Here is a 124,032-nt window from a genome sequence, read left to right on the forward strand (position 1 = left end):
AAATAATATGTATCCTGGGTTTAATGGTTTTTCGCATGATTTATGTAATATCATATGTATCATAACCTAACAGTGGTATCACGAGCCCCTTATTATTTTCATAATCTAATTTGCATAAACATGGTTAAATATTACAAATTTGCAAGAATTAAAAGGGGTGATTAATTTTCGTAATTGTTAATTAATTGCAAATTGCGTTTATTTAATTATACGTACGCAGTTTTTCGGCAGTTTCTTCGTTACTCATCCAAATCGAGTGATTTTTGTGTCAATTCCGCATGTAAAAGGCATTCTAAAATTTTGACAAAAATAGTAGTTTTCTGCCGAACCCAGAATTCTCAAATTCGAAGCCTAACTATGACTTTTCGAATGTTTTAGTTTTTCGAATGCAAAATTTCGTAAATTTAAGATGTTAAATTAAATATTTGCGATTCTTGTTGATAAATCTTGAATTTTTGATTGACCTACTGTATATGTTTAACAAGTTTGAATGCCTAGCCTTGTTAATTATGCAATCTAATTTGTAATTATGATTAATTTGTTGAAAATTAGAATAATTTAGAATTAATTTGATTTTCATAATTATTTATAATTTAATTAGAAACCTATGATTAAAAACCACCATAAAAATTGTAAATTTATGATAAATTTTAAATTTTTATGACCTAGACTTGAATCCATGACAATCGGAAATCAATTGGATAATAAATTTTCGATTTTTCGCCCTAAAATTATGAAATTAATATTATTTATTAATTTGTCATTAATTTTAAATATAAATTTTAAATTTTTATGCGATTCGTTCATAAAACTTGCACGCACAAAGCAATGGACGCTTCGTGTTACCCTTAAGGGGTGTTGTATAGTGCGGGCATGCGAGGACGAGCAAGGGAGCTCGTCGCCCGTGCGGCACGAATGCAATGAGCAAGGGCGTAGTGCACGAGCACAAGGCAGCAGCCCTGCCTTGTGTCGTGGGCCACGAGCTATGAACAAATGGGCATGGGCGAAAGGCAAGCCAAGGCAGTCACGTGTGGGCAGCAAGCGAGCTGCGCCACAACGCGCACTGCCTCGCGCAAGAGCGCGCAACCTCGCGCGCAGCGACCGCAAGCTCGCGTGCCACGAGCGCTGCGCCCAGCGTTGCTCGCGCGCACAGCGAGCGATGTCGCGCGCCCAGCGAGCGATGTCGTGCGCCCAGCGAGCGATGTCGTGCGCCCAGCGAGCGATGGCTCGCGCGCACAGCGAGCGCTGGCGAGCGCGCACTGCGAGCGATGGCTCGCGTGCGACGAGCGCTGGCGCGCGCGCAGCGAGCACCACAGTGTGCGATGGCTTGCGATTGGTAGAGCAGCAGCTATGCGACGAGCGCATGGGCTGCGCGCATATGGCCAGCAATGGCTGTATGCGTGCGGCCCATGGGCGTGCAATGCGTAGGGTGTTTGCGTTACGATTTGATCGTTTTGAATGTTTAATTTGAAAATTTCAGTTCACGTAATTTTAATTAATTTTAAAATTAATAATTTAAATTATTTTCTTGGATTTTAATTTTGAATATTGTAATTATAATAAATGTTATTTATTCTAATTATTTTACTAAAATCAAAATCATGAATTAATTTAAATAACGACTGAAATTAAATTAAACTTTTTGGATTCAATTATAAATTTATATGAGCTTTAAATTTTAATTAAAATTGTATGTTTCCGGTTAGACTAGAAATACATTTTTATGTTTAAAATTAGTAAAGCATATGAATTTATTGGTTTAAGTGGGAGCGCTTTTTAGTCATAAACTCTTGATTAGGTCTACAAATCCTTAAGGTTAAAACAACTTGATTAGAATTAATAAGGACTGAATAATTGGTAGATTATTTGTGCCCTTGATTAATTGCTGCAAATATTTACGTGATGCATAATGTGTTTTACTAACCAGCTAAGTGGGCCATTCATGATAATGAATGGGTGAATGGTATATATTGTATATGTACTGTTTTGCAGGTTATGAAGTGACTAGTATGGCCCAAATAGGATAGAAAATATGGTCTGCGTACCATCAATTTGAATGTAATTGGTCTAAAGTACCAAAGTTATTTTCAATTCAAATATGGTCTGCGAACCATCAAATAGTTGTAATTAGTTATAGCTTATCCTATTTGAAGAAAATGGTGCCTCCCACGGAGATTTTCAAGACGGACTTTGAAGTCAAAACTTCAAGATGAAGTCGGGCCATACTAGATCACATTTATCTTATGCATGTTTTAAGTTATTTATCGCTTTTAAATATGTCTTAAAATGCATGAGATCAAAAGCTTGATTATGTTGCATGATTAAGGATTTTAGTTCACTTAAAATCTAACCACATAGTAAGAGCCTTAAGTTCCAAACTTAAAAATTGAGTTAAAAGGTGCCATGCCAAAATATACACTTGCTTGGATATCCTTTACATCAATCTAGTAATAGTTTTCGCTCAGCGAGGTGTTACTTATTGGTCCTAAAGGGGCAAGGTGCACAAATAATTGTGAGTACATGTTAGTTTTGGTGAAACTCAACGATATAAGTAAGGAGTCCTTTTATGTCGTGGCAAAATCGATAGGTTTACCTAATAAGTTCTTAGACGTACCTATCAACCAAGAATAGTTTCTAGACTATTAGCAAAAGGCTTTTGCTTACCTAAGATGTTCTAGGATTAAGTCGACAAACTGTGCTTAGTTCTTCAATGATTTTAGGATCTTGGAATCATTTTATTCACACCTGCCGGAACACATAACTTGAATAAAATGCTTAATAAACATTAAATTATGCATATATGCTAGAATTTAAGTTTATTAAGAGAAACTGTGAATGGTTATTTATTTGTTTATTCTTTTCAATTGTAGTTTTTAATAAGGCAAACAACAATTTATTCAACATTCGATCAATTCTCGAAAAGGAGAAGTTGAACTGGAAAAACTTCCTTGACTGGCAAAGGAACTTGCAAATAGTTCTTATGCAGGAAGAAAAGGAGTATGTCCTAGATGAGGCGATGCCCGAAGCTGCAGGCGACGGGGTCACTCAGGCAGCCCTCAATCGTTGGATTGATGCCAACAAGGATGTGAAATGTCTAATGTTCGCCACCATGAGTGCGGATCTGCATAAAACGTTCATCAACTCAGATGCTTTCACAATCATCAGTGAGTTGAAGAACATGTTCCAAGATCTGGCTCGAGTCGAAAGATTCGAGACTCATAGGCAAATTCTTGAGACCAAGCTTAAGAAAGGCGAGCCCGTAAGTCCACATGTTCTCAAAATGATTAGACTCATTGAGAATATGAGTCGGCTGGATCAACAATTTTCTCAGGAAATGGCTATAGACACCATCCTCCATTCTCTTCATAGCGGGTATGATCAGTTCAAACTGAACTACAGTATGAATAGTCTGGACAAAACGCTCACTGAGCTTCACGGTATGCTGAAGACCGCTGAAAAGACGCTCAAAAGTGATAAGCAGGATGTGCTTATGGTGCGTGGGGGCAAGTTCAAGAAATCTGGAAAGAAGAGGAATGCTAAGAAAGGTGGCAACAAGGCCAGCCCAACTAAGCAAACTGGCGCCAAATCTGTAAAGAGGAAGGTCAGTTAACCCACTTCTGAATCCGAATGCTTCTACTGCAAGAAGAAGGGGCATTGGAAGAGAGATTGCTTGAAGCTAAAGGAAGATCAGAAGAACGGAACAGTCGTTCCATCTTCAGGTATTTTCGTTATAGACTGTATACTTGCTAATTCAACTTCTTGGGTATTAGATACAGGTTGTGGCTCACACTTATGTTCCAATCCACAGGGACTAAGAAGAAGTAGAAAGTTAAGCAAGGGTGAAGTCGACCTACGAGTGGGAAATGGAGCACGGATTGCTGCATTAGCTGTAGGAACTTACTATTTGTCGTTGCCCTCCGGGCTAGTTTTGGAACTGGAAGATTGTTTCCATGTTCCAAGTCTTACTAAAAACATCATTTCAGTTTCTTGCTTAGATGCTAAGGGATTTTCCTTTTTAATAAAAGACAATAGTTGTTCGTTTTATTTTAAAGAGATGTTTTATGGATCTGCTAGATTAGTCAATGGACTTTATTTATTAGATCACGACAAACAAGTATATAACATAAATACCAAAAAGGCCAAAAAGAATGATTCAGATCTCACCTATCTGTGGCATTGTCGATTAGGCCATATAAACTTGAAACGCTTAGAAAGACTTCAAAAGGAAGGAATTCTAGAACCATTTGACTTAGAGGATTATGGTAAATGCGAATCATGTTTACTTGGCAAAATGACAAAGCAACCTTTCTCTAAAGTTGGAGAAAGAGCAAATGAACTATTGGGTTTAATCCATACAGATGTATGTGGACCAATGAGTACAAATGCTAGAGGTGGTTTCAGCTACTTTATCACTTTCACTGATGACTTCAGTAGGTATGGTTATGTCTACCTAATGAAGCATAAGTCTGAATCCTTTGACAAATTCAAGGAATTTCAGAGTGAAGTAGAGAATCAATTAGGCAAGAAGATTAAGGCACTGCGGTCTGATAGAGGCGGTGAATACCTGAGCTATGAATTTGATGACCATCTGAAAGAATGTGGAATTCTATCAGAGTTGACTCCTCCTGGAACACCACAATGGAACGGTGTGTCGGAACGGAGGAACAGAACCTTGCTAGACATGGTCAGGTCAATGATGGGTCAGGCCGAACTTCCATTAGAATTTTGGGGATATGCACTAAATACAGCTGCACTCACTATAAATAGAGCTCCGTCTAAAGCTGTCGAAAAGACTCCATACGAATTATGGTTTGGAAAGCCTCCAAATGTGTCTTTTCTTAAGATTTGGGGATGTGAAGTATACGTCAAACGATTAATTTCAGACAAACTTCATCCAAAATCTGACAAATGTATCCTTGTGGGCTATCCAAAGGAAACAAAGGGGTATTACTTCTACAATACATCTGAGAACAAGGTATTTGTTGCTCGAGATGGTGTCTTTTTGGAGAAAGATCACATTTCCAAAATGACAAGTGGGAGAAAAGTAGACCTCGAAGAAATTCGAGTCGAACAACAAACTCTAGAGAATGCTCAAGATGACATTCAGGATGAAACTCAGAGATCTTTAGAAGAATCTGGTGAGAATCATGGTCAATCTAGAAATGTTACCCCGCGTAGATCGCAAAGATATAGATCTCAACCGGAAAGGTACTTAGGTATTTTGACGAACGAGAGCTATGACGTTCTATTACTTGAAAGTGATGAACCTGCGACTTACAAACAAGCTATGACGAGCCCTAGCTCCAAGCAATGGCAAGAAGCCATGCAATCTGAATTAGACTCCATGTCTGAAAACCAAGTATGGGATTTGGTCGATTTGCCAGATGGCTACCAAGCCATTGGAAGCAAATGGGTTTTCAAACTGAAAAAGGACAAGGATGGGAAACTTGAAGTTTTCAAAGCTAGATTGGTTGCAAAAGGTTACAGGCAAGTCCACGGTGTGGATTACGATGAAACCTTTTCACCAGTTGCAATGCTAAAGTCTATTCGGATAATGTTAGCAATCGCTGCATATTACGATTACGAAATATGGCAGATGGATGTCAAAACTGCTTTCTTAAACGGCGTTTTAACAGAAACTGTGTTTATGACACAGCCTGAAGGTTTTGAGGATCCAAAGAATGCTAAAAAGGTATGCAAGCTAAAGAAGTCAATCTATGGATTGAAGCAGGCATCCAGGAGCTGGAATATACGTTTTGATGAAGCAGTCAGTGACTTTGGTTTCATCAAGAACGCAGACGAATCTTGTGTATACAAGAAGGTCAGTGGGAGCAAAATTGCTTTCCTAGTATTATATGTCGACGACATATTACTTATCGGAAATGACATTCCTATGTTGAACTCTGTCAAGATTTGGCTTGGGAAATGTTTTTCGATGAAGGATCTAGGAGAAGCACAGTACATATTGGGCATCAAGATTTACAGAGATAGATCTAAAAGGATGATTGGACTTAGTCAAAGCACTTATATCAATAAGGTGCTTGATAGGTTCAAGATGGCGGACTCCAAGCGAGGCTACCTACCCATGTCTCATGGAAAGACTCTAAGCAAGACTCAGTGCCCAAAAACACTTGATGAGCGTAGACGAATGAATGGGATTCCATATGCATCATTGATTGGTTCAATAATGTATGCTATGATATGTACACGCCCGGATGTTGCGTACGCACTCAGTGCTACGAGCAGATACCAGTCAGACCCAGGAGAGGCGCATTGGACTGCTGCCAAGAACATTCTGAAGTACCTGAAAAGGCACAAAGATGACTTCCTGGTCTATGGTGGAGATGATGAATTAATTGTTAAAGGCTATACGGACGCAAGTTTCCAAACCGACAAAGATGATTTCAGATCACAGCCTGGGTTTGTCTTCTGCCTCAACGGAGGAGCAGTAAGCTGGAAAAGTGCTAAGCAAAGCACCATTGCGGATTCTACAACTGAAGCGGAGTACATTGCTGCACATGAAGCAGAAAAGGAAGCTATATGGCTAAGGAAGTTCATAGGTGAACTTGGTGTAGTCCCCTCCATTAAAGGACCAATAGCCCTGTATTGTGACAATAACGGAGCTATTGCACAGGCAAAAGAGCCTAGACACCACCAGAGAGTCAAGCATGTACTTCGTAGATTTCACCTTCTACGAGAGTTCGTTGAAAGAAAAGAAGTCGAGATAAGCAAGATTGGAACTGATGACAACATATCAGATCCATTAACTAAACCTCTGCCGCAAGAGAAGCACAACTCGCACACTGCAGCTATGGGAATCAAGCATATTGGAGAATGGCTTTGATATCTCTGTTTAATGTTTTAAAGTTTTAGAGTTTAAATCTTTGTAAAACATTATTGGTTAATCATTCACAATAAATGAAAAGAATTCATTTTTCCATTTAATTTGTGGTTTATTAAATGATGAGTCCCTTCAATTTGACGATATATTCAAGATAGACTGTCAGGACCAGTCCTGTGACTAAGAAATGTCTATCAAGTGAACTTGAATGTCAAAGGTTGAAAATTGTCCCTAATCGGAGTTTTCTATAAAATTGGACGCATAGAAAACGTTAGACGATTAGAATGCAAGATGACTAGTAGTTCTGTTTCTTGAACTATGTGGACATGGCAATGTCATAATCATTTGCATAGATACTTACTTTGGGAAGACTAGTATCGGACAAGACCTATGAAACTTTACTGTAAGAGTTGAAAATCTGTCATAAGTAAATTTCATTAAATTATTAGACACTAAATCCTCAATACCTGAGTGATTTGAGATTACTTGTTTGAGAACTGGTTGCTTTGACGTTGACCAACCGTCGCACCGTAAAAGGAGGCTATAAAGGCAACGCTCAGGTAATCACCTATCAAACGAAGTCTAATCTCAAGATCGCAAGATTGGGATTGTCCTCCCATAAATCGGGATGAGATGCTTAAAAGTTGTACAAGGCCACTCGGAGAGCTAGAAACTGTGAAATGCATGGCCGTGCTCGGATGAATCATAGGCTATGATTATCTGTTTATTTGATCAGTTGAACTCTGAAACCGAGGAACACCTCTGGACATAATAAGGATGACAACTCTTACCTTATGTTCAAGAGCAAGCATCGAGCGACAAAGGAATTAGGAAATGCACACTTGTCCCTAAGGACAAGTGGGAGACTGAAGGAAATAATGCCCTTGGTCCAAGTATGCATTTTATGTTAAGTCTAATAAATGCGGTTCAGTATTAATTAACAAGTTAATAATTCAGTGAGATCAAGTGAGCTGAATGCCTAGCTAGAGGCCGCTTCAGTTCAAGTGGAATTAATGATATTAATCCACAGCTTACTCTTGACTGAACCCGTAGGGTCACACAAATAGTACGTAAACGGATCAAGTATTTAATGGCATTAAATACTCCATCTATGAATATTCGGAATCGACGGATCTTGGTTTCAGTGGGAGCTGAGATCGTCACAGGCAAGAAATGAATACTCCGGAAACGATGATATTACCGGAAACGGAAATATGGATCGTATCGGAAATATAAATATTATCCAAGTCGTAGATGTTGCCGGAAACGGAAACATGGTACGTATCGGAAAATATTGTCGGAAATGGAAATATTGCCAGAATCGGAAATATTGCCGGAAACGGAAATATTGTCAGAATCGGAAATATTATCGGAATCGGAAAATAATTCCGGAAACGGAAATATTAAATATTTGTTCGAAACGGAAATTAATTCCGGAATCGGAAATATTAAATATTGTTCGTATCGGAAATGAATTCTGGAATCGGAAATTTAATCGGAAGCGTATCGTACGAATAAGCATCGGACGAGGCCTGCCGAACGAGGGCCCAGCACGAAGCCAGGCCATCGCCCAGCAAGCCAAGCGCGCCACACGAACAGCCAAGGCCACGCCAGGCCCAGCGCAAGGCCAGGCCCAGCAGGCCGTGGCAGCGCGCACAGCGCGCGCAGCGCGCGCAGGAGCTACGTGGGCTTGTAGCTCGCGTAGGCCTCGCTGCGTGGGCTGCTGCTCGCACGCACGCGCATGGGCGGCCCATCGTGGCTGCCGTGTGTGTGTGCGTAAGTGTTTGTGTTCATGCACGATTCCTAAAACGTGCAGAGTTCGGTTAATGATTAAATTCCTAATTCTATTTGATAAATTAATTAATTAGAGTTCTTGTAGGATTCTAGGTTTAATTAATTTGTATCTGAATAGGATTCCAATTCCCTTTCCATACCCCTATAAATATGTGGCCTGGGTTCACAATTTATAACGAGTTTTAAAAGTATTCAAAGTGAGTTTTTGAGAGAAAAATTCAATCACACATCTTGCTCAAAAGTGCCGAAAATTCTAGTACCTTAAGGGAGATTCTAGTTGGTCAATCTTAAGGCGGATCCGGACGTGCTGTGGACTATCTACGGAGGGACGACACTTGGAGTCCTAAAGACTTGTTCTTGCTCGGTTCGGGCGCAGCTAGGGAGGGCACGCAACAAAGAGTATGCATCTAAATTATGCTATATGATTATGTGTAAATAATATGTAATCCTGGGTTAATGGTTGTTTCCGCATGATTTATGTAATATCATATGTATCATAACCTAACATCTAGTTCTTTCTTTCTCTTTTTCTTTTATCTCTCCTCCTCACTCGATGTTTTCTGTTTACCCAACCAGCACCACCGCACGGCTGCCTGCTGCCGCCAGCCGCACCGCCTAGTCCTGCGACCACCTTATCACTGCCGCGCCTCTGTCCGCCGGCCAGCTTCTCTCTCCTTTCTCCTCCAACGCACGCAAGCACTGCCCCTCCCTTCGTTACTTCTTGCTTCATGCTCCGCACGCGCAACCACCACGGGCGCCACTTGTGCCGAGCTGTTGAGTTCAGTGCCGTTGCCGCGCCGATCTGCCCGCCGGCGTGCACCTCCCCTCTCTTCTCTTTTGGTTAATTCTTAAACCCTAAACTAATTAAATGTTTTAATTACGTTTTATTTATATAATTCATGTTTTTATTATGAATTTCAGATTATATATTTTGCATAATTAATAATTTAATTTTCAGATTATATAATTGAATTGCAATAAGGGTTTTAATTATTAAAACATTAATTTTAAGGTTTTAATAGTTTTGAAATCATGGTAGGATGATTATAAGTTATTAAAGTTATTGTTTTTATGATTTCAAACATGTTAATTATGTTTTAGAGTAGTTTGAAATTGGTTTATGTTGCTTGAAATTGCAAAGGGCATGTTATGTTGGAGTTTATGATAAATTGTGATTATTAGTGAAGAAATCACTATGCTAGGAGGTTTAGTAGTTGAGTTTTGATGTTGGGGAATGTTCTAAATATGTTTAGGATGTATTTAGAATACTTGATTATGGCTGTGAATTATTAGAAGTTGATTGGGAATTTTGGTTGTTTTAGGAGGAGAATTCTCTGTAGACGACATTTGAAATCGTTAAAGTGGCCTATCAATTTGTTTACACGAGGTACGTACATACCTGTGTGATTGTGGATGTGTTCTATTATTAAAACCATGTTGAATTGTTGAAATTTACATGTTTAATGTCGTTGGATGAACATGTTGAACATAGAATTTATTATGAGAATTATAACATGTTAGCATGGATGATTGATGCAAGCATGTCGGTTGGAAACTTTATATTCTTTTATATATATTGGTTTAGATCGATTGATCGTTGTTCCCTTTTAGCATTTCACTACTTTATGAGGGCCGAGAACCTTGTTTAGTAAGTTGATACTTTACACTTATATAAAGGTGGTTAATCATTGTTAAAGGAAAGGTTGAATTAATTGGAATGAGTTCTTGATTGATAACTTTGTGATCGCTTACTTAATTCCAAGATAAAAATAGTTGTGAATACTTGTTGATTATGTGATTTATGTGGTTGACGAGTCATAACAAAGTATTAATTGGTAAATCATGTAAAGTGAAATTGAATAGCAATAGCTTTAGACTGTGCACGTCTGAAGTGACGGACAAACAGGAGTTGGGGTTCATGGTGGTAGCCCATGACCTTTTCTGGGACCGTATTGATCACCGTGTTCTATTTTTCTTCAAAAGTTCCTTGATATCGCAGATCACTGAGGTTACGGAGTCGCGCCCGTACCTCGTCTTCCTTAGTGAAGACTTCTGGTTGGACAACTCGGTCCATTGACTATTTCAATTAAAATAATATTAATGATATAAAGGTCTAGTTTAGTCTGATCAAATATGATTTTCAAGTTAATATGTTCGAGTCGTCCTTACTTATGCTTTATTAGTATCATGCTAGGAATATTTATTCATTGATTTAGTATGTAGTACTCAGCTTTGCTGATTACGTGCTTTGTTTGTGTGTGTTGATCATGGCTATGCCTTATTGATCATGTGATGACCCATTTTGGTGAGCACTCTCTAAGGATCAATAAGCGTTGCCCATCTATAGGTTTGAAGATGATCCATCATTGGGATTGGGATTAGAGAGCTTGTATTTAGTTTTTGATTTGCTAAGTTGACTTTGGTTTGTTTAATTGGACTTTAAACTTGTTGAACTAGCTACGTTGACTTTATTTTGTTGATTGGTTTTGGAATTAACTCTGTAGTTGATTATTTATAAACCTAAAGTTAGTTTTATGTTTTCCGCTGCAAAATTCTGAATAAGACGTTACGTTTTCACACGGGCGATAATACTTTGATAGTTCTCTATTTTATATTTCTAAAAAGGGTTATTCTAGAAAAGGGAGAATTGTCGGGGTGTTACACAATTGGTATTTTAGATTGATTGTAAAAAGAGGTAAGTACGTAAAAAAAAATGATCGTAACATTTAAGATATTACAATATGGAGAAAGTATATCATCAATCAATATGGAGTTGAGTGGTTAATCAGGAAATTCAGATAAAAGAATATAATTAAGGAGTGATTTTAGTAATGTAGTCAAATATGATAGAATTTGATTGAAAATTTCATCACATAATTAATGATTCTTCGTGAATTGAATGTTGCGATATGTCTTAGGAAAAAAAAACTAATGGATGATATCAATCAGATCAATGGTTAAAATGCCTAATGCGTGAGATGAATTGGATGGCCTTTTGCTTAATCCTTATTTTTTTTCACCACTTTGGTTTAATAATATAGATAAGGGGAAACAATGTGATTTTAATAAGGTTTAAAAGTTACTCTAACATAAGTTAATTAAAGCTCCGTTCTATTGGACCGAAGTTATATGAACTTATCTGAACTTAATTGAACTTATATGAATTTTTTTTTGTCTGAAAAAAACTTATTTTATCTGAAATAAACTTATTTGTGTGTGAAAGTCTAAAAAAAACTTATTTTCCTGAAATTATATTATCTAAACATATCTGAACTTATTTTGTCTAAAATAAGTCAAAATAAATTGAAAAGAACAGGGACTAAGAGTAAACCCATATGAAAATATCATCTTATTCTCATAGTTGGTAATTGTGTGAGCCTCCTTTATAAGATTTGTTTTTAACATAGAACCCCTCTAGTTAATAATTACAACCTGTATTTTCCTTATGGTTCATTTCGCACCAAAAATAACATGTAACAATTCTCTATGTGTTGTTAATAGCCTTGTCAAAAATCACATCGACCCGTAAATAATCGGCCTTTAACAAAATATTGTGATCCGTACCCCGGATTTATCTGAACCTAAACAACCCAAAAGATAATGGGGCAAAACTGGACCGAGCACGTTTTTTATCCGATTATAAGGAACTTTACGCATAATAACCATGTTAATGTTACTGTTTTTGGGTGTAACGAAATCAAAATTTCACAATTTATGATTAATTCTGATCAGAATCATTACACTATTACAAAAATTATCGAATTTGTTACTGATGAGGGAGCTGCTGAAGCTCACCTTAAATGGCGGTTGAGAAGGGGGGAGAGAGAGAGAGAGAGAGAGAGAGAGAGAGAGAGAGAGAGAGAGAGAGAGAGAGAGAGAGAGAGAGAGAGAGAGAGAGAGAGAGAGAGAGAGAGAGAGAGAGAGAGAGAGAGAGAGAGAGAGAGAGAGAGAGAGAGAGAGAGAGAGAGAGAGAGAGAGAGAGAGAGGGGAATAAGTTGTTTTCATTTATGAATTGGCCAAAACACTGTATGATTAGTTTTATAAGCTGACAAACCAGCTAAGGGAAAATGGAACTTCCACAATGACGGCAAACCCTTATGTTATCATTTGTGTAAAAAAATTCTTTTGGATTCATCTAGTTTACTATATATTTTTATTTTGGACGAAAAAAACTAGATAATATTAATATAATGCAAAAAAGATCTTTTCGAGAATTAAGGATGCCCACCAGAAAGACTAATCCAAGCCTAAAGATTCGAGCCATAGAATTTCTCAATTCTGACACATTCTAACAACTTTTCGGAAATTAAGGGAAGTATTCCTAACCAATTTTCTCGCTAAAATCTAGGACAACAACTTGCAATTTTTGAATCAAAACATCCAAGTATTGATGATTAGCATCCTCCTATATCATAACTCTCCCCCTTAGCAGACTTGTCCTCAAGTCTAAGTAACAAAAGAAAGAAATTTGGCCTCGAAATTTGTAGCAGCTTCCCAAGTGGCTTCATGTTCCTCAAAACCAGCCCAACGAATCAAATATTGTACTTGGGGAGCATTCTGGAATTTAACCACTCTTGTCTAAAGTACAGCAGTAGGTTTGAGAGGATGAGTGGCAAGGTCAACACCATGGAACCCATCTGGAATATGAGCTGCAATAGGGAGGGATCCTCGAAACTTTTTGAGTTGGGATACATGGAATACATTGTGGATCTTGGCATCATGTGGTAATTGTAACTTATAAGCCACTTTTCCAATAGAAGCTAGTACCTGAAATGGACCATAGTACTGGTGTGCCAATTTTTGATTAGACCTTCTTTGAACAGTCTGTTGTCTATAGGCCTGTAACTTCAACCAGACCCAATCACCCACAGTAAATACCGTTTCAGTCTTATGCTTATCGGCTTGAACTTTCATTATGTCTTGAGCCTTGGCTAAATGAAATTTGAGTGTGTCAATCATAGCTTCCCTTCTTAGCATACTTCTGTCAACTTCAGCATTGCTAGATTCTTGAGGTAGATAGGGTAAATGAATGGGTGGAGGCTGATTGTACACAATTTCGTAGGGGGTGAGTTGACTGGAAGTGTGGAAATGGGTATTATACCACCACTCAGCCATTGGAGGCCATATGTGCCAGTCAGTGGGATGCCCCAGTCATACACCTAAGGTAGTTTTCCGCACAACGATTCACTACCTCACTTTGACCATCGGTTTGGGGGTGATAGGCACTAGATAGCAAGAACTCAGTACCACGTAAACAGAAGAGACTTTTTCTAGAAATTATTGAGGAAAACAAAATCCTTATCACTCACAATAGTCCTTGGCCACCCATGGTGTTTAAAGACCTTGTCTAAGTATCTTTGAGCAACTGTTATAGCAGTGTAAGGGTGAGAGAGAGCCATGAAATGTGCATATTTTCTTAGCCTATCTACCACCACAAAGATTACCTCTTTGCCACCGGATTTTGGGAGGCCAGTGATGAAGTCCATGGAGATATCAATCCATACTTCTGCAAGTATGGGTAAAGGCTAAAGTAACCCAGGGTATGCAGAGGTGTCATATTTGGAAGCTTGACAAGTAACACAGTTTCTCACAAAAGATCTGACATCCCTAGTCAAACCTTTCCAAGTGAAGAAGGCCTTGACTCTGTTAAGGGTGAGCTCCCTACCACCATGTCCACTCTCATGGGTTGCATGTTTCCAACAAATGATCTTACTTCTAAGATCAGCATCAGGTCCAACCACAATCCTACTTTTCCTCCTAATAAGACCATTCTGAAGATGGAACCCCTCTACTAACTGTACTTCAGTAAGAGAGTGAAGCACAGATTTGAGATGATCATCTAATTGATAACTAGCCAAGATCAAGGCTGATAAATTAGAATCCACCATGGACAAAGCAATGAGTAAAACTTCAGCACCTTGTACCCTGGAAAGAGCATCAGCTGTTATGTTCTCTTTTCCACTCTTATACTGAATTTCATAATCAAAACCCATGAGTTTAGATAACCAGAACTGTTGGAAATGGGTGAAAATTTTCTGCTGTAGCAACAACTTAAGACTCTTTTGATCAGTTCTGATTAGGAAGTGGTTTCCCATTAGGTGCTTCTCCCATTTCTGAACAGCAAAAAATATTGCCGGTAACTCATTCTCATAAAGTGAAAGTTGTTGCCATTTTGGCCCTAGAGATCTGCTTATAAAGGCCAAAGGATGCCCTTCTTGCATTATGACAGCCCCAATCCCTTTCTGAGAAGCATCAGTCTCAACTATAAATTGCTTATCAAAATTAGGAACAACTAGTACATGAGCTGTAACTAAGGCTGACTTAAGAGTTTCAAAAGCCAACTTAGCTTGGTCACTCCACACAAAGTTGCCTTTCTTCAATAGATATGTCAGAGGTTTACTTACCATTGCATAACCTTTCACAAATTTTCTATAATACCCTGCCAAACCCAGGAATCCTTTGAGTTCCTTTACAGTAACAGGAATTGGCCAACTTTGAATTGCATTGATCTTGTGTGGATCTTTTTGAACACCACTGGCAGAAATGTAATGGCCAAGGTACTCCACTTTATCAGTGGAAAAAACACATTTGCTGAGTTTAGAAAAAATTTGGTTGACCTTCATCAACTCAAAAACTAGAGCAAGATGAGTCGAATGATCTTCAAGGGTTCTGCTATACACCAAAATATCATCAAAAAAATACCAAAACACATTCTCTGAGAAGGGGTTTGAATACCTGGTTCATCTAATTCTGAAATGATGCAGATCCATTGGTGAGGCTAAAAGGCATGACCAAGAACTCATAATGGCCTGTATGAGTCTTGAAAGCAGTTTTGTAAATGTCTGATGGATTGACCCTCATCTGATGATATCCAGCCCTGAGATCAAGCTTAGAAAACACAGCAGCACCTGATAATTCATCCAGTAGCTCATCTATGACAGGAATTGGAAACTTGTTTTTAATTGTCCTGTTATTGAGTTCCCTATAATCCACACACAACCTCCATGTCCCATCTTTTTTTCAAACTAATATCTCTTGAACCAACTACTCTATGACATCTCTCTATTTGAGTGGGTATCTATAGGGCTTAATATTGACTGGGGTAGCATCTGGAAGGAGAGGGATAGAGTGATCAAATACTCCCCTTAAGGGAGGTAACTCCACTAGATCCTCCAACACACACTTATAAGTAAGTTTGAGCTCTTCTAACTCCTCATAAACTGAAGGGGAGGAAGATTGTGGACCACTAGGTTCTTTGAACAAATTGGTTTGGTCTTGTACCTGAATCAAACATAAATGAGCTGCTGTTGAATAAATCTTGGAAGAAGGTTCTCCTTCAACCACATTCATCCTCTTACTAGGTATTCCTTTTAGAAGAATTTGCTTACCATTCAGGTTGAACTCCATGTGCAACTGCATAAAATCCCAAGAAATGGGACCAAGCAAACTGAGCCATTGTATACCCAATACCATGTCACAACTACCCAAGGGAATAAGTAACACATTAGTCACAAAGGTAGTGTCCTGCATCTCCCAAGAAAAACCTTTACAGATGTGCTGACAAGGCAAATTGTTGCCATCAGCTACAGTGATAGCTTGTGGTGAAATTTGTTCTACAATGCACCCCAACTTCTGTGCTACATTCAGGTCTATAAAGTTATGGGTAATACCTAAATCTATCAAAATCTGTATAGCTCTACCCTTCACCAAACTGTAGGGGAATACAGTTAAAAACATATTAACGCATCGGAATAATCCCCAAAGTCAGGAACCATGTATAAAGTACAAATCAAGCAGACTTACGTTTGTAGTGTGTTTTCCCTAGTTCAACGAATTAGGAACACGAACAAGAACTCCAAATGTCGTTCCTCTACTTGGTTCACCGACACGTTTAGATCCGTCTTGAGATTCGTAGCTTAGACGTCACTCAAGGTATTTTAGCTTTTAGGGAAGAACAATTTGAACGGAGGCTCAAAAGAGAATAGGGTTTCACTTTTGATTTAGGTTAAACTGATGTACGTAATTAGTTGTGTGTGTAGAAAAACATAATGAATGGGTGAGGTGTTATAACCCTAAGGGTTATAACATGACCGGTCAAGGCACAAGGCCTCAACCGGCCAGCTCCCGCACAAAGCCCACGAGCAGCGCGCACACAACAACGCTGCCATGGGCCTTGGGCCTCGCTGCTACTTGCTGCCACTGTTGATGTCCCACGCGCTCTCAGCCGCAGGCCTGCGGGTCTTTCTCTCGCGCTGGAGAGCTGCTGCGCTCGTTAGGCCTTGCGCGCTTGGCTCGACGGGCCGATAGCCTTGCCTTGCTCGTATCCGCATCCAATGCCTTACGGCTATTGTTTATCGTATAGTACTTGACGAATCACCGTCGTAGGATACGATTATTCGTTTCGCCTAGCTTACAAATATTAGCGATACGATATACGATTTCGATCCAACCTCATATCGTATATTTATGTTTTTCCGAACTAATTCCCGAAAAGCTATTAAATGAATTTCCGATTTATTTAATCCCATGATTTGTTACATGCCAATGGTGTGACCTTATAGGTTCAGTCAAGAGTAAGTTGTGAGCCTAATATAGATTAGAACTCACTGATCGAAAGCATTGCTCCAGCTAGCTGTTCCGATCAATTGATCTCACTGAATTAATTATTCGTAATTAATCTGAACCTTGGTATTAGACTAATGCACCTTGGGTGAAGGACATATTTCCTTCACAAACCTCTCACTCGCATAGTGCTGAACCCCTAACTACCAGACAAAGCACTCATGGAATATGTGGTTCACTCACATCTTTGTCACCCAAATCAAGCTCTTCAACATCACTGAGTTCCTCAACATCACCTGGAATTTCAACTGAAAACAGTTGTGGTTCTCTAAATTGACATTTGTGATTTTTATCATAAGGTGAATCACAATAGTAACACAATCCTTTAGCAATTTCCTCTGGCCTTACATCTGCAGGTATGTATTTAAAGTTTTTGGTTCTTTGCTGAGGGTATTTGGTCAAAGATATGGTTTTTTTTTGGCTTAGTTTGTGGAGTAGGTAATAAGGGTGGTTTAGTACTTGGTAATAGGGGTACATACTGCAAGGGTTTAGGACTGTAGAATGGTTGCTTGTAGGTAGGTTTAGGGGCAGTGACACTAAGTTTTCTTCCTGCAATCTGGACAAATCTATGGCTTCACCAATTAAATATGGTTTGAAAGCCTTAACAAAAGGCTTAACAGCTACTTTAAGTCCACCAACAAAACTCTCGAGAATATATGCATCCAACAAAATATGATTATTCATCATCATAATTGATCTCAGGTTTTCAAACTCATCAATGTAATCCTCAAGTGAACCAGTCTGCTGCAATTTATTAAAATTTTCCACAACATTGTGAGAAGAGTTATCCCTAAATCTAGCATATATATCAGCTACAAAGTCATTCCAATCCACTATCACACTCTTCCTAACAGCTAGATAGTTCATCATCCATCCTTCTGCTTTTTCAGTCCTATTAAGAGAAGCTAGATCTACTTTTTGTTCATCAGGGATTTCGCACAGAGAAAAATAATTGCAACATTTCTTTACCCAAATCCTATGATTGGTGCCATCAAATTTAGGAAAGGATAATTTGGGATTCATACCTAAAGTTCTGGTAGGAGTGAACCTTGGACTGGAAAATGAGTTTTCATCGTGACTATTTGCAGAATCCTTGGAAGCTTGCATAAACTTCATCATCTCATCAAATTTCTGATCCATCCTTTTGTTCTGATCTTCTATCTTGGAATTTTGTTCTTCCAGTCGTTTTTCCAGATTCTTGAACTGCTCTTCCATGGTTGTTTTCCTCCTAGTAGCCAGAATTGATCAAAACAATCGTACTAGTGAGAGTTTTGGCAGCAGTTGGCGCTGATACCAATGATAAGGGAGCTGCTGAAGCTCACCTTAAATGGCGATTGAAGATGATTTAGACCGTGAGAAAGAGATAAGAGAAGGAGAGAAGTAGAGAGAGAGGGGAATAAGTTGTTTTCATTTATGAATTGGTCAAAACACTGTATGATTAGTTTTATAAGCTGACAAACCAGCTAACTAATTCTAACAACTTTCCGGAAATTCAGGGAAGCATCCTTAACCAATTTTCCCGCTAAAAGCTAGGACAACGACTTGCAATTTTTGAATCAAAACAACTAAGTATTGATGATTAATATCCTCCTATATCAGTGACCTATTTGAAAATTATACAGTTTGTGCCCAAATTCAAAAATTACTCAAATTACATCAAAATTAATATCTTAATATGATGAATTCGAAAACAACATAAGACATGATATATGAATCCACAAAGTTTAATACGCAGTGCTACTAATAATTACCAAATAGATGACAACAAATTGGATTTAATTTGACCAAAAACAGTAAAAGGAATTTGTAATTACTAATTTTATAAGGATATATAATTACTTGGAATCAAATCGCCATTGTTGATTTGCAGTTGATTATGGATTGAATTAGGCCCTGTTCTTTTGGACTTTTTTGCAGTTCTATTCAGTTCAGTTCAGTTCAGTTCAGTTCAGCTTCATTAAGTTCAGTTCAGGTCAGTTCAGTTCAGTTCAGTTCAGCTCAGCTCCATTAAGTTCAGTTCAGTTCAGCTCCATTAAGTTCAGTTCAGTTCAGTTCAGTTCAGCTTCATTCAGTTCAATTCAGTTCAGTTCAAAAGAACGGATTCATCTTTCTTTGTAATTATTTTGATTCTTGATATTGCAATTAAAATTGACATTTATACTTATATACTCCCTCTGTTCCATAATGTTCCTCACTTTTCCATTATGCGCGGTCTCCAATGCACTACTTTGACTGTTAATAATTTTAATTTCGTATTAGTAAAAATTATAAAAAATTGATATTTAGAAAATATATATTGAAACAAATCCAATGATATCCGACAAGTTAACATTTATAATCTTAATCATACTATTAATTACGGTCAAAGTTTTTAAACTTTGACCATATGAATAGTAAACATGAGGAACATTATGGAATAGAGGGAGTATATAATAATAATTATTATCTTTATTATTACTTAAATATTACTATTTTTATATTAATATTATATGTAATTATTGTTATTAATAAATAATTATGATTATTTATTATTTATTCTTAATTATTAATTATTTTATTATTTTATTATTTTATTATTTATTATTTATTATTTATTATTATTTATTAAATATTTTATTATCTTATTATCTTATTATCTTATTATTTTATTATCTTATTATTTTATTATTTATTATTTTATTATTTATTATTTATTATTTATTATTTATTATTTATTATTTATTATTTATTATTTATTATTTATTATTTATTATTTACATTCAATTCAATTAAGTTCAGTTCAGTTCAACTCCATTAAGTTCAGTTCAGTTCAGTTCAGTTCAGCTCCATTAAGTTCAGATCAGTTCAGTTCAGTTCAGTTCAGCTCCATTAAGTTCAGTTCAGTTCAGTTCAGTTCAGCTCCATTAAATTCAGTTCAGTTTAGTTCAGTTCAGCCAAATAAAGTTCAGAAGAACAGGGTCTTAGAGTCCTCCAATAATGAGGCGGGTTTCGAAGGGAGAGATATGATATCACCAATTCTTAAATGGACTTGGTCCACACTAAATTTATTGTGGGACCATGCCCTTAAAATAAAGCCAACAACTTGTTCCTAATTTATTATGTCATTTTATTATGATTATAATGAAAAAAAAATATCAAATTAGTGTCGTTGATACATGTTGTGCTTGAATAATGTGATTTTAAGTCACAATTCGCCTTTAAAAACATAGGGTTACTATGCTTCAAAAAAGGGTTACTATGTCTAAGAATTTTGGTGTTTAATTTATTATAGTTACTATATGAACAGTAAAGGTCATTATGATGTTAAAAAGGGTGCTAGAGAAAACTATTAATTTTGGGTCCACAATAATATTATTGTGGACTAGGTCCAAGCAAGAATAATTCATATGATATGGCCTATGGGAATGATTTTTGTGTTATTTGCGACACTGACTTTTGAGCACGTGCGTTGGCAAGGAGGTTGAGTGATTTGGAAACAAAAATTACGCATATGCCCTGACATTTGTAGCAAATTACGAATATAATCCCGGGTGCACTGTATATCCGGGTGTAAGTAATGGACTAATGGGGCATCGCTCGGGGCACTCATTAGTTACATTTATAAAAACATGATAATTATGATTACGGTTTTGCAAAAGACATGGCTACAATGATTTAAGCAATTAGCCGAAATATCGTCCGAACGCAAAAACTAATTTCTAGTTAAATATAGAATATGTAACGCATTACAACTTCATGATTCCCCTTATTAAAGATAATGAGATCTACGCATTGCAATTTGCAATAGCCAAAAACGAGTTGGTTAAATAGTTGTGCAGCTTCTTATAGTTCAAAATATAATCTATATACATTCATCTTCATTTGATTAGCAGAAAGTTGATATGGCCGAGTTGGTCTAAGGCGCCAGATTAAGGTTCTGGTCCGAAAGGGCGTGGGTTCAAATCCCACTGTCAACAATATAATTTTTAACTTTTTGGCAGCAGGCCTGCTAAAAGCTTGTCCATTACACATCTATACTATATATTAAAAGGCGTTTACAAGAAATAATACGTGACAGGTGGCGCTTTGTTTATGGACCATTCGCTCCATGTAATTTTTGTATGCCTCAAGTTTAAACAATAAAGCTTTTACCACTAAGCTATTAAATGTCTTATGTTATCATTGCAAAAATAATAATATTAAAGCATCCCTCAAAAAAAAAAAAATTAAGTAAATGAGAATGTTATTATTGTAGTAACCCGGGACATCGTCAGGGCCCAATAACTAGTTTCTAGTTAAATAGAGGATATTATGAGCGTGTGAATGTGTGATAAATTAATGACAAAATGTTCCACATATAACTTTTTGGAAAATTTGGTAATATTAATCCAACCTTTGACCGATTTTCTTTTATTAAGCCCGCCTAAGACATATTTTTTAATAATCCCACCTTTATTACCCAACAACTTTTATTGGGCCCAACAGGTCATAAAACTATTGTAAGCGGCATTATTTCTCTACATGGCAGTACTCTCTCTCGATATATTCAGTCATCATCATCAATTCATCACCATCTCGTTGACTTTTTCACCGATTACCGGCCACTTAAGCCCAATAAAAGTCGTCGGGTAGTAAAGGTGGGATTATTAAAAAATATGTCGTAGGTGGGATTAATAAAAGAAAATCGGCCAAAGGTTGGATTAATATTACCAAATTTTCCTAACTTTTTGTGGTATAATACTCCGTAATATTCTATCAAATCAATCTAAGAGTAGTTTACGTTAACTTTTCTTCTCTGCTTTTAACATACTTATCAAAACCAACTAAACATATTTCCCTCACAATAAAAAAAAACAACTAAACATATACGAGTATTGATTAATTTTATTCCGTTTTTATCTTAAGACTCTATAAATATCATTCCGGATTCATTTTTTATCTATTATTCGTGTATTTTTTAATCAATTTAAAATAGATTGGAAATTTATTTTATGGTTTTTCATGAAATTTCCCACGAGGTTTCACCGAACGCACCAAACACCCCTACAAGTTTTAAAAAACATAATATACCCCTATTTAAAATTATTTGCACCGAATACCCTTGGACTTAACAACCGTTAGTGCTCTATTAGTGTAATTTTACCTTTATACCGTTCCTCATCCAATTTTCTACAGTTAACTTACAAAAAATAAAAAATAAACTCTCTTCTCTCCTCTCATCTCCTGCTCCTAGACCCATTGCATCTTCATCCCAATTTCCTACGTTATTCACTCCATTTTTTCACTCCTACCATTTTTGCTCTGCTTCAAAAACAAAAATATGTCTAGCCCATTGGTTAGCATTAACCCCAACACGAATCTGTAACCGGCTCCTGATTCGAATCCAGCCTTAAACCCGTCCCCGACCCCATATCCTCCTCCGAGTCATGGGTCTAACTCGGTAATGTTGTTGCCACCGCCATCTCCATCGATTTTGCCACCTCCATCTCCATCGCTTTCGCCATCGATATGACCGTCGTTATCTCCGATGGTTCTTGTTAGGTCATGATTCATATGACAAAACATAAATCATGCGGAAAAACCATAAAGCCAGGAAAGCATATTATTTACACATAATCATTTAGCATAGTTTAGATGCATACACTTTGTTGCGTGCCCTCCCTAGCTGCGCCCGAACCGAACAAGAACAAGTCTTTAGGACTCCAAGTGTCGTCCCTCCGTAGATAGTCCACAGTACGTCCGGATCCGCCTCAAGATTCACCAACTAGAATCGCCCTTAAGGTACTAGGATTTTCGGCTAGGTTAGTGCAAGTGTATGGCTGAATTTTTCTTTCAAAAACTTACCTTTTGAATACTTCAATTGTCTCTTTAAATAATGACCCTAGGCACTTATTTATAGAGGTATGGAAAGGGAACCGGAATCCTACTAGGATACCAATTAATTAAACTAGAATCCTATTAGAACTCTAATTAATTAATTTGTCCTTTTAGGTTAGGAATTTAATCATATATCAAATCCTAATAGTTTTAGGAATCGTGTATGAACACAAACACACACACGCACGGCAGCCCACGAGGGGCGCCTATGCGCGCGCGGCCTGTGAGCTCGCAGCCCACGCCACGAGGCCCACACGCTGCCGTGGCCTTGGCGCGCGCTGGGCCTGACTTGCGGTGGGCCTGGGCGCTGCCTTAGCTTGGGGCGTTTGTGGCGCGCTGGCTTGCTGGGCGATGGCCCGGCTTCGTGCTGGGCCTTCGTCCGGCAGGCCTCGTCCGATGCTTATTCGTACGATGCACTTCCGATTAAATTCCCGGTTCCGGAATTCATTTCCGATACGAACAATATTTAATATTTCCGATTCCGGAATTAATTTCCGTTTCGAACAAATATTTAATATTTCCGTTTCCGGAATTTTTTTCCGACTCCGATAATATTTCCGATTCTGACAATATTTCCGTTTCCGGCAATATTTCCATTTTCCATTAATATTTTCCGATACGTACCATCTTTCCGTTTCCGGCAACATCTACGACTTGGATAATATTTATATTTCCGATACGATCCATATTTCCGTTTCCGGCAATATCATCGTTTCCGGAGTATTCATTTCTTGCTTGTGACGATCTCAGCTCCCACTGAAACCAAGATCCGTCGATTCCGAATATCCATAGATGGAGTATTTAATGCCATTAAATACTTGATCCGTTTACGTACTATTTGTGTGACCCTACGGGTTCACTCAAGAGTAAGCTGTGGATTAATATCATTAATTCCACTTGAACTGAAGCGGCCTCTAGCTAGGCATTCAGCTCACTTGATCTCACTGAATTATTAACTTGTTAATTAATACTGAACCGCATTTATTAGACTTAACATTGAATGCATACTTGGACCAAGGGCACTATTTCCTTCAGTTCTGCCTTCTTCGCCACCGCCGACTGGTTTCCCATAGCCTGTGATTGCTGCTCCTCCACCTGCAATTAATCCGTCGAGTCGGGTTGTGGGGTCTACCCCAACTCTACTGCATGCTTCACTTCAATTGTGGGTGTTTGGGCTCCCAATTGAATATCGATTGGGCCACTAAGTCCAAAGCCCAATGGCTCAATACAACAACATCAAACCCACTACACTCCAAAAGCTACTCAGCCATCAACCAAGGCCCACGGCCCAATAGCAATAAATGACTTATGGGCATTCATTATGCAAACATTATAAATAAGCCACCAAGGCTCACACCTCAAGGTATATCCAATTTATCGCCTTAAGACTACTCTCTAGAGAACTTCTCTCTAGAATCCGAGCATCGTTCTTACTTAGGCATCGGAGGGGCTTTACTCGGAAACACCCCCGAGGCTAGTAACCTTGTCTCTGTGCAGGTGAATTCGGACACAACTCATTCAAGCTAGCAAGATCTTCAACACACTCAAAAGGGCCTTCAAACGAAGCCCATTGTTTCGTCCACTTCAACACCGGAACAATTTGGCGCCGTCTGTGGGGAAGAACACTTCAAAGCTTGAAAAACACTCCATTTTCTACTTCAAAAATGGAAAACCCTAACAACGACAACCGTGACGATGTCCTTGTCCATACGGACTCAGAGTCTGACGCGGGGGCGCAGCTGCAGTCAGTGGCGAGATCACAGCCGACAAGGGCCACCGCTGCAACAGCTAGCAGACCTCCACTCCCTTCTAGAGAGGAGCTCGCCGCAGCCATGACTATCATGCAGAACTTCCTCTTCAATGAGAAAGAACAAGCCCAGGCGGCAGATCGCCGAGAGGCGAGGAGAATCAGGCGACAGCTTCTGCTGAACAGGCCTCCGCCTAACGAAGAAACTGCGAGACCCGAACGCACTCTCCCCACGATGTCGGGAACACACCTGACGACAAGATGGAGAGAGAGTACATGGGACACGCAGCAGAGGGCGGCACAACAGCCAAAATGGTTTGAAACACCATCTCCAACGCCGCAAGCTAGGGGTGAGCAAAAAGTCAGGGTACCCTGAATCGGAACCGGAACCTGTTAGGAACCTGCTGAAGGAAATAATGCCCTTGGTCCAAGTATGCATTCTATGTTAAGTCTAATAAATGCGGTTCAGTATTAATTAACAAGTTAATAATTCAGTGAGATCAAGTGAGCTGAATGCCTAGCTAGAGGCCGCTTCAGTTCAAGTGGAATTAATGATATTAATCCACAGCTTACTCTTGACTGAACCCGTAGGGTCACACAAATAGTACGTAAACGGATCAAGTATTTAATGGCATTAAATACTCCATCTATGAATATTCGGAATCGACGGATCTTGGTTTCAGTGGGAGCTGAGATCGTCACAGGCAAGAAATGAATACTCCGGAAACGATGATATTACCGGAAACGGAAATATGGATCGTATCGGAAATATAAATATTATCCAAGTCGTAGATGTTGCCGGAAACGGAAACATGGTACGTATCGGAAAATATTATCGGAAATGGAAATATTGCCAGAATCGGAAATATTGCCGGAAACGGAAATATTGTCAGAATCGGAAATATTATCGGAATCGGAAAATAATTCCGGAAACGGAAATATTAAATATTTGTTCGAAACGGAAATTAATTCCGGAATCGGAAATATTAAATATTGTTCGTATCGGAAATGAATTCCGGAATCGGAAATTTAATCGGAAGCGTATCGTACGAATAAGCATCGGACGAGGCCTGCCGGACGAGGGCCCAACACGAAGCCAGGCCATCGCCCAGCAAGCCAAGCGCGCCACACGAACAGCCAAGGCCACGCCAGGCCCAGCGCAAGGCCAGGCCCAGCAGGCCGTGGCAGCGCGCACAGCGCGCGCAGCGCGCGCAGGAGCTACGTGGGCTTGTAGCTCGCGTAGGCCTCGCTGCGTGGGCTGCTGCTCGCACGCACGCGCATGGGCGGCCCATCGTGGCTGCCGTGTGTGTGTGCGTAAGTGTTTGTGTTTATGCACGATTCCTAAAACGTGCAGAGTTCGGTTAATGATTAAATTCCTAATTCTATTTGATAAATTAATTAATTAGAGTTCTTGTAGGGTTCTAGGTTTAATTAATTTGTATCTGAATAGGATTCCAATTCCCTTTCCATACCCCTATAAATATGTGGCCTGGGTTCACAATTTATAACGAGTTTTAAAAGTATTCAAAGTGAGTTTTTGAGAGAAAAATTCAATCACACATCTTGCTCAAAAGTGCCGAAAATTCTAGTACCTTAAGGGCGATTCTAGTTGGTCAATCTTAAGGCGGATCCGGACGTGCTGTGGACTATCTACGGAGGGACGACACTTGGAGTCCTAAAGACTTGTTCTTGCTCGGTTCGGGCGCAGCTAGGGAGGGCACGCAACAAAGAGTATGCATCTAAATTATGCTATATGATTATGTGTAAATAATATGTAATCCTGGGTTAATGGTTGTTTCCGCATGATTTATGTAATATCATATGTATCATAACCTAACAGTGGTATCACGAGCCCCTTATTATTTTCATAATCTAAATTGCATGAACATGGTTAAATATTACAAATTTGCAAGAATTAAAAGGGGTGATTAATTTTCGTAATTGTTAATTAATTGCAAATTGCGTTTATTTAATTATACGTACGCAGTTTTTCGGCAGTTTCTTCGTTACTCATCCAAATCGAGTGATTTTTGTGTCAATTCCGCATGTAAAAGGCATTCTAAAATTTTGACAAAAATAATATTTTTCTGCCGAACCCAGAATTCTCACATTCGAAGCCTAACTATGACTTTTCGAAGGTTTTAGTTTTTTCGAATGCAAAATTTCGTAAATTTAAGATGTTAAATTAAATATTTGCGATTCTTGTTGATAAATCTTGAATTTTTTATTGACCTACTGTATATGTTTAACAAGTTTGAATGCCTAGCCTTGTTAATTATGCAATCTAATTTGTAATTATGATTAATTTGTTGAAAATTAGAATAATTTAGAATTAATTTGATTTTCATAATTAATTATAATTTAATTAGAAACCTATGATTAAAAACCACCATAAAAATTGTAAATTTATGATAAATTTTAAATTTTTATGACCTAGGCTTGAATCCATAATAATCAGAAATCAATTGAATAATAAATTTTCGATTTTTCGCCCTAAAATTATGAAATTAATATTATTTATTAATTTGTCATTAATTTTAAATATAAATTTTAAATTTTTTATGCGATTCGTTCATATAACTTGCACGCACAAAGCAATGGACGCTTCGTGTTACCCTTAAGGGGTGTTGTATAGTGCGGGCATGCGACGACGAGCAAGGGAGCTCGTCGCCCGTGCGGCACGAATGCAATGAGCAAGGCATGGTGCACGAGCACAAGGCAGCAGCCCTGCCTTGTGTCGTGGGCCACGAGCTATGAACAAATGGGCATGGGCGAAAGGCAAGCCGAGGCAGTCGCGTGTGGGCAGCAAGCGAGCTGCGCCACAACGCGCACTGCCTCGCGCAAGGGCGCGCAGCCTCGCGCGCAGCGAGCGCAAGCTCGCGTGCCACGAGCGCTGCGCCCAGCGTTGATCGCGCGGAATTGCTCGCGCACAGCGAGCGATGGCTCGCGCGCACTGCGAGCGATGGCTCGCGTGCGACGAGCGCTGGCGCGCGCGCAACGAGCACCACAGCGTGCGATGGCTTGCGATTGGTAGAGCAGCAGCTATGCGACGAGCGCATGGGCTGCGCGCATATGGCCAGCAATGGTTGTATGCGTGCGGCCCATGGGCGTGCAATGCGTAGGGTGTTTGCGTTACGATTAGATCGTTTTGAATGTTTAATTTGAAAATTTCAGTTCACGTAATTTTAATTAATTTTAAAATTAATAATTTAAATTATTTTCTTGGATTTTAATTTTGAATATTGTAATTATAATAAATGTTATTTATTCTAATTATTTTACTAAAATTAAAATCATGAATTAATTTAAATAACGACTGAAATTAAATTAAACTTTTTGGATTCAATTATAAATTTATATGAGCTTTAAATTTTAATTAAAATTGTATGTTTCCGGTTAGACTAGAAATACATTTTTATGTTTAAAATTAGTAAAGCATATGAATTTATTGGTTTAAGTGGGAGCGCTTTTTAGTCATAAACTCTTGATTAGGTCTACAAATCCTTAAGGTTAAAACAACTTGATTAGAATTAATAAGGACTGAATAATTGGTAGATTATTGGTGCCCTTGATTAATTGCTGCAAATATTTACGTGATGCATAATGTGTTTTACTAACCAGCTAAGTGGGCCATTCATGATAATGAATGGGTATAGTGAATGGTATATATTGTATATGTACTGTTTTGCAGGTTATGAAGTGACTAGTATGGCCCAAATAGGATAGAAAATATGGTCTGCGTACCATCAATTTGAATGTAATTGGTCTAAAGTACCAAAGTTATTTTTCAATTCAAATATGGTCTGCGAACCATCAAATAGTTGTAATTAGTTATAGCTTATCCTATTTGAAGAAAATGGTGCCTCCCACGGAGATTTTCAAGACGGACTTTGAAGTCAAAACTTCAAGATGAAGTCGGGCCATACTAGATCACATTTATCTTATGCATGTTTTAAGTTATTTATCGCTTTTAAATATGTCTTAAAATGCATGAGATCAAAAGCTTGATTATGTTGCATGATTAAGGATTTTAGTTCACTTAAAATCTAACCAACATAGTAAGAGCCTTAAGTTCCAAACTTAAAAATTGAGTTAAAAGGTGCCATGCCAAAATATACACTTGCTTGGATATCCTTTACATCAATCTAGTAATAGTTTTCGCTCAGCGAGGTGTTACTTATTGGTCCTAAAGGGGCAAGGTACACAAATAATTGTGAGTACATGTTAGTTTTGGTGAAACTCAACGATATAAGTAAGGAGTCCTTTTATGTCGTGGCAAAATCGATAGGTTTACCTAATAAGTTCTTAGACGTACCTATCAACCAAGAATAGTTTCTAGACTATTAGCAAAAGGCTTTTGCTTACCTAAGATGTTGTAGGATTAAGTCGACAAACTGTGCTTAGTTCTTCAATGATTTTAGGATCTTGGAATCATTTTATTCACACCTGCCGGAACACATAACTTGAATAAAATGCTTAATAAACATTGAATTATGCATATATGCTAGAATTTAAGTTTATTAAGAGAAACTGTGAATGGTTATTTATTTGTTTATTCTTTTCAATTGTAGTTTTTAATATGGCAAACAACAATTCATTCAACATTCGATCAATTCTCGAAAAGGAGAAGTTGAACGGGAAAAACTTCCTTGACTGGCAAAGGAACTTGCAAATAGTTCTTATGCAGGAAGAAAAGGAGTATGTCCTAGATGAGGCGACGCCCGAAGCTGCAGGCGACGGGGTCACTCAGGCAGCCCTCAATCGTTGGATTGATGCCAACAAGGATGTGAAATGTCTAATGCTCGCCACCATGAGTGCGGATCTGCAGAAAACGTTCATCAACTCATATGCTTTCACAATCATCAGTGAGTTGAAGAACATGTTCTAAGATCTGGCTCGAGTCGAAAGATTCGAGACTCATAGGCAAATTCTTGAGACCAAGCTTAAGAAAGGCGAGCCCGTAAGTCCACATGTTCTCAAAATGATTGGACTCATTGAGAATATGAGTCGGCTGGATCAGCAATTTTCTCAGGAAATGGCTATAGACACCATCCTCCATTCTCTTCATAGCGGGTATGATCAGTTCAAACTGAACTACAGTATGAATAGTCTGGACAAAACGCTCACTGAGCTTCACGGTATGCTGAAGACCGCTGAAAAGACGCTCAAAAGTGATAAGCAGGATGTGCTTATGGTGCGTGGGGGCAAGTTCAAGAAATCTGGAAAGAAGAGGAATGCTAAGAAAGGTGGGAACAAGGCAGCCCAACTAAGCAAACTGGCGCCAAATCTGTAAAGAGGAAGGTCAGTCAACCCACTTCTGAATCCGAATGCTTCTACTGCAAGAAGAAGGGGCATTGGAAGAGAGATTGCTTGAAGCTAAAGGAAGATCAGAAGAACGGAACAGTCGTTCCATCTTCAGGTATTTTCGTTATAGACTGTATACTTGCTAATTCAACTTCTTGGGTATTAGATACAGGTTGTGGCTCACACTTATGTTCCAATCCACAGGGACTAAGAAGAAGTAGAAAGTTAAGCAAGGGTGAAGTCGACCTACGAGTGGGAAATGGAGCACGGATTGCTGCATTAGCTGTAGGAACTTACTATTTGTCGTTGCCCTCCGGGCTAGTTTTGGAACTGGAAGATTGTTTCCATGTTCCAAGTCTTACTAAAAACATCATTTCAGTTTCTTGCTTAGATGCTAAGGGATTTTCCTTTTTAATAAAAGACAATAGTTGTTCGTTTTATTTTAAAGAGATGTTTTATGGATCTGCTAGATTAGTCAATGGACTTTATTTATTAGATCACGACAAACAAGTATATAACATAAATACCAAAAAGGCCAAAAAGAATGATTCAGATCTCACCTATCTGTGGCATTGTCGATTAGGCCATATAAACTTGAAACGCTTAGAAAGACTTCAAAAGGAAGGAATTCTAGAACCATTTGACTTAGAGGATTATGGTAAATGCGAATCATGTTTACTTGGCAAAATGACAAAGCAACCTTTCTCTAAAGTTGGAGAAAGAGCAAATGAACTATTGGGTTTAATCCATACAGATGTATGTGGACCAATGAGTACAAATGCTAGAGGTGGTTTCAGCTACTTTATCACTTTCACTGATGACTTCAGTAGGTATGGTTATGTCTACCTAATGAAGCATAAGTCTGAATCCTTTGACAAATTCAAGGAATTTCAGAGTGAAGTAGAGAATCAATTAGGCAAGAAGATTAAGGCACTGCGGTCTGATAGAGGCGGTGAATACCTGAGCTATGAATTTGATGACCATCTGAAAGAATGTGGAATTCTATCAGAGTTGACTCCTCCTGGAACACCACAATGGAACGGTGTGTCGGAACGGAGGAACAGAACCTTGCTAGACATGGTCAGGTCAATGATGGGTCAGGCCGAACTTCCATTAGAATTTTGGGGACATGCACTAAATACAGCTGCACTCACTATAAATAGAGCTCCGTCTAAAGCTGTCGAAAAGACTCCATACGAATTATGGTTTGGAAAGCCTCCAAATGTGTCTTTTCTTAAGATTTGGGGATGTGAAGTATACGTCAAACGATTAATTTCAGACAAACTTCATCCAAAATCTTACAAATGTATCCTTGTGGGCTATCCAAAGGAAACAAAGGGGTATTACTTCTACAATACATCTGAGAACAAGGTATTTGTTGCTCGAGATGGTGTCTTTTTGGAGAAAGATCACATTTCCAAAATGACAAGTGGGAGAAAAGTAGACCTCGAAGAAATTCGAGTCGAACAACAAACTCTAGAGAATGCTCAAGATGACATTCAGGATGAAACTCAGAGATCTTTAGAAGAATCTGGTGAGAATCATGGTCAATCTAGAAATGTTACCCCGCGTAGATCGCAAAGATATAGATCTCAACCGGAAAGGTACTTAGGTATTTTGACGAACGAGAGCAATGACGTTCTATTACTTGAAAGTGATGAACCTGCGACTTACAAACAAGCTATGACGAGCCCTAGCTCCAAGCAATGGCAAGAAGCCATGCAATCTGAATTAGACTCCATGTCTGAAAACCAAGTATGGGATTTGGTCGATTTGCCAGATGGCTACCAAGCCATTGGAAGCAAATGGGTTTTCAAACTGAAAAAGGACAAGGATGGGAAACTTGAAGTTTTCAAAGCTAGATTGGTTGCAAAAGGTTACAGGCATTGGACTGCTGCCAAGAACATTCTGAAGTACCTGAAAAGGCACAAAGATGACTTCCTGTCTATGGTGGAGATGATGAATTAATTGTTAAAGGCTATACGGACGCAAGTTTCCAAACCGACAAAGATGATTTCAGATCACAGTCTGGGTTTGTCTTCTGCCTCAACGGAGGAGCAGTAAGCTGGAAAAGTGTTAAGCAAAGCACCATTGCGGATTCTACAACTGAAGCGGAGTACATTGCTGCACATGAAGCAGCAAAGGAAGCTATATGGCTAAGGAAGTTCATAGGTGAACTTGGTGTAGTCCCCTCCATTAAAGGACCAATAGCCATGTATTGTGACAATAACGGAGCTATTGCACAGGCAAAAGAGCCTAGACACCACCAGAGAGTCAAGCATGTACTTCGTAGATTTCACCTTCTACGAGAGTTCGTTGAAAGAAAAGAAGTCGAGATAAGCAAGATTGGAACTGATGACAACATATCAGATCCATTAACTAAACCTCTGCCGCAAGCGAAGCACAACTCGCACACTGCAGCTATGGGAATCAAGCATATTGGAGAATGGCTTTGATGTCTCTGTTTAATGTTTTAAAGTTTTAGAGTTTAAATCTTTGTAAAACATTATTGGTTAATCATTCACAATAAATGAAAAGAATTCATTTTTCCATTTAATTTGTGGTTTATTAAATGATGAGTCCCTTCAATTTGACGATATATTCAAGATAGATTGTCAGGACCAGTCCTGTGACTAAGAAATGTCTATCAAGTGAACTTGAATGTCAAAGGTTGAAAATGGTCCCTAATCGGAGTTTTCTATAAAATTGGACGCATAGAAAACGTTAGACGATTAGAATGCAAGATGACTAGTAGTTCTGTTTCTTGAACTATGTGGACATGGCAATGTCATAATCATTTGCATAGATACTTACTTTGGGAAGACTAGTATCGGACAAGACCTATGAAACTTTACTGTAAGAGATGAAAATCTGTCATAAGTAAATTTCATTAAATTATTAGACACTAAATCCTCAATACCTGAGTGATTTGAGATTACTTGTTTGAGAACTGGTTGCTTTGACGTTGACCAACCGTCGCACCGTAAAAGAAGGCTATAAAGGCAACGCTCAGGTAATCACCTATCAAACGAAGTCTAATCTCAAGATCGCAAGATTGGGATTGTCCTCCCATAAATCGGGATGAGATGCTTAAAAGTTGTACAAGGCCACTCGGAGAGCTAGAAACTGTGAAATGCATGGCCGTGCTCGGATGAATCATAGGCTATGATTATCTGTTTATTTGATCAGTTGAACTCTGAAACCGAGGAACACCTCTGGACATAATAAGGATGACAACTCTTACCTTATGTTCAAGAGCAAGCATCGAGCGACAAAGGAATTAGGAAATGCACACTTGTCCCTAAGGACAAGTGGGAGACTGAAGGAAATAATGCCCTTGGTCCAAGTATGCATTTTATGTTAAGTCTAATAAATGCGGTTCAGTATTAATTTACAAGTTAATAATTCAGTGAGATCAAGTGAGCTGAATGCCTAGCTAGAGGCCGCTTCAGTTCAAGTGGAATTAATGATATTAATCCACAGCTTACTCTTGACTGAACCCGTAGGGTCACACAAATAGTACGTAAACGGATCAAGTATTTAATGGCATTAAATACTCCATCTATGAATATTCGGAATCGACGGATCTTGGTTTCAGTGGGAGCTGAGATCGTCACAGGCAAGAAATGAATACTCCGGAAACGATGATATTACCGGAAACGGAAATATGGATCGTATCGGAAATATAAATATTATCCAAGTCGTAGATGTTGCCGGAAACGGAAACATGGTACGTATCGGAAAATATTATCGGAAATGGAAATATTGCCAGAATCGGAAATATTGCCGGAAACGGAAATATTGTCAGAATCGGAAATATTATCGGAATCGGAAAATAATTCCGGAAACGGAAGTATTAAATATTTGTTCGAAACGGAAATTAATTCCGGAATCGGAAATATTAAATATTGTTCGTATCGGAAATGAATTCCGGAATCAGAAATTTAATCGGAAGCGTATCGTACGAACAAGCATCGGACGAGGCCTGCCGGACGAGGGCCCAACACGAAGCCAGGCCATTGCCCAGCAAGCCAAGCGCGCCACACGAACAGCCAAGGCCACTCCAGGCCCAGCGCAAGGCCAGGCCCAGCAGGCCGTGGCAGCGCGCACAGCGCGCGCAGCGCGCGCAGGAGCTACGTGGGCTTGTAGCTCGCGTAGGCCTCGCTGCGTGGGCTGCTGCTCGCACGCACGCGCATGGGCGGCCCATCGTGGCTGCCGTGTGTGTGTGCGTAAGTGTTTGTGTTCATGCACGATTCCTAAAACGTGCAGAGTTCGGTTAATGATTAAATTCCTAATTCTATTTGATAAATTAATTAATTAGAGTTCTTGTAGGATTCTAGGTTTAATTAATTTGTATCTGAATAGGATTCCAATTCCCTTTCCATACCCCTATAAATATGTGGCCTGGGTTCACAATTTATAACGAGTTTTAAAAGTATTCAAAGTGAGTTTTTGAGAGAAAAATTCAATCACACATCTTGCTCAAAAGTGCCGAAAATTCTAGTACCTTAAGGGCGATTCTAGTTGGTCAATCTTAAGGCGGATCCGGACGTGCTGTGGACTATCTACGGAGGGAAGACACTTGGAGTCCTAAAGACTTGTTCTTGCTCGGTTCGGGCGCAGCTAGGGAGGGCACGCAACAAAGAGTATGCATCTAAATTATGCTATATGATTATGTGTAAATAATATGTAATCCTGGGTTAATGGTTGTTTCCGCATGATTTATGTAATATCATATGTATCATAACCTAACACCTGCGGTTCCGTAACCGGAACCTGTTGTGCAGGTAGCAGGTTCCGGTTCCGGGTAACAAATTTGGGAACCTGTTGCAACAGGTTCCGGTTCCGGGTAACAAATTTTTAGAACGGGTACCCTGTTGGGTACCCTGTACACACTAATTTTAACGTGGAGTACCCAAAATAAGGAAATGGGCCATATGAAAATGCTTCATATGCCTAAAATATAATACAATCCAAGCTAATTTTTGGAAAATATAAATATAGAATTGCGACTTAAGCCCAAACTATAAAACAATCAAAGCCCAAACCATAAAGTAGATAGTTTTTCAATAAAATATAAATATTTTACTTAAATTTTCAAAATTACAGGGTACCCTGAATCGGAACCTGTTGCAACAGGTTCGGTTCCGGTTCTCATTTTCAGGAACCTGTTGCAACAGGTTCCGATTCCGGTTCTCATTTTAAGGAACCTGTTGCAACAGGTTCCGGTTCCGGTTCCTGGAATTTCAACAGGGTACCCTGTTGTGCTCACCCCTACCGCAAGCTATCCAGAGCGGAGCAAGTGACCGCACTCGGATCCGAAGCTCGGTACACAGCAGATTGCGACCTTCAGTACATGACAGGATGGGCAGCACCAGTGGGTCCAGTAGGCTACCCGAGGCCAGCGGCCGATCAAGAAGGAGAAGGAGGAGTGATCAAACTCCTTTCCCCCTACACGCCCCGAGCAATCCCACAGAGGAAACTCGAGGAGCGAAGGTATCAGGGCGAGGCTAGGAAAGAGGATCATGACCCCAACATCTTCCCCGTTCTCAGATGATATCATCATGGAGGAAATCCCTAAAGTTAGGCTACCAGCGCACTTGACATACAGCGGGAACACAGACCCGAGGGATCATGTCATCTCCTACGAGCAGCAAATGTTTCTAAGCCCCTACTCCGAGGCCTGTTGGTGCAAATATTTCCCAACTACGCTAACAGGAGTTGCGGGAGAATGGTTCAGATCGTTGCCGAAGGGATCGATCAAAAGCTGGAAGAAGCTGAAGAAGAGGTTTTGCGTACAGTTCGTGAGCAATAATCGCCCCGAACGAACTACCGCAGAGCTAACCTCCATACAACAAGAAAGAGACGAGAGTCTACGAGACTTTATGGCCAGATTCATGAAGGAGTCAACCAACATCCCGAACCTGCAGCCAAACGTAGCAATCTTCGCCTTGAAGCACGCGCTCCGGGAGGGAAGTTCCGGGATAAACTGTCAAGAAAAACCCCTCCAAAATAGCGGACGTACTTCAAATGGAAGATGCATTCATCAGAACGGAAGAGTTCAACAAGGCAGCAGCAAGGTTGAAAGGTCCCTCGGATATGAGGGACACCAAAATGAATCAGAGTAAGCCCGAGGGCAACTCAAAGAAGGGGAAAGAGAAAGTGGGTGCAAGAGATGCAAGCCCAAAGAGAGATGGGAGAAAGGGTGAACTTCAACCCAAATACACTAACTACACCCCACTCACTATACCCCGAAGAGAAATTTGCAGCCTCCACAAGAACGATGAGAATTGGAAGCTGCTAGACAAGCTCAGATCAAACCCCCTTCGTAGAAACAAGAAAAAGTGGTGTGAGTTCCATGATGACTTCGGCCATACCACTGAAGAATGCAACTCGCTGAAGGATAACATCGAGGACCTCATCCGTCGAGGCTACCTAAAGCAATACTTGCTTGACCGAAGGGAAGAGAAAGAAAAAGCCAGCGGATGGAAAACCACAAGAACAGGCCCAGAAAAGAGTCTATGAGGCCGAAGGGCAAAAGAAAAACCCATTCTCGTGGTGTTCGGAGGACAGAGGTCCGGCCACGCCAGCAAGCAACACTTGAGAGCTCTCTCCCACCGAGTCAACTTCAGCACTATAGGGGAGAATCAACCTACCCCCCCGAACATGAATTTTACTGCTGATGATTGCCTCGGAACCCAATATAAACATGACAACCCATTGGTGATCGAAATGGATCTCAATAACCATAACGTCCACAGAGTTCTGGTAAATGAAGGAAGGGCCGCCAATATCATCTTCAGAAACTGTTTCGAGCAGCTCATCCTCGAGGAAGGAGAAGAGTCACTGACTAAGGTCAGTTACCCACTGATCGGATTCAACGGATCCGCAGCAGTCCCGCAAGGAAAGATCACCCTGCCCGTCACCGTTGGTCAAGGCCTAGCGGCAAGAAACCTCCGAGAAGAATTCTTGGTGATGGATTGCGATTCAGTATATAATGTCATCATGGGACGAACCATGATTCACAAGATACAAGCAGTCCCATCCACACACCACCAGATGATGATGTACGTCTCGGATGCAGGGTTCGCCGAACGGATAAAAGGTGACCAGGAGGTGGCAAGACGAACTTGCCACGCTGCCATCCGAAAGCCGAAGCTAGGAGACGGTCCCGAAGATGAGGATGAGAAAAGTGACCCCTCAAGAGAGGAAAATGAGGCGAAAAGGAGAAAGGCAGGATCGAGCAGTCTGGTAAAGCCCGCAGAGGTTGATGCTCGACCCGAAACCCTTTCCCCCGAGCCAGATCAAGAAATGGAGGACGTCCCCTGGAGGACGACTCAGATAGAAGTGTCCGAATAGGCAGAGGCCTAAGTTCGGGACTCCGAACCGAGCTGACCCAGTTCTTGAGGGATCACAAAGATATTTTTGCATGGTCGGCAGCCGATATGCGAGGGATAGATCCGAAGATGATCTGCCACAAGCTGGATGTCAATGCTGAGGCTCGACCAATCAAGAAAAAAAAGAGGAATTACTCCTTTGAGAAGAACAAAGCTATCGCCGAAGAGGTGAAGAAACTGCAAGAGGCAGGTTTCATTGAACCGTGCATGTACCCCAAGTGGCTGGCCAATGTGGTGATGGTCAAGAAAGCAAACGGCTCGTGGCGCATGTGCGTTGACTTCACAGATCTCAACCGAGCCTGCCAAAAAGATTGCTACCCTCTCCCGAGGATAGATCAGCTAGTAGACTCTACGAGCGGCCATGCATTGCTAAGCTTCATGGAGGCCTTTTCAGGGTACCATCAAGTATTCATGCACCCCGACGATAGAGCAAAAACTGCCTTCATCATAAGCGCGGGAGTGTTCAACTACAGAATGATGCCCTTCGGATTGAAAAATGCCGGAGCCACTTGCCAAAGGCTAGTTGATCACGTCTTCGCCGATCAAAAAGGAAGGAACGTCGAGGTTTATGTGGACGATTCCATAGTGAAAAGTGTTAAGGAAGAGGACCACAACAAAGACTTGGCCGAGACCTTTGCCAACCTGAGGAAGTACAAAATGAAACTGAACCCGAAGAAATGTATCTTCGGGGTAAAGTCAGGCAAATTCCTCGGATTCATGGTGAGCGAAAGGGGAATTGATGCGAACCCGGACAAGGTCCAGGTGAAGGAAATAATGCCCTTGGTCCAAGTATGAATATAATATTAAGTCTAATAAATGCGGTTCAGTATTAATTAACAAGTTAATAATTCAGTGAGATCAAGTGAGCTGAATGCCTAGCTAGAGGCCGCTTCGGTTCAAGTGGAATTAATGATATTAATCCACAACTTACTCTTGACTGAACCCGTAGGGTCACACAAATAGTACGTAAACGGATCGAGTATTTAATGGAATTAAATACTCCATCTATGGATATTCTGAATCGACGGATCTTGGTTTCAGTGGGAGCTGAGATCGTCACAAGCAAGAGATGAATACTCCGAAAACGATGATATTACCGGAAACGGAAATATGGATCGTATCGGAAATATAAATATTATCCAAGTCGTAGATGTTGCCGGAAACGGAAACATGGTACGTATCGGAAAATATTAATGGAAATGGAAATATTGTCGGAATCCGAAATATTGCCTGAAACGGAAATATTGTCAGAATCGGAAATATTATCGGAATCGGAAAATAATTCCGGAAACGGAAATATTAAATATTTGTTCGAAACGGAAATTAATTCCGGAATCGGAAATGTTAAATATTGTTCGTATCGGAAATGAATTCCGGAATCGGGAAATTAATCGGAAGCGTATCGTACGAATTAGCATCGGACGAGGCCTGCCAGACGAAGGCCCAGCACGAAGCTGGGCCATCACCCAGCAAGCTAGCGCGCCACAACGCACCAGCCAAGGCTGCGCCAGGCCCACCGCAAGGCAGGCCCAGCGCGCGCCAAGGCTGCGGCAGCGTGTGGGCCTCGTGGCAATGGGCTGTGAGTGCTCGCGGGCTGCGCGCGCGCGCATGGCGCCCCTCGTGGGCTGCTGTGCGTGCGTGTGTGTGTGTTTGTGTTCATATACGAATCCTAAAGCTATCAGGATTCGATATATGATTAAATTCCTAATCCTAAAACGATAAATTAATTAAATAAGAGTTCTACTAGGATTCTAGTTTAATTAATTCGTATCCTAGTAGGATTCCAGTTCCTTTTCCATACCTCTATAAATAGGTGCCTTGGGTCATAATTTATAGAAACAATTGAAGTATTCTAAAGGTAAGATTTTGAAGAAAAACCAGCCATACACTTGCACCTAATAGCCGAAATTCCTAAGCTACCTTAAGGGCGATTCTAGTTGGTCAAGCTTAAGGCGGATCCGGACGTGCTGTGGACTATCTATGGAGGGACGACACTTGGAGTCCTAAAGACTTGTTCTTGTTCGGTTCGGGCGCAGCTAGGGAGGGCACGCAACAAAGTGTATGCATCTAAACTATGCTAAATGATTATGTGTAAATAATATGCTTTCCTGGCTTTATGGTTTTTCCGCATGATTTATGTTTTGTCATATGAATCATAACCTAACAGTGGTATCACGAGCCTCTTATTATTTTCATAATCTAAATTGCATGAACATGGTTAACTTTTACAAATTTGCAAAGAATTAAAAGGGGTGATTAATTTTCGTACTTGTTAATTAATTGCAAATTGCGTTTATTTAATTATATGTACGCAGTTTTTCGGCAGTTTCTTCGTTACTCATCCAAATCGAGTGATTTTTGTGTCAATTCCTCATGTAAAAGGCATTCTAAAATTTTGACAAAACAAATATTTTTCGGCCGAACCCAGAATTCCCAAATTCGAAGCCTAACTATGACTTTTCGGAGGTTTTAGTTTTTCGAACGCAAAAGTTTGTAAATTTAAGATGTTAAATTAAATATTTGCGATTCTTGTTGATAAATATTGAATTTTTGATTGACCTACAGTATATGTTTAACAAGTTTGAATGCCTAGCCTTGTTAATTATACAACCTAATTTGTAATTATGATTAATTTGTTTAAATTCGAATAATTTAGAATTAATTTGATTTTCATAATTAATTAATAATTTAATTAGGTACCAATGATTAAAAACCACCATAAAAATTGTTAATTTGTGTTAAATTTTAAATTTTTTTATGACCTAGATTTGAATCCATGTTAATCGGAAATTAATTGATTAATAAATTTTCGATTTTTCGCCCTAAAATTATGAAATTAATATGATTTATTAATTTGTCATTAATTTTGGAAATAAAAGTTTTAATTTTTATGCAATTCGCTCATAAAACTTGCACGCACAAAGCAATGGACGCTACGTGTTACCCTTAAGGGGTGTTGTATAGTGCGGGCATGCAACGACGAGCAAGGGAGCTCGTCGCCCATGCGGTACGAATGCAGCGAGCAAGGCGAGTAGCATGCGAGCACAAGGCAGCAGCCCTGCCTTGCGTCGATGCTGCGATGATGCATGGGCGGATGGGCGAAGAAGCAAGGCGAACGAGCATGGAAGGCGCGCGCGCGCGGGCAGCAAGGGGTGCCTCGCAGCACGAGCGCTGCCTCGCCCAGCCTCGCCAAGCAACTGCTGCGCTATGAAGCAGCGAGCGATGCTGCGCCCAAGCGTGGCTCGGCTTGCTGCGTTTGCGCGTGGCAGCTGCTCGTGCCTTGTTGTGCAATCACTCGTGAGGGGCGATGCTGCCTCGTGGACACGACGGGGCATGGGCGCAAGCCCATGGCCTCGTTTTGACCCGAGTGATGCGCTTTGAATTTAATTTTTAATTTTCAGTTCGGAAACGATTTTAATTAATTTTAAAAATTCGTAATTTAAATTGTTTTCTTGGATTTTAATTTTGAATATTATAATTATTATAAATTTTATTTATACTAATTATTTTACTAAAATTAAATCTTGAATTAATTTAAATTCGTTTAATTCAACTGAAATAAATTAAATTAATGGATTCGATTATAAATTTATATGAGCTTTAAATTTTAATTAAATTTGTATGTTTCCGGTTAGACTAGAAATACATTTTTATGTTTAAAATTAGTAAAGCATATGAATTTATTGGTTTAAGTGGGAGCATTTTTAGTCATAAACTCTTGATTAGGTCTACAAATCCTTTAAGGTTAAACAACTTGATTAGAATTAATAAGGACTGAATAATTGGTAGATTATTGATGCCCTTAATTAATTGCTGCAAATATTTATGTGATGCATAACGTGTTTTACTAACCAGCTATGTGGGCCATTCATGATAATGAATGGGTGAATGGTAGATATATTGTATATGTACTTTTTTGCAGGTTATGAAGTGACTAGTATGGCCCAAATAGGATAGAAAATATGGTCTGTGTACCATTAATTTGAATGTAATTGGTCTAAAGTACCAAAATTGTTTTTCAATTTAAATATGGTATGCGTACCATCAAATAGTTGTAATTAGTTTAATTATAGCTTATCCTATTTGAAGAAAATGGCGCCTCCCACGGTGAAATTCAAGACGAAGTTACCATTTTCGAGACGGACTTTGAAGTTGAAGCTTCAAGATAAAGTCGGGCCATACTAGATCACATTTATCTTATGCATGTTTTAAGTTATTTATTGCTTTTAAATATGTCTTAAATATGCATGAGATCAAAGCTTGATTATGTTGCATGATTAAGGATTTTAGTTCACTTAAAATCTAACCAACATAGTAAGAGCCTTAAGTTCCAAACTTAAAAATTGAGTTAAAAGGTGCCATGCCAAAATAAACACTTACTTGGATATCCTTTACATCAATCTAGTAATAGTTTCGCTCAGCGAGGTGTTACTTATTGGTCCTAAAGGGGTAAGGTACACAAATAATTGTGAGTACATGTTAGTTTTGGTGAAACTCAACGATATAAGTAAGGAGTCCTTTTATGTCGTGGCAAAATCGATAGGTTTACCTAATAAGTTCTTAGATGTACCTATCAACCAAGAGTAGTTTCTAGACTATTAGCAAAAGGCTTTTGCTTACCTAAAATGTTTTAGAATTGAGTCAAAATACATTATGTGCTTAATTCTTCAATGGTTTTAGGGTCTTGGAATCATTTTATTCACACCTTCCGGTACAATAAAATCGAATAAAATGCTAATAACTTGTTTAAATTGCATGATTGCTTTAATTTTCAAGTTATTACTCATGATAAATGTTTAGACTTTGCATGCTTCAATGTATGTTTTAATTATTGTTTATAATTAAATATCTTGCACTGCAGTAAATCCTTTTAGAAAGGTAACAGTAAATTTCCTCGATTGGTAATGAATCCAAGAACGATTCATGGAAATGAGAGAAAATGAGCAATTCAAAATGCACGTTTCTTATAGCAACTTTTATGGTTGTTTTCGAGTATCAAAATCGAATGGCAAACCAATTGGTGCTTGTGAATTCAAAATACAATGTAGTTTTGAGATCATAAAGCATTGAGTTTAAACGCTCAGCTTTACCAATGGTTAACAACCTAAAATCTTTTTCCATTTAATTCTCGAATGAGTCTAGTCCCTAGACATTCGAATAGATCAATGCTTAGAGAACTTTAGAAGCTTCTGGTAAGATCATCTAGTTGAAACAGAATATTCAACATAAATTAAAATGGTAAGAACCTTGTTGGAATGACATTGGACATGTCTAACAAAGTATAAAAGTCAACACTAGAGAATTCAATTCTTAAGTTTGTAAGAAAGGGTACAAGAAATAGGAAAACAAGGAACAAATGAAAGAAATTTTACGATTTCATTTCTACCTATAAGTTTATGTTTAAAGAGAAGTGACCTAGCAATCAAACTTTCTTGGTATCATATACCGCTTGAGGTTCTTACTTCGGTAATAACTCAAACTATGGAAGCTAAGCTACACTAATGGCCTGTAAGTGGGAAATGAAGCATGGCAATGCTACATTAGTTGTAGGGTCATCTAGTTTGTTTTAAGTCCTTTCAAAGGCTGGAACTTAATGGCTATTTTGTTCCACAATCAGCATACCTAAATTTCTATTTTCAAACACAGAAAGACTCACATTCAGAAGAACAAAAACAATGTTTGTTTGTTTGTTTGTTTGAATGAAATGGTCATTTACGGGTTGAGTCAATATGCTTGATTAAAACAAACAACTCTTTAACAATAAAAACTTTACTACGTTCAAATCAAACCTTTGATTTGAGTTCCACTAAACTTTGGCATTGTTGCTTAGACCATATCAACAAGTTAACGTTCTAAAGCTCTATTTCGATGGACTTTTGAAAGTTGATTGATTTCTAGATCAATTCAAGGCAAGCTAGTCTTACTTGTTGAAAGTAACAAAAGATATGAACTATTGTTAGAACGCCTAGACAAGAGTTCAAAGCTAAAGAAAGGTTTTATGACTTTATTATTTCACACAGATTTGAGTGAATATAGGTTTATTTACTCAATGTGATATAAGTTTGAATCTGTTTGGCTAGTTCAAAGATTCAGAAGTATAAATCCCACTTGGCAAGAAATCATAAAGATCTAGGTTAGATCATGTTGATGATTACTTAAGTCAAGAATGATCATCAATGATTGTGTGTAGTAAAATTCACAATCTAGCTCCATAAGATATGACATATCTAAGTTGGAATGATCGAAGTCAATTAATACTTGATTCGATCAATGATGAATCATAAAGAACTTTCCTATAATTTCTAAAAACAAAATGCTCAACTACCACCAAACTAAACCAAATTCGTCAAAGCTATTGAAAAGTAATTTCAGAATATCTTTTCATGATATATCTAAAGAGTTTCTAAACTCAGTGGGAGCTTAGTGTTTGTTATTCAACAAACTAAGGCCCAAGTATAGATATATGTTTCATTGTGATTTATTCAAATGAGATACAAGGGTATTGTTTCTACCACGATTTTTTGAGAACATAATGTTTGTTTGCTCGAAATAATGTCCTTTTGGAGATTCGTTTCCAAAATGACAAGTGGGAGAAAATAGACCTCGAAAGTCTTCGAGGCGAACAACAAACATAAAACGGAGATTCCGGAGGCTTTTCGAAGTTCTTTAGAAAATCCGAACACTTATTCTTTGAAGACTTTAGAAGTGGCTTTAAAGAATAGACATCTCTTAGAAGACTTTACAAGTGCTTCAAGGGGAACAGAATATTCAAAGGACTCTCAAAGTGCCTGTTGATATTCTATTGTTTGATGTTCTATACCCAAGTAGGCATAGAGTTCAAGTCACTGAAACTATGAGATTCTTCTATTAGATAGTGAAGAAACATGGAGTTCAGGTCAATGAAACTATGAGATTCTTCTATTAAATAGTGAAGAAACCTACAACTTGCAGTCAAACTATTATCATTAATGAGTTTGTGACTTGTAAGAAAGCTATGACGAAACCCAGATTCCCTAAAATGGTTAGAGGCCATATATAGACTCAAATGTTTTAAATGGTTAAAGGCCATAAAACATACTCAATGTTTTGATGACAAAATTGAAATTTTGTTGATTTGCAAGAATAGTTTCACACCTATTGGTTGCAAATTTGTTTTAAGGATAAAAACCATCAAACATGGAATTGTGTTCACACACAAAGCTAGATTAGTTGCTAAGGGTTACAAGCAAATTCACGGCGTGGATTGTGTTGAAGCCTCATGCAAAATCGTAATGCTTAAGTCTACAATTCAAGCAATGATTGCATATTGGTACATATGGCAATTGGATGACAAAACGTATTCCTCATTCAAATGTTGGAAGAAAACTATGTACATCGCATGTCATAGGATTTGTGGATCCAAATAAATGCTTGAAAAGGAAAGCTGGCTTATGAAATCTAAGTACAGATTTAAGCAAGCAATTGGGAATTGGAACTGTATTTTAGTGAAGCTAATAAGCACTTTAGTTTCATAAAATGTACATGACTCTTATAGATATATAAGAAGTTTAGTGGGAGTACGTAAAACTTAATTGGTCCTATGTGTATCACACACATATCTATCTATTGTGAAATAACATTCAAATGCTAATGACTTAGATTTGAAATTATTCATCAATGATGGACCATGGCGAAACTTAGTACATACTGGGTATTAAGATCTATTTACTAAGATCTTATAATATTGTTTTAGATTAAGTAATGGCATTTACTAAATCAAACACGGAAGACTCCATTGGAGATATTCGACCCATGTGAATAAATCTAAGTAATGAATGTTTGAACTATGTATAAGCATTTACTAAGTTAAACATCAAAGGATCTAAGTTAGATTCTTAACCTATATTATATGTCAAAGAATTTAGCTGGATTCAGTATCTACTGAAATTGAATGAGCTAAAGTTACATGAATAGAATTGAATTAAGAATTATTCTGCAAAAGAATTTATCATGTATGATATAATATGAGGATCGCCAAAAACGTATCGTATGACTTTAGGCATGACGAACATATACCAATCTCTATTGATCTAAGTGAAGATCAACTAGATTGAGATCAAGAATACTTATGGTACTTGAAAAGGTACATAGGAATAGTTCTTGATTCAAGGAAATAAAGATATGCTAAATATTGATGCTACACGCATAAACACTGGCAAAGGATCAAGCAAGACCTTTTGGAGTTCACCATTGGCAAGGGCGAGCTATAGAGCATCGTGTTTTGAAATGGCAACATGGATTGGAGACCATGAGTTGTTGCGTGGGAAATTAAATATTAATTTCTAAGTTCTAAGATGCAGCTGGAAAGTCTTCCACATATCTGTGAACTGCTTGGATAAGTAAATCCAACCAACGCATCACTAGCAACCTATACATTTGAAGTAAAAGTACTTATTGCCAAAGAAGCAATAAAACAGGGTTGTTTATGTTAAAAATCTCTTCACTGAACTTGGGTAGATCACATGTCTGTTCACTTAATGATTCTTCATTGCAAAATGCGTAGAACCACTATTGTAGTAAGAAAGACTAGATCACATAATAAACAAACTCAGAAGATCTTATCATCTTATCTCGAAAAACATTCGATGAAAGGGATATTAAGATTGGCAAAGCATGATAACTAAACATATGCAACAAGTGAGAAGCAACACTCACATTGTAGCACTGGAAATTAAGCATAGCTTTGAAATTCCATGAACTGTTTTAAAGATGGGTTTGAGGCCCATGGTTGTAAAACATTGGGGTTGAACATTTATCATATATGAAATATATTTTCATATTCCATTTAATCTTGGTTTAGTATTAAATGATGGGTCCCTTCAATTTGACGATATATTCAAGATAGACTGTCAGGACCAGTCCTGTGACTAAGAAATGTCTATCAAGTGAACTTGAATGTCAAAAGTTGAAAATGGTCCCTGGTCGGAGTTTTCTATAAAAATGGACGCATAGAAAACGTTAGACGACTAGAATGCAAGATGACTAGTAGTTCTGTTTCTTGAACTATGTGGACATGGCAATGTCGTAATCATTTGCATAGATACTTACTTTGGGAAGACTAGTATCGGACAGACCTATGAAACTTTACTGTAAGAGATGAAAGTCATTCATAAGTAAATTTCATTAAAATTATTAGACACTAAATCCTCAATACCTGAGTGATTTGAGATTACTTGTTTGAGAACTGGTTACTTTGACGTTGACCAACCGTCGCACCGTAAAAGGAGGCTATAAAGGCAACGCTCAGGTAATCACCTATCAAACGAAGTCTAATCTCAAGATCGCAAGATTGGGATTGTCCTCCCGTAAATCGGGATGAGATGCTTAAAAGTTGTACAAGGCCACTCGGAGAGCTAGAAACTGTAAAATGCATGGCCGTGCTCGGATGAATCATAGGCTATGATTATCTGTTTATTTGATCAGTTGAACTCTGAAACCGAGAAACACCTCTGGACATAATAAGGATGACAACTCTTACCTTATGTTCAAGAGCAAGCATCGAGCGACAAAGGAATTAGGTAAATGCACACTTGTCCCTAAGGACAAGTGGGAGACTGAAGGAAATAATGCCCTTGGTCCAAGTATGCATATAATATTAAGTCTAATAAATGTCGTTCAGTATTAATTAACAAGTTAATAATTCAGTGAGATCAAGTGAGATGAATGCCTAGCTAGAGGCCGCTTCAGTTCATGTGGAATTAATGATATTAATCCACGGCTTACTCTTGACTGAACCCGTAGGGTCACACAAATAGTACGTAAACGGATCAAGTATTTAATGGCATTAAATACTCCATCTATGGATATTCGGAATCGACGGATCTTGGTTTCAGTGGGAGCTGAGATCGTCACAAGCAAGAAATGAATACTCCGGAAACGATTATATTACCGGAAACGGAAATATGGATCGTATCGGAAATATAAATATTATCCAAGTCGTAGATGTTGCCGGAAACGGAAACATGGTACGTATCGGAAAATATTAATGGAAATGGAAATATTGCCGGAATCGGAAATATTGCCGGAAACGAAAATATTGTCAGAATCGGAAATATTATCGGAATCGAAAAAATAATTCCGGAAACGGAAATATTAAATATTTGTTCGAAACGGAAATTAATTCCGGAATCGGAAATGTTAAATATTGTTCGTATCGGAAATGAATTTCGGAATCGGGAAATTAATCGGAAGCGTATCGTACGAATTAGCATCAGACGAGGCCTGCCAGACGAAGGCCCAACACGAAGCTGGGCCATCGCCCAGCAAGCCAGCGCGCCACAACGCACCAGCCAAGGCTGCGCCAGGCCCACCGCAAGGCAGGCCCAGCGCGCGCCAAGGCTGCGGCAGCGTGTGGGCCTCGTGGCAATGGGCTGCGAGTGCGCGCGGGCTGCGCGCGCGCGCATGGCGCCCCTCGTGGGCTGCTGTGCGTGCGTGTGTGTGTTTGTGTTCATATAGAATCCTAAAGCTATCAGGATTCGATATATGATTAAATTCCTAATTCTAAAACGATAAATTAATTAAATAAGAGTTCTACTAGGATTCTAGTTTAATTAATTCGTATCCTAGTAGGATTCCAGTTCCTTTTCCATACCTCTATAAATAGGTGCCTAGGGTCATAATTTATAGAAACAATTGAAGTATTCTAAAGGTAAGATTTTGAAGAAAAATCAGCCATACACTTGCACCTAATATCCGAAATTCCTAAGCTACCTTAAGGGAGATTCTAGTTGGTCAAGCTTAAGGCGGATCCGGACGTGCTGTGGACTATCTACGGAGGGACGACACTTGGAGTCCTAAAGACTTGTTCTTGTTCGGTTCGGGCGCAGCTAGGGAGGGCACGCAACAAAGTGTATGCATCTAAACTATGCTAAATGATTATGTGTAAATAATATGCTTTCCTGGCTTTATGGTTTTTCCGCATGATTTATGTTTTGTCATATGAATCATAACCTAACACCAGGCAGCATTAGATCTACCCGAGCCGAAGACAAAGAGAGACGTGCACCCTTCTTCAAAGATCTCAAACCAAAGACCCTTCCAGGAGGAGAAACAGAACCAATCAAAAAGAAAGGCATCCCGAGGAAAGTGGAACCCGAACTGACATGGGAACAAGAGCAGAGAGATGCATTCCAACAGCTCAAGGCTCACCTAGCCCAACTGCCGACGCTAGCCAGGCCAAAGGAAGGGGAAACCCTATACCTATACGTCGCAGTTAGTCCCGGGACAGTGAGTGCAGTACTCCTTCGGGAAGAAGAGAAAAAGCAACAGCCAATCTATTTCACCAGCCGAACTCTAACAGATGCCGAGACTCGGTACCCACTCATTGAGAAAGTAGCATACGCAGTGGTAGTAGCTGCCCGAAAACTAAGGCCCTATTTTGACTCCCATCAAATAGTGGTGCTAACTGACCAACCACTGGAGAAAGTGCTGGACAAGATAGAGAGGCCGGGAAGATTGGTTGCATGGGCTTTTGAGCTATCTGAGTTCGGCATCAAGTATCAGCCGAGGACAGCCATCAAGGCGCAAGCACTCGCTGACTTCTTGGCCGAATGCTCATATCAAGAAATGTTGGATGACACCAAAAGAACATGGGAGGTCTACACTGACGGATCTTCCACAGTGAACGGCTCGGGAGCCGGAGTGGTGCTGATACCTCCAGTAGGGAAAACCATTGAGTATGCCCTGAAGTTCGGTTTTAAAGCAACCACCAATGAGGCCGAATATGAGGCCGCGATCGCAGGGATAGAGGTATGCCTATCTCTGGAGGCCGAACATATTTGCCTCAAGACTAATTCCCAGCTTGTAGCCAACCAAATCCGAGGGGAGTATGAGGACAAGTGGCCAAGTATGCCAGCTTATCTAGCAAAAATCAAATCCTTAACGTCAAAGTTAAGATCCTTCGAAGTCATCCTCATCCCCCGAGGTCAGAACACACAAGTAGATGCACTATCAAAACTTGCAAGCTCAATGCTCATCGACTTAAACAGGTTGGTCCATGTGGAAGTACACCAAGAAAGAAGCATCGACATGCCACCCCCTACAGTATGCAACCTGCGTCCCGAACCAAGTTGGATGGACGCAGTCATCGCATACAAGGAGAGGGGAGAACTTCCCGAAGACAAGCTGCAAGCAAGAAAGTTGAAAAGATTTAACCAATGGTTCGTCATTGACGCCAACGGAGAACTCATGAGAAAATCATTCTCAGCCCCACTGCTGAAGTGTGTAGGTCCAACTGATGTCGATTACATCGTAAGGGAAATCCACCTCCGCCTATGTGGAAATCACATCGGAGGCAGAGCATTGGCGCAAAAGACCCTAAGGGCTGGATTTTGGTGGCCCACCATGGTTTCCGAGGCGAAAGCGATGACGAGGAAGTGCGAGAAATGCCAGAAGTTTGCACCAGCAATCCACCAGCCAGCTCAGACCTTGCAATCAACACTCTACCCCTTACCCTTTGCACAATGGGGCCTGGACATCATCGGCCCATTCCCCTCGGCTGTAAACCAGAAGAATTGGTTGATTGTAGGAGTTGACTATTTCAGCAAGTGGATTGAAGCCGAAGCAGTCTCGTCCATCACTGAGCCACAAGTCCGCAAATTCATTTGGCAAAACATCATCATAAGGTTCGGAATACCGAGGCTAATGGTCTTCGACCATGGAAATCAATTTGACAACACACCACTGCAAAAGTGGTGCAAACAGTTCGGTATCCACCTCGCCTACTCAGCAGTGTGCCATCCTCAGAGCAACAGCCATGCCGAAGCTGCGAACAAGCTTATCCTCAACGCACTCAAGAAGAGAGTTGAGGACGAAAAGAGTAAATGGCTAGAAGAGCTCCCTGGAACACTTTGGTCCCTTCGGACCACCGAGAAAGAAGCCACGGGGCAGACACCTTTCCACTTGGTATACGGTTCCGAGGTTGTCATCCCTGTAGAAATCGGAACAGAAAGCTTGAGGATCCAGGCATAGAACAAGTATGATGGAATCCATGGACAAAGCAATGATCAGTTTCTGTCCGAAGCCCTAGACCTACTAGATGAAGCTCGGGACGAAGCCAGAACTATCAACGCAGCCTATCAGCAAAGGGTCAGCAAGCACTACAACCGAAGAGTCAATGCCAGACCTCTAAAGGTCGGCGACCTAGTGCTCGGAAACGCTGTCGCAGTTCAAAAGGGAAGAATCCACGGGAAGCTCTCGGCAACATGGGAAGGACCATACATTATCCACTCTGAAAAGAGGACTGGCACCTTTGTGCTTAAACAGTTAGATGGGACAATTTTGAAGAACCATTGGAATGCCAATGTTCTCAAAAAATATTTTGTATAATCCCACCCAGTTTGTAATCCAAGTAAGTTGTTTAATGAGAAGAGGAAAGCCACTAGCACCATGTGTTTCATTAAACGCATCTCCCTGTCTTTTTGCTTTATCACTATTTTTCATATATATGCATGCAACTTCGGATCTGATCAATCCGAAACTAAAATCAACCCGAGACGACTATTCCTTGGAATCTAAATCCAAGAAATAATTGACTCAAAATCCCCTCTGCAAATCTTTTAATGAACACACAATGATCTGATGTCGTCCTTTAATATTTTTGTGATCTTTCATAAAAGACTCAAATTTTCGATACCATTGTCGCGGTGCTTGCTTTAAGCCATACAAGCTCTTATTCAAATGACATACCATGTGTTCATTTCCCTTAACCTGAAATCCCTCAGGTTGTTCCATATATATTTCTTAATCCAAATCACCATGTAGGAAGGCTGTTTTCACATCTAGTTGTTCAATTTCCAAATTCATGCATGATGTCATGCCAAGAACAACTCGTATAGACGACATTTTCACAACTGGTGAAAATATTTCTTCAAAGTCAATACCTTTCTTTTGACTGAACCCCTTCACAACCAGACTAGCTTTATATCTTGGTTGTGGATTATTTTCTTCAGTCTTTAATCTAAATACCCACTTATTCTTGAGTGCTCGCCCCTTTGGTAGCTGTACCAAATCAAATGTGTGATTCTCATGCAAGGATTTTATCTTATCTTGCATGGCTTCCATCCACTTTTCCTGATGTACATCTTTCAAAGCCTCTTCATAAGACTCTGGTTCTCCCCCTTCAGTAAGTAACTGATATTCACCTCCAGCCAATTTTGCTGGAAGTCGTCTATCTCGAGGGGATCTTCTTATTTCTGCTTCATGAGATGATTGATTTTCTTGTTGTGGACTATGTTCCACATTCTCATCATCATGAGGTTGATCATCTTGGTGTATTTCTCCCCCGTAATCATCAATTGCATCCGGAGAAGGAACTGGATTCATGATTATAGGCAATTCTTCATGAGATGTTGTAGATTTTCCCAATTTTTGTATGTCTTTAATGGTTTGATCTTCAAATAAAACAACATCTCTGCTTCTAACAAGTTTTCTTTCAGCAGGACTCCATAACCTATAACTAAAGTCATCTTCAGGATAGCCAAGAAAGATACGGAGTACATTGTTTTATCTTGCTATCAAGTTTTGATCTTTCTTCCCTCTAGATGTGAACAAAGGCTCTACTTCCAAACACCTTCAAACTTTCATAGTTTAATCTTCTTCCAGACCATATCATCTGTGGAACATCACCATCAAGTGGAACTGAAGGAGATATATTAATCAAATGACTGCAGTCTTTACTGCCTCCCCCCAAAAAGATTTGGGTAACTTTGCATGTGATAACATCGAACGAACTTTCTCCGTTATCATTCGTTTCATTCTTTCAGCGAGACCATTTTGTTGAGGCGTTTTTGGGACAGTTTTCTCGAGCTTTATCCCATGCAATATTCTTCAAAAGGACCTCTATACTCACCACCCTTATCAGATCGTACACATTTTAATTTCATGCCAATTTCTCTTTCTACTTTTGAATGAAACTCCTTAAACGCGTCAAAGACTTGGTCTTTACTTTTTAAAAGAAAGACCCACACTTTCTTGGAATGGTCATCAATAAATGTAACAAAATATGATGCACCACCAAGAGATTTCTCTGTCATAGAACAAACGTCTTTATAAACCAAATCTAAAACCCGAGATCTTCTAGATGGTGGATTTCTTCGAAATAAAACTCTGTGTTGTTTTCCAGCCAAATAATCAACACATGATTTCAAATTAACATCCTTCAAAGGGAGGAGTTGCTTTCGAGTGAGGATTTGTAATCCCTTCTCACTCATATGACCGAGTCGCTTATGCCGTAGCTCGGTCGAACATTCTTCAGCTACATTTAGTTGTGAGCTGAGCTTCCCATTTGTGACATAAAGTGTAACACCCCGACAATTCTCTCTTTTCTAAAATAATCTTTTAATATAAAACGTAGAGAATTATCAAGGCATTATCGCCCGTGTGAAAACGTAACGGCTTATTCAGAATTTTGCAGCGGAAAACATAAAACTAACTTTAGGTTTATAAATAATCGATTACAGGTTTAATCCCAAAAACCAATCAACGAAAATAAGGAAATATAAATAGTACGACAAGTTTAAAGTCCAAATTAAGAAACCAAGTCACTTAGCAAAACAAAACTAAATACAAGCTCTCTAATCCCGATCCCCATGATGCATCATCTTCAAACCTGTAGATGGACAATGCTTATTGATCCTTAGAGACTGCTCACCAAAGATTGGGTCATCACATGATCAATAAGGCATAGCCATGATCAACATGCACAAGCAAAAGCACGTAATCAGCAAAGCTGAGTACTACATACTAAAACAAAAACAATCTTAACATGATACTAATAAACGAACAACCCTAACATGATTCTAATGAAACATAAGCAAGGAAAACCAAAACATATTAACTTGAAAGCTATACTTGACTGGACTAGACTTTTGTATCCTTAACATTATTTTAATTGAAATAGTCAATGGACCGAGTTGCTACTAGAAACTTCTTCTCCTTCACTAAGGAAGACGAGGTACGGGCGCGACTCCGTAAACCCCAATGACCTGCGATATCGAGGGACTTTTGAATAAAATAGAACCGGTGATCAATCCGGCCCCAGAAAAAGCCATAGGCTACCCATGACCCCAACTCCTGATTGTCTGTCACTTTAGACGTGCACAGTCTAAAGCTATTGCTACTCAGTTTCACTTTACATAATTTACAAATTAAACTCTGTTGTGACTCAACAATCATACAAACAACATTTATTCACGACTGTTTTTATCTTGAAATTAAGTAAGTGATCACAGAGGTATCAATCAAGACTTATTCCAATTAATTCAACCATTCCTTTAATGCTGAGCAACCCCTCTATATGGGTATAAGGTTTCAACTTACTAAACAAGGTCCTCGGCCCTCATAAAGCAGTGAAAAGCTAAAAGGGAACAACGATCAATCGATCTGAATCAATGTACATATAAAATAATCTAGTGTTCCCAACCAACATGTCTGTATCAATCATCCATACTAACATGCTATAATTCTCATAACAAAATATATATGCTTAACATGTCCATCCAACAATATTAAACATGCACTTTCAACATAACCTAGTTCATCAACAATTTCAACATAACCAAGTTCCTCAATCATTTCAACATAACCAAGTTCCTCAATCATTTCAATATGGTTTCAACAAATCACACACATTCCAAGCACACAGGTATGTACGTACCTTGTGTAAACAAACTGATAGGCCACTTTAACGAATTCAAAAGTCGCCCACAAAGAATTCTCCGCCTAAAATAATCAAGAAACGTACCCAAATCAATTCCTAATAATTTACAGCAACACTAACGTACTCTAAACACATCCTAAACATATTTAGAACATTCCCCAATATCGAAACTTAATTAATTAACTTCCTAGAATAGTGATTAATTCCCTAACGATCCCTAATCATCATAAACTCCAACAAACGTTCTTTTTTAAATTTCCAGCAATATAAAATAATTCAAAACTTGCTCAAAATATATTCAACATCCTTAAGATCATAAAAATAATAACTTTAATAGGTATAATCATTCTATTATGATTTTAAATATAATAAAACCTTAAAAATCCATGCTGTAATAATTAAATTCCTTATTTCAATTCAACTATGTAATCTGAAAATTAAATTATTAATTAAGCATAATGTATAATCTGAAAATCTAACTTAATCATAAAAACTTATAATTTATATTCAAGAAACATGAATTAAATTAATAAAACTTCATTAAAACCCTAACTTAAACGTAATTAACAAATCTAAAAATAATTAAATTAATTTCGACAACATATAATCTGAAAATTAGTAATTAAATCATAAAAATCATAAATTTATTCAATCAAAACATAAATTAAATTGATAAAGTATAATTAAAACATTTAATTACTTAGGGTTTAAGAAATAACCAAAAGAAGAAAGAGAGGAGTTGCTGGCCGGCGGAAGGGCGCGGCAGCGGCGGTACTGGGCGGCAGCACTGGTCGGGTCAGGTGCTGCGCACGGTGGGGACAGCGGCGGCTTGCGGAGGTTGTGGCTGGAGGGTTGCTGCGACTACGTGAAGAAGGGAGGACGAACAAGAAGAGAGGAGCACGCGTGCTGTTGTGCGTGGAGGGCGCCGCAGCAGCAGTGCGACGCGGTGGTTGTGCGACTGGTGGTGGTGGCCGGTTGATGGTGTCGCGCGCGGTGGTTCTGGTTCGATGGCCAAGCAAAAACAAAAACAACCAAGTTCAGAGATTGAACAATGAACGAAAAAAGAAAACGAATGAGAGGAGAAGGAGGAAGGAGAAGAAATACCGGCGACGAGGAGGAGTCCGACGGTGGTGAGGCGGTGGCGCGACGGCGGCTGAAGTAATGGAGGAGAGAAGAAGTTCACGTGAATAGAGGGGGGTTTCTTGGTTTCACGTGAAAAAGAAAAGAGGAAGGAGGATTATTTTTGGGTTTATTGATTTAATTTGGGCTTTACCCAATTGGGCCTAGAATTAGGATTTGGGTTTTAGTGTTTGAGTCAAACCGAATAGGATTGTTTTTCCGAATTCAACGAGTTTTCCTAATTCAAATTCTTTTCAACATAAAATTCTAAAATTATTCTTGATTGCACAAACGTTAAAATATTTAGAATATATTTAAATAAAATTAAATATATAAATATAATAAGGTTCAAAAATCGTTAAATATTTAGAACGTACTTAAAATGAAATAAATATACGTTAACTATATATTTATTACTAAAATTCATAAATTCTATTTAAATATAAATAATATACGTTAAAATATATTAATAAAATTTATAAATTTACGGGGGATTACATAAAGGGTTTGTTGCTTCTTTCCGTGAGCAACAATCATCGAGCCTTTGGACAATTTCCACTTTCCATTTGAAAAGTGATTTGCATACCCTTCATCGTCAAGTATACCAACTAAAATCAAATTCAGCCGAATGTCTGGAACATGTCTGACACCGTGTAGTGTAAGATTACAGCCTGTATTGGTTTCCAAACAAACATCTCCAATACCAATAATTTTGGATGATCCATCATTTCCCATCCTTGCAAAACCAAAATCCCCGGTAGTGTAAGATATGAAATAATTTATATTTGCAGTTAGATGATACGAAGCACCTATAACAATTACCCAACTATAATCATCACTTGTTAGGTTATAACACGCGTCATCACCTACAAAATAAATATCATCACCTACTGTTGTAGCCATGACATTTTTCTTATCTTCATTATCACTACTCTTGTCATTCTTAGATCGCATGTCCCGCTTTCATATTCTACATTCACTTTAATTATGTCCTGGCTTATGACAATAAAAGCAAGTGAACCTTCTTTTGGATTTTGATCTGCCTCTAGATTTATCTTGACTTTGGGAACCTCTAAACATTGGTCTCCCACGATTTTCAACTATATGTGCTTCAGTCTTATTTGTCGAGGCAAATTCTTTCCTTCTAGCTTGTTCATTGAATAAGCTGTCTTTCACCATATCAATGGTGAGTTTACCACTCGGAGCCGAATTGCTCAATGAGATAACAAGAGTTTCCTAGCTATCAGGTAATGAGCTGAGGAGTAATAAGGCTTGGACTTCATCTTCAATTCCATTCTGACATTTGTTAACTGATTAACAATGCCTTGAAATTCATTCATATGTTCTGCCATATTTTTACCTTCCTTGTATAGAAGACGAACCAATCTTCTCACTAATGTAGCTTTATTTAAAGATGTCTTCCTCTTATACATTGACTCAAGCTTTTTCCAAAGCTTGTAGGCATCCGTGTCATTAGCAACATGTTGAAAAATGCTTTGATCAATATGTTGTCGTATTAACCCGATCGCCTTACGATTCTCCGATTTCCATGCATCTTCGATTTTATTTTCCGGTTTATTTTCTTCCTCGATGGGCTTATACAAGTCCTTACAATAAAGGATATCCTCCATTCGAGACTTACACATGGAATAGTTGGATGATGTCAATTTAATCATTTCTGATAGGCTTACCATCGAATCTTCCATTTGTTTACTCCCTCCATCCCTTAATACTCGCATCGATTTGACCGGTGCGGAGTTTAAGGCATTTGAATTGACTTATTAATTTATGGGTGTTAGTTGATAGTAGGTATTTTTTTAATATAGTTAGTGGGATATGTGTAAGAGGTGGAGAGTGTTGAGTGGGGGTGTGAATTTTTAAATGATTTTTTGTAGGGAATAGGGGTGTAGGTGGGGGAGGAAGTATTTTCGGATACCAGATATGTGCTTGCAAATACAGATCATAGCAAAAGACAAAATAGGAAAAGGGACAAAATAAATAAATTTAAATGGTACTTTTTAAAACAAAAATGGTACTTTTTTTTACAAAATGATACTTTTTTTTTACAGAATGGTACCTTTTTTTTACAGAATGGTACTTCTTTTTTTACAGAATGGTACGTCCTATTTTGTCTTTTAGCTATTTGTCTTTTAGCTGATATGTGTGTTGCCACACATATCTTATATGCGAAAAAACAACCTCGTAGGTGTGGTTAGTAAGTAAGTGTGAGAAATAATATAATATTGGTATAAATATATTTCCATTTATAGAAGCGGTGCAAGTATTAAGGGACGGCCCGAAAAGAAAAGCGGTGCGAGTATTAAGAGACGGAGGAAGTATATATGATGACGTATATGTACGTATCCGGCTCTGATACCAGAGTGTTGAGAAAGATTACAAATAATCTTGCAGCGGAAATAATATTATTTCCCTTTCGTGTATAAAAAAAATAGGCTAACAATTATATCTCTATGATTTAATAAAAACTCACAAAGTGTTTATGAAATATAAACTAATATTCGATAGTATACTCTAAAAAATGTAATGTGTTTCTATATATCTGAATTATGTTACAATGTTATATTTCTGAATATTTTAACTATCAATATGATTACATATTTATAACCATCCTATTACTAAGAAACTAATGATGCAAATTATCACAGAATAATTTGCCAATAAATGTTTCTTTCTTTCTCACTTCTCTCCTTTTATTTTTCCTTTTCCTTGCTAATTACATCTTCTCCAAATAAGGAGGAATAACCAATAAATACGCAAAAAAAAGGGCTTTGGTGTAGAACAGGGGAATGGGGGTAGATAGAGCTGACCAACATGGGTCCGGCCCGGTGGCCCGACCTGGCTCGATTCGAAAATTATCGAGTTTTGGACAGAAGATTTCGACCCGATTTTTGGGAAACGACCCGGCCTGAACTTTTGAAAAAAATTGCGGGCTTTTGGCAACGTAAAACAACTTTTAGTTATAAATTTAGTCCGGCCTGAAAAGCCCGCTAATTTTGACCCGAAATAGCGAATTTTGGGCACACAAATTTGAGCCAAAACTTATCCTAACCCGACATAATTGGCAGATTTTTATATCCTTGGCCCGACCCGGCCCCCCTTTTGATCGGCTTGCCCGCTATTAAACACTTCGTATTAGAATGGATTACATTTCTTAATTCCTTTTTATCTTTCTCCTCCTTCATGATTCGTTATTAGGATTTAAAGTACACTAGTAATCTGATAAGTATGGAGCATAAAGTGATTAATGTGTACAGTGTACTCCATCGGGTTCAAATCTCGAACTCTTGGGTCTATGTATTTATATACTTTTCCCGTTTTGTAAATATTGTATCATTTTGTTTTATACAGTATTCTCACTATGACTTTGGCCATTTTTTGTGATTCATAAGTAAGCAACTTGTAGGCATGTGGGGTCATATTAGATTCGTATCGATGTATATTTTCTAAATATCAAGTTTTATACTTTTTTACTTATACAGTTATACACAATTTGAGATATTAAGAGTCAAAATAATTTGTTAAAAGATTAAAAGTCAATCATATTGCGATATTTATGGAATGGACGAAGTATGTGGGTTAATTGTTTTGCCACACCTTAATTGAAGTCAATAAGATGTGCGTGTCACGTATCCATTTAGATGCAATCATGTGAATTCTTAAATCATTTGAGACTTTCATATCAATGTATGCATAAGCTGGTGTCGGTGTACGTGTTTTGAAATTATACAATAGATTAAAACGAATGAAGCAACTTAAGATTATACAAATAAATTAAAACGAAGCAACTTAAGATTATACAAAGATACAGAATGAAACAAGAGTGAACTATGAAGGGTGTTAAAATGTACTAATAGTGGATGATTTTTCAGCATTTTCGATGAAATCTTTATACCACTTGGCGGAGAGTCTGGCCTTTCGTTGCATGGTCCTCCGGTCCACATAATAGAGTCCAAATGTGGTGTTATAACCTTTTAGCCATTCGTAATTGTCCATGAAACTCCATGCAAAATAGCCTTTTACTTTAGCTCCTTTCCTATATATTTTTATACACAAAAATAAAATAAAAAAGTGTGCTAAAAATTAGTATAATTACGTAAATACAAACTCTAAGCATATTGTTTTGTTTTTAAGCTAGTTTAACATTTGATCCTTCATCTGCTAGACTGTACAATTATGTTCATTATGTATATGTAAGATAACACGTGATTATGAAAATTGAACACCATTATATATATACTACATTCGTTTCATAAAGATCTTTACGGTTACTATTTACATAAATATTAAGACAAAAATAGAAAAGTTGGTTGAATATAATAAATATGGATAAATTAAGAAAAATGTGTAAAAAGGTGAGTGTGTACACTACAAGAATTTGTATCTTTAACGACAACCTAATTACGACGGGTCAAAAATCCCGTCGCAAAAGCCTTTTGCGACGGGGCTAACAACCAAACAATGACGGGAATAACCGTCGCAAATGTCTTTTACGACAGGTTTACGACGATTTACGACGGGATTTCTATTAACGACGACACCCTTTTATGACGGGTTCACGACAGGAAATCCCGTCGTTAATCAACGATTATTGGCCTTTTCGCGACGGAATTTCTCGTCGTTAATAGTACAATTTCTTGTGGTGTGTGTAAAGAAAAATGATTAAAGTGAGAGAAAGTGAGTGAAAAATCTCTATTACATAAGGGAAGAGGGGAGGGGCATTACGGTAATAACAGTTTTGGTTTTCCCCATGTAAAAGACTAAATTACCCTTCACAGTTTTACAATTTAATTCAATAACAAAGCTGATTTTTAATATAAAAAAACAAACGCGAAAAAGCCCTAAACCTTCTTAGTGGGCCCATTAAGACAACTGTACAACTGGTTTGACTGCCATAACAACCTATAATCTTCTTTGTTACAGGAAAGGAAAGGAAATCAATTTGATTGAAATTAATTTTGATTGAGTGATTAAATCAGGAAAGGAAATGAAAATTAAGGAAAGATAATACAAATACAGAATCAATATAAAAAAATTAATACAAAAAAAAAACGAAAATATAACAAATTATTTCAATTGCCAAATAAAACTAATTACCAAATCAAAGGAAGTCAAATGGAAGACCACAAATTGGGAACTCCACATAAATCACGGATAAATCTTTCTGTTTAGTCAACAAAATCTGTCAAATTGATAAAACTAATTACTCCAACAAACTGATTACCCAAGCAAACTACTTATGTGTGGAATCCCTCCAGTAAAAAAAAAAAACTAATTATACAATCAAAGGAAATTAAACGGAAGACCAAAAATTTTAATGAGTTACTAGGTGATTAGGTATAATTAGGTGAAAATACTATATATAAGGTTATAATAGTATTTATTTTTAAAAAAATATAATAATCCTATTAAAATAATACTGTGTACTCCCGTCAAAAAAAAATACTGTGTACTTTTAGAGTTTTATGATAGACGAAAACGAAGATCAAGGTAAGATCGAAGGTTGAAATGGATGGATACAAAAATGACAAAGACTTTCACTCACCCATAACAAAAGAGACTCGAAAATGTGAAAAGAAAAATCAATTATGCACGTGAGTATTACATTGCTCCAAGGGCATAATTATTACATTGTTTAGTTTCTTTAGTTTGGTACTACAATTTGGATTATTCACTTTTTAGATGTTTTTAAATAGAGATGATGTATAATTTTTTTTTATTTAGATGAACATTACGAAAAAAAATATCTTGCCTATTTATTTGTAGTGATTAGTTGCAATCACTCAATTTTAGATTTTTATATAAACCCGCACGCATCGCGTGCATATAAGACTAGTTGTAAATATTATGGGGGTAAGAAGGGTAAGATAATAAATTTTTATATCTAAAAATAGAATAAAAGATAAAAGAAAGTATAAAAAAACATTATAAAACGGACTAAAACAGAAAGTGTAAAGATCATTTAGAAACGGAGGTAGTAGAACATAGTCATATTTATACACTTCCTCCGTCTTTTAATACTCGCAACGTTCCTTAGTTTCACGCATGCCAATGCACAACTTTAATCATTTATATCTTAAATTATCTTTATGCAAAAACTATAAAAAGTTGATATTTTGAAAATACACATTGAGACGAATCTAACAAGATCCCGCATGACTATGTTTTATCTTATATAAAAAACATTAAGAATAGTCAAAGTAGATTATATGAATAGTGGCAAAAGTTCACACGTTACGAGTATTAAAAGACGGGAGGAAGTATGAAGTATTTTTTTTTCCACTGATGATAGTAATATGAAGCGAATATTTGGAGGTCTGACCTCATAGCGTTGGCCAAAGCTGCGAGATATGCTTTGTGGAATTCAATCCTTTTGAAATCATGTAGCATCTCTGATCCTTCTAGATGATTCGGTGGGCAATATCCTAAATGTTATGATGACGTAAAACACTAAATTAGTAGGGAAAAAAAAGATACATTGATTCACGAACATTGCCATAAGCATCTTCAATTGTTAAGCCTTTATGTAATCAGGCTAGTATCGTATTTAGTTAGTCCTTTTCCCGTACGAGTAATTAGTAGCAGTAGTATAAGTAAATGAAATTTGATTATACTATAGATGGAGTAGCAAAATTACTTACCATTTTCAGTGATGTAAATACTGGTATTTGGATATCTCATACTAAAATAATTCAGAACCTTCTCCATTCCATGGGGTACTACTTGAAACCCAGAAACTCCAGTCTAATAACAAATTCAAAATGACTTCACTTTAATATAGCTAGATACGTACTGTAATAATTATGATTTTAAAGCAGAATAATGAATTACCTGGTCTCCCATTGGGATGCCGTCCCTAGCAATAGCTCTAGCAACAAAACCTCTATTGGGGCGATTATCCATTAAGGTGCATTCATCGGAATTGAAACAGTCAATTGCATAAAAGGTTGTGTAATGATTTACGCCTAAGAAATCCACACTTCCTTTCAACAATTTCTTTTCTTGTTTACTAAACTTTGGTAGGTCATTTCCAACATATTTCCGCATTAAGGGAGGATAATCTCCGTGTATTAAGGGATCAAATATCCTGCAACTCAAAGTATTAATTAGCATGAACGAATATAATTAACAAAATAGATCAAATAGACGTACAATTGAAGTTAAACGGTATAACTCAATTAGCGACAAGCATATTTTGATATGGTACGGAGTACATACCAGGCAACATTAAAAGCATAGGACCTTTCTACTGCTTGGTAGCTGAATATATCGTCCGTGTATGGTTCATAATGGAAGGCATTCGCCACTAAGCCGACAATTCCACCTTGCTTAGGCTACAATAGGGAAGACGACATAACATATTAAATGACATTTATTAGTCAGGGTTTTAACTTTATTGTTTCCAAAGAATTCTACTCCTACATATGCGTAATGCACGTGTATAATTGTAGTACTCCCTTGGTCTCGTATTATTTTGTTCAACTTTAAACAAAGCTAGGTTTCCTTTCTTTACTTTTGCGACCTGTTTGGTAGCCGGTAATAAATTGTGAAAATGGAAATAAAATTAAGTGTATTTTGACAAGAAAATAGCATCATGATGTCCATGGTAATGAAATTTTGTCTTAAACTTGTGTTTTTCTTCATAAATTTGCATTCCGACCTAATACCACTCCTCAAATAGTAATGGATGGTAATGAAAATTTATAAAGAAAAAATACATAATTTTGAGTGAACTAGCATTACCATTAGGGATGGGCATGGGCCGGGTCTGGTGAAACCCAGACCCAAACCCATATTTTTTAGGCGGACCCAGACCCGTCCCAGATCCATTGGGTCTGAAAAATTCGGACCCTTACCCAGATCCAATGGGTCTAATGGGTTTCGGGTCAAAAATGGGTCTAGTGTTATTTGTTTATTTTTAACATTTTTGTCTTAGAAAATTTTCCCGCGCCATTAATTTAACGGATTTACCATCATATATATATATATATATATATTCACATTTGATACATAAAATATCACAATTCGCAAATTAGTGCCAAAATACTAATGCATGCATGTATCTAATTAGACTATTTCTAATTTCTAATAATTGACCAGGTCCATGGGTCGGATCTGGATCGGGTCTGGGTCTGAGAATATTGGACCCAGACCCAGACCCAGACCCGTTTTTAAACACATGGATCAAGATCCGCCCAGATCCATTGGGTCTCAAATAATTAGACCCAGACCCTTAAATATGGGCGGGGTCCAACCGGGTCTGGACCGGGTGCTGGACCCATGCCCATCCCTAATTACCATGGGAATGAATATTGATTTTCCTTACATATTTACATACAAATTCATTCCCATTGACATCGTTTATGGTTGTATATCAAATGGGCCGTTAAAACTTGACATCACTCTACTTTAATTAGAATGTGTTCCGGTGTTGAAGTGGATGAAACAATGGGCTTCGAATGAAGGCCCTTTTGTATGTGTTGAAGATCTTGCTAGCTCGAATGTATTGTGTCCAAATCAACCTGCACAATAAACAAGTTACTAGCCTCGGGGGTGTTTCCGAGGAAAGCCCCTCCGATACCTAAGTAAGAACAATGCTCGGATTCTAGAGAGAGAAATTCCCTAGAAGAGTAGTCTTAAGGCGTGAAATGGACGTACCTTGGTAAGTGAGCCATGACGGCTTATTTATAGTGTTTGTACAATAAATGCCCCTAGGTTATTTATTCCAAGTGGGCCTTGGGCCTTGATTGGCGGTTGAATAGCCTTTTGGACTGTAGTGGGTTTGATGTTGTTGTTGTGAGCCCTTGGGCTTTGGACTTAATGGCCGAATTGATATTCAATTGGGAGCCCAAACAACATGCCCCCCAGACCCGGCCCATTTTGCATTAAATGGGTGGGTTTCCAACTGTGGGAAGTCCAAAGGTCTTCTCTTTTTTCGAAGGGAAGATGATGCGGGTTCGCGGATGAGTGACAAGTGTGGAGAGCGGAAGTTGGGCGGTTTTTAGGACGTGGCCTATAAATACCGCATCTTTTTCTTCATTTCAAACTTTATTCACTCAAACGTTTTCATATCTTCAGAATTCCGGCAATTTCTTTGGGTGTTTTCTTCAGATCTTTGCATATTTATTGCGAATTTGCTTCGGGACGTTACTTCGTTCACTTCATCGGCAATTTCCGCTTCTGGCAAGGTAATTTGTTTTCCGTTTTCGCCTTTTTCTGTTTCTACTCCTTTCTGTGAATCTTCGGCGTTCCCTGTGTTTGCCATGGCTGGGGGAAGATGGAAGAAGAAGTCTGGTGTGGTGTCCTCCTCTAGTGGGGAGGAGGATAGGGTTGCTTCCGAAGGACCGAGGTCAGCATCTCCTGAGGCTGGTGCCGAAGAGAAGTTGGGGAATGAGGCTCGTGCCGAGTCAAGTCAGGGGGCTGGCGTGACGGGTCGTTTTCCTATCCGTTCGCTCTTTCCGAGGCGGTGGGAGGAGGCTGATCCCTTGGGGAGGCTTGCTAGCCTCTACGAGGATAAGTCCGAGATTGCTGGCCCTGATGGAGTGGCAGTTGATGGGAAGTGGCTGGTGGATGCCAAGAAAGGAAGGTATCATCGGCTTGCCGAGGATTTGTATGGCATTCAACATGCCTTGGGCTATTGGTGCAAGCTCCCGAAACAGAAAAATGCGAGGGTGACTCATACTCCGGCGGAGTACGTTCCTGTGTATCTCCACCACTTCGACTTCGGGCTTCGGTTTCCCTTGGATCCGTTCATCGCCCGTGTGCTGGAGGAGTACAACGTTTCATTGGGTCAGTTGACCCCGAAATCCATGCGCCATCTTGTGGGGTATCGCTGGATGTGCGATTACCTCGGCTACGAGCCGTCAGTCGAGGTTTTCAAAGAGATGCATGAGCTCGTGAGGAACGCGAATGCCGAGGCTGGTTGGTGGACCATCAACAACAAGAATAAACGGAAAGGCGAGGATCTTTATATGACCGCTTTTCCGTACGTATCCTCGGTCCACGGGTGGAAAGAGCGATGGCTGTTGGTTCGTGTTCCCGTCCATCAGAAGCATCCTCACTACTTCTCACCGCCAAAGTGGTTCGTGAAGCCGGACCCTTCGATGTCGCGGGTTGGCCTTGTTGATCGAGAGAATCCTGACCACGCCATGCAGCTGGAGTGGTTTAAAGCCAAGACGGCTCGGGAGCCGATGTATTGGCTTCCGAACCTGCATTATATCACACGGGAGGTCATCCTCGCTGCTGCTGGTCTCAGTAGGATATATGACAGGGGTGAGGTTTTCTTTGCTGAGATCTAGCTTCAGTTGGGGTGTTGGCCTCCCCTTTCTTTATCCCTTTGAATCTCATCTTTTTTATTTCTTCTTTTTGTGTAGATCAAGGCGAGAAGGTTGTTGACCCTGCGGTGCTTGGTTATCAGCTCAACGGCGAAGGGGTTCTCGTTCGTTGCCCTCCCTACGATTTCAAGGCGCAGAATCCTCGGCAGCCGAAGCTCGAGGATCACGAGTTGTCGAGTTTTGCTCTCGCGCATCTGGAAGACGTTCGGGCCGACCCTTGGGATTCTCAGAACCCTGGAGAAGCTGTCCCGAGGCGGACAGTGCTTCCTGAATTGGTAACTACCTCTGATCCGGTAACGCTCATTATTTCGTTAATTTGGTTTAGACTTCGGCTCTGTGGGTTCTTGTAGCCTTGATTTTGACCCTGTCTTCGGTGCCTATTTTTCTTAGGGGCCAGAGGTAACAGCTGCTGCGCCTCTCATTTCCTCTGCATCGTCTCCTCCATCCTTCGTCGCTCCCGAGGTGAGCGATCTTACCTTTGCACTCTTCTTGCCCCTTTTTTTTGGCCTTTTGGTCGTTGCTCATCCGCCCCACCCTTTTATTTGTAGGAGTCGAAGAAGCTAAAGAAGAGGAAGGCTTCGGAGAAAGAGGCTTCTCCTAAGAAGCACAGAAAGGAGAGGTCTCCTTCCAAGTTGAAGAAGAGATTTGCTTCTTCGTCGAAGGTAACCCCTAGTCCCGAAGTTCTCGAGTTTTTGAGCCGTCGCCCTTATCTGACTGAGGAGAGAATTCGGCAGGTTGTTGCTGCGGATCCCAGTTTGGCTGAAGCGGGCGAACGCTATCTTGCTCGGCAGAAGGGAGAGATGGGTCCGCCGCCTAGCCTCAAGAGTAAGCTTCCGCTTCCTTGCCAGAAGCTGAAAAGTGTGGCGATTTTGGTACAGGATGAGCCTGTGAACCAGCCCATTGGCGAGGAGTTTACTCCGCCTTCGCCTCCGAAGCCCGAGTTCACTCCTGTGGGGGGGACTGTTGCTGATGTCACTTCAATGGTGGAGGAGCTTGAGATGGACCCCCCCTTTGGCTCTGCTGAGGCTGCCAAGTCCGAGGATGCTGCTGCGGCTGGGCAGGGGGATGATCAGCAAGATCCCCCGAAGGTGGTGGTCGACCTTACCTCATCGGGCGCTGAGGAAGGTAATCCTTCGGCGGCCAAGGGTGCTGACTCTGAGGTTCCCAAAGGTGGGGAGCTTGGCTCTCAACGCGGACTGAAGAGGAAGTTCCGCGAGACTTTGGGCTCCACATCTACTTCGGTGTTGGAGCGTCTGGCGTACCCTTCCTTCGACGAGCCGATCCGGAGGGTTCCTCGGAAGGTGAGGGACACCATGGCTCGGTTTGCTCGTGCTTCTGTTCTGGGTGAAGACCCCGAGGCGCACCCCGAGTCCATGATTGGCCCCAGCGCTGCTATGGAGAACATGCTTCGGGGCATCCCTGCTTGGCGTGTCCCTGGGCGGGAGGCGAACCACCCTACTCAAATGGCTCAGTTCCATTTGAACGAGGTAAGCATCATCTCTTTCTTGTGATTTTCTTTCTCTTTTTTTTTTTTTTACTGTTCCTTCTTTCATCCTCGTAGGCGCATTTCTGGTCTTCCTTCGCTGCGGAATGTCAGTATTTTGATGAAGTGAGGTTGGCCAGATTTGAGGAGCACTATGATCATGATGTTCCCCTTCTGGATGAGAAGGCGAACACTCTCCTTGCCGAGCTTGAAGAAGCAAAGGGCTTGGTTGCCGAGTTTACTCGGGAATAGACGGGCACACTCGAGCTGCTCGGCAAGGGGATTCATGATCTTAAGTCGAAGATGGAGGCTGATGCTCGGGAGCACGAGGCCTTGAAGGTGGAGAAAGTTGAGGAGAAGGCTCGCTTTGATGTTGCGCTGCAGAGCAAGGATGCTGTCATCCTGAACCTTCGCGAGAGCGCTCGAAAGTTTACAGCTGCTCTTGAACGGATCCCCGTGCTTGAGCACGAAGCTGATGAGCTTAAGGCCAAGGTTCTCCAGCTCGAAGCGGAGAAAGCCTTGCTGTACACCGCCGACCAGTGTCGGGACCAATATTGGGAGGGGATCCTTGGTTGTCGCCGAATGTTCGCCAAGCACATGCCTGACTTCCAGTGGGCTAAGCATGTGCCTCTGTGGCTCGAGGCCGAGGATAACTTGGTAGAATGTCAGGCTGACAGAGACGACGCTGCCAAGGAGCGCGAAGAAGCTGCTAAAGCGCAGCAAGCTCGGAAGGTTGCCTCGGAAGGGGACACCACTGCTGGCACTTCTTCGCCGTCTGCTCTTCAGGGACGTGATGGTGACGTCCCCTAGGGACTCGGGCAGTCGTCTTCATCAGAGTCGGTTGGTTCCAGTTGAGGACCTCCGAACTTGCGCTTGATTTCCTCCCTTTTGTCTCGGCACTACGTTGTACTTCAATAATTTTCTTTTTTTTCTTTGCTTTCTTTGTACTTCGGTGGGCCGATGTTTTGTCTGTTGATGGCTGCCGATTTAGCTTTTTTAAGTCATTTTTCTTTCAATTTTTGAGGATTCCTCGGCTTGATCCGAGCTTCAGTTGGAGTGATTGTACTTGTCCCCTCAAATATTGAAATAAAGAATGACTTTGCTGTTTCGTACATTACCAAAGTATCTGTTTTTTTTCTTGCTTTTGAATCCACCGTCTTTCTAAGTTGTTTCCTCGTTTGTGAGATTTTCCAATCCGTAGATTTTCTAAGACTCGTTTCGAGACTTGCTTAGGCTCTGCGGGTGGATTCGGTAGCTCCGGACTCTCAGTCTTTGATTTCCTTGGAGTTTCGCTTCTGGACTCTTCAGATCCGTGGATCTGTTTTGAGTGTGCCTTTGAGATTTTTAGCGTATGTAGATGTGTTCAGAGTCTTCTTTTGAGCTCTTCAGATCCGTGGATCCGTTGAGTCTGCTTTTGAGCTCTTTTAATGTATGTAGATGTGTTCAGAGTCTTCTTTTGAGCTCTTCAGATCCGTGGATCCGTTGAGTCTGCTTTTGAGCTCTTTTAGTGTATGTAGATGTGTTCAGAGTCTTCTTTTGAGCTCTTCAGATCCTTGGATCCGTTTAGTCTGCTTTTGAGCTCTTTTAATGTATGTAGATGTGTTCAGAGTCTTCTTTTGAGCTCTTCAGATCCGTGGATCCATTGAGTCTGCTTTTGAGCTCTTTTAGTGTATGTAGATGTGTTCAGAGTCTGCTTTTGAGCTCTTTAGATCCGTGGATCTGTTGAGTCTGCTTTTGAGCTCTTTTAATGTCCACTTCCGTTCTTCAGATTTCTTGTGGTTCGGAAACCTGGGCAAGAAATCGCAAGCCTGACTTAGCTATGAGTTTCGGGGATCCGTGGATCTGAGCCGAACTCTATAACTGTTTGGGACTTTTTTGCGAACGGAATGTCCCTGGGTACCGCGAATCCGAGGGTTCTGGACGGTACCTTGCGGGTTGTTTCGAATTGGCCATTTCTTGGGCCTTTTGACCCCAGGAAATGGCTACTTCGGGTTGATTTTAGCTTCGGATTGATCAGATCCGAAGTTGCATGTGTAAAGATATAATGATAGAATAAAAAGACATAAGGGTATGTTTAATGAAACACATGGTGCCAGTGGCTTTCCTCTTCTCATTAAACGACTTACTTGGATTACAAAAGGAAGGAAGTTAGATCATACAAAATATTTCTTGAGAACATCGACATTCCAATGGTTCTTCAAGATCGTACCATCTAACTGTTTAAGCATAAAGGTGCCAGTCCTCTTTTCAGAGTGGATGATGTATGGTCCCTCCCATGTTGCCGAGAGTTTCCCATGGATCTTTCCCTTCTGAACTGCAGCAGCGTTTCTGAGCACTAGGTCGCCGACCTTTAGAGGCCTGGCATTGACTCTTCGGTTGTAGTGCTTGCTGACTCTCTGTTGATGCGCTGCGTTCAGAGTTCTGGCCTCGTCCCGAGCTTCATCTAGTAGATCCAATGATTCGGACAGAAGTTGGTCGTTGCTTTGACCATGGACTCCATCATATCTGTTGTATGCCTGGACCCTTACGCTTTCTGTTCCGATCTCTACAGGGATGACAGCCTCGGAACCGTAAACCAGGTGGAAGGGCGTTTGTCCTGTGGCTTCCTTTTCGGTGGTCCGAAGGGACCAGAGTGTTCCTGGGAGCTTTTCTAGCCATTTGCTTTTTTCGTCCTCGACCCTCTTCTTGAGTGCATTAAGGATGAGTTTGTTTGCGGCTTCGGCTTGGCCGTTGCTCTGAGGATGGCACACTGCTGAGTAGGCGAGGTGGATACCGAACTGTTTGCACCATCTTTGCAGTGGTGTGTTGTCAAATTGCTTCCCATGGTCGAAGACCAGCAGCCTCGGTATCCCGAACCTTGTGATGATATTTTGCCAGATGAACTTGCGGACCTGCTGCTCCGTGATGGAGGAGACTGCTTCGGCCTCAACCCACTTACTGAAGTAGTCCACCCCCACAATCAGACATTTCTTCTGATTCACAGCCAAAGGGAATGGACCAATGATATCCAAACCCCATTGTGCGAATGTTAAAGGGTACAGTGTTGCTTGCAAGGTTTGAGCTGGCTGGTGGATTGCAGGTGCGAACTTTTGGCACTTCTCGCATTTTCTTGTCAGCGCCTTTGCCTCAAAACCATGGTGGGCCACCAAAATCCGGCCCTTAGTGCCTTGTGTGCCAGTGCCCTGCCTCTAATATGATTTCCACATATGCCGAGGTGGATTTCCCTTAGGATATAATCGGCATCGGTTGGGCCTACACATTTCAGCAGTGGGGCTGAGAATGACTTTCTCATGAGCTCTCCGTTAGCGTCAATTATGAACCACTGGTTGAACCTTTTCAGCTTCCTTGCTTGCAGCTTGTCTTCGGGAAGTTCTCCCCTTTCTTTGTATGCAATGATTGCGTCCATCCAACTTGGCTCGGGACGTGCATTGCAAACTGTAGGGGGTGGCATGTCGATGCTCCTTTCTTGGTGTACTTCCACATGGACTGACCTGTTTAGGTCAGAGAGCGTTAAGCTTGCAAGTTTGGACAGCGCATCTGCTTGTGCGTTTTGACCTCGGGAAATGAGCATGACTTCGAAGGATCTCAACCTTGACGTTAAGGATTTGATTTTTGCTAGGTAAGCTGTCATGCTTGGCCATTTGGCCTCGTACTCCCCTCGGATCTGGTTGGCTACGAGCTGAGAATCAGTCTTGAGACAAACATGTTCGGCTTCAAGAGATAAGCACAGCTCTATCCCTGCGATAACTGCCTCGTATTCGGCCTCATTGTTGGTTGCTTTGAAACCGAACTTTAGGGCGTACTCTATGCTTTTTCCCACTGGGGGTATCAGTACTACTCCGGCTCCCGAGCCGTTCACTGTGGAAGATCCATCCGTGTAGACCTCCCATGTTCTCTTGGTGTCATCTAACACCTCTTGATATGAGCATTCGGCCAAGAAGTCTGCGAGTGCCTGTGCTTTGATGGCCGTCCTCGGCTGGTATTTGATTCCGAATTCAGACAACTCGAAAGCCCAAGCAGCCAATCTTCCCGACCTTTCTATCTTGTCTAGCACTTTCTCCAGTGGCTGGTCGGTTAGCACCACTATTTGATGGGAGTCGAAATAGGGTCTTACCTTCCGAGCTGCAACCACCACTGCTTATGCTACCTTCTCAATGAGCGGATACTGAGTTTCGGCGTCAGTCAGGGTTCGGCTGGTGAAATAGATTGGCTGTTGTTTCTTTTCCTCCTCTCGGAGGAGCACTGCGCTTACGGTCCCAAGGTTGACTGCGACGTACAGGTATAGAGCTTCCTCTTCTTTGGGCCGGGCTAGCGTCGGCAGTTGAGCTAGGTGAGCCCTGAGCTGCTGGAATGCATCCTTTTGCTCTTGTTCCCATGTCAGCTCGTGGTCCACTTTCCTCGGGACGCCTTTCTTTTTGATGGGTTTTACTTCTCCTCCTGGGAGGGTCTTGGGTTTGAGGGCTTTGAAGAAGGGTGCCCCTTTATCCGAAGCTTTCGATATGAATCTTGACAGTGCGGCTAACCTGCCTGTTAGTCTTTGCACGTCCCTTTTTGTCCTCGGTTCGTGCAGATCTAGCGCAGCCTGGACCTTGTCCGGGTTCGCGTCTATTCCCCTTTCGCTCACCATGAATCCGAGGAACTTCCTTGACTTTACCCCGAAGACACACTTCTTCGGGTTCAATTTCATGTTGTATTTTCTTAGGTTGGCGAAGGTTTCGGCCAGGTCTTTGATGTGATCCTCTTCCTACACGCTTTTTACTATGGAATCGTCCACATAAACCTCGACGTTCCTTCCCTTTTGATCTGCGAAGACGTGGTCAACTAGTCTTTGGTAGGTGGCTCCGGCATTTTTCAATCCGAAGGGCATCATTCTGTAGTTGAACACTGAAGGCGGTCTTTGCTCTATCGTCGGGGTGCATGAATACTTGATGGTACCCTGAAAAGGCGTCCATGAAGCTCAGCAATGCATGGCCACTGGTAGAGTCTACCAGCTGATCTATCCTTGGGAGGGGATAGCAATCTTTTGGGCAGGCTCGGTTCAGATCTGTGAAATCGACGCACATGCGCCATGAGCCATTGGCTTTTTTGACCATGACCACATTGGCCAACCACTTGGGGTACATGCATGGCTCGATGAAGCCTGCCTCTTATAGTTTCTTCACCTCTTCGGCGATAGCTTTGTTTTTCTCCGAGGAGTACGTAGTTCCTTTTCTTCTGTTTGATTGGCCGAGCTTCGGGACTGACATCCAGCTTGTGACAGATCATCTTCGGATCTATCCCTGGCATGTCAGCCGTCGACCATGCGAAGATATCTTTGTGATCCTTCAGCAGCTGGATCAACTCTATTCGAAGTCCCGAGCTTAGGCCTCTGCCTATTCGGACACCTCTTTCTGACCCATCCTCTAGGGGAACGTCTTCCATCTCTTGGTCTGATTCGGGGGAAAGGGTTTCTGGCCGAGCGTCAACCTCTGCGGGTTTTACCAAGCTGTTCGGCCCCGCCTTTCTCCTCTTGGCATCCTTTTCTCCACCGGGGGGAGAACTCTTCTCATCCTCGTCCTCAGGGCTATCTCCTAGCCTCGACTTCCGGATGGCAGTGTGACAGGTTGACCTTGCCACTTCTTGATCGCCCTTTATCCGCTCGGCGAAGCCTGCATCCGAGACGTACATCATCATCTGATGGTATGTGGATGGAACTTCTTGTATTTTGTGGATCATGGTTCGTCCCATGATGACATTATATACCGAGTCACAGTCCATCACCAAGAATTCCTCTCGGACGTTTCTCGCTGCTAGGCCTTGGCCGATTGTGACGGGTAGGGTGATCTTTCCTCGGGGGATAGCTGCGGATCCGTTGAATCCGATCAAGGGGTAGCTGACCTTGGTCAGTGACTCTTCTCCTTCTTCGAGGATGAGCTGCTCGAAACAGTTCCTGAAGATGATATTGACGGCGCTTCCCCCATTGACTTGTACTCTATGGACGTTGTGGTTGTTGAGATCCATTTCGATCACCAACGGGTCGTCATGTTTGTACTGGGTCCCGAGGCAGTCATCAGCAGTGAAGGTCATGTTCGGGGGGGTTGGTTGGTTTTCCCCAACATTGCTGAAGTTGACTCGGTGGGTGAGAGCTCTTAAGTGTTTCTTGCTGGCGTGGCCGGACCTCTGTCCCCCGAATACCACGAGAATTGGTTTCTTCTTTTGCCCCTCGGTCTCATGGACCCTTCTCTGGGCTTGCTCTTGTTGCTTTCCAGATGTTGCTTTCTCTTTTTCTTCCCTCTCCGTTCTACGGTCGATCAAGTATTGCTTTAGGTAGCCTCGGCGGATGAGGTCCTCGATGTTGTCCTTCAGCGAGTTGCATTCCTCAGTGGTATGGCCGAAGTCATCGTGGAACTCACACCACTTGTTCTTGTTCCTGCGGAGAGGGTTGGGTCTGAGCTTCTCTGGTAGCTTCCACTTTTCATCATCTTTGTGGTGATTGAAGATTTCTCTTCGGGGTATGGCGAGTGGAGTGTAGTTGGTGTATTTGGGTTGAAATTCACCCTTTTTCCCATCCTTCTTTGGGCTTGCATCTCTCGCACCCACCTTCTCTTGCCCCTTTCTCGAGTTTCCCTCGGGCTTACTCTGATTTGTTTTGTTATCTCTCGGATCTGAGGATCCTCTTAGCCTTGCCGCAGCCTTGTTGAACTCTTCTGTTCTGATGAACGCATCTGCCATTTGGAGCACGTCCGCTATCTTGGAGGGGTTTTTCATTGTCAGTTTGTCACGGAACTTTCCCTCCCGTAGCGCGTGCTTCAAAGCGAAGATTGCCACGTCCGGCTGTAGGTTCGGAATGTTGGTGGATTCCTTCATGAATCTGGCCATGAAGTCTCGCAAGCTTTCATCCCTTTCTTGCTGTATAGAAGTTAGCTCGTCTGTGGTTCGTGCTGGGCGGTTGTTGCTCACGAACTGCACACAAAACCTTTTCTTCAGCTTCTTCCAACTTTTGATCGACCCCTTCGGCAGCGATCTGAACCATTCTCCTGCGACTCCTGTCAGCGTGGTTGGGAAGTATTTGCACCAACAAGCCTCGGAGTAGGGACTCAGAAACATCTGTTGTTCATAGGAGATGACATGATCCCTCGGATCCGTAGTCCCGCTGTATGTCAGGTGTGCTGGCAGCCTCACTTTGGGGATTGTCTCCATGACAATGTCGTCCGAGAGTGGGGACGATGTTGGAGTCATGATCCTCTTCCCTAGCCTCGCTCTGATACCGTCGCTCTTCGAGTTCCCTCTAAGAGATTGCTCGGGGGCGTGTAGGGGGCTAGGAGTTCGGTCACTTCTCCTTCTCCTTCTCGACTGGCCACTGCCCTCGGGTTGTCTGCTGGATCCACAGGGGCTACCCAGCCTGTCATGAACCGAAGGTCGCAGTCTGCTATGGACCGAGCTTCGGATCCGAGTGCGATCACTTGCTCCACTTTGGAGAGCTTGCGGTGTTGGAGACGGTGTTGCGAACCACTCTGGCTGCTGTGCAGCTCTCTGCTGCGTATCCCACGTGCTCTCTCTCCACCTTGTCATTAGGTGTGTTCCTGACATTGTGGAGAGATCTTGCTCGGGTCTCACATTGTCCTCGTTAGTCGAGGGCATGTTCAGCAATACATGTCGCCTGGCTCTCCTCGCCTCTCGCCGTGCTGCTGCCTGGGCTTGTTCTTTCTCGTTGAAGAGGAAGTTCTGCATGATGGTCATGGCCGCGGCGAGCTCTTCTCGAGAGGGGAGTGGTCTGCTAGTCGTGGCGGTGGCCCTTGTTGGCTGCGACCTCGCCACTAAGTGCATGTTTGGACAATGACATCTCCCACCTGGTTGTCATTGTTGGGCATTTTCATTTTTTATGTGGAAAGTGAAGTGTTTTTTCGGAACTTTCAAGTGTTCTTCCCCACAGACGGCGCCAAATTGTTCCGGTGTTGAAGTGGATGAAACAATGGGATTCGAATGAAGGTCCTTTTGTATGTGTTGAAGATCTTGCTAGCTCGAATGTATTGTGTCCAAATCAACCTGCACAATAAACAAGTTACTAGCCTCAGGGGGTGTTTCCGAGGAAAGCCCCTCCGATGCCTAAGTAAGAACAATGCTCGGATTCTAGAGAGAGAAATTCCCTAGAAGAGTAGTCTTAAGGCGTGAAATGGACGTACATTGGTAAGTGAGCCATGACGGCTTATTTATAGTGTTTGTACAATAAATGCCCTTAGGTTATTTATTGCAAGTGGGTCTTGGGCCTTGATTGGCGGCTGAATAGCCTTTTGGACTGTAGTGGGTTTGATGTTGCTGTGAGCCCTTGGGCTTTGGACTTAATAGCCCAATTGATATTCAATTGGGAGCCCAAACAGAATGTAAAAAGTTTCTTCATGTAAAAGGTTAATTAGTATACCTGAAATTGCTCTCGATATAGTTTAACGGCCTTGGCGTGAGATATCAACATGTTGTGAGCAGCGATTAAAGGTTCGAGGTCTGAATTACCAGCAGAACAGTTACCGAAAGGAAGTGAACAACGCATTGGTGAAAATGTTCCGTACATATAAGCGAACTGAGTATATATATTCGGCTCATTTATTGTAACCCATTTCTTCACTCTATCACCGAACTTCTCAAAACATACCTTCGCAAAATGGACAAAATCTTCCCTACAAAACAACGTACGTCATAACTATACTTAAGTATAAATTTCTGAAGATCGGAGCAACAAAAACAAAACTATATACGGATCGAGTTATTCACAAATTAACAAAAACTATATACGGCATTAACCTTGTGTTGGATGAGATTTGTCAACAACTGTAAAAGATCGATTCAAGTGGTGGAAGTACTCACTCGCCAATAACTTTATGTCAATCAATAGGTCATAAGGTTTTATTCTATTTATCTTATTATTATTATTGCTTATTGTTTATTTTTCTTAAAATCATACAGAATAAGAAAAACTCAGACCATATCAGACTATAAAATATGAAAAATATCAATAAGAAACATTTAGATCAGACCACAAAAATTCGGACCAGGCCAAGCATACCATTAAAAATCATATACTCCGTACTTTGTAGTTTGTGCATACCACACCACATGCATAAAAAACTACTCCGTAGAAAAATCAGACTACAACACGTAAAAAATAATCAACCGACAACGTACTGGACAACCGAAAAACGTGCGGATACCTTACTTTGAGTAACGTATCTTTGTTTTAGTAGTTATGGAGCAGCACTTTACTTTTTCCTCAAATATTAAAAAAATATTGAATTCTTCAAGGTGAATTATACCAGTATTATATTTAATGTTATAGTTTCTAAACATCATTTTTTAAAATATTAACATATTTGGGAAATTTAACATATTTGGGAAATTGCAAAGATATCTAATGAGTTGAAAAAATTGAACCAATTAAAATTAAAAAATGGCACAAAAAATGATAATATAATAAGTTTATAAAAGGAAAGATTCTCCTATGTAACAAACATTGTGAAACACCCTAAAAAGAATACGTAACAAACAAAAAGAAATGGAGGGAGTATTAAACCTATCTATACTAATATATTAAAAGGCGTTGAGAAAAATGGCTACGTGGCACGTAGTACTCTTCCTTTTGCGCCACATCATCCACTCACCAAATGATATGTCATATCATGGACAACCAAAAATCAATACGTACAATGAGGTTCGAACTCTAGAGCTCAAGTGTGGAGGATAACTCTCATTATCATCTTAACCAACAACCATTTGTGGTTAATCTGTTCACATTAATTTATAAATGAATGTTAACATGAAGTTTACAACAACTAAACTTTTATGTGACTTTTTATTTTCTATTGACTATTTTGGAAAAAAATAATAATTAAAGAATTAGGACAATCATGAATAACATGATGTCATAAGTCTCATAAGCATCAACTATAAAAATGTCTTGCATGACTGCATATGTCTAATTTGGTGTTTGTTAATTTTGAATTACTTATTTCCACTAGAAAACAAATTATACAAATTGTAAGATGATGCAATTGAAAAATTATTTCTCATGATAAATGACTTAGTGTGTTTGTGTAGTTGACGAACTTGATGAATTTTTCACCTAATGCTATACATGTATCTTATCAAATATTTTGCTCAAGAAAAATCTAAAATTTTAACTATTCAATGTAGCAATCGGGGCATCGCCCGAGCCACACACTAGTTATTATATTAAATTGGAGCAATTATAATTAAACATATTATTATATTAATAGTCAGTTTTACATTGGAAAATGTAAATGTGAAAGTGAAACATTGCGATTAATTGAGAATGGATGAAGCATATTGTACAAATTAAATTGGTTTTAGAAGACTTACTGCATTTGAGGACTAAGCCAACTTCCATATCTATCCTCAAGCTCTTGTGGTATATCAAAGTGATTTATCGTCACAAATGGCTCGATTCCTACACAAAAGTACGTTACTTTTAATTTACTATGGCTAAGCTAGCTAAGCCATCGTAGTAATTTCCCTATTAATTAGCTCAAGAGAACAATCTATGAATCAAATAGAAATTATAATTGCTCCATTTTGATCCTAATTAAATTTATGTTGTGGCGTTGTCTAGGAATAGAACACACTTCAATTCGTGTTTATTATATTAGTCAAATAGACTCAATACAAAACAAAAAAGTGTGATTGCTAGGTTCGGAGACACAGGTTGTGACCTCTTTAAAATGGTACTCCCTCCGTCTCTTTTTGTTTGTTATATTTTCCTTTTTGGTATTTTTAAATGTTCTTTACATTTTCTTTTATATTATCACACAAATGACTTAGCATTTTATCAAAATTTGTGTCCAATTATTATTTTAACCAATTAAATTCGTTGTGTCATTTAATCTCTCACATTTTTTCATTGAGACAAATTTTCTCATTTTCCAATATCAGAATTTTGATAAAAGTGAAAACATTATAAATAAACGTAATTTATCTTGTTTAAATAAAAATAATTGAGGAATCTTGATGCAAATTAATTTATCGTTAAAATGCGTGAAAAATACCAAATGTAAAGAATAAAAAGAGACGGAGGGAGTATGAAAGGTTTTTTTTTACATGGAATTGATCAAGGTGTTGATACGGAGTACTCCTATTAAATAAGCTTTATTAAATGTTCATTTCCAAAAAGGATAATAAAATATAACTTTTACCGTGTCCTCTACGATTTAATAACACTTGAACATAAAGGAAAGTGTTTAACGAGAAACAATAATCACTATATAATTTTCTGTCTTAGCTACTCCCTCTGTTTCTTTTTGTTTGTTACGTTTGGATTTTTGCACGTTATTAATGTATAGTAAAAATTCTTTTGCTTCTTTATTAAAAAATAAACTAAAGAAAAAATTTAATCTACTAATCATTACTCCCTCCGTCCCGGAATACTCGACCCGGTTTGACCGGCACAGAGTTTAAGGGACTTAAATGGACTTATTTAATTTAATAGGTAGTAGTTGATAGTGAGGTATTATTTTAATGTAGTTAGTGGGAGGTGGGTTAAGAGGTGGGGTTGGGGGAGAGTAGGGGTTGAATTTTTAATTATTTTTTGTATGGAGTAGGGGGTAGGTGGGTTAATAGGGGTGGAGTGAGAAATAATATAATATTGTTAGAATATTTCCATTTTTAGAAACATGTCAAGTATTAAGGGACGGCCCGATAAGGAAAACAGGTCAAGTATTCCGGGACGGAGGGAGTACAACAATCAATAAGATTGTTTTATTTTATCAAAATTAACCAATGATGGAAAAGCACAAAGATTGCTAACTTAACATACTTGAGAAATTGTAAAGAAATTTAATGAGTTGAAAAAATTGGACCAATTAAAATTAAAAGTTGGCATAAAAAATGATAGTATAATAAATTTATAAAAGGAAAGATTCTCCACGTAACAAATATTGTGAAACACCCTAAAAAAAATACGTAACAGACAAAGAAAGGCCGGAAGTAAGTTTTAGCTGTTTAAACTATCCCTAACCAAAATTTGAACAACCCCTGTATATACCACCAGATAAAAGCACAACTAATCTAAATTCCTTCCTTACCTCCCTTGACTATATTAAATTGAAACGAAGAATAATATATAAGCATACCTTTAAGCAACATATTGTCAATAATATTGTTGTAAAACAAGACTCCTTTTGGGTTGACTTCGCCGAACCTTCCTCCTATAATTAAATATGCCACATGGAAATAAAAAAATCAATAACTTAAAAATAAATAAAAATTGATTGCAAAATCGTGTGTGACATACTTGGTAGAATTCTGGACCATGAGATTGATAATCGATAAGCATTTACTCCAAGATACTCCAATTTATCAATATCTTCCTGCAGTTGAATGTCACATTTATAAGTTTTTAAATAAAATACATTTATTTACCTCTTTTAAAAAATAAATGTGAATCGGTTAAATATTAACCATGTAAAGATGGTAGTGATCATCCGCAACATCTCCATTTTGTCCCCGAACGGTGTTTGCTGCAATCATCATCAAACAAACCCAATAAACCAGTAAAGACGAAATAATCTTAATCCTTTATTTTCTAATGTACTGTATTTTTTATTTTCTAAGTATAGATTAGTAAATGTATTTTTTATTTTAATTTCATATATCATATAAATAATTAAAAATATTTTTTTTTTCTAATTTCCTATATAAATTAGAATTATTTTTCTTAAACAAAAAATTACATTATTCAATTTGTAAATTTGAATATTAAGATTTTCCTACCTTTTTGTAACATGCATAATAGGTTACATAATCTAAATATTTTAGTTTCCAAATATATTTATGACACAAGACGTGCCATATCACCACTGTGACACGACTTAAAGGTCGCAAATCATTTCCGTTAAAGTACATTTTTTGAGAGTATGGGTTTTAATTACCTATACTCACAAATATAACCCGTATTCAACTATTACTCCTTCCCTTTTTTTGTTAGTCTTATTTGCCTTTTGGTCAATTTTAAATATAACTAGATTTTAGCCCGTGCGGTACACAGATTCTATTAAATTTTTTAGTTAAAATAAAAGTCCTGTATATACCAACTGCTATATTTTATATATTGATTAGATTAGTGTTTGATTTTGGATTGAATTTTATGTTAAATTTATTTTTTTAATTATTTAAGTGTTTGATTTTTGATGGAATTTATATTGTATATACGTAGTATTAGTAATTAATTAATAAAAATATTTATGTGGCACCTAATTATTTATTTATATGTCATTCGACTTTTTTAATTCATAAACAATTTCGAAATCTTATTTTTGATTGGCAATAAATCATTAGATTTCCTATGTGGCACTCTAATATTGCATTAGTGTTTGATTTAAGATGCACAGATTCTATTAAATTATTAAGTTAAAATAAAACTATTATATATACCAACTGTTGTATTTATATACTCCGTATTAGATTAGATAAGTATTTGATGTTGGATTGAATTTCATTTTAGATTTTTTATTTATTTATTGTTAGAGTGATTGATTTTGGATGGAGTTGTATATACGCTGTACGTATTCGTAAGTAATTAATAAAAATATCTGCGTGTAACCTAATAATTTATCTAAGTCGCACTCGACTTTTTTAATTCTAAATAATTTTGAAATCTTATTTTTCATTCGCCAAAACCATTAAATTTCCTACATGGCGCTCTAATATTGGATTAATGTTTAATTTTGGATTGAATTTTATTTTAGATTAGTGTTTAATTTTGGATTGAATTTTATTTTAGATTAGTGTTTAATTTTGGATTTAAATTTATTTTAGATTAGTGTTTGATTTTGGATTGAATTTTATTTTAGATTTATTTTTTAATTATTAGAGTGTTTGATTTTGGATGGAGTTGTATATATTAATAATTAATTAATTAAAATATCTATGTAGCGCCTAATTAATTATCTACATGGCACTCGATTTTGTGAATTCAAAAATAAATTAGAAATCTTATTTTTCATTGGCCGAAACCATTAGTAATCCTACGTGGCGCTCCAATAATTCAGCAAATATGCCTCATTTACATATATACTAGATTTTAGCTCGTGCGATGCACGATTTTTATTAAATTGTTACGTTAAAATAAAACTCCTAAATATATCAACTGCTATATTTTATATATTAGATTATATTTGTATTTTTTATTTTGGAATTAATTTCATTTTAGATTTATTTTTTAATTATTATAGTGTTTGATTTTGGATGAAATTGTATATAAGAAATATTAATAATTCGTTAATAAAAATATTTACGTGGCACCTAATTATTTATCTACGTGGCATTCGACTTTTTAATTCAAAAATAATTTTGAAGTCTTATTTTACTTTGGCCGAAACCATTAGATTTCCTACGTGGCGCTCTAATATTGGATTAATGTTTGATTTTGGATTGAATTTTATTTTAGATTAGTATTTGATTTTGGATGAATTTTATTTTAGATTTATATTTTAATTATTAGAGCGTTTGATTTTGGATGGAATTGTATATATTAGTAATTAATTAATTAATTTAAATATCTACTCCCTCCGTTCTATAATGTTCCTTACTTTTCCATTATGCGCGGTCTCCAATGCACTAATTTGAACCTTAATAGTTTTAATTTCGCATTAGTAAAAAGTAAAAAAAATATATATTTAGAAAATATATTGAAACGAATCCAATGATATCCAAAAAGTTAATATTTATACTCTTAATCATATTATTAATTACGGTCAAAGTTTTTAAACTTTGACCATATGAATAGTAAACATGAGGAACATTATGGAACAGAGGGAGTACATGGCACTTAATTAATTATCTATGTGGCACTCGATTTTTTTAATTCAAAAATAAATTAGAAATCTTATTTTTCATTGGTCGAAACCATTAGTAATCCTAGGTGGCGCTCTAATGTTTCAGCAAATATGCCTCCTTTATATATATATATATATATTGGATTAGTTTAGTTTTTGATTTTGCATTGAATTTCATTTTAGATTTTTTTTTTATTATGAAAGTGTTTGTTTTTGGATAAAATTGTATATGCATAATATTAATAAATAATTAATAAAAAATATCTATGTGAAAGTTAATCATTTCTTTACGTGGCACTCGACTTTTTTAATTCAAAATTAATTTTGAAATCTTATTTTTCATTGGCCGAAACCATTAGATTTTTCTATGTGGGCTCTAATATTGGATTAATGTTTGATTTTAAATTAAATTAAATTTTATTTATTTTATTTTAGATTATTGTTTGATTTGGATGAATTTTATTTTAGATTTATTTTTTAATTATTAGAGTGTTTGATTTTAGACAGATTTGTATATATTAGTAATTAATTAATTAAAATATCTACGTGGCACCTAGTTAATTATCTACGTGGAAATAGATTATTTTTTAATTATTAGAGTGTTTGATTTTCGATGGAGTTGTATATATTAGTAATTAATTAATTAAAATATCTACGTGGCACCTAATTAATTATCTACGTGTCACTTGATTTTTTAAATTCAAAAAGAAATTAGAAAAAATTTTATTTTTCATTGGCCGAAACCATTAGTAATCCTAGGTGGCGCTCTAATATTTCTCCATTGGCCGAAGCCATTAGATTTTTATACGTTGCGCTCTAATATTGGATTAATGTTTGATTTTAAATTGAATTTTATTTATTTTATTTTAGATTATTGTTTGATTTTGGATGAATTTTATTTTAGATTTATTTTTTAATTATTAGAGTGTTTGATTTTAGATGGAGTTGTATATATTAGTAATTAATTAAGTAATTAAAATATCATGTGGCACCTAATTAATTATCTACGTGGCAAACGATTATTTTTTAATTATTAGAGTGTTTGATTTTCGATGGAGTTGTATATATTAATAATTAATTAATTAAAATATCTACGTGGCACCTAATTAATTATCTACGTGGCACTTGATTTTTTAAATTCAAAAAGAAATTAGAAATCTTATTTTTTATTGGCCGAAACCATTAGTAATCCTAGGTGGCGCTCTAATCTTTCAGCAAATATGCCTCCTTTATATATGTATATTAGATTAGATTAGGTTAGGTCCCGTGCAACACACGAATATAAAATTAAAATTACCAATTAGTTAAGTTATAAAGTAATTAGTAAAAAAGGATAGAAAGCTTTGAAGGAAATAATGCCCTTGGTCCAAGTATGCATTCTATGTTAAGTCTAATAAATGCGGTTCAGTATTAATTAACAAGTTAATAATTCAGTGAGATCAAGTGAGCTGAATGCCTAGCTAGAGGCCGCTTCAGTTCAAGTGGAATTAATGATATTAATCCACAGCTTACTCTTGACTGAACCCGTAGGGTCACACAAATAGTACGTAAACGGATCAAGTATTTAATGGCATTAGATACTCCATCTATGGATATTCGGAATCGACGGATCTTGGTTTCAGTGGGAGCTGAGATCGTCACAGGCAAGAAATGAATACTCCGGAAACGATGATATTGCCGGAAACGGAAATATGGATCGTATCGGAAATATAAATATTATCCAAGTCGTAGATGTTGCCGGAAACGGAAACATGGTACGTATCGGAAAATATTATCGGAAATGGAAATATTACCAGAATCGGAAATATTGCCGGAAACGGAAATATTGTCAGAATCGGAAATATTATCGGAATCGGAAAATAATTCCGGAAACGGGAATATTAAATATTTGTTCGAAACGGAAATTGATTCCGGAATCGGAAATATTAAATATTGTTCGTATCGGAAATGAATTCCGGAACCGGGAATTTAATCGGAATCGTATCGTACGAATTAGCATCGGACGAGGCCTGCCGGACGAAGGCCCAGCACGAAGTCGGGCCATCGCCCAGCAAGCCAAACGCGCGCCCAGCCAAACGCGCGCCCAGCCAAGGCAGCGCCCAGGCCCACCGCAAGGCAGGCCCAGCGCGCGACAAGGCCATGGCCTCGCTGCGTGGGCTGCTGCTCGCACGCACACGCATGGGCGGCCCATCGTGGCTGCCGTGTGTGTGTGAGTTTGTGTTCATGCACGATTCCTAAAACTATTAGAATTAGTATATGATTAAAATCCTATTCCTAAAAGGATAAATTAATTAATTAGAGTTCTTGTAGGATTCTAAGTTTAATTAATTCGTATCCTACTAGGATTCCAATTCCCTTTCCATAACTCTATAAATACGTGCCTAGGGTCACATATTTTCAGAGATTAATTCAAGTATTCAAAGTGAGTTTTGAGAGAAAAATTCAGCCATGTTTCTTAACTAAGAGTGCCGAAAATTCTAGTACCTTAAGGGCGATTCTAGTTGGTCAATCTTAAGGCGGATCCGGACGTGCTGTGGACTATCTACGGAGGGACGACACTTGGAGTCCTAAAGACTTGTTCTTGTTCGGTTCGGGCGCAGCTAGGGAAGGCACGCAACAAAAGTATGCATCTAAATTATGCTATATGATTATGTGTAAATAATATGTATTCCTGGCTTAATGGTTGTTTCCGCATGATTTATGTATTATCATATGTATCATAACCTAACAGTGGTATCACGAGCCCCTTATTATTTTCATAATCTAAATTGCATGAACATGGTTAAATATTACAAATTTGCATGAATTAAAAGGGGTGATTAATTTTCGTAATTGTTAATTAATTGCAAATTGCGTTTATTTAATTATACGTACGTAGTTTTTCGGCAGTTTCTTCGTTACTCATCCAAATCGAGTGATTTTTGTGTCAATTCCGCATGTAAAAGGCATTCTAAAATTTTGACAAAAATAATATTTTTCTGCCGAACCCAGAATTCTCAAATTCGAAGCCTAACTATGACTTTTCGAAGGTTTTAGTTTTTCGAATGCAAAATTTCGTAAATTTAAGATGTTAAATTAAATATTTGCGATTCTTGTTGATAAATCTTGAATTTTTGATTGACCTACTGTATATGTTTAACAAGTTTGAATGCCTAGCCTTGTTAATTATGCAATCTAATTTGTAATTATGATTAATTTGTTGAAAATTAGAATAATTTAGAATTAATTTGATTTTCATAATTAATTATAATTTAATTAGAAACCTATGATTAAAAACCACCATAAAAATTGTAAATTTATGATAAATTTTAAATTTTTATGACCTAGGCTTGAATCCATAATAATCGGAAATCAATTGAATAATAAATTTTCGATTTTTCGCCCTAAAATTATGAAATTAATATTATTTATTAATTTGTCATTAATTTTAAATATAAATTTTAAATTTTTCATGCGATTCGTTCATATAACTTGCACGCACAAAGCAATGGACGCTTCGTGTTACCCTTAAGGGGTGTTTAGTGCGGGCATGCGACGACGAGCAAGGGAGCTCGTCGCCCGTGCGGCACGAATGCAATGAGCAAGGCATGGTGCACGAGCACAAGGCAGCAGCCCTGCCTTGTGTCGTGGGCCACGAACTATGGACGTGGGCGAAAGGCAAGCCATGGCAGTCGCGTGTGGGCACCAAGCGAGCTGCGCCACAACGCGCACCGCCTCGCGCAAGCGCGCGCAGCCTCGCGCGCAGCGAGCGCAAGCTCGCGTGCCACGAGCGCTGCGCCCAGCGTTGAACGCGCGCAATTGCTCGCGCACAGCGAGCGATGGCTCGCGCGCACAGCGAGCAATGGCTCGCGCGCACAGCGAGTGATGGAGCGCGCCCAGCGTGCGCTGGCGAGCGCGCACAGCGAGCGATGGCTCGCGTGCGTCGAGCGCTGGCGCGCGCGCAGCAAGCACCACAGCGTGCGATGGCTTGCGATGGATATGCAGCAGCTATGCGACGAGCGCATGGGCTGCGCGCACATGGCCAACGATGGCTGTGTGCGTGCGGCCCATGGGCGTGCAATGCGTAGGGTGTTTGCGTTGCGATTAGATCGTTTTGAATGTTTAATTTGAAATTTTTCAGGTTACGTAATTTTAATTAATTTTAAAATTAATAATTTAAATTATTTTCTTGGATTTTAATTTTGAATATTGTAATTATAATAAATTTTATTTATTCTAATTATTTTACTAAAATTAAAATCATGAATTAATTTAAATACGACTGAAATTAAATTAAACTTTTTGGATTCAATTATAAATTTATATGAGCTTTAAATTTTAATTAAATTTGTATGTTTCCGGTTAGACTAGAAATACATTTTTATGTTTAAAATTAGTAAAGCATATGAATTTATTGGTTTAAGTGGGAGCCCTTTTTAGTCATAAGACTCTTGATTAGGTCTACAAATCCTTAAGGTTAAAACAACTTGATTAGAATTAATAAGGACTGAATAATTGGTAGATTATTGGTGCCCTTGATTAATTGCTGCAAATGTTTACGTGATGCATAATGTGTTTTACTAACCAGCTATGTGGGCCATTCATGATAATGAATGGGTGAATGGTATATATTGTATATGTACTGTTTTGCAGGTTATGAAGTGACTAGTATGGCCCAAATAGGATAGAAAATATGGTCTGCGTACCATTAATTTGAATGTAATTGGTCTAAAGTACCAAAGTTATTTTTCAATTCAAATATGGTCTGCGTACCATCAAATACTTGTAATTAGTTATAGCTTATCCTATTTGAAGAAAATGGTGCCTCCCACGGAGATTTTCAAGACGGACTTTGAAGTCAAAGCTTCAAGATGAAGTCGGGCCATACTAGATCACATTTATCTTATGCATGCTTTAAGTTATTTATTGCTTTAAATATGTCTTAATTATGCATGAGATTGTGGCTTGATTATGTTGCATGATTAAGGATTTTAGTTCACTTAAAATCTAACCAACATAGTAAGAGCCTTAAGTTCCAAACTTAAAAAAAAAATTGAGTTAAAAGGTGCCATGCCAAAATATACACTTGCTTGGATATCCTTTACATCAATCTAGTAACAGTTTTCGCTCAGCGAGGTGTTACTTATTGGTCCTAAAGGGGCAAGGTACACAAATAATTGTGAGTACATGTTAGTTTTGGTGAAACTCAACGATATAAGTAAGGAGTCCTTTTATGTCGTGGCAAAATCGATAGGTTTACCTAATAAGTTCTTAGACGTACCTATCAACCAAGAATAGTTTCTAGACTATTAGCAAAAGGCTTTTGCTTACCTAAGATGTTCTAGGATTAAGTCGACAAACTGTGCTTAGTTCTTCAATGATTTTAGGATCTTGGAATCATTTTATTCACACCTGCCGGAACACATAACTTGAATAAAATGCTTAATAAACATTGAATTATGCATGTATGCTAGAATTTAAGTTTATTAAGAGAAACTGTGAATGGTTATTTATTTGTTTATTCTTTTCAATTGTAGTTTTAATATGGCAAACAACAATTCATTCAACATTCGATCAATTCTCGAAAAGGAGAAGTTGAACGGGAAAAACTTCCTTGACTGGCAAAGGAACTTGCAAATAGTTCTTATGCAGGAAGAAAATGAGTATGTCCTAGATGAGGCGATGCCCGAAGCCGCAGGCGACGGGGTCACTCAGGCAGCCCTCAATCGTTGGATTGATGCCAACAAGGATGTGAAATGTCTAATGCTCGCCACCATGAGTGCGGATCTGCAGAAAACGTTCATCAACTCAGATGCTTTCACAATCATCAGTGAGTTGAAGAACATGTTCCAAGATCTGGCTCGAGTCGAAAGATTCGAGACTCATAGGCAAATTCTTGAGACCAAGCTTAAGAAAGGCGAGCCCGTAAGTCCACATGTTCTCAAAATGATTGGACTCATTGAGAATATGAGTCGGCCGGATCAGCAACTTTCTCATGAAATGGATATAGACACCATCCTCCATTCTCTTCATAGCGGGTATGATCAGTTCAAACTGAACTACAGTATGAATAATCTGGACAAAACGCTCACTGAGCTTCACGGTATGCTGAAGACCGCTGAAAAGACGCTCAAAAGTGATAAGCAAGATGTGCTTATGGTGCGTGGGGGCAAGTTCAAGAAATCTGGAAAGAAGAGGAATGCTAAGAAAGGTGGCAACAAGGCCAGCCCAACTAAGCAAACTGGCGCCAAATCTGTAAAGAGGAAGGTCAGTCAACCCACTTCTGAATCCGAATGCTTCAACTGCAAGAAGAAGGGGCATTGGAAGAGAGATTGCTTGAAGCTAAAGGAAGATCAGAAGAACGGAACAGTCGTTCCATCTTCAGGTATTTTCGTTATAGACTGTATACTTGCTAATTCAACTTCTTGGGTATTAGATACAGGTTGTGGCTCACACTTATGTTCCAATCCACAGGGACTAAGAAGAAGTAGAAAGTTAAGCAAGGGTGAAGTCGACCTACGAGTGGGAAATGGAGCACGGATTGCTGCATTAGCTGTAGGAACTTACTATTTGTCGTTGCCCTCCGGGCTAGTTTTGGAACTGGAAGAATGTTTCCATGTTCCAAGTCTTACTAAAAACATCATTTCAGTTTCTTGCTTAGATGCTAAGGGATTTACCTTTTTAATAAAAGACAATAGTTGTTCGTTTTATTTTAAAGAGATGTTTTATGGATCTGCTAGATTAGTCAATGGACTTTATTTATTAGATCACGACAAACAAGTATATAACATAAATACCAAAAAGGCCAAAAAGGATGATTCAGATCTCACCTATCTGTGGCATTGTCGATTAGGCCATATAAACTTGAAACGCTTAGAAAGACTTCAAAAGGAAGGAATTCTAGAACCATTTGACTTAGAGGATTATGGTAAATGCGAATCACGTTTACTTGGCAAAATGACAAAGCAACCTTTCTCTAAAGTTGGAGAAAGAGCAAATGAACTATTGGGTTTAATCCATACAGATGTATGTGGACCAATGAGTACAAATGCTAGAGGTGGTTTCAGCTACTTTATCACTTTCACTGATGACTTCAGTAGGTATGGTTATGTCTACCTAATGAAGCATAAGTCTGAATCCTTTGACAAATTCAAGGAATTTCAGAGTGAAGTAGAGAATCAATTAGGCAAGAAGATTAAGGCACTGCGGTCTGATAGAGGCGGTGAATATCTGAGCTATGAATTTGATGACCATCTGAAAGAATGTGGAATTCTATCAGAATTGACTCCTCCTGGAACACCACAATGGAACGGTGTGTCGGAACGGAGGAACAGAACCTTGCTAGACATGGTCAGGTCAATGATGGGTCAGGCCGAACTTCCATTAGAATTTTGGGGACATGCACTAAATACAGCTGCACTCACTATAAATAGAGCTCCGTCTAAAGCTGTCGAAAAGACTCCATACGAATTATGGTTTGGAAAGCCTCCAAATGTGTCTTTTCTTAAGATTTGGGGATGTGAAGTATACGTCAAACGATTAATTTCAGACAAACTTCATCCAAAATCTGACAAATGTATCCTTGTGGGCTACCAAAAGAAACAAAGGGGTATTACTTCTACAATACATCTGAGAACAAGGTGTTTGTTGCTCGAGATGGTGTCTTTTTGGAGAAAGATCACATTTCCAAAATGACAAGTGAGAGAAAATTAGACCTCGAAGAAATTCGAGTCGAACAAAAAACTCTAGAGAATGCTCAAGATGACATTCAGGATGAAACTCAGAGATCTTTAGAAGAATCTGGTGAGAATCATGGTCAATCTAGAAATGTTACCCCGCGTAGATCGCAAAGATATAGATCTCAACCGGAAAGGTACTTAGGTATTTTGACGAACGAGAGCTATGACGTTCTATTACTTGAAAGTGATGAACCTGCGACTTACAAACAAGCTATGACGAGCCCTAGCTCCAAGCAATGGCAAGAAGCCATGCAATCTGAATTAGACTCCATGTCTGAAAACCAAGTATGGGATTTGGTCGATTTGCCAGATGGCTACCAAGCCATTGGAAGCAAATGGGTTTTCAAACTGAAAAGGACAAGGATGGGAAACTTGAAGTTTTCAAAGCTAGATTGGTTGCAAAAGGTTACAGGCAAGTCCACGGTGTGGATTACGATGAAACCTTTTCACCAGTTGCAATGCTAAAGTCTATTCGGATAATGTTAGCAATTGCTGCATATTACGATTACGAAATATGGCAGATGGATGTCAAAACTGCTTTCTTAAACGACGTTTTAACAGAAACTGTGTTTATCACAACCTGAAGGTTTTGAGGATCCAAAGAATGCTAAAAAGGTATGCAAGCTAAAGAAGTCAATCTACGGATTGAAGCAGGCATCCAGGAGCTGGAATATACGTTTTGATGAAGCCGTCAGTGACTTTGGTTTCATCAAGAACGCAGACGAATCTTGTGTATACAAGAAGGTCAGTGGGAGCAAAATTGCTTTCCTAGTATTATATGTCGACGACATATTACTTATCGGAAATGACATTCCTATGTTGAACTCTGTCAAGATTTGGCTTGGGAAATGTTTTTCGATGAAGGATCTAGGAGAAGCACAGTACATATTGGGCATCAAGATTTACAGAGATAGATCTAAAAGGATGATTGGACTTAGTCAAAGCACTTATATCAATAAGGTGCTTGATAGGTTCAAGATGGCGGACTCCAAGCGAGGCTACCTACCCATGTCTCATGGAATGACTCTAAGCAAGACTCAGTGCCCAAAAACACTTGATGAGCGTAGACGAATGAATGGGATTCCATATGCATCATTGATTGGTTCAATAATGTATGCTATGATATGTACACGCCCGGATGTTGCATACGCACTCAGTGCTACGAGCAGATACCAGTCAGACCCAGGAGAGGCGCATTGTACTGCTGCCAAGAACATTCTGAAGTACGTGAAAAGGCACAAAGATGACTTCCTGGTCTATGGTGGAGATGATGAATTAATTGTTAAAGGCTATACGGACGCAAGTTTCCAAACCGACAAAGATGATTTCAGATCACAGTCTGGGTTTGTCTTCTGCCTCAACGGAGGAGCAGTAAGCTGGAAAAGTGCTAAGCAAAGCACCATTGCGGATTCTACAACTGAAGCGGAGTACATTGCTGCACATGAAGCAGCAAAGGAAGCTATATGGCTAAGGAAGTTCATAGGAGAACTTGGTGTAGTCCCCTCCATTAAAGGACCAATAGCCCTGTATTGTGACAATAACGGAGCTATTGCACAGGCAAAAGAGCCTAGACACCACCAGAGAGTCAAGCATGTACTTCGTAGATTTCACCTTTTACGAGAGTTCGTTGAAAGAAAAGAAGTCGAGATAAGCAAAATTGGAACTGATGACAACATATCAGATCCATTAACTAAACCTCTGCCGCAGGCGAAGCACAACTCGCACACTGCAGCTATGGGAATCAAGCATATTGGAGAATGGCTTTGATGTCTCTGTTTAATGTTTTAAAGTTTTAGAGTTTAAATCTTTGTAAAACATTATTGGTTAATCATTCACAATATATGAAAAGAATTCATTTTTCCATTTAATTTGTGGTTTATTAAATGATGAGTCCCTTCAAATTTGACGATATATTCAAGATAGACTGTCAGGACCAGTCCTGTGACTAAGAAATGTCTATCAAGTGAACTTGAATGTCAAAGGTTGAAAATGGTCCCTAGTCGGAGTTTTCTATAAAATTGGACGCATAGAAAACGTTAGACGACTAGAATGAAAGATGACTAGTAGTTCTGTTTCTTGAACTATGTGGACATGGCAATGTCATAATCATTTGCATAGATACTTACTTTGGGAAGAATAGTATCGGACAAGACCTATGAAACTTTACTGTAAGAGATGAAAGTCTGTCATAAGTAAATTTCATTAAATTATTAGACACTAAATCCTCAATACCTGAGTGATTTGAGATTACTTGTTTGAGAACTGGTTGCTTTGACGTTGACCAACCGTCGCACCGTAAAAGGAGGCTATAAAGGCAACGCTCAGGTAATCACCTATCAAACGAAGTCTAATCTCAAGATCGCAAGATTGGGATTGTCCTCCCATAAATCGGGATGAGATGCTTAAAAGTTGTACAAGGCCACTCGGAGAGCTAGAAACTGTGAAATGCATGGCCGTGCTCGGATGAATCATAGGCTATGATTATCTGTTTATTTGATCAGTTGAACTCTGAAACCGAGGAACACCTCTGGACATAATAAGGATGACAACTCTTACCTTATGTTCAAGAGCAAGCATCGAGCGACAAAGGAATTAGGAAATGCACACTTGTCCCTAAGGACAAGTGGGAGACTGAAGGAAATGATGCCCTTGGTCCAAGTATGCATTCTATGTTAAGTCTAATAAATGCGGTTCAGTATTAATTAACAAGTTAATAATTCAGTGAGATCAAGTGAGCTGAATGCCTAGCTAGAGGCCGCTTCAGTTCAAGTGGAATTAATGATATTAATCCACAGCTTACTCTTGACTGAACCCGTAGGGTCACACAAATAGTACGTAAACGGATCAAGTATTTAATGGCATTAGATACTCCATCTATGGATATTCGGAATCGACGGATCTTGGTTTCAGTGGGAGCTGAGATCGTCACAGGCAAGAAATGAATACTCCGGAAACGATGATATTGCCGGAAACGGAAATATGGATCGTATCGGAAATATAAATATTATCCAAGTCGTAGATGTTGCCGGAAACGGAAACATGGTACGTATCGGAAAATATTATCGGAAATGGAAATATTACCAGAATCGGAAATATTGCCGGAAACGGAAATATTGTCAGAATCGGAAATATTATCGGAATCGGAAAATAATTCCGGAAACGGAAATATTAAATATTTGTTCGAAACGAAAATTGATTCCGGAATCGGAAATATTAAATATTGTTCGTATCGGAAATGAATTCCGGAACCGGGAATTTAATCGGAATCGTATCGTACGAATTAGCATCGGACGAGGCCTGCCGGACGAAGGCCCAGCACGAAGTCGGGCCATCGCCCAGCAAGCCAAACGCGCGCCCAGCCAAACGCGCGCCCAGCCAAGGCAGCGCCCAGGCCCACCGCAAGGCAGGCCCAGCGCGCGCCAAGGCCATGGCCTCGCTGCGTGGGCTGCTGCTCGCACGCACACGCATGGGCGGCCCATCGTGGCTGCCGTGTGTGTGTGAGTTTGTGTTCATGCACGATTCCTAAAACTATTAGAATTAGTATATGATTAAAATCCTATTCCTAAAAGGATAAATTAATTAATTAGAGTTCTTGTAGGATTCTAAGTTTAATTAATTCGTATCCTACTAGGATTCCAATTCCCTTTCCATAACTCTATAAATACGTGCCTAGGGTCACATATTTTCAGAGATTAATTCAAGTATTCAAAGTGAGTTTTGAGAGAAAAATTCAGCCATGTTTCTTAACTAAGAGTGCCGAAAATTCTAGTACCTTAAGGGCGATTCTAGTTGGTCAATCTTAAGGCGGATCCGGACGTGCTGTGGACTATCTACGGAGGGACGACACTTGGAGTCCTAAAGACTTGTTCTTGTTCGGTTCGGGCGCAGCTAGGGAAGGCACGCAACAAAAGTATGCATCTAAATTATGCTATATGATTATGTGTAAATAATATGTATTCCTGGCTTAATGGTTGTTTCCGCATGATTTATGTATTATCATATGTATCATAACCTAACAAGCTTAGGATTTAGACAAAAATAATTTAAGTTTAAAATAAAATAAGAAAAAAGCTTATTAGATTGTAAACGGGTTACCGTGTTTTTTGTTTCTGTATTTGTAACAACATTCGAAATTTGGATCTAGCACCCGATTGGCCGATTTTATCACGTGACTATATTAAATGGGTAAAGGCCGCTAAAAAAAATTCTTAAAGATTTGATTTAAATTTTTGTAATTGACACATTTTACAAAATAGCATTAAAAATTATTGTTTCTACGCTTAACATATATTTTTCAAATCTTATTACTTTCATGCTCAACATATTGCTTCAAAATCAGTATCAACAATACTATCATGTTATTTCCATGCTTGCCATATAGTGTTAGTTCAAATTAGTATTATCATATTACTTTAGATTTTTTTCATAATACATAAAATTATACAGAGTAATATTTTTGTGATACATATGGTTTATAATATTCTACGTAATAAAAAAAACAAAAAACAAAAAAAAACTAAGTACGTATCTAGAGATGACACATGTCATTCCGGGTTTGTCTTTTAGTATATAGTTATAGATATTTAAGCTTAAATAATATCTTCAAATACGTATGATAAAAGTTTATATCGTAACACTATAAATCAAGATCGATGAGTTAAACAAGATCACACATGAAGATTCCACGACTAAAAATTTAAAACATTTTCTTTACTTGTGAATAGAATCAATTCAAATGTGACTAACAAAATAAAAAAAAACATAGGGATTACTAAAAAAATCAAACGAACATCATTGAGTTACTCTATAACATCTAAAGAAATTATTACCCCGTATTTCACAACCTATTTTGATCGATCAAGTACGTATTGGTAATTATGCAGATTAACTAACTCATCCCTAATCTAGAATTAACAGTCATACAACACGACATCTTGAGACGTTTATCAATGATGTATTTGTACTGTAGTTGTTTGGGTGTCCAATTAGCTTCCAATTGGACCTGAAAAGTCCACTTGGCTAATACAACATATCTCATCTCCCTCAATCAAGGCTCTACGCCACTTAAACCCATTGGTAATAAACGCCTAACTGCATTTACTACACAAACACTATAAATGTGTCGCTCTAGTGCACATACCAAGGTCCATTCACTTATTGCTTTCACACACACTTTAACCTAGAGAGCTTTCTCTACTCTCGAACTTGTACTTACTTAGGCATAAGATGGGCTTTCCTCGGAACACCCCCGACTCCCTGAGGCCAGTCGATTTCCAAATGGAAAACCTTAACTATTCAAGCAACCGAATCTAAATCTGGAGCACATGCCCACTCTAATCCGAGCAGGACAACGCATACTCATACAACTGTCTCCCGACCTCCAGTTTCGACGAGGTAACAACTAGCTGCGACCATCCCAATAATGCAGAACTTATTTTTTCTATGAAACAAAGAGCAAACTACAGGAAGTGACCACTGTCCTCGCCGAAAGATTAGCGACACCTGGATCTAACACCACAACCGAACGGACAACGTTCCAAGAATTTGGAAAAATATGCAAACATGCAAACTCTTGCCCATATCTTTGGATCACAAAAAGTTGGAAAAATATGCAAACTCTTGCCACATCTTCGGATCACAAGAATTTGGGAAAATATGCAAACTCTTGCCCAAATCTTCGGATCACAGGAATTCGGAAAAATATGCAAACTCTTATCCAGATCTCAGGATCCAAAGAATTTGAAATTTTTTTGCTTCGCGCCAACGAAATCAAACATACACAAGAAGTATTTTTGACTTCGGAAGATCACAACTTCAGGGGGCAACAAGCAAAACTCCATAAGTTGCGATCTCCAAAAATAAAGTTTCAGAAAATTTCAACTTTAGGGGAATGCCACACAAATCTCTTTTCAATTGATACAATTTTCTAAAGCACCTTTAAGTACAAAATTGAAGGCTCGGAAAATCGCGGCAGACATGCAAAAATTCTTCCAGTTGCAATTTTCTAAGGAAACAAAACGATTCAAGAAATTCCAATCTCGAGGGGCAGAAAGTAAAACTTCGTCGAGATTACAATTTCCGGAATAGCATCAAGGTTCGAGAAAGTACAACTTCGGGGGTAACAAGTAAAAACTTCCATAAGTTACACTTTTCCGAAGAGAAAGAATGGAGAACAAACATTAAACTCATTATTTAGCAAATAAAATCTGTTTTCTATTCAATATCCGAGGGCATACAGTGACACATCAATAAACTCGGGACTAACCGAGGATTCCTCATAAATAAAGAAGAAATGGTGCAAGGCTAAAATCGGCTTCCATCAAAAGATGGTATCAGCCTACCGAAGTAATAGAAAGCAAAAGAAGTTAAATTATTAAAGTACAACGTAGCTCTGAAGCAAAAAAGGAGTCATTGAAGCACAAGTTCGAAAGTCCACAACTGGAATCGACCGACTTTAAAGAAGAAGACTGCCCGAATTCCTAAGCATTAGGACTTGTCTAGGTAAGGTCTTTGGGAGATTTGGAGGATGTGCGAACGCTAGTGTCAGACTCAGAAGAAACATTCCTCAACCGAGCCTCTTCGGCCTTCCTTGCGTCCTCCCGATCATCTTCACACTCGATCATATGATCTTCCCTTTCCATCTAGACTTCGGTTGTCTTCTTCCAATCAAGATCGAGTAGGCATGTTGTAAGAAAACATGCTACGACCGCCGAGGAACCCTTCCCACCATTGAGACGCGCACTAATCTCCATTGAATAGTTGCGCCTTCTCTCGCCCCAGCTTGTCACATTGCTCATCCTTCTCCTTCAATTAGGCCTCCGGATCCGCAACTCTTTTAGCCTCAACTTCAAGTTTTTGCGTCTCCACTTCAAGCTTCTTCTTGACCTCCTCCAGCTCCCGAAGCTTGGTGTCTTGGTCATTCTTCTCCTTCTCAAGGGCCTTGATCGCCTAGGCATCAGCTTTGCCTTGCGCATGTTGTTTGGGTGTCCAATTGGCTCTCAAATGGGCCTGCTGCCGAAAAGCCCACTTGGCTAATACAACATATCTCAGCTCCCTCAATCAAGGCTTTACGCCTCTTAAAGCGGCCCACGACCCATTGCTAGTAAAAGCCCAACTATATTTACTACACAAACAATATAAATATGTCACCCTACTGCACATACCAAGGTACGTTCATTTATTGTTTTTACACACACTTTAATTTAGATAGCTTTCGCTACTAATCTATTACTTACTTAGGCATAGGAGGAGCTTTCCTCGAAACATCCCCGAGGCCAGTTACTCTAACTTGTGTGTAGGTATTCTCGAACTACAACACCCAGAACAAGCTAGATCTTCCTGTACTATGAAAGGGCCTTGATTCCGAAGTCCATTATTTTATACCCGGAACAATGGTTAAAATTGTGAGATTGTATACAATAGGAAATCGATCAGTTTGAATCTTCTTTCTCTATCTGTAATTTGCATTGCTTTTATTAGGGTGAGAAAAACAAGTGGGTACTTGGTTTGGGAACCGATTTGGGTGATTTCGATTCCTAGTAACAAAATTAAGACCGGTTCCTAACTTTTTGGAACACGAAACGGGTAAGTACAGGTTACCCGAAGTTACATACCACTTTTTATGTTTTTTTTTTTTTTTTTTGATGAAACACTTTTTATGTTTTTTGACCATAACTTTATATATTTTGTTTTTTGAATGTAAAATATAATTATCTTAAACTCTGTTAATAAGGCCAGGAAAATGTTGTTTTAGCTGAAATAAAAACAATATGCCCAATTTTTTTTATACAAAATTACAACTTTTTCGTTATAAAGTTAAATGATCGGGAAATCAATATCGAGACTGATATCTACCGGTTCCGGTCGAGATTCGGGTATATCCAATGTTGCTCACCTCTATACTGTATGGCTCATTTGTAGAGGTGCCAATTCGGACAAATGGATCGGATAAGGGTCGGGTGCATCGGTTCGGGTTGGAACGTTCATTTGGCTATTGGGTCATATCGGGTCGGGTTGAAAAATAACTGTTCGCTTCGGGTTCGGATTGGTTGACAAGGGTTCATATCGGGTCGGGTTCATGTCGGTTGGGGTTAATATCGGGTCAAGTCATGTTGGGCCCGATTGTAAACGGATTTGGTCAGGTTATTTCAGGTCAACTTCATATCGGGTCGGGTTAAAATCGGGGCGGGTCATATGAGATCGGATTATAGTCGGGTCGGGTCAGGCCGGTTGGGGTTGGAGCACGTCGGGTTAATAAACGGGTTTATCCGGGTTGTAAAAGGTTCATATCCTATTGGGTGGGGTTCATATCGGGTTGGGTTAATGTCTGGTTTGGTCAATTCAGATACAAATTATAAACAATATCGGGTTATTACTAAAATCACAATTTTCAATTCGTTTATATTATAGTATGGATGTCTAATTTAATATACAAGGACTCTAAGTACTCCGTAAATTTTAAAAGTGTTAAATTTCAAGACCAGTAGAGTTAGTGAGTATATAGTATATGACTTAGTTTTATCGTAGATAACGATGTACTAATGACTAATAGAATTTAACACTTCGTATTCATGAAACTTTTATTGATGAATTAACAACTAATAACGTAGTAATTAATAATCGATAATGATGAACTAATACATAATGAATTTGTAAATTTTATAAATACAAGTTATCATATATATTGGTTTAAACATCAACGAGATAAACAAGTTCAATTGTTAATGAATTAAGTCGATTCGGTCAAAACAACATAGTTTTTCGATTAGTTCTTTGGTTATAACTTATAATAAGATTATAACGTATTGAATTAAATCAATTTAGTTTAGTACTTGATTAATCAGTAGAATACGAGTCAATAAAAGAGTGGAAAACTAATAAAATAATACAAACTTATAAGTTTTATAACATTGACATTAATTTATAAAAACGTTTTGGCTTATAGTACAACTTTTAATTTGGATAAAATAAAACGTGTTATAGTTGTCTTGTAGTGCGGGAGAGACAAGTTATAAATGGTTTGAATTAAACGAGTTTCAAACGGTTCGGGTTGAAATAGTCCGGGTAAACACTTGGTCCAGGTTGAAACTGTTCGGATTGTAAACGGTGCGGGCTGAAACAGTTCGGGTTGTAAACGGTCCGGGTTGAAATAGTTCGAGTTGTAAACGGGTTTTTCTCGGGTTGAAACGGTTTGGATTGAAATAAATCGAGTCATTAACGGTTTTTGGCTCCATTCAGTTCGGGTAGAAACGGTTCGGGTTGTCGCATGACGGTTTGTTATCGAGTATCGGATCTGAATTAGATTAATATTTTCGAGACGGTTCGAATTCGAGTTGAATATTATGGGATCGAATTTCGGGTTCCAACTCACATGTTATCAATGATTCGGGTTCTTAACGATTGAATTAACCCAGCAAATTTAACAATTTGGGTTAAAAATTGACAGCTTCACTCACTTGCGATGCAGGACAACTATATACGAAGTATATGAAGCGTAACTGTGTAAGAACATATCAGATAGACGGTGACTAAAATACGCAACCATGACAAAATAGTATGAGAGATTTGAGAGGTTAATCATGTGACAAATAATTGTTGACAAGAATTTTAATATACATGTAAAAGCATGCTGACTGTCCAGGTTAGATAGCTATTATTATGGTACAAATAATTAAGTAATTACATAATTAATGTTTTGTTCCAACGTGCGGCATACAATGCATTACTGTATTTTAAGGGCAAGAAGGATAAATAAACAATCTTACGTTGTCATTTTACGTAGTTCTATTCCCCCCTCTGTTTAAAAATACTTTTTTTTTTTTTTTTTTTTGAAAGGTAAGGAGAATATACTTAGGAGCCTCTCCGCATGAGAGTCACTCCTGAGTAATCATTACATAAGATAGTAGCTAATCTCTGGCTATTAGTAGGATCTATATATATATTTCCAACAATTAGGTGACCGACATTCGCTATCCAATCTGCAGCCGAATTTGCTTCTCTGAAAATGTGCTTGATATCCCACGTGGTAAAGAGGGTGAGGAGATGTTTGATATCAGAAATAATGTTACTGATCTTCCAAGGAGTAGACCACACCCCTTTAACTGCATTAATGATAAGAAGATTATCACCTTCGATAAGGAGATTATCGATCTGAAGACGCCTAGCTTCTTGTAGACCTTTGTGGAGAGCGATGGCTTCAGCCATGAAGGCTTGAGTTTGACCAAGATTAAAAGTACATGCTGAAATTGAAATTCCTTCATTATTACGGATGATGATTCCTGCTGCTGCTGAAGAAGATTTACTGGAGCCGTCGAAGTTGAGTTTGAAGGTGCCGAGTGGAGGGGGGTACCAGCGAACCATGATTGGAGGGGAAGGGAGAGGTGGAGGGGTGGAATTGAGGGTAGTGATAGGGGTGCCCGTAAGCTGGTGATAGTCAAGTTGGAGACGAGATTGCCATTCATGGTAAGCAGAGTTTGCCTTGTAGAAAACCCGGAATGGGTTGAAGGACGCATTGTTGAAGGTACAATCGTTTCTTTCCTTCCAAAGGGACCAAATTAGGAAGGTGAACTTACATAAATCAGAGGGGTACTTCCTGAGAAGGGTTAGATTTTCAAGAAGGTCGTGGGAGGTGATAAAATAATCCAGCCAGTGTTTAGTTAATTGGAGATCCCACAAGAGTTTAGAGGAAGGGCATTGAATGAAAAGATGATTCATAGTTTCAGCATAAGTATCACAAAGTGGACAAACATCAAAAGGCAGGATATTACGTTTCTGGAGTGTACTTCGTACAGGAATGCTATTATGGCAAATTTGCCATATAAAAATAGCAATTTTAGGTGGGACGTCTAAGCTCCAGATCCAGTTATAGTTCCAAGTATGGGAAGAGAAAGGTAACCCATGAGCTATCCAAGTCGCGGATTTGACGGAAAACTCTCCCGTCGAAGTAGCTCCCCAAATTGGAGAATCCTCAAGGTCTCTAGTTGGAATAGGTAATCCCTTAATTTTCATAGCTAAGGCGGGAGGAACTATAGATTTTAATTTATCACTATCCCATTCGTGGGTAGGGAGGATGAAATCAGCAACACGTAGATTCGAATTAACTGTATTGATATTCAATTTTAAGTGACTAAGGAGATTATCCTGGATAACCCAGTTGTCAAGCCAGAAATTAATAGATTTGCCGTTCCCGAGTTTCCAACGAATACCTTTGCGCAGAATCTCTCTTTGGCAAAGGTTATGACGCCAGATAGAGGAGTCTTTTGGTTTAGGAATATATTCAAAAAAGGTTGAGTTGTAACTGATATATTTGTCAATGTATTAGTTTGATAGTAAATCTATGCTATTACGGAGTACTATGTATAAATTAATAAAAAACTATATTTTTAAAAAATTGATATTTGAAAACAAAATGATAAAGGTCGCAGCATTCGACATTTAAGTCGTGTCACAATGATGACATCACATGCTTATGTATTATAATTTAATAACAATAATCTAATAACATACTAACATTTTATTTTTTTATATTAGTAAGAAAAACATGGTCAAAATTAATGTATGAATAGTTTAAAGGACAATTTGTTTTTAACCACCTAAAAAAATCGAAAATTTGTTTTTTACCACCTAAAAAACCAAAACTTGTTTTTTACCACCTAAAAAACCAAAACCTGTTTTTTTACCACCAAAACAAAATATATAACCTGTTTTTTTACCACCTTAAAAGGAAAACTAGATGATATCGTTATTGTGAGGAGCCATAATAATGGTAATATCTTTGATATTGTCTCTTCTTTCACAATTTCATCTATTTAACATCCCTTCTTTTCCCCTGCTTCGCTCTCGCATGAATTCAGTTAATTTTCCTCCCATTAATTCACAAAATCGACAAAATCAATGGTAGTAAAGAGAGGAGGGTGAAAGAGTCAAAGAAAATCATATAGGGTTGAAAATAAGTGGAGAGAAATTGACTTAGTGGGCCTCAATAACTATATCATATGTTTTTTCCTTTTAGCAGGTGGTAAAAAATAAGTTTTAATTTATTTTTAGGTGGTAAAATACACGATAATTTTTGTGTAAGATCGCCTTACCAGAAAGACCGTTTTGATTGCGTAACTATTTGGTTCTATTGCTTAACTAATTAGTTTCAGTGTTTAACTAGTTAGTTCCACTATTTAACTAATTAGTTCCATTATTTAACTAATTGGTTTCATTGCTTAATTAGTGGTTCAATTGTTTCACGTATATGATACTAATGTGGTCTTTTGTGTAACACCGCCTTATATAAAAACTTGTATAAAATACAAAATTTAAAATTTTAGATGATAAAATACAATTTTTCAATTTTTTTAGACGGTAAAAAATAATTTATCTTAGTTTAAAAATCGATTGTTACATACATTTAGAAATAGAAGGAGTAATAATTTATCTAGGTTATAAAAAACAATTTATCCTACCTAATTCAACAACTCTCGTAAGCCTTATCTAGTTGTCTCCACCTACCAAGATATAAAAGGTATTAAAATATTGTAAGGTTTTCTCCTCGTGGAGCACTATCAATCTCTACTCTCTAGCTAGCAAGACTAAAACTATTGAACAATGGCCCTGTTTGGCAATTTTTACTCTGTTTTTATTTTCTAAATTAAGAAAAAAGATAAAATTAACACAGATTCAAAATATGTAAAAGAATAATAATATACTACAGATTACAAATTACCAGGAAGATGAGTGAAAACATCCCAATTACTGAGGCCCTTTCCATCTTCTAGGTACGCTCCTTCAACCTGCAATAAATCATAGGAATACAAATTAATTTCTATTATTAGCTCATATTTTCCTCATTCATCCAACGTTTCAAACTATATAATTCATCTAAAATGTTATGATATATCAACATGACTATTAATTATAGATATAGAAACCACATATATAGTCAAAACTGTAGAAGCGAGGTAAGGTATATCGTATATGAGAAGGGAGATAAAAAAAATATATGCCTGGTAAGCTGAAGTTGAGACCCCGAAAATAAAATCATCAGGAAACATCGATCTATTTACAACTTCTTCTTCTTCTTCATGATTATGTTTGGTTTCAATAAACAGGAGCAGAGATAAGAATAGAAAGAAAATGAGCAGAGTTTTTGGTTGCACCATTCTTTTGATTCAAATTATATTGTCTGCTGCTCTATTGGAATTTTGGACTTTCTATTTTTATAATGGTCAATTATTATGCGCAATGTTATTTTCCCAATTTGTTAAATTCATTAATTTTTTTTTTATAGTCCTTTTCCGTTACGGAGTATTTCATAATCCTTTATGACGTGGGCCATTGGATTAGCCATCATAGAAGTGGACTGTTATGTGGTCCCCCTCCAATGAGAAGATCACTATGAGAAGAATGAGAAGCTATCTCCACCGTCCAAACGAATTAAATTCAAAGGTTTGTGATATGACGCGTGAAAATAAGAAAAACTGAACCCCAATTAAAGGAATTAAAACACGATTTTCGCTGCTCCTTCCTGCGTTTCTCTCCCTTGCTTGTTGAGCTCTCTTCCATGGCGGAAATTAGACCTCTCAAAATCAATTGTTTCTCCTAATTCTGGTTCTCAGATTGCATAATTTCTGAAAAGATCAACGACTCGGCAGCATGAAGGTATTTTATTCTGTTTTGTTGTAATCAATTACTCCGTAGTTTTTAATTTCCAAATTAGGCTTTCGAAATTATTGAACCAATTACAAATTGATAGAGAAATTGAATTGATTAGTAAATTTTGATTGCAAAATTAGTAAAATTTGATTGCGAAATTGTTAAATTCGGATTTGCTCATGTTGAATTTCGTAGGGGTTTAAGCCCTGTTGTTGGATTTTGTAAAGTGGGGGTTTAAGTCCTGTTGTTGGATTTTGTAAAGTGGGGGTTTAAGCACCAAAAAAGGGAGTGCATTTTAGTTCAAAATGTTGCACATTCATCCAAAAATATGATATGGTATGTGTTTTTGTTTAAGCAATTGGAATATTGAGCAAATTTGAACAACTTTTGCTAATTTGCTCATGTTTTGCATAAATGAGCAATTTAAATTATGAGAAATTTCATAGTTTATGAATCATGTGGTGCTTTATGGTACGTATATATGAAATACTAGCCTATTTTGTAAGCTTGTGTCTCCTTAATCTTCTGGTTCTTATTACTAATGCAAGAAATCTTAGCCCCTTGCTTAGCGCTCCTTGTTTAGCCCCCACATAAACTCACCAGAAGTTTATTTATCAAAGTTTTACTAGAGTATCTTAAAAGTTAGGAATAAGTTGAATGACTTGATTAAATCTAGTGAAGTTGTTTGGGCAATACTCTTCAAAGGATTTGGTAGCAGAAAATGCTAAATATGGGAGGGAATAAATGAAATTGCTTCTACAAATTGTATCCAATGTACCTGATAAGAAGGTTATCAACGACTTTTTCCGTTGACACCGGACAGGAAGGAATTTGTGAACAATGGGATACATGGTGTGTGGATGTATCTTTATATTTCGAAAGAATTAACAGTTTTATTCAGATAACAAAAGTAAATCAGTCACGCAATAAATAACGAACTAACAAAGGAAATAAGTTCTGCAAACAAGGAGCTTGTATCAGAAACAAGCCAACAAAATCTGTGGCTTTCATGCTAACAATCTGGCCGCACAATCTTCACCATTAGTACTCTATAGCTTAGCCATCCATCTGAGAATATTGCTCTATAGCTTATTCATGCTAGGTGCGATAAGTAATAAAGTAACGAGTGCTTGAGCCTACATACATGAGCACATTTCATAAATCTGATTTGCTCATGTATGTAAATGTGTTTTCCTGTAAACAACTGTAAATCTGATCTTTAGCTTGCAGCCTACCAACATCTTAATGTATCCTTTTGGCACTCTTAGTTGTTGGTTTAAGTTGATAGGACGGGTTTTCAGGAAATAACAATTGTTTAACTGTACATATACTAAGTTTGTTGGGTTTATTTAAACCAATAAGGTCAATAATATTGCTACTTGTCCAAGTATCATCCGTTTAGTTGTGGGCCTATAGTACTTTCTCGGTCTTAATATAATGGTCACATGCTCATTCATATGAATTTTAATTCGAGATATTAAGCTAATTAAAAAGAAACAGAACTCTAATGGATTTTTAGTTATATTACAGAAATCATAGTTATGATAAATTAGGATAATGTGACAGCTGATTGCGGACTAAGGAGATCACCAAATCAGACAAACTAATGATGCTAAGTGTTGACCTACTGGAGCTGTATGGATTAGGAGCAAGAAAGATTGGGGCAACTTCACTTCCCCCATTAGGCTGTGTACCTGCAACCATCACTCTATTTGGGTTTCATCAAGGTGGGTGTGTTTCAAGGCTCAACTGAGACGCGCAAGGATTCAATAGGAAGCTCAATGCTGCTGCCAATAAGCTGTCTAAGAAGCTCCATGACCTTAACCTTGTTATTTTCGACATTTACAAGCCTCTCTATGATTTAGTACAATATCCCTCTAAATCAAGTAATCAAATCTTTCATTAACATCATATGTTTGGTTTAATCAACGATTTCTCTTAACTCTTTTTCTTTTTATGTAGGATTTTCTGAGTCCAGGAAGGGATGATGTGGGACAGGAACTATAGAGACAACATCACTTCTATGCAATCCAAAGTCTGTAGGAACATGCAGCAACGCCACTCAGTACGTGTTTTAGGACAGTGTGCATCCTTCAGAAGCTGCAAACCAGGTTCTCGCCAATGCCCTCTTAGTTCAAGGGATCGCACTAATCGGTTAAATGGTGTTCAAGCCTCTTTTCTTCTACCAAGCTTGTATACTACAGACAGAATATTAATTATTGCATTCTTGCAAAAGAATTTATCCTATAGCTTTCTATTTCAGTGTATTTGTTCTCAAAATGTAAGACCTCTGTTGTTCCAAGGAGATCAGTATGTAATCAAATATAGTATGATACTACATGTCAACATCGTCTGTTAGTTCGTCATATGTAACTACTATGAGTCTACAGAACTTATATTATCATTTTTTAGCATAAATTTTGAAGTATTCATGAGACTTGTGTTCTTTTATATATCATCAATTCATCAAAACAAATAAGATCAAGCAGCTCCCGGCAGCTAGTTAACAGATAATGACAATAATATTAACCCAAAACTCAAAAGTAAATAAAACAATACAAAAAGTATTTGCTCATTTGTGTAAACTATAAAAAATGAGCAAATTTATTTGCTCATTTATTAACGATGAGCAAAAGTTTTCAATATTAACAAATTCGAGCTTTAAAATTTTGAACATGAGCAAAAATATTTGCTCATTTGTATAACTATTAAAAATGAGCAAATTTATTTGCTCATTTAGACACGATGAGCAAACGTTTTCAATATTAACAAATCCGAGCTTTAAAATTTTAAAAATGAGCAAAAATATTTGCTCATTTGTAGAACTATAAAAAATGAGCAAATTTATTTGCTCATTTAGACACGATGAAAAAAAGTTTTCAATATTAAAAAATCCGAGCTTTAAAATTTAAAATGAGCAAAAATATTTGCTCATTTGTATAACTATAAAAAATGAGCAAATTTATTTGCTCATTTAGACACGATGAGCAAAAAATTTCAATATTAACAAATCTGAAATTTGCTCATTTAGAAACGATGAGCAAAAGTTTTCAATACTAACAAATCCGAACTTTAAAATTTTAAAAATGAGCAAAAATATTTGCTCATTTGTATAAACTATAAAAAATGAGCAAATATTAAAGTTCGGATTTTAAACATTTGCTTATTGTTTTTAAATGAGAAAATATTATAGTTTCGATTTTAAATTTTTGCTAATTGTGTCTAAATGAGCAAATATTAAAATTCGGATTTTAAACATTTTCTCATTGTTTATAAATGAGCAAATATTATAGTTTTGATTTATATTTTTGCTCATTGTGTCTAAATGAGCAAATATTAAAATTCGGATTTTAAAGTTTTGTTCATTGTGTCTAAATGAGCAAATATTAAAATCCGAACTTTAAATTTTTGCTCATTGTTTATAAATGAGCAAATATTATAGTTTAGATTTGAAATTTTTTCTCATTTAGTCTAAATGAGCAAATATTAAAGTTCGGATTTAAAATTTTGCTCATTGTGTCTAAATGAGAAAATATTAAAATCCGAACTTTAAACTTTTTCTCATTGTGTCTAAATGAGCAAATATCATAGTTTCATTAAATTTCGGATTTGCTCATTGAGTCTAAATGAGCAAATATTAAAGTTCGGATTTTAAAATTTTGTTCATTGTGTCTAAATGAGTAAATATTAAAATCCGAACTTTTAACTTTTGCTCATTGTTTCTAAATGAGCAAATATTAATGTTCGGATTTTAAACATTTGCTCATTGTTTTTAAATGAGTAGTATGTTGTTTTAGCATGGCGGTCACTCAACCGCCTTCCCTTTTCCCTAAGGTGGCTGAGTTAGTTGTTCCCACAACAGCCCTGTGCTCTGAGAAGTAAAACCAAACTGTGAAAGTTGGTGCTGAGATGGGTTATATAGTTACCAATTACATGCCCCTCGTGCCTGTTGAGAAGATTACTATTGCCGCTGAGGTAAATGGTGTTGATGTGCCTGTTGCTGCTGCATACTGAGCTTGTATCAATCTGTTTGAACTCTCAAACAAAACAAAAAAGAAGGATGTTCATAAATCATGGCTTGAAGCTTTTGGTTATGGAATGCAGTTTTGGTAATTGGTTACTGTTTATTTACCTAAGTTTGTGTTTTCATGTTTAGTTTCGGAAAATCTGTCACTTTATTCTTCAGACCTACAGTAAATTTTTCTCGATATTAGTCACGTCTGTTAGTCTGCCATTTACCCACCAATAAAACAAACTATCCACATCATAGTTACACGCAGTTTAGTGGAGTGCAAGACCATCAAAGTAATTTTGCCTGACCAATTTGCTTCATGAATTCCATGACTACAGGGCGAGTTCCAATTCCTGTAGTCTAAACAACCATCCCGTAAGGTATGTAATGAGTCTTACTTGTGGCCCTGTCCTTTGTAGAAATATCCTTATCTGTCACTTTTGTCACCATTGAACCAAGTTTCAGATCTATGCCATCTCTCTTGATTTTTTTTTCCAGCAAATTCAGTGATTCTTTTATCAAACCTGAATGTTAAGAGAGGACCATGCGATAAGAAGAATGCGCCAATATATGCATGATCATACTAATTTTGCTTAACCATATGCCCATATACCACATAAGATAAAGGCAAATGTAGTAAAAAAGTTAACTGTAGCAGCAGCTTACATGTTCAGTATATGATCTCCTGCCTCAACAAGGGTAATGTTGACAAGTTTTTTAAGAGAAGGGAAGAGTTTTGCCAAGTCTTCTCCAACAAAGTTGTTCAACTCAGCTGCAAACTCCACACCTGTTGGCCCTCCACCAACAACAACAAATTGCAAGAGTCGTTTCCTTTCCTCGTCATTTAGGTGACGAAGGCTTGCCTTCTCGAAGCAATCTTCTCAATAATCTTCTGGCCAATCTCAACTAACTGAGCAGAGTAATCATGGATATCTCCTGTGCTAAATGATGTCCTCTCGAACAAAAAGTAAAGATTGACCTACGTGGGATTCGAACCCACATCTATTGTGCATTTGCACAATGCTCTACCTATTGAGCTAGTAGGTTAGTGTTTTTAAATAGAATCAAATGAGAAAAATAAATTTACTCATTTGTGCAAATGAGTAAATTTTTTGTTTCTTATGTCACCAGCCACAAAATCTATTCCCTTTGGTTATTCTGTGGGTACAGGAGCAGCTGTCCCGTTGTCTTTTGAAATGATGTTCAATGAGTTCTCACAGAAGATGCATACCTGTTTAATTGGGTGAAAAATGATATGTGTGTTTTATATAGTGTTTCACCCCCGTCCCTTAGTACTTTTTTGTGTCAAATGAGCTCTTAGGAGCCATTTTTAATACTAATATGTGTTATTTAGTGTGCCTTGAGTTTCAGGTTTGATAATGAGAAATTGGTCTTTTTAGATCCGTTTTGTGTTGATTTAGGCCACTACACGAGCCCGAGGAAGTTCGGGACCTTTATCGTCGACTTTCGGGAGCCTTAGATGCTTATGGTTGAGCCCCGAGAGTTAGACTCGGTAATATGGGCGAAGGATATTGAAGATTGCAAATCTCCCTGTGAGCTGAGGGCGAAATGCGACCATCGGGCGAAAGGAAGAAAGAATTGAAGTCTTCAACGCGCGCCCGAACGGGCGCACTTCGCCCGGTCCGGATCGGGCGGCCTTCTGGAGCTGTTCTGAGCTTATTTCAAACCGCCCGGTCGGGCGGAATTTGGCCCGATCGGGCCGACTATCGAGCACTTCGCCCGATCAGGCGAAGCGTCGCCCGATCGGGCGACGCCAACCTCTGCAGCTTTTTCGCGTGGTTTCTTTTCCGTTTTCAATGTTATTTTTGGGCAAACTGTATAAGCTAGCCTTTATTATTTTGTAGGACATCTTTTATTCTAGTTTCTAATTACTTAGTTTATCTTAGTGCTCTCTATTTTCTCCAAACACTTAGTTTTAATTTTAATCAAAGATTCAAGCTTTATTATTCCATTGTCCTTTAATTCGGTATTATGTCTTGCTCTAATTTAATTCATTGCTTTAATCATGTTTTCCATTATGTTAATTGCTTTGTTATTTATTATCATGAGTGAGTAGTTTAATTTCTAGGGTTTAGGGGATCAATGAATGCATGATTGGGATTATATGTGGACTTGATTATTGATTGATTGATTATAATTTCTATAGTTTATTATTATTGCTCGTCAATTCTGTTCGGCCGGACTATTTTGATTTGAGTTTGATTAACCTTAAATTATGCGCCGAGAGGTATAAATCTGATGTTTTTGGTCTGTGGCTATTAGATAGGAATTATTTCTAGTACGTAGCGAGAGCCCGCTAGTTGTTCTATCATAAGGAATTCATAAGATTCGAGAGATGCATGTTTTCCTAGTTATGATTGTTAATTGATTGTATTGTCCGTTGTCCAATCCCGGTCTGTATTTATGGTGAACCGCTGCCCTAGATTCCTTTAATATTGTTATTTTCCGATTTGATTACTTGTTTTAGTTTAATATACAAACCAATCCAACTCTTGTTACCAGTAGTCTAGATTAGTAATTTAATAGTAGAAAGAACGCCTGTTTCCCTGTGGATACGATTCCTGCTTCCGTTGTTATATTTTTAGTTGGTGAACGTTAGGTTCATCTTTGATAGGAGTGCGATTTAGCCTGTCAAATTTTGGCGCCGTTGCCGAGGAAACGGTTTTATTTTCTGTGATTAATTGTTTTTCTAGATTATTGTTTGTTACTTCTCAAGGGACTCCCGTTCCTTGAGATCGGATCTCACAACTGTTTTCTAGTTTTTGCTTGTTTATGCCCAGGATTGTCCATACCAGCGATCTGACTTCAATTCGTTCGATCCTGAACCTGAACGGACCTTTCGTAGACGGCGTAGATTCGTTGAACAGTTGAGAGACTATTCTGACTCTGAATCCGACTATCTGATTAGCAATCGAGATGGGTGACCAAGCACCACCACCGCCACCCCCACTTGTGCCAAGGCTTACAGACTATTCTAAACCAAGTCTGTCTATGCTTCCCAAGGCAATCATGCCTTCCATTGCGGTCGAAAATTTCAAGATCGAACCCCAGCTGATAAACATGATCAAGAGACACCAATTCGGTGGGGAAAAGGGTGAAGATCCCAATCTCCATATTCAGTCTTTCATTCAGTATTGTGCCACCATTAAGAAGAAGAATTTAACACCGGAGCAGACTATGGGGATACTCTTTCCATTTTCATTGAGTGGGAAGGCAAAGCTATGGATTAACAGTCTCAACCGCGTAGCTATGAAAATCACCGATTGGAATTCCTTGGCCCTTGCGTTCTATGTTAAATATTTCCCACCTGAGAAGACAGCTCGTCTGAGGGATCGAGTTGATTTAGTTGTTATAGAATAAATTTTATATTAAAATGTATGTTTATGTTGAAATTGGAACATATATTTAAATGTAATATGTGCACTTTGGTTTTGGGATATATAGTATACAAAACTCCAGTTGCGTTATTCTATTATTGTTTTGACAGGTTTCTATATTTGGTGCAAGGCACTCTAGGTATCCCTAAAAAAAATTAGAATTTTCCCGCCAAAAGTGCTTTGTTGCAGCGTACATATATATTGTACGCTGCAACAAGGGAAAAAAAATTCGCAAAATTTCAGACTTGTTGCAGCGTACAAATAAATGTACGCTGCAAAAAGTTGAGTCTTTTGCAGCGTACATATATATGTACGCTGCAACAAGTCCAAATTTTTGCCAATTTTTTGGCACTTGTTGCAGCGTACATACATATGTACGCTGCAAAAAACCCCTTTTAGCAGCGAACATTGTACGCTGCAACAAGTTCAGACTTGTTGCAGGCCCCCCAGTTGCAGCATACGATGTACGCTGCAACAGGGGTCTAAAAGCCCGCTGCAATAAGGGTTTTTTCTACTAGTGTCTCAACAAGCAGATGAGAGTTTGTTCAAAGTTTGGGAGAGATTCAAGGACTTGCAGAGAGAGTGCCCGCATCATGGTTTGGATGACTGGTTCCTGGTTCAGCAGTTCTATAATGGTCTGGGTAATGAGTCTAGGTGTCTTTTGGATTCAGCTGCCAGTGGGAGATTTATGCAACTAGAGGTGCCTAGAGCTTTAGAGGTGATTGAGGAGATGGCCATCCATAGTGCCCAATATAGGAATCCTAGAGGTTTTGCCGACCGGGGTGTTAAGCATGAGATGAATTCTATTGAACAACTTACTGCTCAGCTAACTGCCCTACATCACAAGCTGGATAATATACGGATCGCATCTTCACAATCCACCCAACATGCTAGTGTCACTGCAATGAGTGCCCAATCTGCCAATGTCTGTAATAGTTGTGGGATGCAAGGCCATTATGCACAGGAATGCCGGAGCTCTATCGAACAATGCAATGCATTCCAGTCCTACAAGCAGAACAATCCGTACTCCAACTCTTACAATGAGGGGTATAAAAACAAACCTCCTACTATCATATAGGAGTACTAATGTCCAGAACCCCCATCAGATTCAACACCCTCCACCACCACAACAACAGTACCGACCACCACCACAACAGTCATACCAACCGCGGAGTAACTACAACCCGCAGCCTAGTGGACCACCTGGTTTTCCTCCACAACCTCAACCCACACAACCTGATCCATGCTTGTAGAGATGAGGAATATGATGTTGGAATTGCAGAGGTCTCTGAGCGAAAAGGATGCCAAAATCGATGCCCTCACTGCTCATAACAAGATCATGGATAAACAGTTGGCACAAAATGGCTACTACTCTTGCAGAGAGACCCAAAGGTCAACTCCCTTCACAACCTGTGACCAGAGAGTCTGTAAATGCTGTCACTTTGCGGAGTGGATATGAGTATGATGGGCCGCCTATGATTATTGAAGAAGAGGTTGAAGTCCCTGTCAGTGGTGCTGTGCCAGAGGAAAGTGATAAAGTGGTCAAGGAGAAGGAGGCTAGCACAAGGGTTGAGAAGAAAGTTGAGATACAAGTTCCACCTATCAAACTTCCCTTCCCTCACCGTCAGCTAAAGAACAAGCTAGACAAGCAGTTTGGTAAGTTCTTAGAAGTGGTAAAGAATCTGCAGGTAACAATCCCTTTCACTGAATTAATTACTCAAGTACCTGCATATGCTAAATACATGAAAGACATCTTGACTAGGAAGAGAGCATTTATTGAGGTGGAGACTGTTGCATTCACTGAAGAGTGAAGTGCCTTACTACAAAATAAGTCTCCACCCAAGTTGAAGGACCCCGGGAGTTTCTCTATCCCGTGTAATATTGGAAACCTTTTTATTGACAAAGCCTTATGTGATTTAGGTGCCAGTGTTAGTGTCATGCCCCTATCTGTATGTACTAGGTTGAACATGGGTGATTTAAAAGTTACCAACATAACTCTACAAATGGCTGATAGATCTGTAAAATACCCCCTAGGTGTTTTAGAAGATGTGTCTGTTAGAGTAGGTAAATTTTTTATTCCTGTTGATTTTGTTGTGTTGGACATGGAAGAGGACAGGCAGATTCCTATTATTTTAGGTCGACCTTTCCTACACACTGCGGGGGAAATCATAGATGTCAAGAATGGCAAGCTGACCTTAAATGTGGGGGATGACAAGGTTACTTTCAATTTAACCCATGTTGCTAAGAGCCCTATGGTAGAGGAGTCATGTTTTGGAGTCAATGTTTCTAATGATTATTTTAATACTAAATTGACTCATACTAACTCCAACAATCCTTCGGAAAAAGCGCATGTTTCAAATTGTTTTGCAGATGGAGGTGATCGGAGTATGAACTCTTCGGCATGGGTTCGAAAGGAGGTACGATTTGATGATGCTGAGACCCGAAAGGCCGAAAGCTCGGTGAACGGTGGGCACCGTATTCATGATCGGGGTCGTGGTCTGTCACTTCCCGCGCCACTATCCATTTATTGCTTTTCGTAGTGTACTTTATGCTTTCGTTTTGTGTGTTTTAGTATAATTTTAGAGGCAAGTGTGTGCATCATTGTAGTTTTTGGTGTTAGAGAGGTGAGAAGAGGGTATTTTACGGTTATGACGTTTAATGATGTGCAGGTCTAAGGCTCCAAGTTCGAAAAAGTTGAATTTAAGCTGAAACGGAGTAGCTTGCGTTTCGCCCGATCTGGATCGGGCGAGGAGCGCCCGATCGGGCGCGTGTCGATTCAAGGAAAATGTTTGAAAATCGCCCAAGCGGGCGACGGTTTCCCGATCGACACAAAGGGCGAGTCAAATGCCCGATCGGGAGAAATTCCGCCCGATCGGGCGGTTGGAGATGACGTCAGTTCGAGGGTTTGAGATGATTCTGGGTTGGAAAAAGTCAAAGAAAATGGGAATCGCATTTCGCCCGATCCGGATCGGGCGATGAGCGCCCGATCGGGCGCGCACAGAAAGAAGAAAAATGGTCAAAAATCGCGTGGTTTCTTTTCCGTTTTTAATGTTATTTTTGGGCAAACTATATAAGCTAGCCTTTATTATTTTGTAGGACATCTTTTATTCTAGTTTCTAATTACTTAGTTTATCTTAGTGCTCTCTATTTTCTCCAAAACACTTAGTTTTAATTTTACTCAAAGATTCAAACTTTATTATTCTATTGTCCTTTAATTCGGTATTATTTCTTGCTCTAATTTAATTCATTGCTTTAATCATGTTTTCCATTATGTTAATTGCTTTGTTATTTATTATCATGAGTGAGTAGTTTAATTTCTAGGGTTTAGGGATCCATGAATGCATGATTGGGATTATATGTGGACTTGATTATTGATTGATTGATTATAATTTCTAAAGCTTATTATTATTGCTCGTCAATTCTGTTCGGCCGGACTATTTTGATTTGAGTTTGATTAACCTTAGATTATGCGCCGAGAGGTATAAATCTGATGTTTTGGTCTGTGGCTATTAGATAGGAATTATTTCTAGTACGTAGCGAGAGCCCGCTAGTTGTTCTATCCTAAGGAATTCATAAGATTCGAGAGATGCATGTTTTCCTAGTTATGATTGTTAATTGATTGTATTGTCCGTTGTCCAATCCTGGTCTGTAGTTATGGTGAACGCTGCCCTAGATTCCTTTAATATTGTTATTTTCGAATTTGATTACTGTTTTAGTTTAATATACAAACCAATCCAACTCTTTTTACCAGTAGTCTAGATTAGTAATTTAATAGTAGAAAGAACGCCTGTTTCCCTGTGGATACGATCCCTGCTTCCCTTGCTATATTTTTAGTTGGTGAATGTTAGGTTTATCTTTGATAGGAGTGCGATTTAGCCTGTCAAAAACAGAGCAAAATCCGACAACATATGATGTTAACCAAGGAATGATCGAGATTTATCTTAGTAATTGAACGGTCTAGTTTTCAGAGAGAATCCTTTTGTAACAAGGAAAGGAGAACCAATCTTCTCTCTGGTCCCATGTTTTGGTGTATCCTAGATATTCTTAAACTTGAATAAGAATGGTAAGAAAAAGGTCTGTATTAGTATACCTTTTTCCAAACCTGAAACGATGTTGTTAGTTATCAACCTGTGAGAGTCAAAACATCAACCTGTGAAAATCACAGATATTGTTAGTACTCAAAATACAAACTGCATCAGTCATCAAACCAGCAGAATAATGAACCAGGAGCAAGAAAATCGCAAATATAACCGAACTCAACACTTGTAAACTACTTGCATATTCATGAAAGGAAAAGATAAATCACAGATTCAATGAAATCAACTCAAATCGATTCTTGAATTTATCCAATTCTATGATATCTAATACAGAACCCTGATTCAAGCAAAATAAAAACGAAAATCAAGTAAACACATAAAATTCAATTGAAAACCCAATTAAAGTAACTGAAAATTGAAATTAGAATCAAATCACCTACTAGAATGCAATTCGATAATGACAAAGGTTGAATCTCCAAAATTGGAAATTTCCATAATTAACACTTAAATCTCCACAATTCGACCTACAGTAGGCATCGAAACCTGACCAACTTTTTTTGACAAGTGAACAAAAGAGAGTTAACCCCACTCCAAGGCCTCATTTTCCACATAGTGCATCTTCTTCTGTAAACAAGGAACATAACTATCAATACTAAGATAATGAAATCAGGTATGATAGCCCATATTTTTTTTCCGCACGTTCTTGCACTCTTTAAATTTGGTGCTCTTCTCAATCTCCATGATTGCCTCAATGTGATTCTTATCCAGTATTGTAATCTCCATGTGAATCCACCTTCTTCGTCTAGCTTCAAGAAGAGCCTTTTCCAGCGCCAAGTAGATGGCTTGGCTTTTACTGCCACACAAGTTCAGAGTCGTGTGAATCTCTTTGTTTGGAGGCCTGTAATTATACATCCAGATACTAGAGCTCCTTTTATTTGGAAGCCAATACCTGAAATATCATCGCACTATGTTTTGTGCAACTGCTGTTACTACCAATCAAATGTATAGCCTCATGAATTTCGCCATTAAAATCCGGAGGGACAATCTCTTCGCTTCTTGTTTACTTGTACTTTATTCAATTTTTGCTTTACTTATGAGTGACATAACATGTGAGATCCCTAAATGCAATAACTCAACACATAAAACCAAATGAGGATGTAATTTAACTAGCTTTATCACCAGTCTGACTTTTTCTCATTTCCAATGGGATTTGCTAGGAACTTTTCACAATTTCTTCAATTCCTCCCTAATCCATATAACAAGTACGAATGATAACATCCATATTGTACGGGGTCCATCCAGATCAAGGACAGAAGAGCAGACCTGACTTAAAAGGTCAGCTCTACTCTTGAGGGACTAGTTGTACGGGATCATATCCAGAGAGGACAGAACATCAACAACAGAGCAAACCCTGACACCCAGGGCACACCCAAGTCAAAGAAAGACTCTAAACCCCAAGCCAAGTATATGCAGCCCAGGCAGATCAAACCTCCCAGATCACGTGTAAAGACACAGAGCAGAGCTAGGCAAGGCTGCATCAGTCCAAGAAAGGACCTGCAGGCTAAACGACAACGACAAGGAATAAAGTACATCGCCGTCATACACGTGGCGGCATCTAAGTAGGCCAAAGTACAGAATAGTACGCCTATAAATAGCACCCACATCATTCATGATGGGACACATTCTTACACACGGTACTTGCTCCACCTTCTCTCTATATTCCCTCTCTAAAGACTTCTTATCTATTTGCTGACTTAGGCATCGGAGGGGTTTCCTCGGTTAAACCCCCGAGGTTAGCTCACGTTTGCTCTGCTTGACAGGGCCAAGGTACTTCGGAACGTCCTCCCAGTTCCACACTCGGAACAGAGTACTTCGGAACGTCCTCCCAGTTCCACACTCGGAACAAGTGGCGCTAGAAGGAGGGGACTTCCCAGACCTTGCCTCAAAAAGACCTACCCTCTCACAAAATGACTGAGTCAAGCGAACCGATAGTCCAGCAGATAGAACCACCCACCTCAAGAAACAACCAGAGAACCACAAACGTACCTTTGTTCGGCATGCCTCAGAGTCTTGGTCCGTTAAGAGAGACACCACAACCCAGAGCTATGGCAACCCCTAGCCAGGGCCAGGGCATCCCCAGTTCCAACCAGTGCCTCACTAGCACGGTTGGGGGCACAATTCTCACCCGACCAGATGCGCACAGCCATAGAAGTCCTGACCTTCCTTACTCAGACAACACCACAAGCCCAGGTCATGAGGACAGCCCCAGAGGTTGAGGTTGAGTAGAGGAGGAAAACGTCCCAAGACCCCAAAACAGTCCAACGTCTGGAGGAGGAATCTGCAGCAGGAGATGGAAGGGGCTGACAGCCAAGAATATGAGGCAGAAAGTATCACGCCTAGCAGAGCTCAAACCAGAGCAAGGACCGAACAAGCACCCAGCCAGAGACACCACTCCGGGTCAGGTATGCCAAATCCCACCCGAGCAATAGTTAAACCTGATAATTCCCCCTTCTGTGATGAGATACTCTCGGAAAAAAATGGAAAGATAAAAATGCCCACCTGCAATATTCCGGAAAGTCAGACCCAACGATCACCTCTCTGCCTTTGGAGGACACATGATGCTATATACCAACACAGACTCTATGTGGTGTAAGGTCTTCCCTTCCACTCTGGAGGGGATAGCACAGAGCTGGTTCGTAAAATACCAAGGGCACTATAACCTCTTTCCGGCAGTTAGCCATCTTGTTTCGCACCCAATATGTGGCAAACATTGCCAGAGAAAGATGACAGGGGAGGCTGATGTGTCAGTCATCCAAGGACCTCAGGAATCTCTGAGGGAGTACATATCCAGATTCAATAGGAGGCATCGAATATACCCAAGTTACAGCAAGAGGTAGCAGTCCTGGCTATGATGACTGGTTTGCGGGATGGAGAATTCAAGAGCTATCTGGGCAGAAAGTCATTCACAACCCTGGCAGAGGTACTGGGGAAGGCAAATGAGTTTATAAAAAGTGAAGAGATTGGCAGAGCAACCTCACGACGATATGTAGCAAGTGAGAACAATTACGGTAGTCAGAGCAGAAAAGAGCCGTACAAGAAAGAATACCCAGACAAAGAGAAAATCAGCAGCCCAGAAAAGATTGGCACGGGCAGGTCAGAGGAAGGGGTAGTGAGTTCAGAACTGAAAAGCGAGGCAAATTCAAACGAATACACTCCTCTGGTTGTTAGGTTATGATACATATGACATTACATAAATCATGCGGAAACAACCATTAACCCAGGAAATATTATTTACACATAATCATATAGCATAATTTAGATGCATACTCTTTGTTGCGTGCCCTCCCTAGCTGCGCCCGAACCGAACAAGACCAAGTCTTTTAGGACTCCAGTGCCGTCCTCGTAGATAGTCACAGCACGGTCCGGGATCCGCCTTAGATTGACCAATTCGATCCGCCCCTTTAATGGTACTAGGAAATTCGGCACTTTATGAGCAAGATGTGTTTTAATTTTCTTTAAAAACTCACTTTTGAATACTTTGAAACTTGTGTATAAATATGACCCCTAGTCCTTTATTTATAGAGTTATGGGAAAGGAATCGTAAATCTAGTAGGATGCGATGAATTGGAATTAGAATCCTACATGAATTCTATTTAATTAATTTATCCAATTAGGAATAGACATTTAATCATACACTGACTCTTGCAGATTCAGGAATCACGCATGAGACAAACTCACACACACACGGCAGCCACAAGGGCTGCCCATGACCCGGTGCGAGCAGCAGCCTCCGGCGCAGCACGGCCCACCACAGCCGTGGCCCTTGGCGCGCGCTGGGCCTGCCTTGCGGTAGGCCTGGGCGCTGCCTTGGCTGGGCTTGTGGCGCGCATGCCTTGATGGGCATGGCCCGGCTTCGTGCTGGCCTTCGTCGGCAAGCCTCGTCCGATGCTAATTCGTACGATACGCTTCGATTAAATTTCCATTTCCGGAATCTATTTCCTCGATACGAACAATATTAATATTTCCGATTCCGAATTAATTTCCGTTTCGAACAAATATTTAACATTCAGTTTTCTGGAATTATTTCCGATTCCGGTAATATTTCCGATCTGACATATTTCCGTTTCCGGCAATATTTCCGATTCTGGTAATATTTCCATTCCAATAATATTTTCAGATACGTACCATGTTCCGTTTCCCGGCAACATATACGACTTGGATAAATATTCTATTTCCGATACGATCCATATTCCGTTTCCGGCAATATCATCGTTTCCGGAGTATTCATTTCTTGCCTGTGACGATCTTAGCTCCCACTGAAACCAAGATCCGTCGGTTCCGAATATTCATAGATGGAGTATTTAATGCCATTAAATACTTGATCCGTTTACGTACTATTTGTGTGACCCTACGGGTTCAGTCAAGAGTAAGCTGTGGATTAATATCATTAATTCCACTTGAACTGAAGCGGCCTCTAGCTAGGCATTCAGCTCACTTGATCTCACTGAATTATTAACTTGTTAATTAATACTGAACCGCATTTATTAGACTTAACATAGAATGCATACTTGGACCAAGGGCATTATTTCCTTCAGTCTCCCACTTGTCCTTAGGGACAAGTGTGCATTCCTAATTCCTTTGTCGCTCGATGCTTGCTCTTGAACATAAGGTAAGAGTTGTCATCCTTATTATGTCCAGAGGTGTTCCTCGGTTTCAGAGTTCAACTGATCAAATAAACAGATAATCATAGCCTATGATTCATCCGAGCACGGCCATGCATTTCACAGTTTCTAGCTCTCCGAGTGGCCTTGTACAACTTTTAAGCATCTCATCCCGATTTATGGGAGGACAATCCCAATCTTGCGATCTTGAGATTAGACTTCGTTTGATAGGTGATTACCTGAGCGTTGCCTTTATAGCCTCCTTTTACGGTGCGACGGTTGGTCAACGTCAAAGCAACCAGTTCTCAAACAAGTAATCTCAAATCACTCAGGTATTGAGGATTTAGTGTCTAATAATTTAATGAAATTTACTTATGACAGACTTTCATCTCTTACAGTAAAGTTTCATAGGTCTTGTCCGATACTAGTCTTCCCAAAGTAAGTATCTATGCAAATGATTATGACATTGCCATGTCCACATAGTTCAAGAAACAGAACTACTAGTCATCTTGCATTCTAATCGTCTAACGTTTTCTATGCGTCCAATTTTATAGAAAACTCCGATTAGGGACCATTTTCAACCTTTGACATTCAAGTTCACTTGATAGACATTTCTTAGTCACAGGACTGGTCCTGACAGTCTATCTTGAATATATCGTCAAGTTGAAGGGACTCATCATTTAATAAACCACAAATTAAATGGAAAAATGAATTCTTTCATTTATTGTGAATGATTAACCAATAATGTTTTACAAAGATTTAAACTCTAAAACTTTAAAACATTAAACAGAGACATCAAAGCCATTCTCCAATATGCTTGATTCCCATAGCTGCAGTGTGCGAGTTGTGCTTCGCTTGCGGCAGAGGTTTAGTTAATGGATCTGATATGTTGTCATCAGTTCCAATTTTGCTTATCTCGACTTCTTTTCTTTCAACGAACTCTCGTAGAAGGTGAAATCTACGAAGTACATGCTTGACTCTCTGGTGGTGTCTAGGCTCTTTTGCCTGTGCAATAGCTCCGTTATTATCACAATACAGGGCTATTGGTCCTTTAATGGAGGGGACTACACCAAGTTCTCCTATGAACTTCCTTAGCCATATAGCTTCCTTTGCTGCTTCATGTGCAGCAATGTACTCCGCTTCAGTTGTAGAATCCGCAATGGTGCTTTGCTTAGCACTTTTCCAGCTTACTGCTCCTCCGTTGAGGCAGAAGACAAACCCAGACTGTGATCTGAAATCATCTTTGTCGGTTTGGAAACTTGCGTCCGTATAGCCTTTAACAATTAATTCATCATCTCCACCATAGACCAGGAAGTCATCTTTGTGCCTTTTCAGGTACTTCAGAATGTTCTTGGCAGCAGTCCAATGCGCCTCTCCTGGGTCTGACTGGTATCTGCTCGTAGCACTGAGTGCGTACGCAACATCCGGGCGTGTACATATCATAGCATACATTATTGAACCAATCAATGATGCATATGGAATCCCACTCATTCGTCTACGCTCATCAAGTGTTTTTGGGCACTGAGTCTTGCTTAGAGTCATTCCATGAGACATGGGTAGGTAGCCTCGCTTGGAGTCCGCCATCTGAACCTATCAAGCACCTATTGATATAAGTGCTTTGACTAAGTCCAATCATCTTTTTAGATCTATCTCTGTAAATCTTGATGCCCAATATGTACTGTGCTTCTCCTAGATCCTTCATCGAAAAACATTTCCCAAGCCAAATCTTGACAGAGTTCAACATAGGAATGTCATTTCCGATAAGCAATATGTCGTCGACATATAATACTAGGAAAGCAATTTTGCTCCCACTGACCTTCTTGTATACACAAGATTCGTCTCGCGTTCTTGATGAAACCAAAGTCACTGACTGCTTCATCAAAACGTATATTCCAGCTCCTGGATGCCTGCTTCAATCCGTAGATTGACTTCTTTAGCTTGCATACCTTTTTAGCATTCTTTGGATCCTCAAAACCTTCAGGCTGTGTCATAAACACAGTTTCTGTTAAAACGCCGTTTAAGAAAGCAGTTTTGACATCCATCTGCCATATTTCGTAATCGTAATATGCAGCGATTGCTAACATTATTCGAATAGACTTTAGCATTGCAACTGGTGAAAAGGTTTCATCGTAATCCACACCGTGGACTTGCCTGTAACCTTTTGCAACCAATCTAGCTTTGAAAACTTCAAGTTTCCCATCCTTGTCCTTTTTCAGTTTGAAAACCCATTTGCTTCCAATGGCTTGGTAGCCATCTGGCAAATCGACCAAATCCCATACTTGGTTTTCAGACATGGAGTCTAATTCAGATTGCATGGCTTCTTGCCATTGCTTGGAGCTAGGGCTCGTCATAGCTTGCTTGTAAGTCGCAGGTTCATCACTTTCAAGTAATAGAACGTCATAGCTCTCGTTCGTCAAAATACCTAAGTACCTTTCCGGTTGAGATCTATATCTTTGCGATCTACGCGGGGTAACATTTCTAGATTGACCATGATTCTCACCAGATTCTTCTAAAGATCTCTGAGTTTCATCCTGAATGTCATCTTGAGCATTCTCTAGAGTTTGTTGTTCGACTCGAATTTCTTCGAGGTCTACTTTTCTCCCACTTGTCATTTTGGAAATGTGATCCTTCTCCAAAAAGACACCATCTCGAGCAACAAACACTTTGTTCTCAGATGTATTGTAGAAGTAATACCCCTTTGTTTCCTTTGGATAGCCCACAAGGATACATTTGTCAGATTTTGGATGAAGTTTGTCTGAAATTAATCGTTTGACGTATACTTCACATCCCCAAATCTTAAGAAAAGACACATTTGGAGGCTTTCCAAACCATAATTCGTATGGAGTCTTTTCGACAGCTTTAGACGGAGCTCTATTTATAGTGAGTGCAGCTGTATTTAGTGCATGTCCCCAAAATTCTAATGGAAGTTCGGCCTGACCCATCATTGACCTGACCATGTCTAGCAAGGTTCTGTTCCTCCGTTCTGACACACCGTTCCATTGTGGTGTTCCAGGAGGAGTCAATTCTGATAGAATTCCACATTCTTTCAGATGGTCATCAAATTCATAGCTCAGATATTCACCGCCTCTATCAGACCGCAGTGCCTTAATCTTCTTGCCTAATTGATTCTCTACTTCACTCTGAAATTCCTTGAATTTGTCAAAGGATTCAGACTTATGCTTCATTAGGTAGACATAACCATACCTACTGAAGTCATCAGTGAAAGTGATAAAGTAGCTGAAACCACCTCTAGCATTTGTACTCATTGGTCCACATACATCTGTATGGATTAAACCCAATAGTTCATTTGCTCTTTCTCCAACTTTAGAGAAAGGTTGCTTTGTCATTTTGCCAAGTAAACATGATTCGCATTTACCATAATCCTCTAAGTCAAATGGTTCTAGAATTCCTTCCCTTTGAAGTCTTTCTAAGCGTTTCAAGTTTATATGGCCCTAATCGACAATGCCACAGATAGGTGAGATCTGAATCATCCTTTTTGGCCTTTTTGGTATTTATGTTATATACTTGTTTGTCGTGATCTAATAAATAAAGTCCATTGACTAATCTAGCAGATCCATAAAACATCTCTTTAAAATAAAACGAACAACTATTGTCTTTTATTATAAAGGAAAATCCCTTAGCATCTAAGCAAGAAACTGAAATGATGTTTTTAGTAAGACTTGGAACATGGAAACATTCTTCCAGTTCCAAAACTAGCCCGGAGGGCAACGACAAATAGTAAGTCCTACAGCTAAGCAGCAATCCGTGCTCCATTTCCCACTCGTAGGTCGACTTCACCCTTGCTTAACTTTCTACTTCTTCTTAGTCCCTGTGGATGGAACATAAGTGTGAGCCACAACCTGTATCTAATACCCAAGAAGTTGAATTAGCAAGTATACAGTCTATAACGAAATACCTGAAGATGGAACGACTGTTCCGTTCTTCTGATCTTCCTTTAGCTTCAGCAATCTCTCTTCCAATGCCCCTTCTTCTTGCAGTAGAAGCATTCGGATTCAGAGGGGGTTGACTGACCTTCTCTTTGCAGATTTGGCGCCAGTTTGCTTAGTTGGGCTGGCCTTGTTGCCACCTTTCTTAGCATTCCTCTTCTTTCCAGATTTCTTGAACTTGCCCCCACGCACCATAAGCACATCCTGCTTATCACTTTTGAGCGTCTTTTCAGCGGTCTTCAGCATACCGTGAAGCTCAGTGAGCGTTTTGTCCAGACTGTTCATACTGTAGTTCAGTTTGAACTGATCATACCCGCTATGAAGAGAATGGAGGTGGTGTCTATAGCCATTTCCTGAGGAAAATTGCTGATCAAGCCGACTCATCGCTCACATGAGGCCAATCATTTGAGAAAATGTGGACTTACGGGCTCGCCTTTCTTAAGCTTGGTCTCAAGAATTTGCCTATGAGTCTCGAATCTTTCGACTCGAGCCAGATCTTGGAACATGTTCTTCAAATCACTGCGATTGTGAAAGCATCGGAGTTGATGAACGTTTTCTGAAGATCCGCAACTCCTAGTGGCGAGCATTAGA

The 124,032-nt window shown here is 38.9% G+C and overlaps 2 protein-coding genes, 2 long non-coding RNA genes and 1 other non-coding gene across 5 annotated transcripts; 3 read left to right on the forward strand and 2 right to left on the reverse strand.

The window, feature by feature from the left end:
* Positions 1–21,132: 21,132 nt before the first annotated feature.
* Positions 21,133–21,213, forward strand: TRNAL-AAG (transfer RNA leucine (anticodon AAG)). Its single transcript has one exon. It is a non-coding gene; the product is annotated as a tRNA-Leu (tRNA).
* Positions 21,214–37,609: 16,396 nt separating this feature from the next.
* Positions 37,610–50,569, forward strand: LOC110804057 (uncharacterized). The gene is made up of 2 exons (XM_056842415.1): positions 37,610–37,751; positions 48,561–50,569. The coding sequence occupies exons 1-2, from the start codon at positions 37,610–37,612 to the stop codon at positions 50,567–50,569; spliced, it is 2,151 nt and encodes a 716-aa protein (XP_056698393.1).
* A 2,633-nt stretch (positions 50,570–53,202) lies between these two features.
* Positions 53,203–55,469, reverse strand: LOC130459853 (uncharacterized). Its single transcript, XR_008919546.1, has 4 exons — positions 55,362–55,469; positions 54,977–55,256; positions 54,255–54,319; positions 53,203–53,241 (listed from the first exon to the last, which is right to left on the reverse strand). It is a non-coding gene; the product is annotated as an uncharacterized lncRNA (long non-coding RNA).
* A 3,561-nt stretch (positions 55,470–59,030) lies between these two features.
* LOC110804069 (beta-glucosidase 18) lies at positions 59,031–102,956 on the reverse strand. Its single transcript, XM_022009636.2, has 12 exons — positions 102,738–102,956; positions 102,458–102,524; positions 79,653–79,711; positions 79,486–79,561; positions 79,325–79,399; positions 77,559–77,646; positions 75,610–75,862; positions 62,613–62,728; positions 62,226–62,481; positions 62,036–62,138; positions 61,717–61,819; positions 59,031–59,430 (listed from the first exon to the last, which is right to left on the reverse strand). The coding sequence occupies exons 1-12, from the start codon at positions 102,891–102,893 to the stop codon at positions 59,235–59,237; spliced, it is 1,548 nt and encodes a 515-aa protein (XP_021865328.2). The 5' UTR covers positions 102,894–102,956; the 3' UTR covers positions 59,031–59,234.
* A 94-nt stretch (positions 102,957–103,050) lies between these two features.
* LOC110804070 (uncharacterized) lies at positions 103,051–105,818 on the forward strand. Its single transcript, XR_008919604.1, has 3 exons — positions 103,051–103,392; positions 104,917–105,272; positions 105,349–105,818. It is a non-coding gene; the product is annotated as an uncharacterized lncRNA (long non-coding RNA).
* Positions 105,819–124,032: the final 18,214 nt, after the last annotated feature.

This window comes from Spinacia oleracea, chromosome 4, assembly GCF_020520425.1.
Source record: "Spinacia oleracea cultivar Varoflay chromosome 4, BTI_SOV_V1, whole genome shotgun sequence".
In the NCBI taxonomy this organism is placed as follows: domain Eukaryota; kingdom Viridiplantae; phylum Streptophyta; class Magnoliopsida; order Caryophyllales; family Amaranthaceae; genus Spinacia; species Spinacia oleracea.

What these genes read in the sequence shown, in the direction of transcription:
- LOC110804057 (XM_056842415.1), top strand. Translation starts at nt 37,610, where the DNA reads ATGCGAGGGATAGATCCGAAGATGATCTGCCACAAGCTGGATGTCAAT. An exon ending in GAAGAAACTGCAAGAGGCAG is followed by an intron (nt 37,752 to 48,560) that starts GTTTCATTGAAC and finishes ACCTAACACCAG; the next exon opens with GCAGCATTAGATCTACCCGA.
- LOC110804069 (XM_022009636.2), bottom strand. Translation starts at nt 102,893, where the DNA reads ATGGTGCAACCAAAAACTCTGCTCATTTTCTTTCTATTCTTATCTCTG. An exon ending in TCTCAACTTCAGCTTACCAG is followed by an intron (nt 102,525 to 102,737) that starts GCATATATTTTT and finishes GATTTATTGCAG; the next exon opens with GTTGAAGGAGCGTACCTAGA. An exon ending in TGTTTTCACTCATCTTCCTG is followed by an intron (nt 79,712 to 102,457) that starts GTAATTTGTAAT and finishes TGATGATTGCAG; the next exon opens with CAAACACCGTTCGGGGACAA.